Raw genomic sequence first — 123,987 nt, 5'->3', positions numbered from 1 at the left:
GTTTGTGGACTTTAGAGATTTTGCTTAACAAGTGAAAATACTTGACTTCTAGTATAATGGTTGTAAGTTCTTCTGTTTTTATATCGTTTGAATGTTGGACCTGGGGTTGTTCCCCAATTAGGCTGATTGGCCTAACCTAATTTTGGAAAAGGTATTTGAAGAATTGCTCTGAAGCCAAGTTGTTCGTTGTAAAATGTGTATTAGTGGACAGGACTGATTTTTTTTTTTTCTTTTTTTTTCCGGAGCTGGGAATCGAACCCAGGGCCTTGCGCTTCCTAGGCAAGCGCTCTACCACTGAGCCAAATCCCCAACCCCAGGACTGATTTTTAATGTACACTCTTCAATAGTTTTGTCAGTTTTTATAAATGGCTAGAATTTACATTTTATGTATATACAGGTGCAATTAATCTGCTGAGCTGCATGTCTAGTGTGCCTTAAAGATACCACTCAATGCTTTAAAGGAGTTACCCATATTACAAAGTCAATGCCTTACAACCTTGACCTTTAAAATAGTGAACATGCTTTAATATATTTAAAACAATACGTTAGGTAAATTGGGATGTGTCACAAGTTTTATAGAACATAGTTCTTGGGACCAGCAAGATGACTCAGTTATGTAAATGTGCTTTCTGCACAAGCATGACAAACCAAGTTCAGTCCTGGGCCTGGAACCCATGTACAGGTTGAGGGAGAGAACAGACTCCACGATGCCTCCTGACTTTGACATGCATGCTGTGACATGCATGCACACAAAATACCTAATCATGCAAATATGCTCTAGTAAGTAACAAGAAGATAGTTTCTAACCAATGTTGTCCATCAGGAAATCCCAGAACTCATTTTTACTTTTTGAGACAGCCTTATTTATTATTTAGCCCAGGCTGCCCTTGAAGTTGTCATAGCTGAAATGACCTTTTCCTGCCTCTGCCTCCAAGTACTGGGATTACATCCATGTGTCAGTGCTCTGTGGCTACAGTAGATGCCAGAGAACAACACTGTTGGTCTCTTGCACGTAGGCTCTCGGGGCTCATGTGAAGAGCATTCTAGCCTCAGAGCCATTTCAGGTCCTGGGAAGAAATTTAATTTTGTTAATGCATGTCTGGGTATTTTACCTGCTGCACGTACATATGTGTGTCACATACGTGCCTGGTCCCAAGGAGGCCAGAAAGAGGGTATTGGATCCCCTGAGACTGTAGTTTACAGTTGTGGGCCAAAGTGTAGATACTGGGAATCAAGCCTGGTTCTTCCAGAACAGACAGTGCCACTAACTGCTGCTTTTCAGTGCTCTTAGCTGCTTTTCTCTGTCCACCTGGCCAGCGTTTACAAACACTTGAGTGCTCTGGCTTCATGCACATCAGAAGGGGGAACATCTCATCACAATGCTTTGTTATGTACCACTCTGGTTATGGGGAACTGAACTCAGGGCCTCTGGAAGAATAGCCAGTGTTTAGAACTTCCGAATCATCTCTTTCCCACCCTGGCAAACTCTTAATACTTGCCTGTAAAGATTGTATGTTTTTTAAGGCTCCCCCAAACAGCAAAATTTAAAAAAGCAAAAGTAGAGACCAAGTAAATAACATTTTGTGAGAAAAATAAGGGCAGTAGGCATTCCCTTCAGATTCTAGTTGTAGTTTAGACCCTAGAACTTCAATTTCCAAAGTTTTTGTTTCATTATAATGTATTTACTATCTGAATTAGAATTTTGGAATTTTGGTTTTAAAAGTTGACATAGAGAATACTACTTAGTTTAAATTTTATGAGGTTGGTAAGAAGTATTTTCTATGTAAACTTACTAATGTGTTTAAAACACTGCTATAAATGAGTAGTAAGCTTTATGTGTCCTGGGAAACAGTTGATACTCTTGGAACAGATGTGGTGTTAGTAGCTCATCTTCAGTATTAAGGTTAAAAAGATTGATTCGTCTCTGTCTTGTTCATGTTTATACATTCTGCCTGTTCATGTTTACACATAACCAAATGTTTACATATGCATTTGTTGCATTTGCAAAGAACTCTGAGAAAAAAAATCATGATTTCTTCTACTCTGGGTAGCCATGGGCCTTCTTCCCAGAAAAAATAAATTAGTTTAAGTCCAGTATTTTCAGACACTACTTTTACCTAAGGACTAAACCTTGGGAAAGTAGCATAGGCTCGGATGGTGGGGTTGGAATAAAAGGCAAGGAGAAATCTGAGACTACCTACCGAAGGTGGTGGGGTGGCAGGCTTCACAGGCATCCGTACGGTTCCTATTGACTGAGTAGTTGGAGACTTGGTAAAGAGACTGGTAGTTGAGGATGTGGGAAGAGAGTAGAGGCAAGGACAGAAGAGTCTTAGGTTAGGAGCTGGTTGGTGAATTTTAATCTTGGAGAAAAAAATTAAAACACTTGAGTACTGAACAAGTAATAGAAAAATCAAAATGAAATTAAGCTACCACCCATTATATAATCTTTTAACACCTCTAAGTTTTAAAGACAATTTTGAGTTCAAAATCTCCAGAGTATGTATTTGAAAACATTTCAGGCTGGTTGTGACATGGCTTTAACTCCAGCACCCGGGAGGCCGAGGCAGGCAGAACTGAGTTCAAGGCCAGCCAGGGCTGGACAGTGAGTGAGCTCCTGTTTCAAAACAAAGTGTTCATATTTTGTGACTCTTAAGTCAAACTTGGACCTTGAGTGCACTACACCAGTACTTTGCTATTAGGCTACTACATCTTCAGCCTTTAAAAATATTAAAGCTAGGTGATCTTTCATAATTTTATTTTTGTTTTATGTATTAACTTTTATTAACAATTTGGCAGTTTTGGTTTTTTAAAAATGTCTTGGGGGAAGGAGAGATGACTTCTTGCAGAGGATCTTGGTTTGATTCCCAGCATCCACAGTAGCCCACAGCCATCTGTAATTGCAGTTTCAAGGGGTTTGCCCCCCTGTAAGGCCTCAGTGTGCTGCCACATATGGTAGACCTACACGCAAGCAAAACTGGATTACACTGGAATGTGTGGACTTGGCTTAGGGAATTTGGACCCCATGTTTTATGACCTAGTCGTAGACATGTAGCTCCAGTATCCTAGTCTCCATAGAATTTGTAGGACCAATGAGATTTTTCCCTTCATCTGACATTTGAGCACATGTTCTATGCTCGGCATTTAGAAAAAACACAATGATCATATTCTAAGCTTCTGGGTAGAGGCTAATGATAGGAATACAATTACCCTTCTGGTTTTAACCATTCTATGTGGTTTCTCTAGTTTCATGTGCTTGTTTCATTGTAACACTACAGTCCCTTTATTTAAAGTTAGCAAAAGGCTAGTTTTTGTTTCCCTCTCTCCTTGAACATGATCCTTTAAGAATTACAGCATAACCCTGCTAAGTGTCTACAGATGTGGCATCTGGAATGTCTACCCCCAAGCAGGGAGAACTTAAGTGTATCCCCGAGGCTGCTTGCTTGGCAACAGTTCGTATGGACACTTAGTAAACGTTCATGATTCACGGAAGGGACAGAGGGCCTTCCTTGTTTACACCCTGGTGTTGAACTTTGAGGGTTACTTGATAGGCCAAATTCAGGAAGAAACAATACACAAAAATTGCTTTGGGGGTTTGTTGCTGGCTAAAATCTGAATCTACTCTAGGAATCAGTGAGTCAGCCCTAAAAGGTAAACTTAGGGACTCTGAGCTACAGCATAGTCAACAAACCTAGTTTTTAATCAGCTGGTGAAGAGGAAATGGGAATCTATCTTTGAAGATACAGCAGATGCAATATAGAAAGGTCAGTAGGTGTAAATGCCACCCAAACTAAACACGTGTGTCACCTGGGCTCTGTATGGTGGTTCCTTTTCTGAAGGGTTCTAAGACATTGTGCATTTTCCAGAATGAAAGTTTAGGATGGGGAAGGTGTCTGAGACGGCAGAGGCTGAGAGGGAGGAAAGGGTTAACTGCATTGGTAGGCATGGAGGAGGCCAGTGGATAGAATGTGCTGGACACTGGTGTTGGGCTTGATCCTCTACTGGTGTTGCATCTCTTAACCTAGATGTGAAGAATTTTGCCTGCTGCCTGCAGGAAGTCTTAAGCTGACTTCAAGCTGGCCTTTTGGTTTCCTATCTACTGTGGTCATTCTTTTGTTCTTGAAGCTTTTCCCAGCAACCCTGAGAGCTATTAGCAAAGCAGTCTGCAAATTTAAATTCCTCTCCTAAATAGCTCCACAGAGTAACTCTTTTTTTTTTTTTTTTTTTTTTTTTTTAAAGTCAGCAGCAGCAGGTTGCAAACTCCTTTGTTTTTTAGCAACTCTCCTGCCTTACTCTCCTGTTGATCTACCAGCAGGCAGCTGAGAGGTTTGGCTTGTGATGTTATCATCCATGTCTTAGCCTCATGACCAGCTTTTGAAAATTACCAACACTCTACTTACAGTCATAACAGTTCACTATACCTTCTGGTTTTTGCTCTGTATTCCATTGGAAATGCTATCGAAGTCAACAGTGGCCTCTTGTCACTAAACTACAAACCACTTAAACCTTTGAGTCCTTCTGTCATGTAGGGTGTCCGGATCAGGAGGCTTTTCTCCCCATGGAAGTGACCTACTTCCAGTTAAGATGCTCTCCTGAAGTTTCCACAGCTTCCAGAACAGCACTACCAACTGATGACTACACATTCAAAACGTGAGTCTACCAGGGCAGTGGTAGCGCACACCTTTAATCCCAGCACTCAGAAGACGGGCAAGTGGATCTCTATGAGTTCGAGGCTAGCCTGGTCTACCAAGAGAGTTCAAGGATAGCCAAGACTGTCCTGGGGGCAGAAGTGGAGAACAAAACATGACATGTAGAGGAGTTTCATACTCAAATTATAATTACTATTTTTTGTTTATCATTCACCAATTGCTGGACATTTGGGTCGTTTCCATCTTTTTGTCATTGTGAGTATGGCTGCTATGTATATCTATTTATATATTTACTATATATTAAATAAACATCGTATTTTATACAAGTATTTATTTGAATTCCTGTTTCAACATCTTGGAAATACACTTAGGAGTAGAATTGCTGGTTCTGTTGTGCTCTTGGATTACCCCCACCCCCAAGACAAGGTTTCTCTGTGTAGCTCTTGCTGTCCTGGAACTCACTCTGTAGACCAGGCTGGCCTTGAATTCAGAGATCCACCTGCCTCTGCCTCCCAAGTACTGAGATTAAAGACATGAACACCCTACCCCCCACCCCCCAGCTGTGCTCTTGATTTTAAATGAAAAAACATTCCTCTGGATTCTTAGATGTACAGTGGGCAAGGCACCATCTGTGCCTACACTGTATTCTTTTGACCTGTTTCTCTTACCATGAGGAGACAGGAAGCCCTAGTCAGCAATGTGTCCTTTGGCAAGAAGTGAATGTGCTGCGCTTCACAGAGCAGAGGAGAGGTTAGAGTGGATCTGGTGTCAGTTCCCATCTGAGGCAGCACCAGGAATAGATGGTACTCTCCAGGCTTCGCTCAAAGCAAAGAGCTTTCTGTATGTCTACCTAAGCAGCTGGTTCTTGGGCTTGCTCAGCTGGACCAGGAGGTGTGATGCTCATCCTGCCTCTAGCTTTTGGCTTGCATGAAGGCAGCCAAGGACCCTTGTGGATCTCATTCATCAGTTACCTTCCTTTGGTGAGCCCGAACTTAGGCAAGGGGGCAAGGGGTTGTGAAACAAAACTTTCTCTTGAAAATAACACTGATGGTGTCACTTAAATTCAACTAAGTTACAATGATTTAAAAGTTTTTTTTCAAGACCAAGATTATATATACTCTTGGGTTAGTTGGAAAGTCTCAGGTAAAATTTGAGGTTTATAAATTCTGGGTAGAATAAATGACAGTAATGAGATTTAGATTTCCCCAGCACATTATGTATGTCCTATGGCATTTTTGTAGTGATGTAACCATAGCAGATTCAGGTTTTGTCTGAACAGTAATTTGTCTCTTTATGTTAATGGAAGTCTCTTTAGTATTTGCATGTTAATCCAATTTTTATCAAAGGGGATGAAATATCAAAATTTCCCAGCCTTGGGCTGGAGAGATGGCTCAGTGGTTAAGAGTACTGACTGCTCTTCCAGAGGTCCTGAGTTCAATTCCCAGCAACCACGTGGTGACTCACAACCATCTGTAACGGGGATCCGATGCCCTCTTCTGGTGTGTCTGAAGACAGCGACAGTGTACTCACATACATAAAATAAATAAACCTAAAAAAGAAAAAAAAAATCCCAGCCCCGTTCTAGACTTATCACCACCTTTGTGAGGATCACATCGCAGGTGGTCAGGAGGAGTCTGGACAGATCTGGCTCCTTTCACGCCCCTGGTACTCCTGCTTCCATGCCGACATCTGTAACAGGAGAAGATTACGGTATGCAAAAGGCCCTACCCACTTTTTCTTTTCTTTGTGAAACCCACAATAGTTTCCATTGCCCCTTCTAATTACACTTTCTCTATGGTTTGGGTAAGTGGACCACATCACTTGCTGCCTAAATTATTTTCCAACTACCAAATTGCTACGTCCCTGACAATTTCCATAAGTCATTGCCTCCATGTTTTTAGGCAAGCTGTCTTTTACGATAGTCTTTATGATGACTTACTACAACATCAGTCTCTCTCTCTCTCTCTCTCTGTTGTTGTTACAAGTACGCGCTGATTGGTTTTGTCGTTTTAATTCACATTGGTGTTGTGCTTCCATGTATGTCTGTATGAAGGTGTCAGAACTCCTGGAACTACAGACTGTGGTGAGCTGCCATGTGGGCACTGGGGTTTGAACCTTGGTCCTTTGGAAGAGCAGTCTCTCCCAGCCAACCAATAGCTCAGGTTCTATCCTCATGGCTCTTAACTGCTGAGCATCTCTCCAGCCTCCCCCTCTTTTTCCCCCATCTGCTTCAAAACAGCTAAAGCTAAATAAAAGTAATGAAAAATAAAATAATAAAAAACAAGAAAAGAACTAAAGCTGTTCTTCAGCATTGAAAGAGGTTATGAACAGTAAATACTAAACGTATCTACTTTTGAATTATTTTGTGAAATGGGTAGTTATAAAGTAACTTATTTTTATTGTGTCTTGTCAAAAATCAGCTCTATCTGGAGATGTGCAAATGGCCTTTGCTGTTGGTTATTACTTAGCTGATGATTCACTGCCCTGGAAAAAAATGTTTCTCTCTTCTTTGTCAAGAGCACGGGTGGCTGGTGGGTATGGGACCTGAGGGCAGGACTATTGCAGGAGGGAGGTATGTAGAAAAGAGTTTCTGAGTTAATGGTGATCTCACTCAACTCTCCGTATTTCTGAGAGGACAGGGCACATTGGGGTTTTCTTGCCAGGCTGGTGGTTTTCTCTCCCTCTAGTTTCACTGGGTTTTGTACCTTTAGCTGTGATTTATAGGCCTGGTTTTCAATTCAAGTTTTAAACATGGGATCTAGTCCCTTAACAGTCTCAATTCTCAGTGATGGGGTCCACGTACCCAAATCATTCCTAGCTAGTACCCAGGAATGTGTAAGAGGACATAGGAAGGAAGAACTGAGTGAGCCATGAGGATAGAACCTGAGCTATTGGTTGGCTGGGAGAGACCAGGCCTTTGCCCAGCAGCACTGTCGGTGTAAGCCGATGAAGAGGCAGTGGAGAGACTTTCCTAAGGAAGCTAAGGCACCGTCTATCAAGATCTTGCCAGAGCCAGTCTGCTTTCCTCATTATCTGTCATCCCATTCCCTTCTGGGTTTCTTATGGAAACCCTCCTGGGAAGGATCTTATGAACAAATTATGACTGTGGATTATAATGATGTAGACCGAATTCATAGCCCTAAATCAGGAGTAATAAAGACTTTACAGACTGTACTTTACAAGTTTAGACTATTCAGATTCCCCCCGCCCCGTGTGTGTGTGTGTGTGTGTGTGTGTGTGTGTGTGTGTGCCTCCCTCCCTCCCTTCTCTCTTCCCCTTTATCTCCCTCTCTCCTTCAACTCTCTCCCACCCTTTCTCTGTAAACCCTTTCCTCTTCCCACACCCTCCAGCGTCTAACATTATACCCAAGTTGACCCGGGAGTCATTATGAATCCCAGGCTGGGCTTCAGCTGCTGCAGTTCTCCCTAAGAACTGAAATTATGAGAATGCACCACCACTAAAACAATGCCAGTTTTCCCTTCCAGATTCTGTTCACTGAATATGCATTTTTCCTTCCTTTCAGTAGAGCTTAAGAATTAAAACACTATATTATTTTATATTTTATATAGTCCATTACATCTGACATGAGAATGACACAGATTTTGAGACGTATAAAATAACATTGCACTGCTGAGTTCCTGGGAACCAGAAATTCCGTTTTAGTGCGAAAGGTGCTAAGGGCTCGAACAGGGACTGCTGAAACCAGATCAGGCTCCATAGGCGGCTTCCATAGGTGGGTGGGAGACTTGCTGATGACACTCTGGCTGCTGAAGTAAGAGTTGTTCATATTCTAGGCAAGCATGGTGTCACAGAGTTCAAGGCCATCCTGAAATTTTAGAGGTACCTGATCAGACAAAAAAATAAAATAGTTTGATGGATAGAGGTAATGCTGTCAGAAAAGCTTGCATGTTTATTTTATTTAATACTATTTTCTCAGGCTGTCTTGGTACCTGTTTTGGCACAGGAGGCTGTCAATAAGTACTTGTTGTATAATTGAGGAACGAGTTATGCGGTGGTTTGAATGGGAATGGCCCCTAGAAACTAGTATATCTGAATTCTTTGGTTCTTTTTTTTTTTCCGGAGCTGGGGACCGAACCCAGGACCTTGTGCTTCCTAGGCAAGCGCTCTACCACTGAGCTAAATCCCCAACCCCGTATAACTAAATTCTAAGTCACCAGCAAGTGGAACTGTTTGAGAAGGATTAGAAGGATGAGGAGGTGTGGCCTTGTTGGGAAGGTGAGGCCTTATTGGAGGAAGTGTGTTACTGGGGGTGGGCTTTGAGGTTTCAAAAGCCCATTCAGGCCTATCTTTCTCTGCCTGCTGCCTTTGGATCAGAATGTAAAGCTCTCGGCTATTGTTCTCCACCATGGTGATAATGGTCTAGCTCTGAAACTGTAAGCAAGCTCCCAATTAAACACATCTTTGTAAGAGTTGCCTTGGTCATGATGTCTCTTTACAGCCTCAGAACGGTAACTAAGATGGACTGTTAATGTGTTGTCCTAACAAGGAAACATGTTGGCATCAGGTCACTAGGAGATGGGTGACACTTAATCCAAGGCAGATATTTTGTGAACATCTGTGTAAATTCAGAGGCCCAAAACTCTTGGCACCAAGGAGGCGAGGGTTTCCTTCCGTCTCGAGCTTTCTTTCTGAATGACTTTGGGTTGCTGCTGAGAGCATATGGTGCTTTGTGGAGGCAGCAGCAGTCCTGAGGGACGCTCACCAGACCGAAGGGAGCCTCAGTTCTGATTCTGAGCTAGGGAGAAAGTTGCAGCAAAGACAGAGGTAAAATGAGTTGTTTCCCTTCATCAGGAGACATCTTTTCTCTGCTTGGTAGGCTTTTCTCTGTCTGCCAGTGCGCTAACAGGAGCATGAACGTGTCTGCACCGCTCTAAAGAGAACATACGAATGCTGCCTTCTCTTAGGCAAGATGTTAGAATTGGCCCTGCAAAATTGCTACTGTTCATAGAGTGGTAGAGAGGAGGTCACGGTGATTTGCCCAATTTTGACTCTATATGTGGCAGAAAAGGGGAGAGACAGGGCCGACTTTGGGGGATTTTCAGTGAGGATTCTCCTAGGATTCCTTCTGCCATGATACATTCCTTTCAGGCACCCCACGTGACGTGACACGTGACGCATCAGTCTGCACCAGGAGCTTTCTTTTCAAGTCCCCTGCTCCTTGGAGCTGAGGACGGAACCCAGGGCCTTGCGTTTGCCTGAGTTAAATCCACACATGAGGAAAGCTCCATGCTGCTTGTGCCTTCTATCCTTTGCCACCTCCAAGTGTCAGGAGGGTGATGGTAGTCTGGCAGACACAGTTAAGTGGAGGCTACAAGTTCTCCCGTCACGTGTCTTCAAATGGAGGATTATGCAACCAGCAAATATCAATACATTCTCGATCATCCGCGGCGAAGAAGGATTAAAAATTATTTCAGTGTAGGGATGCCATGGAAGAACTTTTTTTTGGAGTCAGGATCTTATGTATTCCAGAATGCATGTTAGCGTACCTGACAATGACCTTGCACTTCTTAAAAAAAAAAAAAAAAAAAAAAATCGCAAAGGCGCAAAAAAGAGGTTGGTTTATTTTTTGTATTTGAAAAATGACTCTTCCTTTCCCCAAAGCCATAAATTGTCAATAAATAGCTCCTCTGCTAGAGGTGGAAGCCTAGGAGCCCCTCACCCACCCATGCTGGGATTTTGTTTGGCTTGATCTTGGAAAGGTCTTGCAGGCGTAGCTACGGCTGCTCGCTGCTCGTACACAGCGGCACTGTCGGGTCCAGCAACTGTTTTCACGGCAGACATCCACTAAGGCTGGCTTTAACAGTCTTTCCGCTCCTCTCTCCTATGATGATCCTTGAGCTGGGAGGAGTTGAGAGTGATATGAATGTTTTATTTAAAGATGAGCCTTCTGTAGCCTCTTATCCTCTCCATGTTGACCCTGTGTGTTTCTGTATTAATCCCCATTTTCTGCAAAAAAGAAGCTAGTGTGATGAGGGCTGAGAGTCGCATTAATCTGTGGACACAAAGATAAAAACTTAGCAGGGTTTCATTACTATGTCCATTTAACAGAATAAAATTATTAGGTTCTCTGCCAGGCCTATGGTCTAGCCAGCCACGGGTTTTTTGTTTTTTGTTTTTTTTTCTCTTTTTTTTTCCAGGTTAACAATACTAGGCATGAGTTTTGCCTTGTAGGGCAGGCCTCAAATCTAATTAGAAAGTGATTGGTGATTCCGTAAGGTAGTGCCAGTATTGTGAGCCTGTCTTGCCAGGCCAGTGGTTACTGTGGCCTGGAGTCTTCGACAACTGGGGAGCACAGCTCTTTGCCTTTCTGTCTGGGTAGCGTGCATAGAACTTTCCAGCTCTGTGAGAAATAGGGGTTCAGGATGAAGCTTTCAGTTCAGTACGAGCTTGTTTTCTCCATGCCCTGTAACCGGAATATGGGGTGTCATCAGCTATGTGGTTTTGCCATCAAGAGCACTACCCAGTAACCTGTAATTTTGGGGAGAGCCTAATGAGACCCTGATCACCGACAACTAGAAAGAAGGTAGCAAATGCCTGGCATTGAGCTTTTTATTTGATAGCCCGCAGTGTCTGGTTAAGGCATTGGCCCCTTGTTATAGGGTAACTCCACTTAAATTCCTTTTCTATATGTATTTTCTGTAGCTTCTACAGTGGTGAGTTTATATACGACTTGTTCAGAGTTTATTAGGGTTAGTTATCTCTCCCCATAATCCTCTTCTACCCTGCCTGCCTAACCCCGCCCCCACACTCCATTTAGTCTTTCTTGTGTTATTTTTAGCTTTCCCCTCTCATACCACCCACATTGTGTTCCACTCCCACTGAGATGCTGCCTCTTACTACGTTACAGACATTGATGAGTACTCCAATTCAAACACACATGTCTAATTATTCAAAGATATGAGAGAAAAATGCAAGATGTCTGTCTTTCTGGGTCTGGGTCACCTCACTCAGAATGATATTGCCAGCTCCATCCAGTCACTTGCAAGTTTAATAATTTTATTTTCTCTTAACATTGAATTCTATTGTTGTGTATAGGTACCACATTTTCATTACGCACTCATCCAGTGGTATATGTCTAGGTTGTTTCTATGTCTTAGATATTATGAATAGAACAGCAATGAACATGTGTCTTAGGGTTTTATTACTGCTGTGAAGAGACACCATGACCAAGGCAACTCTTATAAGGACAACATTTAATTGGGGCTACCTTACAGGTTCAGAGGTTCAGTCCATTATCGTCATGGTGAAAAGAATGGCAACATACAGGCAGACATGGGGCTGGAGAAGTCAAGAGTTCTACATCCTAATCTGAAGGCAGCCAGGAGAGGACTGACTCTTCCACAATGGCTGGAGCTTGAGCACGAGGAACCCTCAAAGCCGGCCCACACAGTGACACACTTCCTCCAACAAGGCCACCTACTCCAACACATGATTCTATGGAGGCCATGCCTATGCAAGCCACCACACTCCTCTTGGCTATCAACTGAACTGCATCTGGAATCAAGTAAAACACCGCTGCTGGGCACTCCCATGTGCAAGACATTTTCTTCATCGGATTATTTGAAGTAGGATGACCCAGCCTAAATGTGGATGACCCCTTCCTGTGGTAACCCATATAAAAGGACATGGAAGAGGGAAATGATGCTTTTTTTGCCTGCTTGTCATCAATCTTGCTGGCAAGCTCATCTATCCTGTTGCTGTGGTATTCCTTCACGGTTAGAACCAACTTCTTCAGAATTCCCATGCAGAAGACCAGAAGCTCTCAAGCTTACAGTGTCAGATTGACATCGTTGAGACAGCCAACCTGGACTGAACAAATACTGGATTCTTGGCCTCTCCAGTGAGAGATAACCACTGTTGGACTACCAGGATCACACACTGTAAGCCAATGTAATAAATCCCATTTGAATATGTATATTCTATCAGTTCTATTTCTTTAGAGAACCCTACTAACAGATTTATTCTGATATATCTTATATATAAATGATTTTGAGGCTATTGTGAATGGCATTTTTTTCTGTGTTTTCTTTCTTGGTATGTTTATCATTGTGTAATTTTTTTCATATTGCTTTTATTTCTACACTGGGACTTGTCTATATGAAGTTCGTGTTCGCTCTCGCTCTCGCTCTCGCTCTCACGCTCTCTCACTGTGTAGCTTTGGCTGGGCTGGGAACCACAGAGACCTGCCTCCTGACTGCTGGGTTGATAAGGGCTGACATACTTGGCTTCGTCTTAGGACTTTGTGAATTGTACCTTCTTTCGGCACAGGCACCTACGGTGTTTAAGAGAAGATTAAGTTGTAAGAGGTTGAGACCTTTTCTTTTGAGGAGTGGTGTAACAGGAATTCAACGTTCTTGCTAGCCCGAATAAAAAACGCCCAGCAAGCCGTTTACAAACCGTAAACCCAGGCTGGGGGAGGGGGTTGCAGCTATTCTAACTTATTTCCCAGCACAATGTCCCTTGTTACTTGCTGTCTCCCCTGGCCCTGCGCTCATGGTGCACGCCTTCTCATGGCGGGTTGCTCCTTTCTCCTCATCCTTCTCTCTTCTTTCCTTTGGTCCTCGCTCGATTCTCAAGCCCCACCTGTCTCTGTTCCTTTCTCTATTGACCAATCGCAGGCTCTTGCCTTTTATTGGCCAGTTAAACTGGAGAGCAAAGTTACATAGCATCACTTGGTGTATGTGAAGATCTGCTTGTTGGGGGCAACCAGATGGTGGGGTCAGTACTTAGCATTTGAATACATAGCAGCACCAGACTGACCCACTCCAGGACTGGTTTAAGGCTGAGGGTTCTATCACTAGTCTGTTGTCGTGAGTCTACTATGGACTGTGCAAACAGACATTATCCAAGTCTCGTCATTCCTCTTGCCGGTCCTCTATCTTCTGAAGCAGTTCTTCATATCTGTCTCATCTACCATGTGTAAATTCTGATTACTTGGTGATTGGGTCTAGGAGATCTTGGGAAGCTTTATGTGTCCTCAGGAGGCCCTTAGGGACAGGAAAGACATGGCCTGCCTGGGATCCTAGAGGGAGAAGCTGGGAGGTCTGGTAGTACCTCAAGGAAGGATCCTGGAGGATCTCTGAGGCCTGTGGTACAAGGTGGAGAGATGCTTACCCCCTGACTCAGAGGAGTGATATCACAGAAGAGATGGACGGCTTACAGGGTGGGAAGGAACAGAGCCTATCTGATGGAGTGGGGTAGGAGGCCTCAGAGAAGCCGAGGTATCCTATGGGGTAGGGAGGAATGGAGTTTACCCGCTACCCACCAACTCAAGGGAAAGGAGGTCTTGGGGGAGTTGGTTTGCCAGTGATTTCTTTATTCATTACTTACAAGTTTCAGTGACATCATCACAGTCAATTATAATTATAATATAATTACATATTATAAATGTATGTTATATATTTATATTACATAATTACATTATATAATTATAACCCAGTGTTTATTTTGGTGCTGTTGGTTCCATTTGTTTGGATCCTTCTAATCGATGGGTGGTGTGGTTGTAGGCTCTTTTAAACCCATCTTTGTGCTTTTATCCTTTCTCCCCCACTTTTCCTGCGTAGCAGCTCGAGTTACTTCAGATTCTTCTGATGGTCTCTCCACCCACTTCTTAGAAATGTTTCCTTCTTTAAGGAGCCGGCTCCCCTTTACCTAAGAATGGGTTATGTAGAACGAGGATCTGGATGCAAGAGTGCTTGTTGCTACTGGGGTGTTCTCTCTCTCTCTCTCTCTCTCTCTCTCTCTCTCTCTCTCTCACACACACACACACACACACACACACACACACACACACACACACACACACACACAATCTGTCGCTATTACCAGGGACCCTCCATTTCAATCTCAGCCATCACAGTTCCTTCTGTCCTTCATCTTTCCCTATTTAGACTCTTCTTTGATAGTGAGGTGCCTGACTCTTTTTTGCCTATGGTTTAGTTCATATTTTTTCAACCTTAGCATATGTTTACCAAATGCTAGCACAGGCACTCTTAGAGCCTCTGTGGCACTCCATGCAGTTACCTGCCTTTCTCTCCATGGTGGTCCAGCTGCTCTCTCTAAACTTACATTGCCTTCACCTAACTAACGCTGAAGAAAGGATTCTCCTTTTTCCTTCTCAAGGATCTCCAGAGAAAGTTCCGAGGTACGTTCTTACTTGATTAATTGGGTTTTGTGCTCAGCCCTGATTCATTCTCTGTAACTAGAGACAGAATCACCTAAATGCATAGACCCGAGGGGCCTGCTCTCCTTAGAGCCTTAGAGGTGGTGAGTGTCCCACCCAAACCACAAGCAAGAGTGTGGCTGAGAGGTGGCTCTCTGAGCAGAAAACAGGATCCTTGTGGCAGCAGGGTCGGAGGTCATTCTGTGAGGTTCAAGCCACAGCGTCCAGTGCACCACACAGGGAGTCAGGAGTGAACTCTGCTGGCTGAAGGCAGAAGGAAGGACACTGGGGAGGACCGGAGATGAGAGCCAATGTAACATTAGATGCCATAGGTTACTCGTGTCATAATTACGGCACTTAAGAAGCTGAGGCAGCTGGGTTCGGTCCCCAGCTCCGAAAAAAAGAACCAAAAAAAAAAAAAAAGAAGCTGAGGCAGGAGGAGTGCTGAGAGTTTGAGGCAAGCCTAGGAATGTGTAGGGAGTTTGTGGCCAATGTGGACTACCAAGGAAAATCTTGTCCCCAAATCAAAAGGGACAGTTCACATGAAAAATAACATTGCTCCAATCTCACCATTATTGTTACTTAATTAACAATTTTAAATTTAAAAAAATTAAAGATTTATTTTATTTTTAGCTGTATGCATCATGGTATGCATGTGGGAGCATGCGTGTGAGTGCTGGTGCCCACAGATTCAAGGAGAAGGCGTGCTGGATCCCCTTGCAGCTGGAGTTACGGGTAGTTGAGAATGGCCTGATGTATGTGCTGGGAACTGGGTCCGGGTCCTCTGCAAGACCAGTATGAGCTCATCAAGCCATATCCCCACCCCCCAGGCTTGTTGAGTTAAGAGATGAAGCTGTAGAAATCATCAGAAGCCTAAAGGTCCACATTCTTCTTCTTCTTTTTTTTTTTTTTTTTTTGGTTCTTTTTTTCGGAGCTGGGGACCGAACCCAGGGCCTTGCGCTTCCTAGGTAAGCACTCTACCACTGAGCTAAATCCCCAGCCCCGGTCCACATTCTTCTTACAACCACAATTCTCCCTAGTCACCGAGTTTCCTTCCAGCAAGACCCTGCGCCTACGATTTGGGCAGCTGTCACCTTGTGGCTAGTCCACCTAGGGTCCAGTCAGGCTCTTTTGATGTTGCCTGTAGATGCCCAGATCATTCTCCAGTACTGTCCAGCACTAACAAGTGACTGCAGCTTCAGGCTTCTCCATAGTACAAAAACTTGGAAGCCCAATTTGCTTTCAGAAGTTTTGAAAGCAAGGAGCAGCCTCCCTGTAGTTCCAGCTACTCAGGAGGCTGAGGCTGGAGGATCACCTGAATGAGTCTAGGAGACTCAGCCTTCCTAACGCTGCAACCCTTTAGTACAGTTCCTCATGGGGTGGTGACCCCAGCCATGAAATTATGTCATTGCTACTTCATGACTGAGATTTTGCTACTGTTCTGAATCTAATGTAACTATCTGGTATGCAGGATATGGGATATGTTTCAATGTATAGCTTAAGCGGACAGGGAACTTGTGATCCTCCTGCCCCTCTCTCCTCCCCTCCCCTTCTGTCCTGTCCTCTCCTCTCCTCCCCCACTCCCTCTCCCTCTCCCTTCCCCTCTTCTTCTTCCTCTCCCTCTCTTCTCCTCTCCTTTCAAACTGTAGCAAGATGGCCCAGCAGGTAGAGGAACTTACACCGATCCTGATGTCTTGAGTTAATCCTGAGGGTTAACCAGGACCCAGATGGTCTGAGGAAAACCCATTCTTCTCATTTCCGTGCAGATACTATGGTTGGCATACCTGTCCCCTCCTCAAGTAAATAAATTAAATGTAATGAGAACAGAAGATGTAGCATCTGACCGGAGGTGTAGCTTAAAGTGTGTGTTGACTGCTGAGTGCATACAAGGTTCTAGGTTTGATTCTCAGCTCCACAAACAACCTAAAAAGAAGCCCTCTTCATTCTTACTTTTACTACCTGTCTTGAGTTCTGTGAAAGTTTCAGGAACAAAACTGGGTTTCTGCTGGCCTCACGGTCTGGAGGAATAGCATTCCCTTGGCACTCGCAGTAGCCTTGCCACTGGCTGTCACTCACCTAAATAATATCTTACTTATGCAGAGGGAAGTTTCCTTAACTGCCATTGCATCTCATTGATATCACGTTCTGCTAAAGACCGCCTTTTAGCAGGACTTTTGTAATTCCCAGCTTCTTTTAAGTCAACTGTGTCTTTAAGTAGGGCTGGCCCTTTCCTCTTCTCTGTTAGAATGTCTCCATAATAGAATACAAGAGCCTTAGGCTGCTACCCAGAGGTTTAATCACAATGCAAAAACAACATCGCTAATCTGAACAATCTACAAGACTGCGGACTCAGTGAAATAACTATCAATTAACAACATAATTGTCAGTTTAAGTTGCCAACGTTAAAATAGGCAATTGTTACTCCAGTGAGGCTTTTGTGATTTTTTTTTTTTTAAACTCACTTCTTCATAGGGTGTGGGTACAGGGCAGGGGCCTGAGTTGAAACGTTTAAACTGTTGACCGAGTTAATTGCTGTTTTAATTGCTCAATCAGCCTCTTTTATTGGTCATTCGGAACTGAAAACAGTGGTTCTAGTTATAAAATCCCTCCCCGGGCGTGGCAGGTCACCCTTGTCTGGGTTTTAGAAACCATACAGCATCGTGTGCTATGGCGGGTCTGTGTTGTCTTTAACCAGGGCTGTTGTAGACAGCAGGCCATCTAGTTCTCCTATTTTGTCCGTCAGGATCGTGTCAAACACAAAAAAACAGGCTCTGTGTAACACCAGAGTCCACTTTTGTTGAAACTAAAAAAAAAAAAAAAAAAAAAATCTAACTAGTGGTCTCAGGGGCTCACGCTAGCTCGGTATAGGCACCCTTCCCTGCCAGCTGCTATAGGTGAGTGGGCAAGGAAGACTGAGGAAAGCACAGAAGATTCAGGGTTTAGTGAGGGAAGGGCAGCGTGGAAATCCTAAGTGCCAGGACCACCCTCGTGTCTGCCTATCTCTTACTTGGTTCCTTGCTTGTTGAAACTCAACTTCCGGTCCTGCAGGAGTGTGCCAGCGGTTCCTCCTACAGCTTCTTCCTGATTCTTCTCGCTTCTTCCCACTTCTAAAGCAGGAAGACACAGTACCCTTCATATTCAAAATTGAGTTCCCCGTGATGACAGAATAGCACCAGGGCCAGCAGCTTTGCCCAGCCCCGAGGGGGCACATTTCTGTTTGATGCCCGACTTTGACTTGGAACTTGGAACCAATAGCTCTCATTCTCACTGGGGGCCTGGTACTGGAATCCTGAGAAAGCAGGCCGTCATACTGGAGCCCTGGCATGGAAAGAGGGGTGTGGGTCAGTGTCAAGAGTGTGGTCTGGTTACTTTCTTGGGTCTTTAATGTCTTCCCTTTAAAATAATGAGAGTAGCCCCATCTTCAGGGACTTTCAAAGGAATGACTGAGCTGACAAAGGTCAAGCACCTAGTGCCTTGTCACCACCTGCAAATGAATTGCCACTTGATATCAATTCAGAGCTGTTACAGCTTGATTTTGAAATGTCCCTCACACATTCATTTCTCAATGCTCTTCTCCCCACTGGTGATGCTAACTGGGATGGTCTAGAACTCAGGAGGCAGGGACCCCTGGGATAACATATGAGTTATATATCCCTCTGCGTCCTGCTTTTCCTCTCAGCTCCCTGGTCTGCTTTGGTTGTGGACAGCCTTGCTGTAGGCTCCACCATGCATGCCTTCCCTGTCCTCGTGGACTAAAGCCTTCTAAAGCTGTGAGCCACACTTTTATTTATCTAAAATTCTTTGAAGATCAATACAACTTTGTTTTGCTTTGCTTTTTGGGTCTCCATGAAAGGGAATTTAAGGTTTAATTTTTTTAAAAAAATCAAATTAGTGTCAATTAGTGTCATCATTATAAAGTGTATCTTTTAAGTCAGCAGGTTATCACTAAGTACAACAACTTTACTAACCGTTAATTCCCGAATTACACTTTTCTGTGCAACTGGGTTGGTTGGTGTCAGATGATACAACAGCCAACATCCTTCACGGTTCCCCATAATCATATCAGTTGTTTTTTTTTTTTTTTAATGTGGTCACAGTCAGCATCCCAAACGCAGCCAGCACTGTCTATTATCCTAATTTAAACAATCATGTTAAACTTGGCTTAGATAGTGAGTCCACTTTTTGGGCTCGCTGAGGAGAGACTCTTCTAGTTGCCAAATGACGTGACTTCCAATCAGCCGTCTCGCACATCCCCTTCTTTCAAGGCTCCTGCGACACCAGGCTATTATGCCCCCATATCTCATTTGTGCACCTAGACATCGCATGCTTCTCCAGCTGTGCGGGTGAAGGTCTTCACCTTGTGGTTCAGTCCTTTGAAGGTTACATTTGCTGCTTGGAGGAACCGTTGACTCCGCAGACGCGGAACGTTTCATGGCACCCCTTTTCCACACCATCTGTCTGACCTGGACCCATTCCAAACACTCGGGCTCTGCCAGCAGAATGGTCTTCCTGCTACAGAAGCTTTGTAATCTGCTAATTGACAGGGTAAGGAAAATTTATATTTGGGTTACAGCTGAAAAGTTGGATGTTTCTTTGATGGGGCTTTAAATGCCGACATATGCTGCCTGGGCTTTTGATTTTAGGCATCTCTGTTTGTGCGCAGTCGCATGCCCTCCCCCTGTGCTCTCTGCCTCATTGAGAACAGGACGACATCTTAGGACAAGAACACCAATCTGACCTACCAGGGAATTAGGCTGTACTTAGTTTACTCATTAGCGATGATTTTATTATTATAATCTCTTTGTAGTAGGAGACAGATGGCAGAGGACTTTGCTTTATTGAATGAGATGCAGGATTGGGCATAGCCTGGCTCACTGAATGGCTAATATCTTCAGCACTCACTCAGGCTAATAAACATCTTTTGCCCTGAAACAGGGCCTGGGCCTATATTAGGCGCTCAACGCATGCGCAAAGTCCCCCGTCCCCCCCCCCGCCATGGGTGTCAGGCAGCTGAACCGTAGAGAAGGCAGAATCGTTACAGTCCAACTGGACAAGATGACATGTGTGGCTGTTCTCTTCATGAATGATTCTTGAAAACCTGATGTGAACAACTTCTAATACAGTGTGGTCATACGTATTGATCCAGACTCAGGTGCCTAGCGTTCTGCCCGGAAGACATGAGCATGAATGAGCCTGGTGTCCTAACGTGCCCGTGGACTCGGCCGGCTGCTCTTTCCGAGGCAGCCAGTGACCTGCACTAGAGCAATGAGGAAAGATGAGAACGAGGAGGATTTCTTCCTTACCTTTGAAAACTTCAAAGTTGTTCCCAATCTGGTTCTGATGATCCACGTCTCAGCGCAAAGCACACATAAAGGTCTGAGATCTGCTTGTTGATCGGAAATAGTTTTTAGAAAGTCAGATTTAATCCCATGAGCCAAATGATCACTACCAACAGCGATCAGGGAAAACCAAAGTCCACGGCAAACTCTAATTTGGCAAATGCATAAAAGGTTCAAAAGAGCAGAGGTCTCATTTACATTCCTCGCTCTTATATGGGATTTTCTTCTGTATTAGTAATTAAAGGGTGCAGGCTGTGGAGTGCAACTGTATCACATAATAGCCATCGGGAACACACTAACAACTTCCTTGAAGTAACGCACACTAGGGTGTTTATGGTTCGGTGTCTCATGGACTCTCTTTGATCTAAATTAGGATTCATTGGCAAGCTCACAATAGGCCCCACATGTACCCCTCTCAACCTCTTTCTTTTAATCATGGAAATTAGAGATGGAAAATATCCATTAAGTCACTTAGTCCTTTCCCCCGCCAGGGTGAAATGGTTGCCTGCGATTCGGGGGTAGTGCTCAGTCCAGCTTAAACGGGAACGTCTCCTGGGATGTGAAAGCTCTTGGTTCTATTATTTTCTTCTTTCCCTTAAAATTCAGAGAGGGGAAAATATAAAGCAGAGAAAAGCTTCCTTTCCTCCTTGTGGGTTAGAGGTAGTGAGGGTATGGAGGGTATGGGTTTGCCTGGTGAGCTTGACAATGAATCCTAACACCTGCTTTCTGGGAGCCGTTCCTCTGGTGCCTCCGTTTCTTTACTTGTCGCCTACACAGATGAAAGTGGCCCTGTCTCCCACTTGTTTTTCTCTTGATGGAATGATCTAGATTCCTGAACTTCCCTGTCAACTTGAGCTGGCAAGCACTCTAGGCTCAGAGAAGGAAGATGAGGCTTGGGCAGTGGGGAGAGGCTACTTATTTTAAGCTCCACAGTGAAGTAGTTATAAACTGCACAGCCCTGGCTGAAGCGTGAGGCCCCTGACGAAGTGTGAGCTAATGACTGGATCGCTGCCTAGCTTGTGAGTGGCCTGTTGCATATTTTTATACTCTGAACACTTGGCATCCGAAAGATATGAAACGTGTGTCATTACACAATGGACTTCTTCTCTGACTCACGTGTGGCAAATGAAGGAAGATGGTCCCCCAGCAGCTGCCTGCAGCTCCAGCTGTAGGGGTTAGCTCTGTGGGGGTGTCTTGAAACCCACTGACCGAGTCTGTGGAGGACGCTCTGCCTCCCGATTATGAGGCTGCTGGGGTGGGTGATGTTCCTCTCTGAGACTTGCATTTTGGGTTTGTTTGATAAGTTCTGATGGCCGATAAGCAGACATTGTCTAAAATCTGATCAGCAGACGTGTCAGATTCTGATCCAGGTGTGTAGAGTGTGATTCTTCCCATTACCAGGCAGACGTGTTGCCTCCAAAAGTCACCATTAGCTTCAGTAAGTATCTGATTTCCCACAAGCATTTGAAGGGCGATTCAGGATTGCAAACCCTGATGTGATTAAGGGTGGGGCTTATCTATTAACTGTAGAAAGCCACAGCATAACATTACGCATTAGAGAATTACGTCCAAACTCGTGGCTTCTATAACACACAACATCTTCCAAGGTAATTCTTATTATAAGTATCCCAAAGGTGCCGAGAGATAATGAACCTTTGAATGCATTAAAACAAAAAAAAAAAAAACACCCCCCCCGAAAGAAACACATCAGGGTTTAAGGAAATAACTTGGGCGATGAGCTTGCTGCCTACTTCCCAAGCATGAAGACCTGAATTCGACCCCCAGACCCTACGTAAACACTAGGCATGGTGGCGGTACACACTTATAATCCCAGTGCTGGGGAGGCAGAAGCAGGAGGAGTCCCAGTTTGCTGGCCAGACAGTCTAGCTGAGCTGGTTATCTCCAGGTTCAGGATAGACCCTTTATCAGAAAATAGAGTGGTAGGCTGACCGGATGTACAGCACTCACTGCCAACCTCCAGCCCATCCCTGGGACCCGTGTCGATTACTGACTCCCACAAGACCTGTAACCTCCACATACACGTGGTGGCGTGTGAACTCCCACATTCATACAACTGTACAGGTTAGTTTTTGTCAGCTTGGCTCATCTAGAGTCACCAGGGAAGTGAGAACTGCAACTGAGGAACTTCCTACCTCAGGTGGTGCGGGCAGGGCAGGCCCTGTGGTGAGTGAGCCCTTTTTTTTTTTTTTTTTTTCTTTTTTTTCCGGAGCTGGGGACCGAACCCAGGGCCTTGCGCTTTCTAGGCAAGCGCTCTACCACTGAGCTAAATCCCCAACCCCGTGAGCCCTTTTCTTGATTGCTAATTGATGTGGGAGGGCCCAGCCCAATGGCAGGTGGGCCAGGGTTGTTTTTGAAAGGCAACTGAGCAAGCCAGGAAAAGCAAGCAGCTTCCGGCTTCCGGGGCTTCCGTTCAGCCTCTGCGCTTCAGTTCCTGCTTCCGGGTTCCTGCTTGAATCCCTGCATCGGCTTCCCTTCACAACAGATTGTAAGATGAAATAAAATATCCACACTCCAACTTGTTTTTGGTCGTTGTTTTATCATAGCAACAAAGATACTAATGAAAACATCCCCCTCCAAAATGAATGCATAATTGAATAAATTTATAAATAATTTGAGGTGGTATGCAGTTGCAGAAGATAACTGACATCAATCTCCAACATCCATGTACACACACATTCAAGTAGCCCCCCTCCACATGAACACAAATGAACAGGTAACAACACACACACACACACACCTATCAAAGCCAGCTAGAATTAGAATTTATTGATACATTTCTGGTATTGGGTCCCGAACTTGGCCAAAACCTCACTAGTTAAAGCTGAGGTGGTGGAGATGACTTACTATAACGACTGCTCACGGTTTTTAGTACCTGAGTTTTCCATCTACCTGAATGGGGAGCAGTTGTGGTATGGACCGTGCCTATGGAGGAGGGGTGGGACTCTCTAAGGTTCAATCCCTTTCCCTCCCCAGTGTGAGGTCACAGGGCTGAGGGTCACATTCTAGGAGTGGCTGGAGGAGGCCTCTGTCTCAGGTAATTTCATGGAGCTTCCAGAGCAGAACCTTCCTCTTTATCTCATGTCTATACAAGAAAGCTGAGGGGACTGTAGCCCACCCAAGCATGACAGATGTGGCTTTGGCAGGCCTGGTCCTTCCCCTGTTTCCTCTGCCTTGCTAAAAACTCTTCAGGTTACGGTCCTAAAGCTAGCCACAAAGTCTGTTCCCTCCTTTGGCCACTTCCTCCCTCCTGAGACTGACTGACAAGGTCCAGCTATCAAAATACTGAAATCTAGCAACCGAAAGGCCTCTTTTGCTCATCTACTTAATAACGTGCCCAAACCAACTCATTCTAACATGGGGTTCTCCCTTTTCCCTTTACAAACTGCCACTTTCCTATGGGCCACATCTGTCTCTCCCCTATCCAGAGGCAGTCATTTGTCTTTCTCACTTCCTTCCTCTCCCTTGTTCCCTTCCCCTTCTCCCTCATCTATCTCCTGTCTTTGTCTCTGAGTCCTTGCCCTTTATCCCTCTGGGGCAAATAAATTTTTGTGATGAGACCTTGGTTTTGGGGTGCCTTGTGCTGGTTCTAACCAGTCCTTTCAAAGACAGTGTCTTGAGTCCCTTGCTCATCACTAATCTTAACTCTGACTGGGTAGATGTTTAATGTCTTGTAAAAATCTAAATGTTTCGGTTTTGCTTGATGACCAAGGTTAGCTCACATGTGTTCTTCTGAATGTGATCTTTAAGAGTTGGGCAATACGGGTGCCTGGAAGGACCCCTAAGTTCACAGAGTCTTAAATTAGTGATTGGCTAAGGTAACATGATGGCTAGAGAAAGATGGATGCTGGGCTCTGCTCCCCATCCCTGCTCACAGCAAGCGGGGACTTCATTCCGGGCTTTACTGAGACCTCAGCCGAAAGCTTATACGTGTTCATCGGATCAAATGTGAGTGTGGGGGGAACCACGAGTCAGAAGGTCCGGGCAGAGATGCGAACAGACACAGTACAGGAAGGTGACTCCCAGAGCAGTGTGTATAGTAAGAAATGGGGTGTGTGAGAAGACACAGGCATCGGTATTCAGACTTCCATTGTGATGTGTAGAGTCATTTTTTCCAGTGAGCAGCGTTAGAGCGACGTCATAATCAACACGCGGATAGCTACGTGTCTCACACTGCTGGCTACCACACTTGTAGAAGCCACAAGGTCCCAGCGCAGGACAGGCGCTCCACACCACAGAGGCCCGCAGTGTACTCCAGCTGCTCTGGCTGCTTTTCAGGTATCATACATTCCATGTGGCTCCAGTTATGTGGATCTCTGGCTCTGATCCTTCAGTTTAAGCACATCCTCAGGAAAGGCGGGTTAGCAGCTGAGCAACACTCTTGCCAAGAGGTTGCTGGTTTTCCTCCTCCCAGTAAGCCATTGTCTTCGGGCAAAGCCAACGGTGAAGCCGGTCCTACTCAGAGGGACCCTGTACTGTGTCTGTTTACACCTCTACCTGGTTTCCTGGTTTTCCGCGTTTATTTTGATGATGTAAAGATTAGCTTCAGGCAGCGATCTCAGTAGGTAAAGGTCTGAGCTGTGGTTCAGCAGTGGCCTACTTGCTGGATATTTGTAAGGCCCCCGAGTTGTATCTCTAGTGCCAAAAAGTTAGCAACAGTAACGTATACCCAAAACCCCCACAAAATTATGAGATAAACACGAGGGTATAATCTAATTCTGTCTACGTGACTATGAGAAATTACTAGGAGATACTTTGAAACAGGGTCTTGTATGTACCTTTATGGGTTAAGACTGAACCTTGGCCTCTGTGGGTTATATTTAACAAGTGATAGTTGAGGAACGCAAATACAATTAATAAATGAAACATTGTAATTCTCTAGGGGAGTGTTCTTAAAGTGGTGAAAAAATTTTTTTCTTTTAAAGTTTCGAGGCCCCTGGTAAGAATATAAAGACATAAATTTAAATTCCGAGTTTGACTTCTGGACTCCTAATAGTTAAGCGTTTTTAAAATTACATTTCAAAAATTTAGTGTGTGTATGTGTTTGTGACTGTGTGTGTGTCCATATGTCTCTTTGTATTTATGTGTCTGTGTTTTTGTGTGTATGTGCATGTATTTGTGTGTCTGACATCTTGCCAGTCCCTCTACACAGTTTTTAAACATGAAAGGGAGGGACTTAGATTTTGTGTGTATGTGAGTGTGTTTGTCTCTGTGTGAGTTTGTGTATGAGTGTGTGTGTGGGGAAGAGGGAGGGAGGGAGGGAGGGAGAGAGAGAGTGGGTTATGGGGATGGAGTATGGAGTTAGAGAATGATGTTAGGACTTAATTTTCTTCCCACCATCTGGGTCCTAAGGATGGAACTCAGGTCATCAGCCTTGGTGGCAAGTGTCCTTACCAATTGAGCTCTCTTATTAACCCCTCCAAACAGGTTTTTAAAACATGAAAGGGAGGGAGGGAAGGAGGGAGGAAAACCGATTTGAAAGACTCAACTCTCATGTTCAGAAATTATGAACTTACTGTGTTTTCAAGAAAAGGAAAACTTGTCTTATGAAAGGAAAAAGGAAATTATGGGACCAGGGCATTGGATGGGGCCATGTCCCTGGCTTTTCTCAGTGGCTGTACTGTGGGAGTTGGGGGTGACTGCTGGGGAGCCGGCCAGTGTGGGCCGCCATTACTCTAAGGGCCTTGCTGATCATTAGCATCTTTGTTTTGAGGTAAATTTACATCCACATGGCTGAGTTCTCACTGTTACACCGTAGTGAGTGACAGGTGTGACGGACTTGGCTTCAAATTCCAACCAGGGTCCCTTGTCCTTCTGCCTGGCATAGACATTGTCACCGCATCCTGTCCTTTCCCTCTGCTGTAGTTTCTCCAAATCCATGGCAAATTGTTATGTAATATTGCATAAAAATATCAGTCCATAGATGTCCTTATAACTTCTAAATTTCAGCTTTTTTTTTTTTTTCTGTTTTGGATATCGAGGTTTGTTATTTAGCTCAGGGTAGCCCTGAACTTAAGATCTTCCTGCTTCTGCCTCTCAAGTGTTAGGATCCCAGCCCTACACCACCATGATCAGTCTATTGATTTAGGCCATGCAAGTGGCAGATTTCTGATTTGCCTTTGCTGCATCCTCCTGCCATTCCTAGTTGGTCTAGTCCTCTCACCTTCTTGTGAGCATCCCCCACTTCCTCCCCCCCTCCATCTTCCCCACTTGGTGGCCTTTGTCCCAAAGCAGTGGAAACTAAGACTTTCTTGCCTGGCACTTATTTACTCCTGTTGGTTGGATTTTGGGCAAGTTTTTCCACATATGGGAAATTTGAGATGAAATCAATAATAGTTTAGGAATTTCTCCCCCTACTACTCGGTGCCACTGTACTTCCTGGGAAGGGGGGGTGCACCAGTCTCCACTCAGGGTCCATGATGGGCTCTGGTGGAGGAAAGGGGAGCTGTGTCTTCAGGGATCAGTTAGTTGGGCTTGTACCTGTGGTCTGATAGAGGCTTCTGGAACCTCATTAAGGATAGGTTAAGGAAGGTGCGTTTGAAAACATTTAAATCCTAAATCACAAAAACTTTATGCTCTGTAGGCACAGCAGGTTAAACCATGCTGCCCAGCTGTGCACTAAAATGATGGTGCTAGCTGTCTGAATGAGGAAATCTGTATGTGCTCTCCGGGCATGGCCACCGTCCGAAATTCCTTACTGTATATGTTTGGTCCCTGTTCTCTGGACTCTGTGGGAACACCTTTCTTTCCTTCACCACCCGAAGAGTGGCACCTACATTAGTCTGGATGGCAAAGTTGATGATTGACGTGTGCCACCCTGCTGTGGGTCCTCAAGCCTCTTTTAGTTCTGTCTCCTGGAGTCTATCTTCTGCACCTCTGGTATCCTTGACCTACCTGGAGGTTTTGAATCCTGAACTGGTAAGTATTTATCTGCCACACACTGGTGAGATTCTGGGGTCAGTTAACTCACCCTTAGCCTGGATCACCCACTGCAAAATAGGGTTGATGTATAAAGTTAAACAAGGAAATAACCAAGGTAAGCATGTGCAAACCTCTGTCGATGGTCAATCCTTATCATCTCCTCAGCTTTCTCTTCTCTCCCTATCCTCTCCCATACACTGCCTCTAGGGAGTTGAAATATATAATTGAAATATATTGAATTATATAACCTTTGCAAAAAGATGATACAAGATGCCATCAAAGATAATGTGGCTAGAGAGAGGTGGGGGAGGGAAAGAAGCCAGGTAACAGGAAGGAAAGACTGGAAACTCTTCCTTACCTGGGGTTACATATCAAACACACACACACACACACACACACACACACACACACACACACACACTACTTTTTTTTTTTTTTTTGAGACAGGGTTTCTCTGTGTATCTATAGCTGTCCTGGAATTCATTCTGTAGATCAGGCTGGCCTTGAACTCAGAGATCAACCTGCCTCTGCCACATGAGTGCTGGGATTGCCTGGTTAGCAAACAACATTCTGTGTGTGTGTGTGTGTGTGTGTGTGTGTGTGTGTGTGTGTGTGTGTGTGACTTATAAAGCGCTGTGAGTCTGGTGGTCCAGCGTTACTGGACTGCAAACTTTTTCCTTCAGCTCACTAGCCTTTCTCCCACTGAAAACACAGCAGCTGCCCAACCTCTGGGCTTTCTGGCTCAGAGGGCACGGCAGAGCCTGAGATTTTTCATCATACAGGAAGGACATTGCTGCTGGTGGTCCAAGGCCCACGAGCTGAGAGGCACTGCCTTAAACATTGCTACTTTCTACTCTCCCCCCAACTCCTCCACACATCTCCTCACAGCCTCGCTTGTTAGAAACTAAAAGTCTTGAATACTACTTGAGTTCACCTTAAGTTCCCTGCTGAGTCAACCCTTCTAGGGGAGGAACCTGGACACAGCCTCATCAGCTGGATGATTCTTATCCTCAGGGGCATTTGGAAAGGATCTCAGAATAATACAAGTGAAAACAGCCCCACAGCTTGCCTTAAAGTAACAAATACTTTAGTTCAGAATTGTTAATGGTTCAGCTGGTAGTTGGGGGGAGGGTGTGAACGAAGACTGAAAAGTGTTCTTTTGACTGAAAATTGTTCTTTTTTAATTACACAGGACATTCCTCTCTTTTTTCAACCCAAATTAGCCTTTAGGACATTAATGCTGGCTTCTTGCTTAGATAATGAGAAGTGAAAGTTTAAACCTCTTAGTGGGCTTTGTTTCAGGCTCTAGAATTGAACAACATGCTCATTCCATAAACTGAGTAAGATAAGCAGGGTTGAGCAAAGCAGAAATTAACAGTACAAAATGGATTGGTCATTTCCCTTTTCCCCCTTCCTTCCTTCCCCCTCTTTTCTTCCCTCTCTCTTGCTTTTCCTTAAGGCCACTTAACAGCTCAGTTATGGTTGGTTGGTCTGATAATGTGAAACCTTGGCATGAGTGACTCCATTTTGACTTTTAGTCTGGTCTATTGAACTCTAGTACACAGTGCTCAGTCTTAAACAGCGGCTCCTGAACTGATTAACAAACCAGTACTTTTGAGCTTGCTCTTTTAAAATATGTAAATGATCTCATCTAATTTCTAGCCCTATTAAATAGATTATTTGGGACCTGGAGAAGAATTTAAAATTGAAAAGCTAAATACAGACACCTCAGTATATTCCAGTTTAAAATAGTGCACGCTCTTATTGATCAATGTTCCAACTATGGGATTTATTTCTTACTCCTTTCTCCAACCAGGTTGATTTCTTCTGTAGAGGGATGGTTAGTGTCAAATCATCTGAGAGAAGGGAACTTCAGTTGAGAAAATGCTTCCATAAGATCAGGCAGTAGGCAAGCATGTTGGGCTGACCAAGACAGCTCAGTCAACCAGGTCTTGAGGGAGGGAATGAAGATTGAAAAGAGAAAGACAGTTAGACAATATTGTAACATGACTTCAGCCAGTGCTGAGGCTGAAGCAGGTTTATTTTATTTATTTTTTTCTGTCTGCTTTTTATGCCATTCTATGTACATGCGAATAAGGTCAGTTCTAGATCAAGGAACAAAAACAAGGCAATAAACACAAACAGTCAAGAAACAAGACAATAAACAAAGTCCTGTGGTATTCAGGGACTTGTCAAGATGATCAAGAACTGGGCTGGAGAGATGGCTTTGGTTAAGAGCACTGACTGCACTTCCAGAGGTCATGAGTACAATTCCCAGCAACCACATGGTGGCTCACAGCCATCTGATCTGATACCTTCTTCTGGTGTGTTTGAAGATAGCTATAGTGTACTCATACACATTAAATAAATAAATAAATAAATAAATAAATAAATAAATAAATCTATCTTTTAAGATATCAAGAACTTGAGCCTACTTCCTTGTCCTAGCCCAAAGTCAAATTCTTGCCTGAGCCTACTTCCTTGTCCTGGCCCAATGTCAAATTCTTGCCAAATTCCTAGAAGGCAGGCCCCAAAAGCTCTCTACATTGGGCATTTTCTTAATTAGTTATTGATGTGGGAGGGCTCAGCCCATTGTGGGTGGTGCCATCCCTGGGCTGGTGGTCATGGGTTCTATAAGAAAGCAAGCTGAGCAAGCCATGGAGAGCAAGTCAGTAAGAGGCAACCCTTCATGATCTCTGCATCAGCTCCTGTTTCTAGATTTCTGCCCTGTTTGAGTTCCTGTCCTGACTTTCTTTGATGATGGAGTATGATATACAAGTGAAAGCCAAACAAACCCTTTCCTCCCCTACTTGCTTTTGGTCATGGTGTTTACTCACAGCAATAGAAACCCTAACTAAGGAAATTGGGAGAGGAAATATGCATGATTTCAATTCCGAGGGTCACGTGCCAATCGTCTTGATGGCCCTGCCCATCTTGTAATTACCCTCTTTTCTTGGAACTACAAGACTTTTTCTCAGGAAGTAGCAAGTTTTATAGTAGGCTGCCAGTGGATTCACTTAGAACATGAGACAGATGCATCTGAGTCCTGTAGGAATTCGTTCTGCTGACATAGAGGGAGGACTTGTAGGTACTGGGAGATGTCTGGATTTCCCTGGGTTCAGAAAGAATATCTTACTTATAATAGAACACATTCTGCTTTTTGATGTATGATAGGGATACAATGCAGTTCTTGAATGATAGAGATACAATGTAGTTCTTGAATGATAGAGATATAATACAGTTCTTTGATGATAGAGATACAATACAGTTCTTGAATGACAGAGATACAGTGTAGTTCTTGAATGATAAAGATACAATGTAGTTCTTGGATCAAGTTTGGGGTCCTCAGCTATCTCCAGGTCCTACCCTTATTCCTATGTTCAACACAGCACAGTGTGTTAATACACCCTGGATCAGTATTGCTGTATATATTGAGCTCAGTTTTTCTGGATCCACAAGACAATTTGATATAAAAGTAACTGACAAGGTTGAGCCAAAATCTGCTAGTTTTACATTCAAGTCTGACAAAGAACTTACTTTCCCAATCACTGAGAATGTCAACCTGTATCCAGCTTAATGCTGGGTACTGTTGGACAGATAATCTCACAGGCATTTTGGAATCAAATCGCAATGTCAGGTAGTCAGTGAAAGTACTGATGTTATAACTGAGAACCAGAACATAAGGTGGCCGTGTTAGAATAGAGGCTTCGTGGATGGCAAGGGTCTTGGGGCCAGAGCTTAGGCTGAGGAAAAAAGCTCTGAGAATGGACAGAACCTGAAAAAGTCATATGTTCAGCTATGTAAGTCCCACATGCTGTAGTGCTGAGAAGTGTGTCCATTGCCATGAACTGAAGGAAATAGAAAATTCTAGTGTCTTTTTGGATGTTGTGGTCTTTTACAAGCTGGAGGAATGGACACTTGGAGAATGCAAAAGAAAAGGACACAGAATAAGTGGAACGGTCGAGTTTGATTCTGTGCTGCCATTAAGATCTTACATTTCACATTAGTTATCAAGAACAGATGTTGATGTGAATCAAATTGATTTGATATAAAAACACTATGTCTTACTTAAATGTACTGATGTCTTAAAGAGTCAAGGAAAGTGGCAATTTTATTGCCTATGGCTTTTTTTTTTGTGTGTTCCATGGGTATAGTAATCTTGCTTAAGAAATGCATAATATGAAGTCTTCTTTTCCTCTCATAAAACTTAAGCATGAAGTGTATGAAGGAAGACGACACAAGGAAGAGTTTTAAAGAAATGGTAGTAAATTCAGGTTAACTGCACAGCTGGGTACACTCATTGGCCTGACTCCAAAACATTACATAGGAAGAGATAGCAAATTCGGCCTTTGTACCTCAGAGTTCATCAGAATCCAAATCTTTTTCAATTCTTTTTATATTGGCCTTAAAATGTTACTTGACTGAAATTATCTTCCCCTCGGTATTAAAGAACATCTCACTATCTACAGATGGATTGATCAACTTGACATTCATGGTTTCTAATAGTTGATAGACACCCTCCCCCCAATTTCTAGAACGCAAGTCTTGTAGGTGATTTATAGGTAGGAATGATTTAAGGCTCAATTACCTTCCTTTTAACACCCCCTGTAGTGCCTTACTCTGAATTGTACAGCATTGCCCATCCAGCTCTCCACACTTCAAGTAATTTTCCTCCCAATTTTTATGCACTGACTTCTTCCTTGACTTTAAGATTCACCTTGGAAGAAAAATGAACATTTATTGAGGCTTCATGTATGGCGGATACTACATCAGCTTTTGACTTTATCTACGGAAAATAAGAGCTCTTTGAAGGAGGGATTATTTTAGCTCCCACCCACTATCTTCTTTTACAGTGAAAACCAAGCTGGTAAGGTAGTTACTTGACCATCAGTACATGTGATAGACATGAACCAAGCCAACTGTGGGGGGCCTCTGTGACTTCCCCATGGGTACTCCATAAGTAGACATTTGACTCTTGTCAGGCTAATTGAGTCATTGCTTAGGGAATCTTCAACAGGACCTGGGGGGGGGGGGAATGAATCTCTCCTTGGTTACATTGGAGAACAGAGACAAGCTCATGGTTTCTTTGTGGATGAAGTGAGAAATAAAAGAAAATCGTGGAGAGATGAAGAGGAAGGAGAATGGAGAAGGCAAAAGAGGCTGGGAGGAGAGAAAGAAACAGGTGGGAAGAGGTAAACACATGGTGAGAGTTTGAGTCTCTGATGTCCAGTGGTCTTATGCTCTTCCCAATGGGTTGTGAGGGGTTCTTCACTTTTATCACAAGCTAGATTTGTTTGGATTTCTGTCTTGTAATCAAGAACCCTGGTTTTCTAGAGAGTAGACAGAGCATCAAGAACACGTGCTTTCTCGGGATGCTGTACAGCACTGAGATTTGTCCTCCACTGATCCTGGTTGGTAATCCTAGTCAGTGCATGTGGGCGCTCTTGCCTTCTTCCTACATTTGAGATGACAGGGAAGAGAGCCAAGCATCTGACAGCACAGAAGGGACTTCAAGATAGTGGTTTCTCTCTTCTGTTCATCGTGTTACCTGGGTGTAGAAAACTTTAACTTGGACTTTTTATATATGACTGGAGAACAACCAAGTATAAATGCATTGATGATTTAAAGACTGAATCTAAATGAAGTATTGTAACAAAATGTGGAATTAAAATCTCTTCCTTCCTTCCTTCCTTCCTTCCTTCCTTCCTTCCTTCCTCCCTCCCTCCCTTCCTTCCCTCCTTTACACGCCTTCAATCCTTCTGGCTGGAATACAGACACACCTTTAATATACAACTTTAACTCCAAACAATGAAGTTTAATTGAAGGGCAAACAAAGTGATGAATCAGAGAAAAGAAAGATTTGAATAAATGAGTCAGTGATAGGATACAACCAGCTCTCACTAGGACAGGAAAGAGAGGCTACTTAAGAGCAGTGAGAGGAGAGAGGGGAAGTCAGTGGTGTTCGGTTCAGTTCAGAGCCGTTCAGTTCACGGGGTTCAGAGGCTGTTATTCTAGGCAGAGCAATTAAGCCAGAAGCTGGAGAAGCCAGTTTGAATCAGGCAGCTTGAAAAAGAGTTTGATCCAGGACAGCTGATTTGAGACAGTCAACCAGAAAATGCTAGAAAGTGTACATTTATTCAGCAATAAGTCTCAGAGGCTGAAATAGGCTAGGTCTAGGTTAGCACACGGAGGCTAGAAGCTGAAGCCTTCAAGGTCCAAGCTTGCAAAAGATTAGATGGTATGGATGTAGGGAGCACTTATAGTGTTAACTTTGAGTAACTTCTTGCTTGTGATTAATTATGAATGAGTCTGCCAACATCTGTATTTGTTTTTTAATTAACATTATACCCTGCCAAGTTCCTCTGCTTACACAAATGTCTTTGAGAGACTCCTAGCCTGAAGGAAATGGCCTAAGTCATTCATAGATACTGTGTACCAAAAACTCACTACATAAGCATTTGTGGTCATTGTTTATCTTCCTGGAATTGGTCATGCTTTGTGTTGCTTGCCTTTAAAAGACACTGAGAAAATATACTTGCTTGCTGGCATGGTATTCACCAGCAGTCCTCCCATATTCTGTCTCTGGCATCATCTTTCTGCCTTTCCTATGATCATCCTCATTCCCTCAGTCCTGTTTTTCCATGACTGTACCAGCTGACTCCAGGAGAGTGGAGCCCAATGTGAGGCTCATGAGGTTCTACTATGGGATATGTAATGAAGGTCTTTGGAAGTAGAGCACTTGGAAAAAGTGAGAGTGTTGACAGTAGTAAGGAGTAAAAGTCACAGGCAATACAGATAAGGGAGTTCAGAAAAAATAAAAGACACTCATACAGACAAAAAACAAGATAAAAGAAAGAAAAAGAAATAGAAAGAAAAATGGCAAATGGAAACCGTGGTGTGCCTTCTGTACCAATGCTTAAGAATATGCTTTAGTAAAGTAGGGCAACAGTGATTGGTCCCCTGCCAACCCCATTCCAGGCCCCTCTGCTCTGCGCTCACCACCACAGCACAGAGATGGAGAGCAGGAGGGTAATGGATAGAGGAACCAGCACAGAGCGGGATGCTGAGTCCCAAGCAGCCAGCAGCTGGCAGCTAGAAGCTGGAGCTTGCTCCTGCCCCTCCCTTCTTGGACTGGCATAGGTGAGTTATGATCCAATCCAGCAGGTTAAGGTTAAAGATGTTTATGAAAAATATTTGAGATTGATAAAAGCAAATGATGAAGGTTAGAGGCTATAAAAGAACTTAGATACTTCAGATAAAAGATGTTTCAAGTTAGTAAATGCAAGTTATAAATGCTGGAGGGTCTAAGAAGATGTTTTAAGGTATATAAGTATAAGTTATAGAGGTTTCCGTGCCTTTTAACCCAAACCTATAGCTTTTATTAGGTTTCAAAGGCATAAGTCTACTCCTGTTGTCTAACAGACACCTGTTAACTACATTTTTCTTTTTCTTTTTTTAAAAGACTTATCTATTTTATGTATATGAGTACACTCAAGAGTCCTAAGATTGGACCTGCCTGTCACAGACCAAATGGACTCCAAATAAGTACACCTGCCTATTTTGATACCAGCAGGTAGCTCCAAATATAAATTATATAAGCTAACATATATCATACAAATTAGAAATTACAATACATTGAAGCATATATATAATAATTACATGCATGTGTATATATAAATAATCCATGTTAAGTATACATTAAATATAAATTGTACAAGTTAAATATAAATTATATACATTGAATATGATTTATATACATTTAAACAACAAATTTACAGTAAATACAAATCATATGAATTAAATATTAATTATATGCTTTAAATGAATATTATACATTAAATTGTTGTTGTAAAAATATAAAAAATAGGGGTTGGGGATTTAGCTCAGTGGTATAGCGCTTGCCTAGTAAGCGCAAGGCCCTGGGTTCGGTCCTCAGCTCCGAAAAAAAATATATATATAAAAAATAAAATGCTGTCTTTTATTCCCCACTAGGTCTGGCACCACAGTGCCCCAAGATATCTGCTAGCTATCTTGGCAGAAACACATCCCAATTCTGTGGCGGCCAGTGTCTCTAGCCACCACACACTCTCTTACACTTAAATCGCTACAAGAAAGAACACACAACACAATTTGATCCAATTCATAAGATATAATTGCCCACGTAACATACAAATTCCTATATACATCCATCCCTCAAGAACATTTACAACAACCTGTAAAGGTACAGAATCTTAACGTCAGCTTCCACATTGTCCCGTGGCTACTCTGCAGTCTCCTCCTCTCTTCCGTTCCTGTCTCCTCCTCTTCCTTCAAACTTTTCTTCTGCCCATCCTTCCTTCTCTTTTTTTTTTTTTTTTTTTTTTCCGGGACTGGGGACCGAACTCAGGACCTTGCGCTTCCTAAGCAAGCGCTCTACCATTGAGCCAAATCCCCAACCCCCCATCCTTCCTTCTCATCCAATGACAGGCCTCATTCTATCCTGTACCGACCCTCACCTGTATTCTACAAATTAAATGGGAGAAGGTTCTGAGGAAGTCACCTGAGTCCTGAGTATGTGACTAAGCAGCCATCCTTGGGGCAATGGAATTAGCATCAAAATACAGATAACTCTAGGGCAAACCACAACATTAAATATTATTATATATGATAAAATATAAATTAAATGAGTTAAATATAAAATATAAGTTACAATCTATATAATGTAATCTATGTAAAATACATAATTTCACATATACTCAAGGACAAGAAATTATGAAATGAGCCCATGGAGCTCTAAAAGAAAAAATCAATTTAAAAAAATAAAAGAGGGAGTTGTATACTCCTTCACCACAAAATTTTAATTTTTGACCTTGGATTCCAAGGGACTCTCTGCTGCTGAGTGTCTACAGCCCCCATCAACTCAGCATACTTATGGTTAGGTGAAATGAAAGACTCCACTTATTGGTGTATGGCACGGTCCTGATCCTGTATTAATATGGGGAAGAGGGCATGTTTGTGTTTTTTCTACAGGATGCTGAAGGAGCCAGGTGACTGCCAGAGTGATGGTGAGACGTGCTGTGTGGATGCCGATTTTGGTGCCGATTCTAGAAACTTGGTAGTAATTTGACATTGGGCAAGGCCAAGGAAGTAGGTTTCAGGCAAGAATATGACTTTGGCCTAGGACAGGGAAGTAGGCTCAGATATCTTGGTCGTCCTGATAAGCCCTTAGAAACAGTGATAATGGTACTTTGTTTATTGCCTTGCTTGTTCTTTGATTATTTGTGTTTATTGTCTTGCTTGTTGCTTAAACTAGAACTGACCTATTGCTTGCATGTAATTAAGTTGGTATATAAGCAGATTGGGAAAAAATAAACCTACCTCAGCCTCAGAACTGGCTGGGGTCATGCTACAGTGTTATCTAATTGTCTTTTTAATCCCCGCTCTGCCCTGGAGAACCTGTTGACTGATGTGAGGTTTGGGTTAGACCTCTACCAGGATCACTTGAATGAGAGGGAGACAGTGATTGATGCAAAAATAGGAGTTTTATTGCTCCAGCAGGTTGGGGCCACCCTACTTCAAGAGGGTGACGACCCTGAGCAGTCTCTAATGGGATTATATACATTTGATAAGGGCAGAATTTAGGCAACGGGAACTTGGCAAGGTACTATTGGTGGAGTGAAGCGACCTTTAAACTGATTCATGGTCAGTGGACTGTTCAGGACTTTCCAAAAAGGGTTGGTTGGGGGTCACGGGTGGCTTTGTCTGACAGTTGGCTTGTAGTTTTTCCAGGAAGGGAGGGGTCTTAGTGCTCAGAGGTTTGTGGTGGAATTTTCCACTGGTCTTAGATTGACCCCAACTCTGGCTCTTTCAACTGACTGAGCTGGCTTGGTCAATGGTGATGCTGGGACAAAGAATGATGCTCACTAAGATTTTGCTTAGTGCCCTGACAATGACAACAGGGAAGCTGTATTGGGCATATGTTCCTGACCCACCTTTGCTACATCTGTCTGTATGGTCAAGGCCAGTTAGGATTCCCTTGTTCTAAGGGTAAAAAGTATTTCAAATCAGTGAATTACACTGCTATGGGTCAGGGCTTAACTATTTGTTTTACCAGAAATAGTACCAGTGCTGGATATGTTTCTCTGCACCCTAAGACTTGGAAGAAGAATATCTCTAAGACTGTAGTGCAAACATTAGGATTGGAATGCCATTATCTCAGACTGTACAGGCTGCCCTGCCTCAGGGCAGGAAACATGGAGACTGTGGAACCTGCCTTCCAAAAATTAATCAAATGAAGGAGTTGTTATAGTGACCCTTCTCTTTCCTTTAATGTGACCAGTTATCCAACTCATCCATGGACTGGTCTAAAAATCAATCCAGTATTGGACAAAAGGAAGTGACAGTGGACATTTGGAGGGCTAGTGCTGGACATTTTCAGAAACATATTTGAAAACTGGCAGCTGCCTTGTATGATGTTATGTTTGCTGTGGATAAAATGGAGTGGGTTCTGGGGTTAAGGTAACCGTGACATCCTATATTACCCTACCTAATCCTTTATTAATTGGGAATAGTACCTTGTTATTGGCTCTGATAATGAGTTCAATGTTTTTTGTTTTAATTGTCTTTTTTTAAAATTGTGTTTCTGCACTGTGTGATGTTCAACATGTAATGGTAGTACATCAACCAACTTTTATTAAGATTCCTATAAATTAATCTGAACCCTGGTATTCTGAAAAAGGCTTACAAACGTTGGGAGAATTAGATCACACTCAGGCAAGGAGCAAACACATGCCTGGGCTGATTATTGCTGGTATCATTTCTTTCATAAAACTCTTAAACCAGGGCTGCTACCTCTGCATCAGCTTTAGCACAGAGGTACAAACAGCTAGTTCTGTTAATCATCTTGTAGAAAATGTAACCAATGCCCTGAGCATACAAGAAGATGTGAATGGATAGATAGAACAAAGAATTGACACATTATATGATGTAGTGCAGATCATGGGAGATATGAGGTACAAGGAATGAAAATCAGAAGCCATTTGGCATGTTATACTCAATATGTCTGTGTTGTAGTAATTTCCAACCCCAATACAAAACCACCCCTCAATAAGCCAGTATAAAAACACACACTTGATCTAGCACTATTCCACTGCTATGAGACCCTTTGTTATTTGTAGTACAAGCAGTAGATAGCTCTGTAAAGACATTCATATGGACTATATAGGGTGAACAGATCAGTTAAGAAAGATTAATAAAAAAAGACAACTGCTGCTCTCTTTGTCCCATCTACTGCGAGAATGAAGACCATTCTCAGCAATCAGACTGTCGACATCCTAGAAAATGAAAAGGTGCACAGTCATTGTGAAGGGCCCCAGGGGAACTCTGCGGAGGGACTTCAATCACATCAGTGTAGAGCTGAATCTTCTAGGAAAGAAAAAGAAGAGGCTCCGTGTTGACAAGTGGTGGGGTAACAGAAAGGAACTGGCCACCCTCAGAACCATTTGCAGTCATGTTCAGAACATGATGAAGGGTGTGACAAGATGAGGTCTGCGTATGCTCACTTCCCTATCAATGTGGTTATTCAGGAGAATGGGTCTTTAGTTGAAATCCGAAATTTCTTGGGTGAAAAATATATCCAGAGGGTTCAGATGAGGACAGGTGTTGTTTGTTCTGTCTCTCAAGCCCAGAAGGAGGAACTAATCCTTGAAGGAAATGATATAGAACTTGTTTCAAATTCAGTGGCTCTGATTCAGCAAGCCACAACAGTTAAAAACAAGGATATCAGGAAGTTTTATGGATGGCATCTATGTTTCTGAGAAGGGAACCGTGCAGTAGCCTGATGAATGAGACCTCAGTTTTCTAGCTTCAGAAACAATATCCTGATCACAAGTACAATTTGGGCTCTATGGGAACAATAAAAGACTTATATATTGAAAAAAAAAAAGACAACTGCCTTTCTTAGAGGTTAGTTTGGTCACATAATCAAACTACAATATGAATTTTTATTTCTTCCACTGTAAAGGATGGTATGTAATAATAAGTCATGAGAATTTTGTACTCAATAAGAGTTATTGGCTTTATATAGACATTTAAGTCTCAGCCAGTCCCAGAGTTGTCTCTGTGTACAGAGACATACATATCACTGCATATATATCACCTATCTTGTTGATCTTGTTAATCTCTTCTTGTCTGTAGTCAAGGTCTTTGGGGGGGGTCTCCTCCTTCATGTCTGATTTTTATCTACTTGGAATAAACCCATAGCTCTTCTTTTTCTGTGGAAATATAGGCATAATCTCTCCACAGCATAACACATTTCCTGTTTTCCCGTCTTGTAGGTTGATGTCATTATGTAGGTGAGTGCTGGCACAAGTTATATCAAGGTCATGGTTGGACAGTAAAAGAATAAGGTGGGGACAAAGTTTTTGTAGGGAGGGAGAGAAGGAGAAGGAGAGAGAATCAAGATGGAGACCGAGAAGGATGACCCAGATTTTGGTGTTCCTGAATTGTCAAAGTAGCTGGGAGGGATTTCTGTAGGCAAACTTATTTTATCTAGGTGGGCGGTTTAAATCCTTATCAGTTGGTTATAAGTTTTTCTGTAGATGTATTGTGGATTGAGAATTTAACACATAAATCTGATTATTGGGTTACTAAGTTGTTGGGAGTGTGAGGAGAGTCCATGACAGGAAGCCGTGCTAGGCTATAGAATGCTTGGGGCTAGCATGGCATGGGGCCACCACGCTAGCACAGCCCGTGGAATACAATGTGTGTGTCAGGCATGGTAACAACCCCCAAGGGGACAATGTGCGAAAGCAGCTGACAGAAAAACAGTTCAAGAACTTGACTTTCCTGGATCCACATGGAGTGAGAACTTGTGGGAACCATTTCTGCTACTTTTTAAAATTATACTTAAACATAGTCTGATATTAGAACATCCTTTTATAGGCTGGCCTAGTTCAGCAGTTTTTTTTTTTTAATAATCTAATGTCTTTTAACAGATATAGTTTTTTGTTATTAGTGTTTTTAAAAAGTTAAGGTTAATAAAACACTATGTAATCTATCTCTGGGGTCTTTGTTGTCCCCTTTTGTCTATTAAGCATCTCTTTTAGAGTATCTTCACAATTGTTTATCCTGTAGGATTATGTGATATGTCTGTAACATGTTTTATGCTATAATTTGTAAAAAAAAAATCTGTTTTACCTTATTAGAGACATATGTCAGACTATTGTTCATTTTAATTTGCATGGGTATTTCCATAATAGCTGTGATGGTTTGAATATAGTTGGCTCAGGGAGTGGCACTATTAGGAGTTGTGACCTTGTTGGAATATGTGTAGCTTTGCTGGGAGATGTGTGTCATCATGGGCTTAAAGACCCTCATCCTAGCTGCCTAGAAGTCAGTCTTCTCTTGTTTGTCTTTGTAACAAGATATAGAACTCTCAACTCCTCCAACACCATGCTTGCCTGGACTCTGCCATGCTCCAGTCTTGATGATAATGGACTGAATTTCTGAACCTGTAAGCAGCCCCAAGTAAATGTTGTCTGATAACATCATAAGTATTGTATATAATTTAGATTTGGGAACTGATTTGTAGGAACTCTCAACCACTAGACTTATATCTTTTGACTTACATCCCACCTTTCTTGATTTATTAGCACTAGTGTAATAAATTGGAATTTTTTTTAATCATATGAGGGAGAATCCAATTAGTTCTTTTTATGAACTAAAGTCACTTGTTTTTAGGGTATTTGTTGCTGGTCTCACTCAAGAAATTACAAGGCAATTCTGCACAAGTAAAAGGTTCCATAATTTTAGCTGGACCCATTCCAGCTAATTGTCAGTCTCATTTTTTCTTTTTGTATCAATTCAGAAACCTCTTAAAAAAAGATTTATTTATTAATGTATATGAGTACACTGTAGCTGTCTTCAGACACACCAGAGGAGGGCATCAGATCCCATTACAGATGGTTGTGAGCCACCATGTGGTTGCTGGGAATTGAACTCAAAACTTTTGGAAGAGCAGCCAGTGCTCTTAACCACTGAGCTATGTCTCCAGTCCCAGAATTTTTTTCTATTTAGGTTTTTGACTTTTTACTCTGTTTATGTGTTAAAAATCTCCATTCTAAGATAAAATCCTCCCTCTGCATGAGAATTTCTGTAGGGGAATGAGTAGAAGGTAAGATGATTAAGATGGAGGCCATTTTTTGGATAAATACGATCTAGATGTGTATCTTGAAATTTCCTTTCTACCAGAGCCAACTCTCTTTTCACCTTGTATGATAATTTCCTTATGCTATTTAAATCTTTATCACCTTGTAAGGTTTGAAATAAATTGTTTAGCTCCTTAGTAGTCAAGCAAATTATAGGCCAAAGTCAGTTAACATATAATAGCGTTTGAAAATCATTAAGTGTCCTTATCTGGTTTCTTTTGATTTGTACCTTTTGTGGCCTAACCTTTTGTAGACTTATTCTATATCCCAGATAATTAATAGAATCCCCTCTTTGTAGTTTTTCAGAGGTGATCTGCAATGCCCAACAAAGGAAGGTTTTTATTTACTTCATCAAACACTCTTCCTAGAATATTTATAATCTGAGTCAGCCAATAGGATATCATCCATATAATGATAAGTAATGGATTGAGGAGATTGTTTATGAATCATCTCCAATAGCTGTTGTACAAAATATTGACACAAGGTAGGGCTATTTAACATTCCTTGTGTTAGAACTTTCTAATGATATCTTTTTATTGGACAACTTCTATTAAAGGTAGGTACTGAGAAAGCAAACCTTTCCCTATTGTGTTCATGTGAATTGTGAAAAAACAATCTCTTAGAGCAACCACTAGGATAGCCCATTCCTTAGGCAACAAGGAAGTAATGGTATTCTAGGCTGTAGAGAATCCATTGGCTGAATAATCTTATTATTTTGAGATCTGTCAACATCCTCCATTTGCCAGACTTTTTTTAAAATGACAAATACTAGAGAATTCCAAGGACTTGCGGACTCTTCTATATGCTGAGCCTCCAGCTGCTCCCGGACTAGCTGTTCTAGAACCTGTAGTTTTTCTTTTGTCATAGACCACTGATCAATCCAAATGGGTTGGTCAGTCATCCACCTTAGTGGCAAGGCTGTTGGTGTCTTGTCAACAGTGGCTCCCTGATGTAAAGCTGAGTTGTCAGCCCCTGCTGTATCTTTTTTATGGACAGTTTGGACATCTGCAACTGCCTTTGTGTCGGACCCTCCTGGGTCCCCTGCAGTGTTTGATCCCCTTGTCCGACCCTTCTGGGTCCCCTGCAGTGTTTGACCACTGTTGAGCCCTGCTGATGCAAGTAGAAGCCTTTTGTTCCTAACAAAGGAACACCCTGGCCTGGTAGTGACACACCTGGGTGTACACCTGGGCGATGGTCCATTCGTTCCTCCCTTTTGTTCTCAGTCTTTGTTCCTGGGACTTAGGCTGGTCTTCGAGGATTTCTCCCCAGTAAATTTGGGGCACATATTTGGTCTTTTGTTACTGAAGCCTTAAGCTAGGTTTTCCCACTGTGCTCCCTGTAATTTTCCACTCAGTTAACTTGGGGTATATATTCGGTGAATAAAGCTACAGAATTGGCATTCTTATTATACGAATGACCCTAGTGTGTGTTTTTTAATCCTACAGGCTTATGCTGGGTTCTCCATGCCATGTTGGTGCGGTCATTGACACTTTTGATAACGTTCCTTAACTAATTTGATTTTTTGACCAGTTTTGTGGCCAGTCTCCGAAACTAAAGGGATACTGGTTTCCACTGTTGTAGCAGATCTCCCCCATAAGTTTATGGCTATATCAGCCATAATTTTCTTTTCTTTTCTTTTTTTCCGGAGCTGAGGACGGAACCCAGGGCCTTGCGCTTGCTAGGCAAGCACTGTACCACTGAGCTAAATCCTCAATCCAGCCATAATTTTCTGATCTAATTTTAGGCCCTATACATTTAAGCCGTCTGGTGCTTTGCTTTATTTGGGATAAACTCCCAACTCCTTGAAACTGGATGTCTGTTTCTTGAAGTGGCCAACCTGCAGGCCAAGATTTTGGAGAGATAATGGTGTCATGTACTCCAGTGTTGATCAGTCTTTCAATTTCAATACTGTTTACTAGAATTCTAATCTTGAACCTTTGGTCCTCTATAGAAGTTTGCCAAAGTATTCTGTTTTGGCCCCTTTATAGGCTTTTTGAATTGTCTACAGAATTTGCCTTGACCTTTATACCTAGTCTCACAGTGTCTGTTTTCAGAGCAGTGGTGTTTAATTGTCTTGAGGAAGAGAGAACTCTTCTTGTCTGGCATTGGGGCCTGCAAGAGCACCCCCACAGGTTTTTTTGGTAAGGTGTTGCCCCATTTGTCTGTTGTTGCTTTACATTTCCTAGTCCAATATCTGTGTTTGTCACTTTTTTTTACATATTCTAGAAGGCATAGGCTCTCTCTTGGGATTAATTTGGTTTCCCCTGCAGTTTTTTTCTGAAGTGACCCTGATCACCACAATTAAGACATTTGAAATCTGGGGCTGTCTTAAGGCCTCTAATGGCAGCTTCTCCTATTAAGGTCATATCAGGTGAAGGAGGTCTAACGTCAGCTGTATGTCTAATCCATTCATCCATGGATGCTGCCCTTGCCCTCAATGGTCTGATTACTTCCTTGCATTCAGCATTCACATATTCAAAAGCTAAAGACTCCACTGGTGCTTTTCTTGTTGATGGATCTGATAGACTTCTTTCTTCAGTGGAAGTCAACCTTTGTGAAAAGTCACAGAACGTTTCCTTTGGATCTTGCATGACTTGAGAAAATGATTAAATCTTTTCCTTGTTTCTGTGACTTTGTTCCAGGCATTTAAGGCTGCAAAGATATACAATATCAAGGCTTCTTTATCATATATAGCCTGTACCTCTACCTCACTAAAACAACCATCACCAAGTAGCTAATCTTTAGAAATCTCTCTACCCCTGGTTCTATTTTGTTGTGCTATCTCCACATCTTCTCTCCACCATGAGAACTATTGTAAATGTGACTCAGCTTCTAATACTGCTTTTGCCATATCCTTCTAGTATTGGGGGATTATTCTATTTTTTTTCTTTTTTTGGGGCTGGGGATCGAACCCAGGACCTTGCGTTTCCTAGGCAAGCGCTCTACCACTGAGCCAAATCCCCAACCCCTTATTCTATTTTTAATAGCCCAAGAAGCCAGGATTTGTTTTACAAACAGCGAACGCATTTCAAAATAAGTGATGCTTTCCTTAAGTTTTCTCAGTTATAACACATCTGTGGGTTGCCATTTGAATTCCTGATAACCCTGTGGATGATCATCATCTGGAGGTCTTTGTCATATACTAACTGAAAGGAAAATTATACAGATTTAAGGTTTAAAAATATGAAGTTGAAGGAATAAGTTTCAAAATTCAGACTCAGGGCTAAACATTGTGAAAAGCAAGTCCAGGCAGCCTCGCCCTGCCACTAGGACTAACAGACCATAAAGATAAAGAAAAGGAATGCAGGAACCAGCCCGAGTTATCAGGACTGACCCAAACCATCTGGCAGAAAGGCACCTCCCCCAGCTTACTCAGAGTCACACCTTAACCAGATGTCCTTCAAACCCTGATACGTCCCTAGCTCCTAAAATCCTGTACGCTCCAGTCAATACGTGGTCTCCTTCCCTATATAAACCCCTGACTTTTGAGCTTCGGGATCAACACCTCTGTATCCTGCGCAGGATACGTGTTGACCCAGAGATCCCCGTAATAGATCTCCGTAATAAACCTCGCCTTTGCTTATTACATCCAAAATGGTCTCTCTGTGTCTGGGGTCCGCGATTTCCCGCGACTTTAGAAAGGGTCTCTCTGCGTGGGATCGTTCATTTTGGGGGCTCGTCCGGGATCTTCTCGACCACCCCAGACTCTGAAGACCCCCTTGGAGGTGAGTTGGATGTTTGTCTGAGTGTTTCTGTGTGAGCGGCGCCGCATTTGTCAGTCTGTATATCTCTGCTTTGGTTCCGCCGTGTGTGTATATATGTGTGTCTTAGTACCGGTCAGTGTTAAGAGAGTGGATGTGGAATCCCACTCAGTGTTGCCTCCTAAGAGTGGATGTGGAATCCCACTTTGTAGGAGAGGAGAGTGGATGTGGAATCCCACTCTGTGCACTTTGCGAATAGTAAGGATCCTCTGGCTGTGGAAGGGGGGACGCCCAGAGCCCGCAAGCTGCAGCCCCTGGAAGACGTTCCACGGGCGGAGAACAGCTGGGAGAGCCCGGCTGTGGGCAGTCAGGAGGACCTGACTGTGGTTTTCTGGAACAAAGGAGACTGAGTGCTCCTTTTACCTAGGCGGGAGCGGACGAAAAATCCCACTCCGTCGGAGATCGAGTTCGGCTGCCTATTTAAGTATAGGCGCGGACAAGTGTGCTTGGACTTGTTAGTGTCTGTTGTCTGTATTCTGTTTCTGTGTTTGGTGTTCTTTTTCTTTGCCATGGGGCAGACTGTGATAACCCCTTTGTCTTTGGTGGACCATCGGACAGACGTTAGGGCAAAAGGACACTCTGGAATCTTGTTGGGAGGTAGAATCAGATGGTCTGTCTCACCCCAGAAGCAGCTAAGGTTAAGCTGCAGTTTGGGCAAGGGTGCTTTGTTTTAGTCTTGCTTGTCTGGTTTGTTTTCTGTGGTATTGTCGAGTGTCTTTTTGGTTTTTGTTTCGTTTTTGAATTTGGACTGACGACTGCGTTTGAAATCTTGGATTGACGACTGTGTTTAAAATCATGAAACTGCTTTTCGTCGAAGAGTTTTACTTGGTCCCCTTAGTGCTTAGTGAGTAAGAAACTTAATTTTGTGGACCCCGCTCTAGTGGCGGTGTGTTGGTTGATAGCCAAAGTTAATTTTTAAAACATAGTGTTTTATCTGTGCTTGTGCTCGCAGCCAGCTGTGATGAGCTGGGAAAGATTTAAATTTTGCTTGGGAGCAAAGAACCTTAAAGGGACAGGCTACATTAGAAATGCTACAGGAGGAACTATCTGAAAAGGCTGAGAGTGAGGTGGGAGAGGACTCTAAGGAAAACAAGAACAAGAAAGGAATTTCTGACATTTGCTCACAGAAGGAGAGCGTTCATTAAGAGAAGTTCTTTAAGGAAGCCTGCCTTATCTGCTGGCCTTATTCCAAGGGAGGAGTCAGTCTCCAGCATTAAATTACTTTTCTCGTTGGTCATCATTAACATGGAGAGTGCCTTTGATCCTATCCCCACAGCAGCCAGTTCCTGCCCCTGTGTTCAAAATGCCCCAGGTTGGGGGACAAAAAGAGCCCCTAAAATAGTTTCAAAGAATCTACAACAAACTGCAAAGAACTTTGTTTTGTTTTGCCAGTCAAGATTTAGAATTCAGGCTTTGGCGGTGGCCAAGGTCAGGATTAATGTTTTCTTTTCCATGGGCCTTTAACCCAGTGAGACAGTTTGATAAAGGGCTGCTACTGAGGTCCTGATAGCCCAGGTGAACTGGTTACAATTCTTTTGTCAGCCACCTGGCATCTAGCACCCAGGTTCTAACCATCTCTCCATCCTTTTGTTATTAGTTGTTACTAGAAGCCTAGTGTCATTTGGAGGCTGGTTCTCTTGAGAGGCAAAGCCACGGAGCTGACACTGAAGAGATACTCCTTGAGGGAAAATCTAAGTCTAGAGAGATAGTCGATAACAGATCAGTTGCCTCTCTGCTCGCCTTTCTGTTTCCTAGACAAAGCTTGTGCTTATTTGTACAATGGCCTTTTTTGTCCAAGAAAGCCTCATGGCTTAGCTGTGTGACTAAATGCTGTTTGCCCTCTTCAGTAGAACTCTATTCTCAAGATTCTCTTGTTTTCTCACCATCCCATTTGAGATGCTTGTTAGTAACTGTTACAGGTCTTCTTTACCACTGAGGAAAGACAGAATCCTACTAGAGGCCAGAAAGAATGTTCCAGACATGGATGGAAGGCCCTCACTCCTGTTGACTTCAATACCCTTGAAGGTAGGGAGTGCTCCGGGTCTGCCCCCAGGCTCCAAGGGTGGGTCTCCTAGGGGCTGGAAAATGTCCCACCAATCTGGCTAAGACAAGGAAAAGATATGAAGAGAAAGTTACAGAAATTTGAAGGGTTAAGCTAAGTCACTGAGAGAGTTATTGTAAGTTGCAGAGAAAATAAGTTGATGTGTGGTTCAGTGTCTGTGCACAAAAGTGGACAGCACCTAATAGCTATAGAAGAAGATGCAGACAGAGAGACTGAAAAAAGAAAGAAGGTTAAAAAAAAAGCAGGAAGCTAAAAGAGACAAAAAGAAGAGGAAGCTAGAGAGCTAAAGAGAGATAAAAGACAAGAGAGGAACATATACTGGCCACAGTAGTTAGGGAGCCTAGGAAGATAGTACCTGGCAACAGAAGAGAATTCCTGGCTAAAGATCAGTGTGCCTAATGCAAAGAAAAAGGACACTGGGTCAGGGACTGCCCAAGAAAGAACAAGAGGGGCCACTGGAGAACCTCTTGGTCCTAGAGTGCTGGCTATGCACAGAGATAGAAGGGAAGCCCGCCCAGTTGTTTTGTGGATACAGGGACCCAATGCTCTGTGCTCCTATGCTCCAGTGGGCCAGTATCCAAAGACCTTGGGTACAGGGGCCTACTGGCAACAAACAATACTTATGGACTGCCTGAAGAACAGTGGACCTTGGTGTGGGCCGGGTAACCCACTAGCTCATGGTCATCCCTGACTGCCCCTATCCCTTGCTCATGAGATGCATATCTGCAGACTGTGTACGTGGGGCTTAAGACTTGTCTCAGTACACCAGTACCTGATGCTGGGAGATGTGTGGCTTAGTGCCGTTCTGCCTGGAACACACCGTTCCTGCCAGCCGGGCACTGACAATTATCACCCAATCCAGGACTTAAACTGTGATAGAGTGGCTGATGTTTTGCCTTTGAATAGAATATCCCAAAAGATGGGACCACTGGTCAGCTGCCATGGACTAGATTCTCCACTGGTTGGGGACAATCTGGTCACCTTGCTGCCCAATCCTGACCTGGAGCCACTGCAACATGAGTGTCAAGCACTGGCAGAAGCCCATGGGTGGAGGAAAGACCTCTGCGACTGGCTAATTGACCCTTGCTGAAAGCCGAGGCTACCTTGTCTACAGACAGGAACAGTTCTCTTCATGAAGGTCAGAGATAAGTGGGTGCTGCCATGGTGGACAACACAATGTCATCTGGGATGGCTGAACCTCAACCCCCCAGCACATCAGTGCCGCAGATGCCTTTGCCATCTATTGGATGCCATGGTGAAGCCAACAACTGTGAGTACTATTCATTGCTCAGGATATCAGGAGGGAAGAGATTCAGTGGCATGGGGCAATAACGAAGCAGATCAAGTGGCTGGAAAAATGGCTATGCAGGAGCCTATCCTGGTTGCAGGCCTGCAAGAGACAGCCACTGAGAACTAGGATCGGACTAAGGGATGGCCTCACTTAGAAAAGGCCCAAATTGCTTAAAAGATAAAGGACAATGGCACACTTGAGGGGAAAGCTATACTCCCCAGAGAACAAAGAAAAGACTCACTTTGCCAAATACAGAAATGGACTCATTTAGGAGATAAAAAGTTTGTCCAAGTAGTTAAGTGTATGTAATAGACTTTAAGATTTTAGCCAGAGAGGCAGTAAAAAGTATAAGGTATGTCAATAAGTGAATGCTTAGCAAGCAAACAGGGCAAAGAGACCTAGAGAGTTTAGTGAAAAGTCGAAGTGAACTTCACTGAGATAAAACCAGGAAAATATGATCACAAGTATCTCCTAGTGCTTGTAGATACTTTTTCAGGAATTGATAGAAGCTTTCCTCACCAAGCAAGAGATGGCCTCGGTAGTCATCAAGAAGATACTGGAAGAAATCTTCCCCAGGTCTGGAGTGGCCAAGGTAACCTGGTCAGACAACGGCCCTACTTTCGTTGCCAAGGTAAGCCAGGGTGTGGCCAAGTATTTAGAGGTCGATTGGAAATTACATTGTATTTACAGACCTCAAAGTTCAGGACAGGTAGAGTAAATAAATAAAACTCTAAAAGAGATCCTGACCAAATTGACCATGGAGACTGGCACAGACTGGGTGGCACTCCTTCCCTCTTGCTCTCTTCAGAGCAAGAAATACCCCTTCCAGATTCAGCCTTACCCCCTTTGAGATCTTATGTGGGGCCTCAACTCCTCTGACTGTATTAGATGATGTTACTGAACCAACATGTCATAGTAATAATGATTTGTATGCCAGGCTAAAAGACCTACAGGTGATACAGAAAGAAATCTGCTCAGAGCTGGCAGCAGCCTATGCCCTGGGGTCCCCCGAGACATCTCATCAGTTCCAGGTCAGAGACTCGGCTACATATGATGGCACCGAACCCAGATACTCGAGCCTCACTGGAAAGGACCGTACCTGGTGCTGACCACCCTGACAGCCATCAATTCTCAGCCCTTGCCAGCCGTTTACTACCTGTTGGGGCTGAGAGCTGGGACCTAGAGGGAAACTCAGATCGTCAAAAAGCTCCCTAGATTTAATTTCATGTTTGCCCTGGGTTCTACCGAGATAGGTGTGGGGATAGGCTTGATTTCTATTACAAATGATGTAACATTGCATACCTTAGTACTCCTAACACTTCTTGGGACTGTGCCTCAGGGATCACAATCTGTATAAGTTTAGAAGTTCTAAAAGCTAGTCATGACCTTGGTGTGTAGGTTTAGATAGTGTCCAGATTGGAATCCTGATGCTAAAGACTTAGTAAGAAAAAAAAAAAAGAGTTGAGAATTACTTAAGGCTATCTAGGTGCTGCAAGGGCAGCACAAGGACATATGCCCTTGCCTTGCAATGCAAGGCTTATAGAGAATTCAGAACTGCCATTGACTCAGATATAAAAAGAGTGAAAGACTTTAGCTGACCTCCAAGAATACCTAACCTCCCTCTCAGAGGTAGTCCTTCAAAATAGGAAAAGATTAGACCTGATATTCCTTAAAGAAGGAGTCTGTGTGCTACACTGAAAGAAGAATGTTTCTTCTATGCAGACCATTCAGGAGTAATTAAAGACTCCATGAATAAACTTAGAGAAATGTTAGACAAAAGACAGACAGAGAAGCGCATCAGGGATGGTTCGAGAGCTGGTTTAGTAGATCTCCTTGGATGACTACTTTGATATCTTCCCTTATGGGACCCTTCTTAGTTTTGCTTCTGCTTATGATTATAGGTCCATGTGTGTTAAAGAAACTAATTAATAGGTTTGACTCCTACAAAAAGATAGAGATGCTCAACAAGGTTGGTTTGAGTCTTGGTTCACTTGGTCTCCCTGGATGACTATCCTACTCTCTGCTATAAGGCTGGGCCATTACTAATAATTTTCTTGGTTTTGGTTTTTGGACCCTGCGTGACAAACAGGTTAATTGCTTTTGTTAAAAATCGAGTGGGTGCTGTGCGGTTGATGGTTCTGAGACAACAGTACCAGTCAGGACAACTGGTGAAACCAAATACGAGACTTGATATAAAAATTCTAAGATTAGAATTGCTTAGTAGAAGAAGAGGGGAATGAAAGGAAAATTATACAGATTTAAGGTTTAAAAATATGAAAGAATAAGTTTCAAAATTCAGACTCAGGGCTAAACATTGTGAAAAGCAAGTCCAGTCAGCCCTGCCCTGCCACTAGGACTAACAGACCATAAAGATAAAGAAAAGGAATGCAGGAATCAGCCTGAGTTATCAGGACCCCAGCTTACTCAGAGTCACACCTTAACCAGATATCCTTCAAACCCTGATACGCCCCTAGCTCCTAAAATCCTGTATGCTCCAGTCAATACGTACTCTCCTGTTGTGCTGTAATCTCACTGCCATGTTTAAATGAGCCAATCACTTATAGCCACGCCAGAAATTAGCCAATTGTGTGTAACCGTGCCAAACCCCTTAGCCTTCCCTATATAAACCCCTGACTTTTGAGCTTCGGGGTTGACACCTCTGTCTCCTGCGCAGGATACGTGTTGACCCGGAGATCCCCGTAATAGATCTCCGTAATAAACCTCGCCTTTGCTTATTACATCCAAAATGGTCTCTCTGTGTCTGGGGTCCACGATTTCCCACGACTTTAGAAAGGGTCTCTCTGCGTGGGATCTTTCACTAACCAGATAAACTAAAGTCTGTTTTCTAACAACCTTTGGTTTGGCTCTAATTTTATCTTCAATTCCTACCTGAATATTTTCCCTAATTGAGTTCCTCCCTCAAGGTCTGTGTCCATGCTTCATATCTCTCCCTTTTGTTGTTCCTACTGTTTCATAAGTTCCTGTATTCTCTGTTTAAGGTTCTGCTTCCACATTTAAACTTTTTCTTCATATTGTAATTCTGATATTCTGCTGTCTATTTTATTTTGGTTGATTAAAAGGTTCTTCTTCAAGCTTTGCTTCCAATCCTCAGTATATAATGCTAGTCCGTTCTGTGAATTATTGTATCCTTTGTTCTAGTGCCTCTCCAGCTCCTGTCTCCAGCCTTCATTTTCCTCTCTGTGTTGCTTATCTTGACCTCTAAATTCCTGTACCTTTAGTTCCAGCATTTCCTCTAACCCCTTTTCTAAGGCTCATGATTTTCATCTCGGGTCCTGTCTTTTGAGAAGACGTAGTAAACCAAGATACTTAGCATTGTACTAATGCTAACTGGCAAAGTGTCAATTTCCTTAAAGCCCATCCTTGTCAAACCATTCAAAATATCATCTCACAAACCCCAAAAGGTATTACTATGTTTCTCATCTTTAGTATCTAAACACACACACACACACACATACACACACACACACACACACACACACACACACTTATTTATTATCAATTTATAATTCTTATTACCTGATCCAGAGCTTCTTGTACCTGTGTCTTCTTCTGCTGTTTGACTTGGGACACTGTAGTTTGCTTCTGGGCCCTCCTGCCTTTGGGTTGTGGCCAGCTGATTTCAGGGAGCCTGTAGTGCTGGCAGTTGGTAGAAAAGGCCTGCCTGTCCTGTGTCCTATTTAGATGTGAGGGATATGGGAAAGTGAGCATGGAAAGGCTTGTTTGGGCAGAGGGGCCTGGATCAGCCTACTGTGCCTGCAAGAAGGCGTTGGAAAGTTAACTGCTGGTTTTTCAGCAGTGAAAGCTATTTCACAGGCAGTTGTGCCCAAGGGTCCTTCATTCTTCATTAGGCTCAGGAAACCCCCAACAGTGTTGTGGCACTGGTATTGCCTAAGTCCCAGCTTGAGGTAGGGTTCTGTCTCAGATTGCTGCAATTTGCTTGGGAGTTGGAGAGGGAGCTTCTCAGTAGCTCTCTGTAGACCCCCTAGACCCACTCAGCAGTTAAGGTACACACTGCTGCAACTTTAGAGGACAGCCCTAGCTGTTTATATTGTGTGTGTGTGTGTGTGTGTGTGTGTGTGTGTGTGTGTGTGTGCGGGGAGGGAGTGTATTTTTATCTTAGGTTAGTTGGGTTTTAAGTCCCATATTGGGTGCCAAATGTTGTAGTAATTTCCAGCTCCAATAAGTGGGTATAAAAAAAATAGACCATCTAGTTATTATATTTATAAGTTACATGTCTAGATTGGGCAGATCTAACACTATACTAACTTATTCCCCTACTATGAGACCATTTGTTATTTGTAGTTCTTCTTGGCTATGTCTTTCCCCCCCCATCTTTGCTTCCTCCTCGTCGTCTTCCATCCTCCCTCCTTCCCTTCTTCTTTTCCTCTTTTCTCAAAAACCTCTTGTTCCACATTTTCCCTTCACTGCCTAATCACAGGCTCTATCGTTTATTGACCAGTTAGAATGGGGAGAAGGTTCATATGAGATCACCTGAATACATGATCCACTGCTCATTCGGGCAACCTCTGTTGAGGAAGCAGAATTAACATCAGAATACAAACAGCATCAGGGCAACCCACATATGTTTGGACCTGTATAATTCCAAAAATGTATAATGAGAGCCAGCATAACTGGACCAGAGTAAAAAGGCACCTTCAGGGTATTTGGCATATAATATTAATATTTCTTTAGTTTTGTTAGCTCTTCATAAGGAGATTGTAAGTTTAAGAAATGCGAACTTTGTCTTTTGAAGCTGCTAGCATTGCAAATGATATTCTGAAAAAGTTATAGGCCACTCTTCCTTCATGGTCCTCATTTATATCTGTTTTATTGGGTGTACCAGGACTTGGCTTTATGATTCTTTTTATTTATTTTATTTATATGTGAATATACTATAGTTGTCTTCAGACACTTCAGAAGAGAGCATCCTATTACAGATGGTTGTGAGCTACCATGCAGTTGCTGGGAATTGAACTCAGGAACTCTGGAAGAGCAGTCAGTGCTCTTAACCACTGAGCCATTTCTCCAGCCTTTATGATAATTTTTATGGCACATCTGTTACCTTTCTTATGAGAGGAATCCTCAAGTTTTTATAGATGTCAAAGCAGAGTTACATAAATTCAGTCTCCAACATCTTCCTAGCAGAACTTGGTAATCAATGATGGGTAAGACCATATTGAAAATCTTCTCAACCTAAGACAGGCCAGAAATTATTTGCGTGCCAATGATGGGTAAGAGCTGTGTTTTCAGATAGCAACCCAAGACAGACACAACTTTCTGCTCCATAACGGGTAAAGTGCCTCTTATATATATAAAAAAAAAAAGGCATGTTGATATTCTCTTAGATGTAGATCAACCAAAGACAGGGCATGAATGTTAGGATTCATATGCCAATGACAGGTAAGGTCTATTCTTCAGTTTCTTTTTTCTTTTTTTTCCTTTTTTTTCGGAGCTGGGGACCGAACCCAGGGCCCTGTGCTTGCTAGGCAAGCGCTCTACCACTGAGCTAAATCCCCAACCCTATTCTTCAGTTTCTTTCTTTCCTTCCTTCCTTCCTTTCTTTCTTTTAAAAAAAAGATTTATTTATTTTAGTTATATAAGTACATTGTAGCTGTCTTCAGACACACCAGAAGAGGGCATCAGATCCAATTTCAGATGGTTTTGAGCTACCATATGGTTGCTGGGAATTGATCTCAGGACCTCTGGAAGAACAATTAGTGCTCTTAACCACTGAGCCATCTCTCTAGTCCCCAGGTCTATACTTCTTGAGGGGACACCTAAGAAAGGCACAAAGCTTCTATACAGCTTTGACTTGTATAGATTTAAAAAAGGGTACATGTTGGGAGCACTTTGGAGTTAACTTTGACTGACTTCTTATTTGCGATTAATTATGAATGAGTCTGCCAACATCTGTCTTTGTTTTTAATTAAGATGTGCATTATACCCTGCCAAGTTCCTTCACTTATGCATAGTTCTTGAGAGACTGTTCTAGCCTGAAGGAAATGACCTTAGTCAAACATAGATACAGTGTAGCATAAACTTGGTACAGAAGCATTTATGGTCATTGTTTATCTTCCTGGGAATTGGTCATACTTTCTGTTGCTTGCCTTTAAAAGATACTGAGAAAAGGTACTCACCAGCAGCCCTCCAATATCTTATCTTTTGCCTCTTCTTCTTCTTTTTTTTTTTTTCTTTTTTTCAGAGCTGGGGACCGAACCCAGGGTCTTGTGCTTGCTAGGCAAGCGCTCTACCACTGAGCTAAATCCCCAACCCCTCTTCTTTTTGCCTTTCCTATAATCATCTTTACTTACCCAGTCATGGTTTTCCCGTTGACTATTTCGGCTAGGTCCAGGCATAGACTAGAGATAGTTAGAAACATTGTGGGCTCAGCCCAAGCCTTGTATTTGTAAATCTTAGGGATGGCTCTCATCTCATCACTTTATCTAAGGGAATAAAAATATTTACATTTATAATTTCCCTCCCTCTCTTCCTTTCCCCATTGCCTTCCTCCTCTCTCTCTCTCTCTCCTTCCTTCCTTCCTTCTTTCAGAGTTAACAAAATGATCTTCAACAAACTATCTTAGTTAGAAGACTATGCTAAAGGCTAGATTTGATTAAGAGAGAAAACCAAGCATAAAATATTCGGGAAGGAGGAAACTACACAATTAAGATTGTGTAGAGGAAGGAGTGAAAAGCAGTTAGCATGAATTTCTGTCTGTATCTGTGATGCCTACTGTTCCCAAGGTCCTGAGGCACAGAACACACAAGGCAGGAGCTGCTCACCAGAAGCAGCTCTCAGTTTATGTAAACACCAGGGCAGCTGAGACGCTGGACTCAGCAGCTGGAAGGTAAAACTAGGTTCTCATCAAGCTTGGTCAGGGGGTGGAGAAACAGCTCAGTAGTTATGGTCTAAGTTTGATTCCTAGAACTCTTTTTTAAAAAAAGTGCTTCTTTTTTAATGAAACAAATCCGAAAGATGTACAGTCAGGCTCACGTTGTGCAGCTCACAAGCATGGAAAAAACAAACAGGACAGAGTTCCAACAGAAGAGGCTAACCCAAGACCAGGCTGGACTTGCCGCCGGGAGGGTGCCTCCTGGATGGCGCTGGGGCTGGAGCCACTGGGCTGGGCACAGGAGCAGCGGGCACCGCTTCTCTTCCGTCCGTGCCAGGTTGGCTTGGAAGTCTGTGTCCACATTTTCACGCATATCACCTTCTCCCTTGAGGTCTAAGAAATCTCCAGAGCTTGCTTCAGAAGAATGAGTTCTCTGTGTTCTAGGCCACTCCGAATCTTCCCTGCCACCACTAGACTTGGCACCTGCTGACTTGGCCCAAGATGGGGGGTTTTCTTCAGGTGTCCCAAAGATGTTAGAAGCCATCTTGTTCTTCCTCGCAGGCTGTTCTGTAGGCTCATCAAATCCTAATGAAAAATTGGGCCCACCACCTGGAGGCCGCAAAACCTGGGAGCTGCTGTTAGGGTCCACACCCTTGAAGGTGGTGGTAGTGGTCATGGCGCAAGGGGGCGAGGTAGGCTGGCCCTGAAAACGCTGAGGGGGAACTGGGACCAACCGACGAAGATGACTCTACAAGCTCAAACAGCCAGGCTCCATGTGCTTCTGCCTGATTCCTAGAACTCTTATGGCTGCTCATGACTGTTTTATAATTCCAGTTCCAGGAAATCTGATGCTGTCTTATGGCCTTCCTGGGCACTGCACACACGAGGTGCACAGACACATGCAGGAAAAAACACCCGTACACATAAAATAAAAATAAATAAATTTACAAGAAACAAAACAAAAACCCAAACAACAACAACAACAACAATCTCAAAGAAAACATCAAGCAGTCACCTCCTAGGCCTGAACCCCTCCCCTCATACCAGGCTCTCTGATAATGTGAAGATCAACACAGAGATTCCCTTCTGGCCCTGCCCCACCTTCACTCTGCAAGGGTGAATGGCAAAGCAAGAATAGCAAGCGTGACTTCCCAGTGGAACCCTTAGGCAGCTCAGACAAAGTATATCTTCTGGAAAAGGCAGTGAAACTTAGTTAGAACCCTTGCTTCTCAGTGAATCATGGTCGGAGGAGGAGACGCTCTGGTTACTTTCAGTGACAGTTGTCTCTGTCATCTGCTTTTAATTAAATTTTTTTTATTTCATCTTTGCAAAAACTCCTTTTCCTAGGCATGAGTTCAAATATAAAAATATCAGAAGGGCCAGCTTAACCCGAAGACACAGAAACCCTGGGGAATGTGGCATGGGTACGTTTTAGGTGGGGGCTTTGCTTGGGACCCGGTGTATAACACATGAGCTCATCCTTGTAACCCAGGGTGAATTTGAGATCCTAACCTCAGTGGATAGTGGCTGCGTTCTATGGGAGGGGAGAAAGAAAACACAGAAATATCAGCATTTGCTTATGGACAGCAGTAGAGAAAGTAGTGTCTCTGATGTGTCCCCAGGCAGGTCTTGGATTTTTTTGTCAGTTAATATTTGGAGAGAGCTGGCCCTTGAGCTTCCTGTAGGAAGGGCCTGGAAGCACATCCTGGAGGACTGAGGCTTAACAGCAAGTGTTTTCCAAGATGCCCACAAAGGTGTTTGAAAGAGCAGGAGAGAGCTGCTGAGATGGTTGGGGGTGGCTTGTCTTGATAGGACCAGGCATCTTGGAGGAATTTTGACCTGTTTGACTAGATATGTGTGTCCACCTCCAACCTGGGAAAGGCTTGCAGGCTGGTGCATAGGATGCTCTGATGGAAATGCCTGGTTCAGGTAGCTAAGATGCAGAAATAGATGAAGTCCCTAGTTCACTGGGAAACTCCAAAGCAAAAAGCCCCCAACCCAGTGCATTTACACGGCCATTGTCGGATCCTGTGTCCTGTTGCACATATGTGAGCAGGTTCTGCTTCACACTGTCACTTGGAAGAACATTTCTGAAGAGGTCCCTTGATCCAGCTTCCTCACAGTCTAGGTGAGCTGGCTTTTGATTACCTTGGATTTCACATGGGCTCTTTTGTGCTTCCCCTTAGGAATGACTCCCTTCCCTGCACAGCTCACTGACCAGAAGACACCAGAAGGCATTGCACGGCTTTGCCCAACTTCCTAGGGTTAAGTTTCACAGTCTCCTGTATGAGTCAGTCAACCAGGCTCATGCAGCAGTGTTGGAGGGGTGGGGGAAAAGGAGAGTTGAGCACATCCTTATATGAAGAAGAAATGTCAGGATAGGGAAGCAACAGAATGGATATCTACAAATCTGTCTCTAGGTGTCACAGGGCAGCTGTGACAGAACTCTGTCCTGAATCCATCAGGTTATTCTACACAACAGTTGCAGGTCAGAACTCCTTGTGCTGCTGTGGAAGTTGGGGAGAGTCTGCCATCTCTCATGGATAGCATACAGATATTTCTCTAACTCTGACCTTTTCTGTACAAGAAGAAGGAGAAAATAGTCTCAAAAGCAGAGGAAAATCTTCCTCAGCTATCTATATAGCTCTACAAAAATTTAAAGACTCACATTTCCAGTCAAGACTTGGGTCTCAGCAGTGCTGGGTTCAGGTTTTCCTCATATTAACCCCCAAGTTACCTCAGTATAACTAGGAACAAATAGTCAAGAACTGCACTTCAAATTGAGTGTAGTCATTAGTTATAAGAGGAGCCCAGCAAGATGGTTGCTTCCTGTAATCCCAACCTTTGGAATCTGAAAGAGAATTGTGAATTTGAGGCCAGTCTGGGCTACATAGCAAATGCTAGGACAGCTTAGGTTACACAGCTGATTTCAACAAACACAGCTAGATGGGTGGGTAGACAGACAGACGGACAGACAGACACAATGAAAATAGTTCAGAGGAAATGTGTATACCAAGGCAAATTGGCCGGCTCTTGTCCAAACATTTCCAGTGAAGTTGTTGGCAAGTGGTATCCTGGATAACTGACTCATTAGAGATAATATTTGATATTGAAGCACATTTTGCTGATGTTGATTTTGTAGCATTAAATGTCATTTGCTGGCCAACTGAACAAGCTCTGGTTTGAATGGGAGAAAAGTCAGTGAGATGAACAAAATTATTCCCACCATGAGTGTTTCCTTCAGCACAAAAGGCAGGTTTGCCGGGTTGGGGACACCATTACCACTGCAGCATGGGAAGAGGCCACATCTATTCTAGAGCAGTTCATGACCACCGAGGCAACTGCAGAACTCCAAAAGCTCTTAAGTAAAAATGAGATCACTAAAATAAAAAAATAAACAAAATGATTAAAACCCCCACAGAAATAAATGTAACTATTAAAATAACACAACCATCCCAAGAGTTCACTGACAGGTCAGAAGCTGGGAAGTGGGATGAATCAGTGGTGTGTTTGTCTGTGGAAGGGTCAGGAGTCCATGATAGCAATTCCTATGGTAATGTCTTGATGAACACGCCTGGAAGCTTGAGAAGTGAATGTACAGTGTATAGGAAGGATACTTGCCCATGTATAGGCACCCATACCTGTGTGTGCATGTGTAAGTGAGTACAAGCAATGAGGACTTGTTTTCAGGAAAAACTAAGTTAGCTGGGGTTGAGTAATATGGAGTATGGGTTGCATATTTACATAAAGTCAGACCTGGCATCCTGTGTACCAAGTCCCTCTTCCAGAGAGAGAGAGAGAGAGAGAGAGAGAGAGAGAGAGAGAGAGAGAGAGAGAGAGAGAATCTACTAAATAACTCTCAGCGAAATGAAGAACTCAGCATCCCAGACTATAGTTAGTGTCATGGTATGACTAAGCTCATATTCCCAGCTGTGTTTTACCAGGTAGAGAGACCTTTGTTGGTGTCACCACTGTGATTTCTTGTTCATCTGAGGCCCAAAGAAGCAGTGAATGAAAGTTCTGACCATTTTGTTTGAGGTTATTCTGTGAGTCATTAGGGAAATATTGTGCACGTGGGAGCCGGAGAGATGGCTCAGTGGTTGAGAGCATTGGCTGCTCTTGCAGAGGACCTGGATGATTCCCTTCCCCTACAGGACTGCTCACAACCAGCTATCACTGCAGCTATCTACTGGCCTCCTCAGGTACCAGGCGTGAGGGTGGTGCAACGTCCCTTTCTTCTCACTGACCTGGAGCATTCATGATGGGCCAAGATATACCAAGGCTGGTGCCCAGTGAGGGGATGCTCTTCTTCCTCCAGAAAATATTTTCTGGGCTCCAAATGGAAGCCCATTTGTTCCAAGATGCTTCTTGCCAATTTCTCTAAGGTACAGGAAAGTTGCCAGGCATTTGAAGAGCTGGAGGTAGAGAACACCAGCCTTGACACTGAGTGGCACAAGGCAGGAGGGACAGTGAAGTGTGGCCACTGTAGGCCATGCCCTGGAGGTCCAGGCTGCACTCAAGTCTCATAGGTACACTCATCATTAGGGGGCTTCCAGAGAGGTCAGGGCAAATCCTGATCAGATGTAATATCAATCACTCACACTTCAAAATATGTCCAGTCTGTGAGAGCAGAAGGGCTGCTGTCACTCTTAGCACACTTGTTTCACAAGTGGCCTGAAGACAGTTTCACCACGGGGCTGGGGAGAATCCATATTGGGTGGTTGTTTTAGATCCACCTCTAACCCCAGCTCTATACACTCCTTTTCACCATCTGTGAAACCATTAAATTGATTTCCTTTGAGTCAGGGTCTCTCCATGTAGCCTTGGCTATCTTGAAATTCACTATGTAGATTAGGATGGCTTTGAACTCAAAGAGCTCTACCTGTCTTTACCTCCAAGTGTTGGGATTAAAGGTGTGTGCTGTCCATTAAGTTGATATTTGGGAGTCCCAGAATGGTGGGATACATTTACTTTTTGCTTTATTCTTTCTTAAGAGGAGATAGTCTTGTAATTTTCAATAGATTTCACAAAGGTTAGCGTCTTGGTTTATTTTTATTGCTATAACAAACACTAGACCTTATGTACTTCACCAAAACAGTTTAATTTAGTTTACTGTTCTGGGAGCTGGGAAGCCTAAGAGCATGGCACCTAGCTTTTGTTTCCTACGGAATTTCTTGCTACATCATGTTGTGGCAGACATGGGAAGATAGAACAGGCATGTCAGAGAAAGCTTGATTTTGTACAAAAAAAAAAAGAAAGAAAAAAAGAAAGAAAAGCACTCCTTCCATAACATTAATCCATCACTCCACTGATATATTAATTCATGCACGAGGAGGGTACTCAACCCAATTATCTCTAACTACCATGAACATAGGCATTTGGACATTAAGTGTTAATGCATGAAATTTGAGGGACACATTCAAGCCACAGAGGTAGATGCAAGTCTGAGATTGAACCAGTGAGTTCTCGTCCTCCCACCATCCAAGCCTGGCCTTATTTGGTGATGACTGGCGCTCCTCCTGGTCGTGCTGGTAAAATTGTAGACAGGTAGACTCTGCCTGTCTGTGTCTGTAGAAGCTGAACACCAATGGGAATTCACAGAAGATCATTCTCCTCATTCCACATTGTTTAACTTTCCCTATCTCCTACGGTCTCTGAGGAAGATGCTCACCATTGTGTCAACCAACTTTCTCTTTGGCTCCATCCAGCATGCCTCAGGGTGAGTGACAGTAAAGCTAAGTAAAGCTGTGTAATCCCTGCTGGGGTCATCCCTGCTGGCTGATCATGGGGACAGCTCACCTCTCTAAGCTTCACCTTATACCTTGATAAGTGGGGTGGGATGGGGTCTACTTCATGAGATTGTGGGGAATAAGGGATTAATATGGGAAAGAGATTTAGAATTCTTCTTGATCTCTGGCCAGTCCCATAAAAGTTCTATTGTGTTTAATGGTCTCTTCCCTCATACCTCAGTTCAGTAAGAAACTATCAATGTTGCCCCCATGACCTTGCGGCGTAATTTATTTCTCTTGTCAATGTTTTATAGAAAGATTTTGACCTCTTTTCTTGGAGACCACATCCTCAAGGTCACCAGTGGGTTATATGTTGCCTGGTGAGTCTTTTCTATCTTCAAAACCAAGATACCTCAGGCCCTTCTTGGCTCTTCAAGCTATACAGAAGCTTTTCAGTGGCCCAGGGCCCTACTCTCAGGCTCTCCCCTGCTCCCCTCCCACTGGTAGCTTTACAAAGAGCTTTACAAAGCAGGCCTGTGCGGGCCCTGCTCTTGTGCTCCCTCCAGCTGCATTCATTCCCTGTCAACAGGATGGTCTCAGCCTCTTTCTCCAAGCCTGTTGCCCTGTTTCTCCTTTTTTTTCTGGAGACATTTTAGGTTCCTTTCGCACCTGGGTTTTGTTTTTTCTTTTTTGTTTCTTTGTTTTGGTGCAGATGTTTTTCTTCCTTCTAACTTGGCTTCTGTCTTGGTGAGCTGTGGAACTCAACCTGTTTATACTTGTCCTGAGCAGGTGTCCTCTGGCAGATCATTATCTGAGACTCTCTCAAGTCATTGCCAGGAAGAACATCCACCTCCTCTTGGGTTCCCTAACTGGTGCTCTCAGTTCCCGATTAACAGTGCACTTTGGTCTTCTGTTTACACCTGCCTCCCTATGAACCTTAAGTTTTCCTGGCCTCAGGACAAGGAGGGCAAAGGTCATATTCAGTGCACCCTGAAACCCTGCTCGGAAAGAAAATGGCAAGGGCCCTAAAATGAGAGGCTGACAGTTTGTTCTTTGGGTCACAGCCAGGGCCCTGATAAGGCAGGAAGTAAGGGCAGGGCCCATGGTGGACTGTGAGCTGGTCGCATAGAAAATGATTCAGTTAATAGGCTACCAAATGAATATTGTGAGTTGGAAGAGAGAGTAGATAAAGTGACCACTCTCCTGATGGTGTTCGGCCCGTGATGAGCTGAGGATGACCAATCACAATAAAGATTATGCCACGAAGTGTCCCTCCACTTCCCACTGTAAGTCTTACAAAAACCACTGAACTCAGTATCACTCTCAGGAGGTCTTTTCTACTTTACCTTTGAAAACCTATTCCTCTTGCTAACTCTGTTTCCATATTATTACTGAGTATGAGACAATGAACTGGAAAGCCACTGGCTTAAGGTGACTGTTCACCATAGCTGTACCCCAGCTCCCCAAGTTATGTTCATCAAGAGCTGAGAAGGGCTTTTAAGAAGCCAGATATAGTTACTGCGGGTTGGGGGGTGGTGTTACCTAATGTAACCATATAATCCTTTCTTTTCATAGTGCTTTGTTTACTTTTTGTCTTTTGAGAACAGGGTCTTTGCTATGTATACAGCACATACTGTTTGTGAACTTGCAGTCCTCCTGCCTCTGCCTCCCAAATGCTTGGGTTACAGGCGTGAAACTTCACATCCAGGTTTCTTTTTCCTTGCCTTTTTCATTGGATATTTATGAATTTACATTTCCACATCTAGATTTCATGCTGTGTTAATGATTCATACAGTGCTTGTTTTATTTGAGGGAGGAGGCCTTTGACACAGAGTCATCTAGGCTACGTTTAGAATCTTAAATGTCAAAGGAGGGAAAACACCTACCTGGTAAGCATTGCAAAGTTATGACTCGTATAAATGGGACAAACATGTCTCACTTAGTTTGCTAAGCATTCTCCTTTCTGAGGGTGTGTTTGGAGAGTGGCTGGCTGAGACGCGATGCAAATGGAGTTGTTTTTATGTATGTATGTGTGTATGTGTGTATATATGCATGTATGTATATGTGTGTATGTGTATGTATACATGTAGGTGTATGTATGCATGTGTATATATGATGCATGCATGCATGTATGTGCATGTATATGTATGTATATATCTATGTGTATATATGCATGTATGTATATATGTTTATGTGTATGTATATGTGTGTATGTATATATGTTTGTGTATGTATGTATGTTTATATGTATGTGTATGTATATGTGTATATGCATGCATATTATATATGTGTTATGTGTGTATATGTATGTATTTATCTGTGTGTGTGTGTGTGTGTGTGTATGTGTGCAGGTGTTCAGATAGGCCAGAAGATAATTTTAGGCATCATTCCTCAAGTACTGTTTGTATTATTATTTTTTAGGGCAGGGTCTATCACTGGCCTGGAGCTCTCTGAATTCAGGGTCCTGCACTTGCAAGGCCACCTCTTTACCAGCTGTGTCACATCCCTGGTCCAGGAGTTACATTTTAAAGATTCAAATGTGGCATTGTATTTGACATATATCCAACAGTGCCAACTTCATTCCAGGTTGTCTTTAGGGTAGAAATAATGTAATTATATTGTAATCTCAAAAATAATTGGAACAGACTTTGTGGCACAAGACCTGTAATCCTAGTACACAGGAGGCCAAAGCCAGGAGAAACAGGGCAACCCAGCACTGACCCTCAAAACAGCGAGAAGCAGCACCAAAGAACTGAGCCCCACACCCCTGATATTTCAAACTATAACAGGAATGAACGTGTGTTTAGGAGAGTGAGTCAAATGCGAAGGTAAAGGATAGGAGGACATAGTTCAACTCTGAACTCTGTGCAGCCTTCCCAGAACCAGCAGTGTGCTGGGATAGTTGGTACACGCACCAGACAAGGTCACTGACAGAGCTCAGGATTAAGCTTCGTTGGTTTGGCAAATAGCCGGGTGCTGTTGGGTAGGAATAGGGATGAGGTTTTTGTTCAGTTTTGTTTCTGTTAGGTTTCCATACCACATACATAAGGGACAGCCCCTCAAATATCCCTTAACTTTAGCTATCTTCCCTCCATGTTCCCTCCCTCGTTCCTTCTTTTCCCATCCCCTTCCCCTCCCCCCATGATCCTCCCATTCCAGTGTCATCCATCCCTAACTATTTCTCTTTTCTGGGGAGATCTGTCTCCCATCCAGTTCCTTACTCCTTACCTAACCTCTGTGGTTCTAGGCATCGTAGTTTGGTTATAACAGACTTAGCAGCTAATTATCCACATATATGCAAATGTGCGCCATATTTGTCTTTCTGCGTCTGGCTTACCTCACTTTGGATGATTTCTTTCTAGTTCCATCCATTTACCTGCAAATTTCATGATTTCATTTTGTTTTCTAACAGCTGAGTAATACTCCAGTGTATACTTACATCACATTTTCTTAATCCGTTCTTTTGTTGTAGGGACAGCTAGGCTGGTTCCCATCTCTGGTCATTATGACTGTAGAAGCAACTGAACATGGTTGAGCATGTGTCTGTGTGGTAAGATGAAGCATCCCTTGGGCATGTACCTTTGAGTGTTTGCTACGGTGAATCTTGATGTAGATCGAGTCCCATCCTCCCAAGGAACCTCCATTCTGATTCCATCGTGACTGTACCAGTTTACACCAGCAATAGAGAAGTGGTCCCCTTATGCCATGTCCTCACCAGCATGAGCTGTAGCTTGTGTTTTTGATCTTAGCCATTTTAACCGGTGCAAGAGATAGAATCTCAGAAAAATTTTGATTTGTTTTTCCCTGATGACTAAGGATATTGAATATTTCTTTATTTCTCACCCACTTGAATTCCCTCTTTTGAAACGTCTCTGTTTAGATCTGCATCACATTTTTAACTGGGTAATTTGTCTTTTTAATATCTGTTTGCGTTGCTGTTATTGTTTTTGTTTTCAACGTATTTTGGATATTAGCCCTCTATCAAATGTGTAGTTTGTAAAAATATTTTTCCATTTCGTAGGCTGCTGTTTTGCCTGAATAACAGTGTCCTTCACGATACAGAAACTCCTCAGTGTCATGAGGTTCCATTTATTAATCTTTGGTTTTAGTTCCTTTGCTAGCAATGTTTTGTTCAGAAAGTCTTGGTCCTGTGCCAGTGAGTTCTAGTTTATTCCCCACTTTATCCTCTATCAGGTTCAGAGAATCTGGTTTTATGTTGAGGTCCTTGGTCCATTTGGAGTTGAGTTTTATGTCGTGTGATAAGTATGGATCTATCTGGATTTCTCTACATGCCAGCATCCAGTTTGACAAGTACGGTTCATGAAGACGTAGTCTTTTGTCCCACTGTGTATTCTTGACTTTTTTTAAAATAAAAAATTAGGTATCCATAAGTGTGTGGACTTAGGTCTGGGTCTTCTATTCTATTCCATTGATCCACATATCTGATTTTGTGCCAATACCATACTTTTTATTACTATAACTCTGTAGCACAACTTGAAATCATGCAATTCTTTCATGATTCAGGATTGTTTTAGGTATCTTAGATTTTTTTTTTTTTTTTTTTTTTTTGGCTATCAGTTTTTCGTACGAAAACTGTCCTTTCAGGATCTGTGAGGAATTGTGTTGGAGTTTTGATGGTGATTGCATTGACTCTGTAGATTACTTTTGGTAAGATGGCCAGATTTACTATATTGATCCACTGATCCATGACTGTAGGAGATCTATCTCCAGATACCTTCGATTTCTTTCTTCAGTGACTGGAAGTTTTCATCATACAAATCTTTCACTAGCTTGGTTTGAGGCTATTGTGAAAGGCATTGTTTCCAAGGTTACTTTATCAGACTATTTGCTGTTTATGTAGAGGATGGTGTGCTGGCTAGTCAACTTGACAAAAGCTAAAGTCATCTGAGAAGAGGGAATATCAGTTAAGAAAATGCCTCCATAAGATTGGCCTGTACAAAAACCAACTGGAAGTGCATTTTCTTAATTAGTGATTGACAGGGGAGGGCCCACTGTAGGTGAGGCCACCCCTGGGATGATGGTCTTGGGTTCTATAAGAAAGTAGCCTGAATTAGTAGTTATGGGGAGCAAGTCAGAAAGTAGCGCTCCTCCATGGCTTTGTGGCTGAGCATGCCAGCAAATTTGGAGAAAGTTCCATGAGGTGCTGAAAAGAGGGTGTATTCTTCTGCGTTTGGGTGAAATGGTCTTTAAATAACTGTGAGATCCATTTGGTTTATAACTTCAGGTAACTCCAGCGTTTCTCTGTTTAGTTTTTGTCTGGAGAGCCTTTCTTTTGGTGAGGGTAGTGAGGTCTCCCACTCATCAGTGTGTGACTTAAGCTGTAGTAGTGTTTCTTTTTACAAATTTTAGTGCCCTTGTGTTTGGGATATAGGTGTTAAGAATTACAGTGTTCTCTTGGTGGATTTTTCCTTTGATGAATGTGTAGTGTCCTTCACTATATCTTCTGATCAGTTTTGGTTGATAGCCTATTTTGTCACATATTAAAATGGCTGTGCCAGCTTGCTATTCGTTCCATTTGCTTGGAAGATCTTTTTCTAACTCTTTACCCTGAGGTGATGTCTATCCTTGATGTTGAGGTGTGTTTCTTGGATGCAGCAGAATGATGGATCCTGGTTTTGTATTCATACTGTTAGTTTTTTTATTGGGGAGTTGAGAGTATTGATGTTGAGAGATATCAATGAGCAGTGTTGTTGATTCCTGTTTTGTTGTTGTTGTTGTTGGTGGTGGTGGTGGTGGTGGTGGTGGTGATAGTGTGTGTGTGTGTGTGTGTGTGTGTGTTTCTTTTTTGATTTATTGGTCTGGGATTATTTATTCTTTACATTTTCTAGGGTGTGGCTAACTTCATTTAATTGGAGTTTTCCTTTTAGCACCTTCTGTAGGACTGGATCTGTAGGGAGACATTACTTAAATTTGGTTTTATCACAGAATGTCTTATTTTCCATGTACAAAGTTTTGCTGAGTATAATAGTCTGTGGCATCTGCCCAGGCTCTTTTGGCTTTTAGAGTCTCCATTGCCTTCTTGGTTTTCAGAAGGGTATGGTACTTATGTGTTGCCTTGTAGAACATTCTTTTAGGATCCTGATAAGTGTGGTCCCTGGGGGTTCTGTGTATCTAGGTATTGGGAGCTGACAAAAATGGGGATGGTTTAGGAGGAGGGGGCTGAAGAGGAAGGAGCCGAGGGAGTCTGTAGAAGGGTAGAGAGCAGGGGGTTATACCAGGTTCTGTCTAGTTCCCTGGGAATGGGGCAGAGAGTGAGGAGAGGTCACACCAGGTTGTTTGCTACAGAGCTGGGGATGACGCTTGCCTACCTGCTTTGCTGTCAGGCAGGTTGGAGGATCTGCTGGAGATAGGGGCAGAGAGGAGGGGTAGAGATTTGGGGTAGAGAAGGGAGCAGCGAAGGCCCACAGTTAGGCTATGTGCTTCCCTGGCCAGAGCAGTCCAAAGATTCCCAGGGGACGCCTGCTGGAGTTGGGGACTGGGATAAAGTGGTAAGTGGGGGGAAGGCAGGTGGAGGGGAACTATTAGAGATGATCCATTCAAGATGGGACAGAGAGAAGTGGAGGCTGAGGAGGTAGCCTGCAACAGAACTGGGGTATTGGGCTTGGAGACCTTGGAGCAAGAGGTGGAGATCTGCAGTTACCCTACCTGCTTCTCTCTGTATTTGCTTTTTAACCAAAGCTGTTAATTGAAGCAGAAAGTCCTGTAGGAAGAGAGACTGAATCTGCTCAGAAACAGTTGTATGGCAAGGGTAATGGCACCTGTGGGCTCTTGGTTTTATTTGTGAATGTTAAATGTATTTGTGATTGGAAATGGTGTTGGGAGTACAAGCCTGCAACTTTCCCAATAATAATGTCATTGGCACATCAGGGCACACGGTGCAGGGGCAGGTTTCGAAGCTGAATATGAAGGAGAGCTCAGTGATCTACAGCGACTGGTTTGGTCTGTGAACATCTGTGATTCCTCCTGGTGGCAAGGTCACAGGTGCTGCGATACACCGTGGTTTGTTGTCTGCATTCCTGGTGGAAGGAGTTACTAAGTTTCAATTAGAGGTTAGTGAGAGTGTGGCTTTTTCTCCCTGGAGTTCAGAGTTCTGTGGGGCTGAAAGTGACACCTGTGTCAGCCAAGGCCAGGGCTTCTTAAAGTTTTCTATTTTCAGCCTTTTAGCCCTTGGGAAATTTTTGTGTGACCTTGGTATGTAAAACAGTACAAATCAAACATGAACTGATAATAAATCATGTGGAAACTTATTTTAAAGCAATTCTTTGCTATGTAGATATAATTTTACCGTTTATAAAAGATGAAAGGAAATCTGTACACTGAGGAGATGACATGCTTGCTTATTTTTTGGTGCAGAAGGAAGCTTGGCTGAATGTTACTATAGCGTGCTGAGTGCCTTCTACATTTTCACCCATTTTGACTTTATAATTGTCAATGCTAAGGAAGCCACTTCAAATAAATACAAAATGGCAAAAGTATGTTTAGACCCCTTTTAGAAACTGATGGAAATTCTGTGTTAATCTTAAGAAAAATTAATTCAAAGATTAAAAAAATATTTATTTATTTAAATTTCCAAATCTCTAGAGCCTTCGACTGGAAAGATGGCTCAGAGGTTAAGAACACTGTTATTCCAGAGGACTGGCGTTCAAGTCCCAGCACCTACCTGGCAGCTCACAACTGTCTGTAACTCCAGTCCCAGCAGGTCTGGCATCCTTACACACGCGCGCACACACACACACACACACACACACACACACACACACACACAGAGAGAGAGAGAGAGAGAGAGAGAGAGAGAGAGAGAGAGAGAGAGAACTATACCAATGCACGTAGAGCAAAGAACCTGGGCTGGAGAGATGGCTCAGCAGTTAAGAGCACTGACTGCTCTTCCAGAGGTCCTGAGTTCAATTCCCAGCAACCACATGGTGGCTCACAACCATCTCTAATGGGATCTGATGCCTTCTTCTAGTGTGTTTGAAAGACAGGGACAGTGTACTCATGTATAAAATAAATAAATCTTAACAACAGCAACAAAAACAAAGAACCCAAAACTCAAGTCAGGAACTCATTCATCTCTCTTTTTTTTTTTTTTTTTTTCCGGAGCTGGGGACCAAACCCAGGGCCTTGCGGTTGCTAGGCAAGCGCTCTACCACTGAGCTAAATCCCCAACCCTCAAGTCAGGAACTCAAATCTCAACTTTTATAATTAAACAGTCTAACACAATCCAAAACAAAGGTATGGGAAGATACCAGAGCTGAAGAACAAAGGTGGGAATGGCAAAGATCTTTGTTGTCTGTAATTGAAACACTGTGATTTTAGAAGAGCAGAAGGCTGTGTGTGTTCAGTGAAAGGAAGCTCGCAGTGCACAGTGTAGGTGCTGAGAAGTTTTGGGCAGGGTTTTGTTTTGTTTTTTATTTTTTTATTTTTTTTATTTTTTTGGTGCAGTGTGTGGAGACAGCATGTGCAGTGTGAAGTGCTCAGGTCGTGTTCAGAACCAAGGTTGCTGTGAAGATGCAGCGGGCTTAAGTGCTGACAGAAACACCCAGATCCGTTCCATGGTTGATACAGTCAATTTTTGGTTGCTACATGCTCAGGAATGTTTCACTGTTGCGGCTTCTTTCAATTTCAGTTATGTGACCCCCACGCCTCAGTCTACAAATATTTTACGAGCTTTGTTTACTACATGCCGAGTACTGTCCTGAGGATAGCATGGGATCTAGGCTGCCCCCTGTTCTCACACTTTTCTGCACTCCCCACCACACCACCACTGGATGGATGTTCTTGTGCTCCAGATTGTTGTCTACTCTGTAACTAAGTCAGCACCTGCCAAAGGCACCTTTATTGCCACCTGTCCTGCCAACCACTCACCCCTCAGCTCTCTGCCTGGGCTCTTAGAGACCAAAGGCCTGGGTCTCAGCCACATGGGGCCCTTCTTGTCTTGTGGGCTTCCTGTTCTCCTACACAGGGCTTTTGCATGTGTGCTCTCTACTCCAAATGTTTCCTGCACCCTCTTTATGCGTTAACTGTTTGAGAAAGTCTTTCTTGACCTTTCCGATCAGGGCGGGGTTCTTTACTGCTCTATACCCATCCCCCAGGTGCGTAGTTCCATTACTCTGTGTAATTCATTGGTTGACGAACATCCATCCACTCATAGCATCCATAAGAGAGGGGCCTGTGCCCTTGTCAGCACAGTACAGGCATATAGTAAGGGCTCATTAAATATTTGTAGAATGAAGAAATGAACCAAGGTCTACTTGTAACAAGCACTTTAGAAGCAGAAGCTCCACTGACGTACTAGGAATTAGGAGGAGAGGGGAAACAGTGTTAGAGGCTGTGAGGTTAGTTTTGGTTATCAATGCTACAGGACCAAGGACCCTGTAGAAAGTGGGTAGAGCATCTTCCTAGATGGATCAGAGAGGGGTTTTCTTGGGACAATGGGAATGTAGGCAGTGAAGTGAGGTCACTGAATGGGGTAGCACCGTCCAGTGGGTTGGGGGACTGAAGAGAATGATGACTGAGAAGGGACCTGAGTGCAGGTCTGCTACTGTTGCACAAACACAACTCTCCAAGCTCTTCAGCCTCTCACAAGGCTGTACAGGTGGCTCACCAGGGTCCTCCACCTCCAGCCTCCAGCTGGGCTCATACTTCTTTGCCTCCTCTTGTTTGGGGCTGCTGGCTTTTTTTTTTAACATTTATTTATTTATTTATTTATTTATTTATTTATTTATTTATTTATTTATTTATTTATTTATTATGAGTACACTGTAGCTGTCTTCAGACACACCAGAAGAGGGCCTCAGCTCTCATTATAGACGGTTGTGAGCCACCATGTGGTTCCTGGGATTTGAACTCAGGACCTCTGGAAGAGCAATCAGCGCTCTTAACCACTGAGCCATCTCTCCAGCCCTGCTGACTTTTTCCACTGAGCACTCACTCATTTTTTCTGGCTCTGCTCCAGCCTACAGAGAGTTATTGTGGGCGCTTCCTCAGCTTCTGATCATGTGTGGCAAATTGCAGCTTACTAGGGTGGATTCTGTTGGTTCTGGTCCTCTGGAGAATCCCAACTCCCATATGACAGCATGGACAGTGGTCATCTTTCCTAAAGCAATCAAGGATGCAGGAAAAACAAGTTCCCCTGAACTAATGTCTTTCAAAGAAACAGCAACATGTAACTCTATGTGTATTAACAGACCCAAGAGCATCACATGTCTAAGGTTATAAGGTTAAGTTACATTATTGCTACTCAGATATTTAAAAGTAAATGTTACCAAAAAAAGGACCAAAAAATCAAGATTCACTGGAAAGCTACTTGGAAAATAAATATATAAGCCTTTAATCATAACGCTTATGTACTTATGCCTATGTGAATGCTTATTTCTTGGAAATACATTATTTGATGTTAATTTGTAGATTCTTGTCATATTTAAAACACACCCTTTCAATGATATAGCTGGGAAGTAAAATTTTCCATGGCTTAATGGTATCAGGAAGGAATGATATTAGTCAGGCCAAATCGCGGCCATATTTCTCCTAAATAATTCTGTGATGAAGTTTGCTCAGGGTTGTAGGAGTCACCCCCACCTCTGGCAGGTGCAGTCTCCCAGAGAGGATGAAGGTTTAAGGATGGATGGTACAGGTCCAATCTCTAGCTAAGAAATGCCCAAGATTGGCTTGCATGACATCATGTCAAGATTGGCTTGTATGACATCATGTCAAGATTGGCTTGTATGACATCATGTCAAGATTGGCTTGTATGACATCAGTCAAGCACCAGTAACATCCAGGCTTGGCAGGCAAGCTGTCTCTGCCACAGCAGCATTGCTCCTCTTTTCCTCCATGAACAAATTATTATTGACACTAGACTATGCCATGAGGATCTTGGGAGGGGGGGTGCATATATAGATATTAGTGCTGGGTTGGTACAAAATAGGATGCTTTTTCACCTGATCCCTACAGGGAAAAAAAGTGAACCACTAAGCAGCCATCCTATCCTTCAAATATGAGGTAAAGCTTGGAGGAATAATTCCCCCAAAACTGTTATTCCACGATGTTCCAGGGTGGTGGCTATCTGTTCTGCGAACACCCCAGAGCTTTGTCCAGGGTTTAGACTTGTTCATCATGTTAACTGGTTGGCGTCTTTCCCCATGGGCTGAATTTTAGCCTCTTAAAGCCAAACCACATAAAACCCTCCCTTGTGTGGGTCCAGTGGATGAACCCGATGTGGAAAAGCCACTGCTGTGCCAGCTGGGGCGAAGGGCTTGGGCCGCAGCCACTAGTGACTCATCTGGTCACTTTTCCTCTCTCTCTTCTACTGGGCATGGACCCAGTAACCCAAAACAGGGCCTATGGAACTGTCACAGTCTGCTGTGTCGAAGTGAGTCAAGATCTTTGGACTAGGACCATTGAAATGATAGACTGTGGCCATCCTCCCTGGACACGTCCATGTAGTGCCTGTTCAGGGAGCAGTGCATTTACATGCTGGGCTCCTGCAGTTGTGCGTGGGAATTAGGAATGGCTCTTACGTAAGAGTTCCGCTTCCATTTAAATGACTTCCTTACACTGTGCAGATGGGCCTGTGCACTCGTCTCTAAACCGTGTGCAGTATGATTTATCATGGAACCACAGTGCACTGTTTTCAAGAACAGTCTTAGTTCTGGTCGTAAGAACACTAATGTCAGGCGAAGACCAAACCTGGAGCTGTCCATCAGGCCGTTGTACTTCCTTTTTATTCAGTAATTTCAGAGATTATCTATGAATACTGTTTCTGATTTATGTGTCATTGAGCTAAAACATAAGAGTTGGTGATACACACATACACACACACATCTATCTATCTATCTATCTATCTATCTATCTATATATATATATATATATATATATATAAATACATATATATATCCCAAATTTAAGACAAAGACTCAAAACAAAAAGCCAGAAAGGACTAGTAATAGCCTAGAAGATCTCATCACAACGAAATATTAAAGCATAGGAAAATTCTTTTTAAAATTGACATTCTCACTGGGTGTGGTGGCAACACACCTTTAATCCTAGCAGAAACGGGCAGAGCCCTGAGTTGAGACCAGCTTGGTTTACAAAGCAAATTCCAGGGCATCCAGGGCTGCACAGAGAAACTGAAACAAACAAAGCAAAGCAAAACAAAACAAAAACCAACAAAATAACCCCCCCAAACACACACACAAAGTTCTGATATGTCAAAGAAATAACTGGAGAATAAGGAAATTCTTCCTTTGTAAATACATTTCACTTGCGGTCAGTACAGATAGAGTGAGAATTTAAAAATCACTGCGACAAGGATAATATTAGTCTCTCTTCTTTTTCAGACATGGTCCCCATGTAGCCCACACTGGTCTTGAACTCCAATCCAGGTCCTTCTTCCTCTACCCCCCAGACTGCTGGGATTTCATGAGAATGCCACGACATTCAGACTTAGGCATTTTTATTTCAGTGGTGTGTAAAGTAACAGAACTTGGGATTTTAGACTGTTTTAATTTTTAGTTAGAATAAGAAGTGAAAAAATTGTTTGGGGAAGGAAGCATGTAGATTCAAGTTGCAGGCTGAGTTGAGTCTCCAAAATCTGGAATAAAGATATCTTCCTCCAACTGCACAGACGGCATCGTTTATAACATCACAGACGGCATCGTTTATATCAGGACATCTTTCCCGGGCTGCACAGGTGTCTCGTCAGTTAAGGGCTCTTGTACTTGTAGAAGACCTGGGTCTGGCTCCAGCACCCACATGTTGGGTCACAACTGTCCAAACCTTAGTTACAGGATGCATATGTTACAGAAATCTATTCGAGCAAATCATTCATACGTAAAATACAAAAATCTAAACAAAAAGATTCTCAGTTCCTTTCTGTGAGAGAAAGTATTTTCGTCTAAAAAAGTTGGCTTACCTGTGATTTGTGATACACAAGAGAGACATAGGTGGATTCTAAAGTTGGAGTAATATTATGAGGGTAATAATTCATGAGAGTGGCGTGGTTGGCAGTGATTTAGTATGTCTTGTAGGACCACCGTCACAAGCAAGCCTTAGTTCCACACCTCTGGTTTTGAAATGTGTTTCCCTTCAGTAATTATGAAACTAGAAACGACTCTTTGCCCCTGGTTCACAGTGCCTTTCACTGCTCATGATGTTGCATGAATACAACACCCTGGGGTTTGAATGAGTTGGGTGAGTGTTTTTTTTCTGGTCCGCACATCCTGAGGTGAAAAGCTCTCAGGGAGAACTTTCCCTCGGGATGGAGACCCTCTAACTCCAAAGACCAGACCGAGACACCACAGGATGCAATCAGCAAGAGGATTTGGTTTATTGTCGGGATACACAGGCACAGACACCTGCGGGCGCTTCAGTCACTCGGGGGACTGGCGCGCCCCACGGAACCAAGGATGGGCTTTTATAGGATTTTGGGGAGCAGAAGCAAGCATACAGAAGCAGATGCATGGTTACAGGGATATAATTGGTGGATTCTAATATGGCAAGGGTTTAGCCTGGGGGCAAGTTTCCTAGCTACCTTCCTGAAACATAACGGCTGACTCGGCCCCCCAAGGGTTCAGCCCGGGGGCAAGTTTCTTAGCTACCTTCTTGGAACATAACGACTGACTCGGCCCCCCACCAGGGTGTGGGACCTCTCCCGGGGCTTTTTTTCATTGTCAGGTGCTCAACCGAAGTCGTCCTGTTGCCAGGCCTTCAACCAAACACATCCTGCTTGGCAGCCGCTGTGTACTCAGTGTTCTAACCTTTCTCTGAACCAGTCATCTTAAGTACAGCCTTACAAAATGGCGTTACTGCTGCTAAGCTGGGGTCTTTCAGAGGTAGTGCGTGTCAATGGGTCTCCATTTTACAAAGCTGACTGAACATTGTGAAGGGATTTGTGGTCCCTGTAGAAAAGGTATTATAAAGCAGAGGAAGAAAAATGGAAAATACAAAAAACTTGGAAAAAAATTCCCCAAACAGCACAACGAAAAGATTTTCTGTAGCCATGGAGAGGCCTTCAGTACCCTAAATCCCTCTTGAATGGTGGTTCCCCACCTCATGAATAGCCCAGTATAGGTTCTGGATTTTTGCAGGAGCTTTGCGCCTTCCTGTACTCCAGACACTCAGCCCCCGTCTGCTGTTTTTATACACACACACACACACACACACACACACACACACACACACACACGTCTGAGGCCACATCCCAAAAGTAATGGCTGGGCGGGAGAGGCTGTGGACCACATGTTTGAGTGGACTCCATGAAATCTAAATCCCTCTCTTCTCTCCCATCACCTCATAAGGAGTTGGCTTTAGACATAGCATAGGACAATGCGACGCTTGGTTGACTTTATCTTTTCTCTTTCTTTCAATTTTGCACTTTGATCACTGTTGCTCTTCATTCAGTGTCCAGTTGAGATGCTTAGCTTATGAATTCTGAGGTTTGAGGTCCCCGAGGTTAGGCACTGGAGGATGTATGCCCCTCTGTGTTTGCTACATCTGCGAAGTTTGAGATGCTGGGTTTTCATTGTCTTCACTCTGTGCAGACATGTAGATTTATATGATTTTCTTCCTTTGGAGTAATTAGAAGTCTGCTCTTTTTGAGATGCGCTGTTGGGAACTGACTCCAGTGCCTTGTGTATAAGCATGCTGTAATGAACTATACCCCACCCCTCAGAAGTTTATTCCTAAAATTTCCAAGTAGGATTTTTCTCTTCCTACCTTTTTGCCACTGACATCCCGTCTCGCACCACTGAACTGTTTTGTGATCAGACACCAGGTTCTTTTTTGATACTAAGGCTTCAAAGGTTTGTCCATAAACCTACTGGCTTACAATGGTGGTCAGAATTTTGAACATGTTTCCTGTGTGTGCTTTGGAACGACTTGGGTTCCTTAATTTTTGGATCTGGGCTTCTAGTCTTATCTGTTGGTATTTTATCAATCTTTAGCTCCTCCTTATCTGCTTGTCATTTTCTGAGCCATCCTCAAGTTGTCTCACTTATGAGCTGCTTCAGGAAGCTGCCTGGGTGGGCTCTCTCAGGGGCTCCCTGGGATCTGCCAATGGGGGATGCTGGAAAGAGACTGGACGGCCCTAGGAGGGTCAGGGTCTGAAGTCATCCTCACTTAGCTCCTTCCAATGGCTTTTTGCCAAGGTCTGCAATCCCTGAGCCTAGGAGCCCAGAGCTGGCTTCTCTGGCACATCACTGTTCACAGCTATGTGGCCATTCTGGAGGTCACCTGTCATGGTCCCTATTTGTCCAGATCCCTTGCAAGCCCATTCCTTATTAAGTGTCTTCCTTTCCCTTTCTTTTCTTTTTCTTTTTTTTCAGAGCTGGGGACCTAACCCAGGGCCTTGCGCTTGCTAGGCAAGCGCTCTACCACTGAGCCAAATCCCCAACCCCTTGAGTGTCTTCCTAAACTCATCTGTGTGTAGACTTTGGGATGTGAGAGCCATATCTGAGCTGTGACACCTTCCCATACTGAGGGACTGTCCACTGTTCGCACGTGGGTCTCTTGTTCAAAGCATGGTCCTTGAGCTTCTCCTAAGCAGCGGGAGAGGATTGCCCTGAAATTCCCTTATCTGACTCGGATGTCTCCTCCCAGAAATACAGTTAACATCTGATCACCCAGGTTTAGCCTGCCGGAGAACAGACTCAAAGTCAAATACTATCCTGGAAGAACCGTGTCACAGGACAGTGTCTGTCGCTTTGACTGTTAATTTCCCCTTCATGTAACTTAGCATCCTTGAAGTAGAAGCTTAAGGGCTCTTTGGAAAGTTGGTTGGATGGTGTTTTGTTAAAGTGGACACAGGTGAAAGGCTAGGGCACACTCGTGAAGGAACGTTTCGCTGAGGCAGACACGGGAGAGAGGACGTTCTGCTAAAGCAAGCAATGGAGGGACACATGATGAAGGATTCTTTGTGAATGATGTGCATGTATTTGTCTGCCTTACATTATGTAGCTGAGCTGCATTTGTCAGGACTCCATAGAGAGAAATGCACCAAAAACTTGTGGTGGTGTCCTGCAGTTTCTTGTGGTTTCTGCAGACTCGGGCTGATTGGATGCACGTGCTGAGGTAAGACCTGTGCTGAGGCAGGGCACGTGGAGGACACGTGATGTTTGGAGGGTGTAAATAGGACTCCAAGGCATGATGGAGACAGAGCTTGGCTTGCTGGTACAGCTAGCTGTGCACTGCCTGTGAATCTCTCATTTTTTGCTGATCTTCCCTTCCCTGAGAGAGAAGCACAGCTGAGAACTTCTCCTGGTGTCCCTGTTGCTCCCTCCTGTTGACTTGAGGAGAAGCTGAGGTCTGGGTGTCTGCTAGGTCATGTCACTGCTGTTGCTAACTGGACTCTACCGAACTGGACTGCGGGTGTATCCACGAGGTATTTTCGAGTGGATGTTTGTGAGTGGATCGAGCTGCCACTACCTGCTAACCTGTGAACTGAACTGCTGATTTCCAGACACACAGATGGCAGTTGCTCCAAAGAAGCTTTCTAAACGGGTCCACTTCCCCCATATCCTTTCTTTTCCACTGCCTCTGGTGGGTGATAGGTTACAAGGGTGGTTAAAGTGTCTAAGAACCAGCATTAAAAATAAAGTTTGAAAAAAATTAAAGTTATACATTCTTTTAAAATTACCAGAAGCCTTCATGTGGCCTTTATACTTTTCTTGTGTTTTCCATGTGTACATATTAAAAAAAGAACACACATCTGCACACACACACATGTGAATATTTTTTAAGTTGTGAACTCCAAAGAGATTTTGTCTAGAAATATCTTCACAGATACAACCATATATGTGTGGATAGATAAGTATAGATAGCGATATCTTCAGCATTACTGTTAGAAATTAAAATTTGGAAAGATTATTTTATAATAAATGTTAGTCCATTTTATTTAGATATGTTATCTAGAAATATCCATAAACCCTTTGCCATAGCATATTAACATGTTTCAGAGTTTTATGAATGACACCAGTGTAAAGAGTAGTATTGTTTGACCATTCATGGCTTAGGTTGTTCAACCAGATCTGCATCCTCATGTCTGCCTCTGTACCTGAGGAGCTGGGATAGATTTTGGGTGAAGAATCTGGAAAAAAAAAAAATCCATCTCCACATACTCAACTGAGACAGAAGGATGATCGTGGGTATTTCTCCTGGATATTCCACTTACACTCAGCAAGTGTTTCTTTTTTTTTTTAAAGACTTATCTTGTTTTATTTACATGTGCATGTGTTTGTGTGTATCTGTGCGAGCAGACACACAGGTGTGCTGTAAACGCAAGTGTGCTAGACACACAGGTGTGCAGGTGCCTGTGGTGGGGAAGGGTTGTGCCCCCCTGTGGCTGGAGTTCAGAGACAGTGGTGAACCTCCAGGTGTGGGTGCTGGGAAAAAAAACGAGGACAGCGACAGCTCATTAGCATAGCGAATCTGGACCTGTTCCAGGGAAATCCACAGGCTGTCACACCTGCAAGGCAAGTGCTCTACTATTGAGCCACACCCCCAGGCCTATCCGGGATCTGCCCTGCCTGCACTTTGAATGGGTTCAAGGTTCACAAGAATGCATTCGCACCCTGAGGTAAATGGGAAGGGTGCAGGTCAAGGCCATAATGACAGGTTTGTGGATCTCAGGCCTTGCCTCATTGCCTCCGAAGGGCTCCCTTATGAACTCTGTGGTGTCTTTCCTGCCTTGTAGCTGAGCTGACCAGGAAGTGTGAGAGGCCTGTGTTACCTCTCTCTGTAGTAGCTTTTAGAATGAATTTGTCCTTTCTATTTCCCAAGGCGCAGCTTCCACTGATCAGTCTCTCATTGACTCCTGAGGCACATTGACTTTCGGGTAACAGTTCAAAGAAAGGGCGACAGGACCTGAGCATCCCCAGTCCTTTCCCTCGACTTCGGGGCCCTTTCTGAGCTTGCTATTGTAAGGACCCAACTACTGCCTTCGTTTTTTCCATGCTCCTCTCTAGTAAGGAAACACTAATGCCCATAACAGAGCAGGGCAAAGGGCTGGTACTGTGTAGGTGAAGGGAGCGGCCTGGTCAAAGTGCTGGCTTACTGATGGAGATATTGAAACCTCCATATCAGTTCCAGTGAAATGCTCTCCCTGCTACGGCTTGGATTAGTCACCTTCAATGTGCCATGTTTTAAAAGCCTGGCTCCCAGCCCACAATTAGGTGACAGAACCCTCAAGGGGCGGGACACAATAATGGAGGCGTGTCCTTGAAGGGGCCATTTGGACCCTGAACACCCTTCTCCTCTCTTTTATTTCCCACTCTCGGGAGGCGAGCCATTTCCTCCACCAAGTGCTCACTGCCTCGATGCCACAGACCCAGGGGCAACCAGCAGCCGTCCATCTTCATGGACTGCCAGACCGTGAGACAAAATGGAACCATCCTTTTTATGCAAGGTCTCATGCCAGGTATTTGCTCTAATGGAAAGCTGGGTGATGACGGTCTGACCCTTTAGAGTCAATCCCAGAAACACAGCACACGTGAGGTCTCGTACTCTTTAAGGATAGAGTGGATTCAACCTGACATTCAAGGATGCAGTCCAGGGATGTAAGGGCTCAGACCTCAGCCCAAAGAGTGGTCCAACAGTTTGCATCCCTCCTCCCTCTCAGAAGTACACGATGGCAGCCAAAATTTCCCCCAAACGAACAAAATCAGCGAAAAGGATGCACAAAGAACCAAACCGCAGGGCAGAGTCTCTCTGCAGCAAATGACACAAGTATCGGATGATTGGACGGACATGGAAGCCACCCACGGGGATGTCAGAGATCATCAGCAGTCTGAGAGAAACTTTAGATCAAATCACCACCAAATTATTTGGAGGGAAAATGAGCCCAAATGCCCAACCAAACATAAAAAAATATACGGATGGAAAAGAAATGGCCGAATACGCTGAGTTACGTAAGAGTTTCAGAAAGAATTCATGGGGTTTCTGGAAGCACAATTTCATCAAGAGTCGAAGGAAAATGAAAAGGAAGACAGCGGGCGTAATTGCTGTGAACAACAGCTTCCTGCTGAGAGAGAAGGGCTTTACCATCAGCTCGGTAAGAATACATCCAGCCAAATACCGAAAACATGGAAATAAACACTTCTCATAAAATCAGAACCGGAGGACAAAAGGGTGCCCAGAGCCACGCTACGCGTAGCAGAAAAGGGAGCGAGCAAAGGCCAGGTGAGGTGGTAATAGAAAAAGAGAAGCGAGAAAATTACATCTCTGTGGGCATCATTAGGGTGAAGGAAAGCAGGCAAATGGAAGGCGCTTAAAAGTAAGGGAGCAAAACATCAGAACCGCCACGGGTCAAATCTCAGAGGAGCAAATGGTGCCGCAAAGAAAATTTCTTTTTAACAAAAAAGGAATGAGGTGGAAGGGTGGGAGGAAAGATGGCAGCCAGGAGTCAGGGAAAACGGGTCATACCAGGCTGTCTTACCAATGGCTGCGTCTCCTTGGGCACCCATCCTGAGCATCTGGGTCAGGCTATTTGGTCTGTGGCACCAAAGACTTAATTCAGTGCTGATCTGTAACATTTTGACAGCATGACCCCTTTAAGCCCCTGACAAACTTATAAATCCTCTTTCCAAAAAAGTTGACACAAGCTTTGACTAGGTTGCTCTTGCTACTTCCACAGATTCATGCATATTTTGCAAGGAGATGATGGACTTTTAGGTTGGGGAATTAAAACTTAAACTTGATTTCTTAGCCCCACCCCTGCCCCCAACACAGACCTTGAAAAACCCAGCTCCAAGACGGAGGTGGTTAAGTGTCTGCATTCCTCAACTATTGGACGGAACCACGCTGCGGCCTCACAAGGTTCTGTTAGAACTGTTGGGGGCTGTGTGGAAAGGAGTCTGCTAGCCAGTCGTGGAAGGATGTGAGAAAGGAAGCCTGGTGTGTGAACGTGTTGTGCAAGCCTTTGCTTTCCCTCGGCCTTACTGTGTTTTCCAGTCATTCAGCATTTCAGAGGAACTCAACCCTCATGACTGGGCACTTTCTACTTTTATCATCTCGTGTTCTTGGCCTTGTCTTGTCTTCCCATCTTTTTCAGTGGAGTGATGGAGAGATTGGGATTCGAGGTTCGATGAGGATGAGTTTAGAAAGAGCGTTCTGTGTACCTTAGCTGGGATAGAGAAAAACAAGAACCATGAGCCGTAGCCTCTGCTCGAGGAATGTGTGGCAAGTCTGGGAAGAGAAGGCACAAAGGCACCAAACGTGACACCATACAGGGGTGGGTTACAAGAGAGAGGAATATGGTGTCTCACATGACGTTAGAGAGCATGCCCTACCATCAGGGCAGCCCCATTGGCCATTGAAGCTTGAGGTTTACAGATAAACGAGAAGCTCTTAGAATGTGTAATGGGAAAGATGTGTCTCCGTGCTGGGGCAGGGCCAGGCCAGGAAGGATATGGAGGGGAGGTATGGCTTTCTTGAGCTGGGCCCTTTGTCAGGCTGGGTGACAGGTGTTGCTAATTGCTGAGTCCTCAAGCTGGCTCAGGAGAGGATACCGTTAATAACATTCATCGTGGGCTTCCTCTCTTCCTTTCTAGGATCCCATGAGGTAGAAGGTGCTGCCTGGAATTCCTAACACAAGTTAACATCAGCATAAAATAGAGGTGTCTTTATACGGTAGACAAACATCTACCAATGGCCCGGGATGCTGAGTCAGAGGCTGGTGGATGTCTTGAGAGTTCAAGACCAGCCTGGGCTGCTACAGAGTAAAACCCTGCCACAGCCACAGCCACAGCCACAGCCACAGCCACAGCCACAGCCACAGCCACAGCCACAGACAGACAGACACAGACAGACACACACACACACACACACGCACGCATGCACGCACACACACACACACACATACACACTTGGAGCAACCCATTTACTCACTCAGTATTTATTGAACACCTACTATGTGCCAACCACTGTGCTGCATTGTAGTCCTGGTGCCATGGACGCTGTGTCTGAGAGACTCCATACAGAGAGGGTGGGTGGCAGCACACTAGTAGGGAGATCAGAAGTGCGTTATCCATTTGACCTGCTCTCTTGTTCCTGGAAGTTGACTGCTGGGCACTACATGAAGCAACCGGGAGTAGATCCTCTGATTCTAGAAAAGGATTAATGTGCTTGGGGGAGCACTGAGACCTACTCACTGTGTGTCGTTCCAGCATTCGGCTCTAGCTTAACGAAGCTGGTGGGATGGCAGGGATACGCCAGAAATCCTGAAGGTTGGGAGAGGTGCGTTACAGCCACTGGTGGTTTTCACCATGAATAAAAATAGCGATCGGAACTAGTGGAGCTTTTGAAAAAAAATGCTCCAAAACTAGGCTGCACAAACAGAGATAAATAAAATACACAGTAAAGATACAAAATAATAAAATACTATAATTTGGCCTCCCAGCATGAAGAAGAAGGCTGAGACTAGAAGAATGGATTAGAATTCATGAGCCATTTGTTCAGCTTTGAATTGATGGAGCCCTGGCTGGCTGCAGAGGCCAGAGCAAACACTGGCTGAGGCCCTGCAGAATGGACCTGCTCTCTTATTCTCCCTCTGACAAGTAGTGTTTTTGTTTTTTTTCAGGTAGCAGCTTTGAGACTGGCAGTGTGCAGTCTTAAGTACTGCAGGAGACCCAGGACACGGGCTCGGAGCTGAGGTGGCTCGCAGGCCTCCACTTAGCATTCCTTTCTCTCGTGTTGCCCTGAACCTTCCGGGCCCTCCAGGCTTTGGTCCCAGGTCTTCCTGGGTTCTGTAGAAGTAAGCCAGTGTGTTTCCCCAGGCCACCCGCTCTCCACCTTACCTCTGCATGCTCACCATTCTCCTACCCACTTCTCTCCCTGTATGTCCATACTGCCTCCATTCTTGTCTCTCCTCATCCTCCCCCCATCCTGAATTTCTGTTGACTTTCTTTCTTCTAGAAGGGGAAAGTGAATGTGAATTGATGTATAGGGTCTTACTGCTGTGAAGAGACACCATGACCAAGGAAACTCTTATAAGGACAACATTTAATTGGGGCTGGCTTTTAGGTTCAGAGGTTCAGTCCATTATCATCAAGGTGGAAACAGAGCATCATCCAGGCAGGCATGGTGCAGGAGGGGCTGAGAGTTCTACATCTTCATCTGAAGGCTGCTAGCAGAATACTGGCTTCCAGGCAGCTCGAATGAGGGTCTTAAAGCCCACATCCAGTGACGCAGCTACTCCAACAAGGCCATACCTACTCTAACAGGGCCACACCTTCTAATAGTGACACTCCCTGGGCCAAGCATATACAAACCATCACATTCTACTCCCTGGCTCCCATAAACTTGTTCAAGCATATGATTCTATGGGGGCCACACATAGAAAAATGCAAAAAAATTGCAAAGTACATTTAGTCCCACTTCTTTTTTTTTTTTTTTTTTTTTTTTTGGTTCTTTTTTTTCGGAGCTGGGGACCGAACCCAGGGCCTTGTGCTTCCTAGGCAAGCGCTCTACCACTGAGCTAAATCCCCAACCCCTAGTCCCACTTCTAAAGCCCCCATAATCTATAGCAGTCTCAACAATGTTAACAGTCCAAACTTCAAAGTCTCTTCTGGGATTCATCCAATCACTTAACTGCAATCCCCAAATCAAGACTGGAAACCAGCTGGGCAAACTCTGAACTCTGCATCTCCATGGCTGATGGCAAAGCAGTTTTCACATCTCCAAGTCCTTTTTCATCTTTGTTGACTGCAACAAACTTTTTCCTCTTGGGCTGATTCCACTCCCTGTTAGCAGCTTTCCTCAGCCCACAGCTCTGGCATCTTGGGGTCTCCAAGGCAACTTTGATGTTACAGTTTCTTGTTACAATGTCTAGGATCCACCCATGATCTTCTAGGCTCCTCCAAAGGGCTGTCGTCACTTCTCCAGCTCTGCCTTCTGTAGCACTCTAAGCTCAGGTTGATCCACTCCACTGCTGCTGCTGTTCTTGGTGGTATCCCACGGTAGTGGCATCTCCGAAACACTGGGATCTTCCACTACAGCTAGGCTTCACCAATAGCCTCTCATAGGCTCTCTTCATGGTGCCAATCCTCAACTCCTTTGCATGATCCCATCAGTTCTGGGCTGTCAACTGCACCTGGGGCTGTACCTTCACCAATGGCTTTCCATGACCTCTCACAGTGCCAAGTGTCAACTTCTCTTCATGACCGCTTCATGCCTTCAAAACGATGACACATTACCAAGTCCAGCTGCCACACGAGGTACAACCTTGACTATCTCTGGAACACAGCTTCTTGGTGTTCTCAGAAAACACTTTCCAGAAGATTTCACCTCAGTGATGCTGGGCTCCTCTTAATCACCACTAATTCCTTAGCTCCGGATAACCAGCATCAGTTGTCCCAGTCATCCCTTCTATTCTGGACTCTAAAGCCAGAGCCACATGGCTAAAGTTACTGAATTCTGCAGCTTGCTGGGGCTGGAACATGGCCCCCTCTTTCTATTACATTATCACCGGCTTTCTGTTTTCCAGCTTGACTGTCCTGGAACTTGCGCTGTACAAACCATCACACAAGTCCACGCTGGAAATCTCGAAACGCCAGCTCTGAGAAAGTCTCTGGCATCTCACAGCTGTTCTATGAGGTGAAATCTTTTGCCGGAAAAAGAAATCGATAAGGTCTCATGTGTGGGAGAATAGGAGGCGCAGGCAGGGCTATCAAAGTCTGGACTTTGCATTTTATGTTAGATTCCCTTCGATTACCATGGAGTTCAGCTTGTTTTCAGCTTAGCTTAAGAACTTACGTTATTACTTAGAAAATAATACACCATTCTTTTCAGGAAGGAGTGGTCATGGAACTTTGTTCATCTCCGGGAGAAAACGCAGTCAACCCTCCAGAATTAGACATGTAAAATTTTTATATTAATTTGTTCATTTGAACTGCAGTTTTAATGTGGAAACTGTTGGGAAAATACATGTCATTAAGGGAATTTTCTGGGCTAACACAGAGCCTTTTCTTCAACACAGGGGTTACTACGGGCAATGCTTTGTGCTTCAGGCCAAGCAAATATTCGATATTTGTTGGGCTTGCTTTGCCTGGCTGTCCTGTGCATGCGTCTTGATGTTTGAACACTAGGTTTTCTTTTCCTTTTCTTCCTTTCCTTCCCCTCACCCCTTCCTTCTGTTTTCAAAGGCAGGGTTTCTCTGTGTAGCCCTAGCTGTCCTGGAACTCACCATGTAGATCAGGCTGGCCTTGAACTCAAGCAATCTGCCTGCCTCTGCTTCTCGGGTGCTGGAGTTAAAAGTCTGTGCCACCACTGACTGGAAGAACACTAAGTTCCCCGGATCAATCTTTGCTTTGCTTCTAAAATAAACCATATAAAACTATCACCTAAATCTACACTTGTGCTTCTGTCAATATTTGGTAAAGGGCCTGTGAGATGGCCCAGCAGGTAAAAATGTTGCTGCAAAAGCCTGGCAAACTGACAGTGAAGTTGACCCCTGGGGCCATGTTAAGGTAGATGTTGCTCTCTGACCTCTATAACCTTCCCCACATCTCACACTACACCAACAAAGAATAAAGCACAAAAATGTTTTGATTCACAAGTTGGTCCAAAGTAAGTCTTTATTAACAAAGAAATTAGTGATTTCTTTTATGTTTCCATCCCACCTCAGACTTTTTACGAATGTGAAACTATTTAAAGTCACTGGCAAGTCAGTTTCAAATGGCTGGTGTTGGTTAAATAAAATGTGCACTTCAGAAAGCACATGTTTTGTATTTCATCTAATTTAGCTCATTTCTCTATCTGCATTTCGGAAGTTGGAGTATGTTCATTCCCGGAAGAATGGCATCCCAATCAGTAGCAGACTGTGCGTAGCACAGTGGTCCCACAGGATTACAGTGATCTGAAAAATACTATTGCTTGGTGACACGGTGTCTGTCATGAGATCATAGCGAAGCAGGGCCCTTGTGTTTGTGTGACACTGTTGTCAGCAAACCTCCTAGAGTGCCAGTCGAGGGGGTTCGGAAGACATTGATCCTGTGCAGTCCACGGTCTTTGGTAATAACTGACAGCAGCACATGGGTTGCGGGATCACCACACTGTATTTTTATTTTTATCGAAAGTGTTTGTCAAGTTATAAAACAACATTCTGAGGTAAAAACCTGTGCTTGGCTGGCTGGGCCACTCAGCGGGAGAAAGTTTCCCAGCATGCACAAGGCTCCAGGTTTGATCCCCAACACTACAAAACCCACAACCACCCTCTCCCCCAAAACAACCGAAATCAGCAATGACAACAAAAATCCCATGTGGGCCTTACTGGGCAGAAGACTCGGAGCTTTCTGTTATAAAGTCTCAAGAGTAAGTCATCTCCTCCTGTGCTTGATCTGACATTGTTCACGCCGACCCCTGGGGCACTTCTTTTTCCTCTGCTCTCGATATGTAATGGGATTTATGAATTCATTTTCTACGATTCCATACTTGTGCAGAATGTACTATGCTTGTAATCACCCTGTCACCCTCTTATTTCACTTCCCTCCTGCCCATCCCCCTCTTTCCAACCAGTCTCCTCACTCTTTTCTGGGGGATTACAGGTCTGGTGTCAGTGGTCACAGGTGCTGTGTGTCCTTGTTTGCAGGGGCTGAGTCATTTCCAACAGACAGACAGCCTTTTATAGCACTCCCCCATGCGTCTACTCTCTTCCATGGGTGACATACACATCCCTCAGGGTTGAGCATGTAATAGTTGCTTGCTCTCAGAACACTGACCAACTATAAGCTACTGCTTTAGCTGACATCTATTGGCCTAAGAGGTTTCTCCGACCAAGCCCAAGCCCTGGACTAGTCTATGACAAACATTTAGATGGGAGTTTGGTTATATATCAATTTAGCAAGTATCAGTAGTAGATGTCTTATAGAGGCTCTGCACTCTTCATAGGCTTTTAGTCAGGTTCATGGTACTGGGCATGTACTTCTTTCCACAGAGTATTCCTCCATCCAATCAGAAAGCCGTTGGTCTCTCTCAGAAGAGTCAGGCCATCATTGCACCAGTGGGCCCACCTTGCCTGGAAAATTGGACTCTAGCAGCTAAGATCTATAGGTGGGTACATTTACTAGTGGCCTTTCTCCTCCAGCAGTCTGTATAGCATCTTCTGGCACCATTAAAGCTAGCCACCATGGAGGAAGATTACAGCTCATTCCAGCTTGATTTCTTTTTGTGTAGTGTCTTTAATAATTGGGTTTTGGGCTGGAGAGATGTCTCAGTGGTTAAGAGGACTGACTGCTCTTCCAGAGGTCCTGAGTTCAAATCCCAGCACCCACATGGTGGATAACAACCATCTGTAGTGTGATCCAATGCCCTCTTATGGTGTGTCTGAAGACAGCTACAGTGTACTTATAATCAATCAATCAATCAATTAATCAATCTTTAAACAAAAAACAATTGGGCTTTACCATCTAGTTCTGGTGAGCAACCAAGATCTGTAACAATAGCCTATATTCTTTACAAAACTTCTGGGAGTCCTCTCTTCAACAACTCATAAGGAGGCAGGCATCCCATACAAGGTACTAGAGTTTTGGATTAAAAAAACTGGGCAGGGATGGCACATGCCTTCAGTCCCAACAGAGGCAGTCAGATCTGTGAGTTTGAGGCCAGCCTGGTTTACAGAATGAGTTCCAGAACAGCCAAGACAACATAGAGAAACCCAGTCTCAAAAAACCAAAACCAAAGCAACCAAAACATAAAAAACAAAGTATGACACCTGGGAACGTTAACCAGCCATGCACAGTCCAAGATCCTTTTGATGTTTTAGTTGTGTATCTTTTTAGTTATCTTAAAAAGCAGTAGGTTTCCACATGAGTTTCACAAACCTCTCTAACACTGGTGTACCCCAGCCACACATACACATATACTTCTCACAGCCTAAGTGTATGGTAGGCTAGTATCTAGGCTAACATAAGCTGCTACAATGTTTGCACAGCCATGAAACTGCCTAATGTACCCCTTTGATTGAGTATAATTGCCATTCTTTGCACAACACTATTTTTGACCCACCCCCTCAGCATAAAGCAAAAACATTTTAATGAGTTTACAGACTTTTCTGATGTACCTTTTCCCTTTTGTCTGGAATCTTCCTGGCCTGGTCGAAGTAGTCTTCTAACGATTGGTACTGCAGCTCAGCTATACATGATGATCAACTTTAGCAAAAGGTGAGTTTGTCTTATAGCTCCACACTGACAAGACTGTCAAAGTCCTCATCCTGCTGCTAAGTGTACCAGGGAGACCTCTGGCTATCATCACAGAGGTCTTGAACTGGTTTCCCTTTATCCCCCAAGGACTGACACTCTCTCTCTCTCTCTCTCTCTCTCTCTCTCTTTCTCTCTCCCTCCCTCCCTCCCTCCTTTTCTCTCTCTCCCATGCCCTTCTTTGAGCTAACAGTTTCCCCGTTATGTCCATGAAGATTAACAGATGAGCCTGAACAAACTTGGGCATTGAGTCTGCCTGCTGAGGGGACCAAGGGTGTGGACTGCTCAAGTTCCTGCTCACTGATGTGATGGCATTTGGAGTGAGTTCTAGGTGTTGAAGGGAGGGAGGGTGGATCGAATCATCGACTAGAGTTCCATTCCCCATGTACTCTTGCCTTGCGTGGTAAGCTCTACCAGGCTCAACCTTTCCTCTTAATGGCCTCCAGTTGTACCATCTTTGTCTCAAAGTAGTCCAGAAGTTCTCGGCTTTTCTTTTTGTCTCCCTCAGAGGAAACAGAGAAAGAGGAAGGCGGCTCTTCAGAGGCCTTCATGGACTGGAGGATGATTAGAAGACTACTGGTTGAGGCCTTCACATGGCCAGTAGTACCTTTGTGTGGTCAGCCTGGGGGTGTTCTTTAGGCCGAACATCTGGACACACCCAGTCCTTGTGGAGTTTCCCAGAGAGTCAGAGTACATAGGCCTCCCTCTGACTCCTCCTTAGTGGGCCTCGGACAAGCTCCCACTGATTTCTTTCTTGTCTTACACACTAGGGGGTTTGGCCCACTGTCTCTCTAAAGACGGGTTTGGTTCTGGGATGGTATTCAAAGTAGGCCACATTTCTTCACAGTGGCTCTGCTTTCTTGCTTTGATTAAAGAAAGAGCAAAATGTTCTCCATTTTATAAGGCTTTGTGGTGTTAACCTTTCCAGGGCCACAGTACAAGTAGCAAATATGAAAAAGGACATCAAAACCAGCCCTTTAGCCAGACATGGTGGGGCACACCTGTGAACCAGGAGAAGGACTTTGAGTTCAAGGCCACCCAGGGCTGTATAATAAAGCTATGTCTCAAAAAGTCAAAAATAACAACAAAAAGAAATAGCAGTTAATACTGTCCTGAATTTTACCCCAACTTGCAAGTAAATATAGGCTTCTCTTAACCCCTCTTTCTCTAAACCAGAACTTCTCAGCCTTCCCAACACTGAGTCCCTTTAACACAGCTCATGGCATTGTGGTGATTGCCAAGTATAAAGTAAAACTCGTTTTGACACTGTTATGAATCTGAATGTAAATGTATGATATGCAGGATATCTGATATGTGACCCTCGCAGGGGTCACGGCCCATAGGTTGAGAATCATTGCTTTAAACCCTTCTTCTAGGTGGCATGTTGGCTGTTCCAGTAGCGTTTGCTCTTTGCAGGCCTTTCTGGATTGGGAACTTCTGGAGAGTAGAGACAACAAACAAAACAAAAGGGTGATTTCACCCATCCTGCTCCTTCCCAGACACAGTAGACATAGCGGGCAGCATACGTGTGTGGTCTTCCTCACTCTAAGGAATTCTCCATCAGACATCAGGATATCCTCTAATGTAATTCAGGCCAGACACTATCTGTCTGGAGGAGAAACTGTCCAATCCCACTAGGCAAGGCCTCGGTACTTAAAACTGCCTCCCTTTCAAATGCCAGTCAAGTAATGAATTATGAGCTGGACTGACCTGCAATAAATCAGATTTCTAAGACCTGTTTGTAGGGTTCAATTGACTTGGCAGAGCGGTGTCCTGGTTAGGTTTCTACTGTTGTGATAAAACACCATTACCAAAAAGTAACTTGGGGAAGAAAGGGTTTATTTCATCTTAATGGTGTACTATGTAAGTTTATTATTTGTTTGTTTGTTTGTTTTTTTATTTATTGTATGTGTATACACTGTCTGTCTCTTCAGACACACCAGAAGAGGGCATCAGATCCCACTACAGATGGTTGTGAGTCACCACGTGGTTTCTGGGAATTGAGCTCAGCACCTTTGGAAGAGCAGTCAGTGTTCTTAATCCCTGAGCCATTTCTCCATACCCTATGGTGTACTGTGGAAAGATGTCAAGGAAGGAAATCAGGGCAGGAACCTGGAGGCAGGAACTGAAGCAGAGACCACAGAGGAGTAGTGCTTACTGGCTTGCCCCCATAGCTTGCTCAGCTTGCTTTTTATACAAGCCAGGGTCACCTTTATAGGGATGGCTCTGCCCGCAGTGGGCTGGGCCTTCCCACAGTAATTACTAATTAAGAAAATGCCATGTAGACTTGCCTACAGGCAATTTAATGCAGGCATTTTCTCAGTTGAGAATCTTCTTCCCAGATTGTGTCAAGCTGATGAAACCAACCATCCATCCATCCATCCATCCATCCATCCATCCAACCAACCAACCAACCAACCAACCAACTAACCAACCAACTAACCAACCAACCAACCAACTAACCAACCAATCTATCTTCCTGGAGAAACTGTGATGGTTTGAATTATGCTTGACCCAGGTAGTGGCACTATTAGGGGGTGTGGCCTTGTTGGAGGAAGTGTGTCACCGTGTGGGTAGGCAATGAGACCCTCCTCCCAGCCATGTGGGAACCTAGTATTCTCTTAGTGGCCTTCAGATGAAGATGTAGAACTCTCAGCTCCTCCTGCACCATGCCTGCCTGGATGCTGCCATGCTCTTGCCTTGATAATGGACTGAACCTCTGAACCTGTAAGCCAGCCCCAATTAAATATTGTCCTTATAAGAGTTGTCTTGGTCATGGTGTCTGTTCACAGCAGTAAAACCCTAAGTAAGACACTGTCCAATCCCACAAAACAAGGTCCCGAATCCAACTAGGACATGTAGCTTGTAGAACTCACTTTAGTTAACCAGCAAGGAATTTTGTATCAGGGATTATAGTATATTTTCATAGTCCCAGCCCTCAGAAGACAGAGACAGAGAGATTACTGCAAGTTTGAGGCCAGCTAGGGCTACATGGTGTAACCCTCTTTCAAAACATAAAAATAAGAAACAAAACTTAGCTGGTCATGGCTGCAGATGCTTTTAATCTTAGTATTCGGCAGGTGGAGGCAGGTGGATCTCTATGAGTTTGAGTCTGCATAGTGAGTTTCAGGACAGTATAATAAAGAGACCCTTGTCTCAAAACACAAAAGAAACCAACCAGCCACTACCAATGAAAAGCTACTATAGCAACAACAACAACAACAAAAATGGTCTTGGATACTTAATTCCGGGCTAGTTCGTGCCTGTTTCAATTTTAAGTGAATAAGTTGTGCTTCCCACCTACTGGCTCACACAGGGTTTCAACCCACAAAGGGCAGAACAGCCATATAAGCAGGGTGTGACCTGTTACTTGGCCTGTGTCTCAGTTCCACCACAGGAGAGTGACATTTACTCAGCTCCACCCCCACCCTGCTGAGGCAGCAGTACTCCACACTGCTGACAGGAAGAGCAGGTACAGTATTAAAGCAGGGCCTGGCTTGTGGAAAGTTCTTGGTTAAGGTGAGCTGTGCTTACCCACAGGACTGTAAAACTGAGGCCAAGAAAAGTCAGTTTCCTTACCCAGGGCCAACCCACTGCAAAGCAGAGCTGAGTTGCAAAGCCAAGCCAAAGTGGCTAAGGGCAGTGCCAGATGCTGGCCCACTCCATCATCGCCATGGGCCATGCTGCAGTCACGGGGTCACTGACAGCCTGACGGCCCTTGGGCAGTTCTTGCCTTTCACGTGTTCTTGGCTTTGGAGAGAGGCTGGTGCCCAGCCGCTCACCCTAGCTAACCAGTGCCCATGAACCATCAGGTCCTTGATCAGTTTTGTTTCCTTTGTTCTCAGTGATCCATCACCCAGGCACAGGTCTTGCCCTGGGGGGGGGGGGGTGAGCTCACCAATAAAACCGGCAAAGCTTGCTACTCGAAGAACAATAAACGCCATGTCTGCAGAGGGAAAAGGTGGGACCTCTACAGGTATGGGCAAAGGTACGGGAATAAAGAAAGTCATTTGGGCTTGCTTCCAAAACAACCCAAACACACAGGCATTAACTTATTTTTAGACTTTGAATTGTTCGAGAGCAACACTCCATTTTGCACAGTGTCTATTGTTCAGGTTTAACTGATGTTCATAAGAAAATATTTTTGAAATACCACAAGAAAGTCTGGGTTGGGGGGCAAGAACAGTGAGGGAGGAATAGTGCAGAGGGAGCCTTTCTTTTTGAAGCCAGTGGGGAGATGAAGCTCTTGGAAAGGAGCCGGGGCTGTCATATTTCTGGCCCATTGTAAAGCCTAAGGCAGTTTGGCTAAACATCAAAATGTGGGGGCGTTTCTTTGAATTAAGTTTTATTGCACAGAAAACATATAGGAGGCATTCTATTATGAATTTTGAAAGTGTTATCTCCTTTTTTCTTTTCTTTTTAAAAAGTGTGTGCGTGTGCGTGCGTGTGTGTGCGTGCGTGTGCGTGTGTGCGTGTGCGTGCGTGTGCGTGCGTGTGCGTGCGTGTGCGTGTGCGTGTGCGTGTGTGTGCGTGTGCGTGTGCGTGTGCGTGTGTGGCACGTGTCAGAGGATAACTTTGTTGGAATCATTCTCTCCTTCCACTTTTATGTGGGTTCCAGGCATCACACTCACGTTGTGGCACGCACACTGAGTACTTCCACTCACAGGAAACCACCTAGATGGCCCTTATCTCTTCCTTTTGACTCAAGAGTTCTAGCAGGAGCAGCGTCTTGGATGCAGACAGCTTGGTATAGGCAGAGAACATCTCTGAGCCGTGTAGGGATTTTAACAAACTGGGAGCAGGGGCCAGGGGAAATACTCCCTATATACGGCAGTAGACTTCATAGTACCTTGATTCAGAGCACCTAGTCAAAAGCCAGTACTGGGCATGACCTGTAGTTCTCTCTGGATGCTTCCCACTGCGAGAGATTTTCAGAGTGGAAACCAGACCATTGTTTTAGTCATGGCTTTAGAGAAATACTTTTGATAAGATAACAGCTTCCTTCCTTCCTTCCTTCCTTCCTTCCTTCCTTCCTTCCTTCCTTCCTTCCTTCCTTCCCTTACATTTGATACAGGGTCTCATGCGGCTAAGCTAGCCTCTAACTAGCAATCTTCCTGCTTCAGCCTCCTGAGAGTGAGTGCTACCATGCCTGTCTACTTCAATGTTTTGTTTTAGCTTTATTTATGTGTATTGTTTATTTATGTGTATGAATGGATGTTTATATATATATGTATATATGTATACATATATATATATATATATGTAATACACACACACACACACACACGTATGCCCGTCTGGTGCCTGAGGAGGTTACAGGAACTGGAGTTCCACATGGTTTCGAGCCACCATGTGGGTGCTGGGAATTGAACCCCAGTCCTGTGCAGAGCAGCGAGTGTTCTTAACCCCTACAGTCGTCTCTCCCACGTCAGCTTTCTAAATGTGATGCCATTACTACAGTGAGCAAAAGGGGACAATTGGAGTTTATTCCTTAAAAAACAACACCACCACCAACAAAAAACCAACCTTTCAAGTGTATCTAATCATAGTTGCAAGCAGAAATCAGGGCAAGACCTTTCAAAAAGCTAACGCAGTGTTATTTCCACTCGTGACACTTCTTTTGCTAATTCATTCTCAGCCTTTGGTTTGATACAGGAATGTAACATGTCCACAGAGACGGGATAGTCAAACGGACCCCCGTGGACTCATCACCGCCTTCAGTAGCTGTAAACTCTTGGTCATCTTTTCTGTTCTTTTTTTTTTCTCATGCCGGTGCCCTCCACATTACTGTGAAGAAGATTCCAGTCATTGTACATTTTTACCCATTAAGTATTTCAATATGCATCCCTAAGAGATAAGAATCCTTCCTCTAACATTTTATTAGGGGAAATTGGAAGCCTGCAGCCAAGTTGGAAGCCGTGCACGCAGTTGGTTGTACTGCTTTGTTGTGCAGACGCCCATCTGTTCATCCATCCATCAGCCCTCCTGGTTTGAAAAATGCATTTCAGAGTAAGTTGCAGACATCTTGCAGACTCCCCTTTAAGCACTCCAACATGCATATTATAAGCTAGAGTTTAATATCTGTTTATGACTTTCTTCCCACTGAATACAACATTTACCTCACCCAGACGCACATCTGAAGTACACATTGGCTGCTTTTTGACAGATGTAACCCACACCCCTATTGAGGCAGAATTTTACCATCAGTCCAGAAAGTTCCTTTTTGCCTCTTCCTACTCAATTCCCACCAACACTCATAAGCCAGCCTTGTTTTCTGCGTATGGATGTACAGAAGTGCTTTGGAGTCGTCGTCTTGTCTGTTGGCACAGCAGGCACACGCCCCATCACCACGGTGCCACACTCACTCTGCCCCTACACTGCTCTTTGATTTGCCCTCCCCTCTCTACCTTGTTTCAGGCTTCTACAGCATTTCCAAGGTTTAATACGGGACTTGGTATTTCTAGCCCCATTTCTTCCCCCAGAGCAGGCTTTTGTAGTCCCTTGAGCATGGCTCAAGATTATCTTGGTCACCACTGGCCTGGCCTTTCCAGGAAAGGTCCTTTGTGGGTATAGGCAGCGGTGACTCTGTTCTGCGATTACTTATTCCATGCTTGGCCAATGTGACAGGGTTTGGGGTAGATACCCAAGGGGCCCCACCCTTTTAGAGGTAAAGGGGAGCCCTCTTTATGGGGGGAGTGACTATGTGAGGGGGACCAGGAGAGGGGGCAGTGTTTGGAATGTAAATAAATAAACAAACAAACTAAACAACCAAACTGAAAACTTTCCATAAATAACAATAAAATAAGCATGTAGTCTTAAAATGCTAGCATAGCTATGTGTGAATCACATCAAAGAGGAGTAAAAAGATATTTGTACCTTCTTTTCCCTCAAACTATCCAATTATTTGGTAATACAGATGTCAGAGAATCCCTGTCCTCTGAAACTCCAGTGGCACTGGGTTGACTGGCTTGCCCCACTCTTCCCCTGACCCTGTCTCTGGGCTTCTGGATAATGGTTTCTCTCCTTGTTATCTCTGGCCCACTGAGTTGTTTGTGTGGGGGTCACCTCCTTCCTAGATCCATGTCTCTTTTCAAGCTCCCTTTCCTCCCAAAGTGCTTCTTCTCTCTAGATTTTGCTGAAACCCACGCTCAAAAGAATTTTAGAGTAGACAACAGATGTTTCTAAAGGTTTAGGAATTTGCAGGTTTGCATCAAAGGCATGTAAAAGGTATTTTAAATGTTTAATTTCAGAAATTCCTATATTTAAAGAACCTTGTTTTTCAAATCAGTTTTGTTTTTGCTTTTTTGTCTTCCTTTATTAGAAGGTTTCCTTACTCTGGCATGGCCAGATTAAAGGTAAGTCTAACCTTAGGCAAGATGGGTTTAAGGTGGCCTTCCTACCTGAAAAGTCCATTTAACTAAGTATTCCTCACAGGTTAGCCCAATATTGGGTTTTTAGTTAATTCCAGATGTAGTCAAGTTGACAAGGAAGAATAGCCATCACAAGACCACCCCTTGCCAAGTTGACACATAATCCTATCTCCATATCACACTTAATTTTCAAAGGAAAACATGAACCAGGTTATAATCACGCCTAATTTGACATAGCTATCCCATGTACAACTGCAGGTGCACTATATAGTTCAGAATAGGTGTCAATATCCTTTGGGCGATATTCTTTTAGTATCTTAAAACTTCATATGATAACCACTGATATTTTCTCAACCATCTTATTTTTACGGTAATGTTACTGTGAAGAGATACCATGACCAATGCAACTTGCAAAAGAAAGCATTAAATTGCTTACAGTTTTAGGGGATTGGTCCATAATCATCACGGTAGGAAGAAGACAGGCATGGCACTGGGGAAGTAGCTGAAAGCTTTCCATCTTGATTTATATGCAGCAGACAGAGTGACCAAGAGAAAGATAGAGACAGAGAGACAGAGGAAGACAGAAAGAAACAGAGAGACAGACAGAGCCTGGGCCTGGTAAGGCCTTTCGGAACCTCGAAGCCCACCCCCAGCAACACACCTCTTCCAACAAGGCCACACGTCCTACTCCTTCCCAAAACCGTTCCACTTCCTGGTGACTGAGCATTCAAATATATGAGCCTATGGGTCTTTTCTCTTTTAAACCATCACGGTAAATGTGGAAACCTTTTGTACAGTAAGTGTATAAAAACAACCTAAATATACATCAATGGCTAAATGTATAAAGAAATACACATATGAATGCACATAGATGTACACAAATATTATTCACTTATAGAAAAAGAACTGTTGCTGGGTGTGGTGGCTTATGTCTGTAATCCTACAACATGAGACTATCTACAACAACAACAACAACAACAACAACAACAACAACAACACCCTCAAATCCCCAACACACACACACACACACACACACACACACACACACACACACATCTTAAAATATCCCAAGTATATGGTAGATACTTAATAATTACTTGCCAAACCTGAATTATTGTTTTTGTTTAATAGGCTGATAAATGTATTATTTTTTGTTTAATATGCTCACAAGTATCTATTGACTTATAAATCTAGCCATGGGATGTCTGGTTCCAATTTAGTTGACATTTTCATTTTCTGCACGGTGACAGTGAGTCTAAACTGTGGGGGAGAGCCGTGCCAGGACAACCATGTGAAATATTTCTTCTGCTGTTTGACAGCATATTGGCTCAAAGGAATGGTGTCCCCAAACCTGTAACCAAAGGAGGTGTGCAGGCTAGATTTACATTGGCTTGACACAAACTATAGTTATCTGAAAGGAGGGACCTTCAACTGAGAAAATGCTTCTGAAGGTCAAGCTGTGGCCCAGCCTTGTAGAGCAGTTTCTTCATTAGTGACTGATGGGGGAGGGCCCAGCCCATTGTAGGTGGTGCCACCTCTGGGTTTGTAGTCCGGGGCTCTACAAGAAAGCAGGCCAAGCAAGCCATTGGGAGCAAGTCGTTAGGCAGCACCTCTCCCTCCCCCCACCGCCATGGCCTCTGTCTCATCTCCTCCCTCCAGGTTCCTGTGCTGTTTGAGTTCCTGTTCCAGTTTCCTTCAGTGATGGACTACGGTGTGGAAGTGTGAGCCCAGAAAACCCTTTCCTCCCCAATTTGTTTTTTGGTCACAATGTTTCTAGAAACATCCAAGAGACTTGGATGGACTTTTGCCTCAAAGTAGGGTTTGAACCTCACACTCCAGTCCCCTAGCAATCCTGGAAATGTAAGCATTAGCTTTGCTCCACCTTAGGCCTTTAAATCCCATGTACAAAGGTGGAGTTACCAGGGCGTTGTTGAATCCAACAGGGGAGAAGTGCTTCTTCCTGATCCAAAGAAGCAGTTTACCTTTGGCCCTGGGTGGAGACATGGCATTCTGACCTACTCCAAACATCACAGCATTACATACTAGTGTCTCTCTTCCCTTGAGAATTAATCCAGCTGAGCCTGTCAATCACAGGTGTGGGGACAAGCCCTACCCCCTTTCCTCCAGTAAGGCCAATTCTCCTGAAGACAGGCTAAGGAGAGGGGAGGAGTAATTATCCTCTAATGAGATGATGAGTTTACTCTTACCCCCAAATCCACGCAATTGCTGGCAGATCTTCCATAATGTAACACCGCAGAGCTGGTCTGCTCTTCTCAGTCAGTAACACATAACTTTTTCTTCTCTTATCTCTGACCAAAGTCTGGGTAGGCCTTCCCTGATACTCGAAAATTCCCCAGTCATATTCCCACCCAGCTGCTGTTTGTCTGTCATGTGGCTGCTTCGCTGATCTCCGATCTCCGTTGCCCCCTGTCCCTTCCAGCTCCACGTCTTCCTCTCTCCAGCTTCCTGCCCCGACTCCTGGCAGCTTCTGTGCCCTGTTGTTTTGCAAACTCTAACAAAGTTGTTCTTGCGCTTTCTGCTGAATCCATTTCTAAATCCTTTTATTAACGAGCCTAAGACCTGGGAGAAACACAAAGATTAGCAGAGCCCGGATGACTCTGCTTTGAGGAAATGCCGTTTGGTGACTGCCCCACATAAGTTTCTAGTTCCCGTCACATGAAATCTGATTCTCCCGAGTTTTGACGTCCTTCCAAAACACCAAACGTCTCCAAACCTCAGTAAGTACATTATTACCAGACCACATTTCTCCATGTGAATTCGCCAACTGTATGAGAATCTGAGACCAAATTTTGACCAGTAGAGTAAGCCCAGAACCCTCATGTTGGGAGTAACCCTCTGAGGGACTCCCCGCTGGTGTGCTTGCTTCCCAGAACTTGTTAGGGCTTTGAAAACTTCTGCAGAATTAAATAAAACTTTCTTGCCCAAGACACCGGATTCTGGGGTCCTTTTTGGGATCCCAGCCTCACTTCTAACAGGACCCCAGAGAGGGCCTGCAGGATGAGAATTGTGATCAACAAAGAGGAGCTGTGGGATCTGCTGTGAGGGAAAAGATAGAGACAGAAGCCCTCTGTCACACACGGAGGCGTCTATGTAGCTCTAGACAAGAAGTGGCTCTACACACGGGTCTAGGACAAGGGCCATTTCTAATCAGAGAAGGTGGCATTTCTATACAGTACATAGCCTGGAGTCACTGTTGGGATGGTATCACTGGAAGCTGCCCATTCTGCTAACATTCTGAAGATTTCATCAACAGATTTCTATGCTTCCCCTTTATGGTGTCATCGAAACCAAATGACACTCCTTTTCTCTAAAAGTTAGTTTCACTGCACGGATGTAAACATTTCCAAACAAAATGTGTAAACAAAAAAGTATAATTGCTATTCTCAACACAACTGGAGCAAGTTAGCGAGCAGCAGGAGATAGCTTTGCTATTCTGGTAAGTTCCATGCGAAAGTTATGGTGAGGACAGCAACGACCTGCTTTGTTTAATGTATTTTTAACTACGGCATTTGGAATGCTTGCTAATTGTTTTCTTCTGCATATAACTTTATTAACCATCTTGCTTCTTTTTTTTCCTTTTGCATTTGTTTTCTGACACAGGGTCTATCCCTGGTTGTCCAGGAACTCACAGGAATCTTATGATTTCTGTCTCTCAAGTGCTGGGCCTAAAGGTGTGAGCTACCATACTGGCCATCATTACCTTACTTTTTAATGCCTATTACCATAATTATGAATTGAGAGAGTGTCTGTAACTTTGAATATTTTAAATTCAAAGATGCTAAAGTTCAGAGAGGTTAAAAATTCTATCCACAAAGGCATATAATCAGTGATAGAAGAAGACATTGACCCACTCACAGTGTAAAACACATGATAACTATGGAAGCTGGCATCAGCCATCTTTCTCTGTGTCGCAGATTAGGCCTTTGACGAAGTATTGAAATTTGTTTATCAGTTATAGAGATCAAAAATCAAGATCCCCTAATTGGTATGCTGTAGCCTCCTTGTTGATATTCCTCCTGTTCATACCTGGTGGGGAGTGATTTCCTGAACCATGTTTAAGTTTAGCTCGCAGAACAGGGCACAGGAAAGCATGTGGAGGCTCCATAGCAGCATAAAGAGGCTGACCCAGCCGCTAGGATTCTGCCTTCAGCAGGCTACTCTGTGAAGACTGGTCAGGCTGGGGCAGTAAGGCAGGAGGTAGGGGTGACTGGATGGCAGGAGAACTTGGTGGAGAGATGGAAAGGGGAGAGGACAGTAGCTCTCCCCACCCCCACCCCCCACAGTGCTGTAGAAGGCAGCAGACCTCTCTGTGAACCCTATAACCAGTCCAGGGAAGCAGCAGGGAGGGTGGATTCCCACACCTTTTTGCTTCTTGACTCTCTGTCCCTGAGTCTAAGAATGTGAGGAGGTGCACTGAGGAGGACCCATGTGCGGACTGCTGCAGCTTGGACATAGAGTTGGAGTTCGTCTGTGTCGGAACACGACTGGTATGTTGACACTGAGTACCTGTCATATGAGCTCACTCAGAGGTAATCGGGTTCAGATAAGATGAGGGTGAGTGCTAAACTCTTCTCACTGCTCTTTAATTTAATTATCATTGACTGATGTCAAACTCACAGGAAAGGCCCGCCAAGGGAACTCTATTTCCTTTTGGTCAGAAAATGAAATTTATGGCCTAGGAGAGACCTAACATTTCAGTTAGGCTAAAGAATGGCCCTTCAGGTAGTCAGATCTGCTTAAGCCGGTTTCAGAGATAGGAGAAATAATTATCCCTTTAATGAGAAAGATGCTCTTCTTTCCCACCGTTTGTATAATAAACCAGCCTGCCTCCATCATGGGCTTAAAAGCCATCATACAGTAAAGACAGCCTAGGCTCTGTCCCACTGATGATTAAACCTCTGTTCTCAGGAATTGGGCTAAGCCCCATCTGTAACCGTAATTACAAATGGTTTTGTACTGCCTGTACCAGGAGAGGCAACTATGTCTTTGTTTCAAAAAAATTACTATAACCATCATAAGAATGTTACAATCCTTCCTTTGTTTTAAAAGGTTTTTACAACTACTTAATTACAACTCCCTTGTTACAACCTTGCAACCATGTTTCAGAAGGTCTTTAGGACTCTCTTGCTATGCTTATGGTCTGCTCCTGTAACCCTGCCTATTTTGCCTGCCAAATCCCCCATTCAGAAGTCCCCTATCCCTGAGCTATAAAAACCTTGTCTTCCTCACATCCAGTGCTGATCTCTTTAATCCCAATTTTAGGGAGAGACAGCTCCTGTACATGAATAAAAAAAACTTACTCTAATTAATTGCTAGCTTCAATTAAATTGGCCATGATGATTTGGGTTGGGGGTCTTTCTTCTCACATCTTTGGGGGTGACGCCTGTCTCTCTAGAGCAGTCACTTAGGGAACTTTAACAGGGGCTTCATATGTCTGCCCACTTCTTCTCCCCCACCCCCCAGGGCTTCACATTTATTTCAACAATTCAGCAAACATTTGCACACATATGTACATGTACATACATTTCACATATACATATGCAGAGATTAAGACACAAAGAAAACACAGTAAAACACTAAAATTGGGAATCTAGTCGAAGAGTGTGGAAAAGGTCATTGTACCACCAGGCTACTTTTCGGTAGCTTTGGGATTTTCAACACAAGGACACAGATTTCAATAGTCACATGAAGCCAACTCACACTCTTTACAAGTAGAAATACTGGCAATGAAGTGTTAATTCAGGAGTATGGAATTCTGGGAAGGATAAGTTTATGAGGGGAACTGCACAGGTGCACACGTCTCCACTCAAGTATGAATGTTGGATTTTCCTTTCTAGATATTAGTTGTATAGTCTACGTATTTTTCTGAATATATATTTCCAAACTAGGAAAACGTAAAAGAAAAAAAATGGAATGAGGTGCATAATTCTCTTAAACTTTTTATTGATTCTTTGTGAATTTTACATCATGTACCCCAATCCCATTCATCTCCCCCAGAATAAAAATAAAACAGCAACAAAAAAAAAATCTTGTTGTGGAAGCTATGGTGTGTCACACAGTGTACCCTTTTGTCCATGCATCCTTACTTGCAAATGTTCATTGCAATGAGTCACCATTGGTCTGGTTTGAGGCCTCTGGTTTCTGCTACTCTATCAATACTGGCTCTTCATGGAGACTCTTCTCAGGTATCCTGTTGTTGCCCTGTGTCATGAGATCCTGTAGCATTTATCTACCAGCTCTTTCACACACTCCAAGAGATCACAGATGGGGTAGATGTTGAGGTGGGCCAACTCAAAGCCCAAAGGCCTGCGAGGTAACTGAGTTGGTCAGCCCAGCAGCTTTCTGTGCCCACAGCATCATGGTGAGCTCTCCAGCAGCACCCTGGCTAGCTCACCCAGTGCTGCAGCTGGCAGGGGGCATGGCCAGCTCTCACACTGCCAGGGCAGTGAGGAGAGAGGGAGCATCTCTTCCTCACCCATGCCACATCTTGGCTGATGAGAAGGCCATAGCTCTCCCATGCTCATACCCTTTCGCTAGCTCACCTGCAACCCCACCACAACAGTCAGCTCTACTGTGCTGCCCGGGTGAGGGGCAGGGATAGCTCTCCTGCCTACCTCAGGCAGCAAGGTCTACCTACTGTTTTAATTACTCAGAAAAGTATGTTTCCCTTTCTTCTTCTTTGTTCTAAGCATGGTTTCCTAATACTTTATCTGAACTCTTTCTCTCAGTTCTCTTTCTTCTAATCAGTTGGCTGCCCTCTATAGTAGCTTAACTCAAATGGGGCTGGCCCTTTCTCTTTCTCTTCTCTCTTTTCTAGACAGCACCTGACATACAGCTGCCGTGAGATTTTTCTTTTAAACTCTCTTAAAAATGTCCTTGAGCAAACTTTCTTTTGACAAGGAAAAGAAAGCTTGGCTGGCCTAGAACTTATTACATAGACCAGGCTGGCCTCAAACTCAGAAAAATGTCTCCTCTGCCTCTGCCTCTGGAGTGCTCAATTTTCCTGGAAATGCTGACCTTTAGTTAAAAAAAAGGGAAGTATAGACATAGACAAGTAGGCATGATGTGACCTTGGAGATGGTCACCTATAAACCAAGGAGAAAGGTCTGAAGTAAATCTTTCCCTTGCAGCTCTCAGAAGGAGCCTAAACACAGATAAACTGATTTTGGACTTTGACCCTCCATAACTGTGAGACTGTCTCTGGGTTTAAGCCACCCAATCTTGCTACAATGGTCCTACTACACTCACTAGTAGGCTGGAGAGTTTGTGATTTGTTCATGGAGGAACAGTTCTTGTTTTTGACAGGATGATAAACATTTGAGTTCCTTCCACTTGATTTCTCTCTGTCTCGGTGGCAAATTCCCAGTAGGAATTTTGTGGTTGGAGCCACACCTAACTTCTAATCCTTATCATCTGCAGAAGGAAACAAGTAACATGCCCACAGAATGGGAATAACAGTGCTCACCCCACTGGGCGAGCTTACAGGACTTTATGCTTGTAACAATGAATGTTAAGCTGCCTTCCTACCAGAGTTATTCAATGAAAAGTCAATTCGTATGACACATGACTTGATCCACCTCTCCTCAAAATAATGCTAGCCTTAGCAAGAGGAGCCTTGACACAAGGGCAGCCAATTCCTAGATATGGCCTGTGTAAATTGGTGTAGGGAGAAGGTGGGGACCAACTCAATTTGGACCAAAGAACACCCCAAATAAGCTGCCTGTGGGATTTCCCCCGAAGAACCATGAGATACAATCAGGGTCCAGAGGAAAGTCAGGGCTGAAGTTCTAGGTTGAAGCAACCAGGAAGATTTTAGTCCTGCTCAATGAACAGAGCTTTAGCTGGAGGAAAACTGGGAATGGAGCTGAAGCAGGACACTGGCCCCATCCAAGTCCCAGAGTGAAGTCTCCCTCTTTCCTAAGGTACCACACAGGGCCCTTTCTTCATTTAACTGAGGATTTTAGCAGAAGCAAAGGAAGCTCTGCATTAAAGCAAGAGGTCAGTTATGTTAGCTATGTTTTCCCAGGTTGTTCTGTGAGTCTGCGCCTCATGGTGGGACTGGAACCAAGGATATAGAGGGGAAGGAAGGCAGCCAAGAGCAGGGACAGACTGAGGATGGGCACTCTTGGTGGCTCCTCCTTCTGTCTTCGAGACTTCCTGCTTTTTCCACATTTTCTCTTCCATCTGTCCCTTCTTACTCCTGCCTTCTCTTGCTGAGTTGAATGCTGCTGGCTATATGTCCACACAGACGCTGTAGACAGGATGCTGGGAAAGAGAGACATGATCTATGGGGCTTACAGTCTCATTCAAAGATTGGAAATGAATCAACAAAACTGCACAGTGCATGCTGTAAAGAAACAGAATATGGTCATGTAATGGACTGCACTGGCCATGATGGGATGGCCATGCCTGGCGGATGATCCATAGTCTTCCCAGGCCAGTCAAGCAGCCAAGGGCCTGCCTGAGAAGTGAGGGGAAATGGGCCAGAATGATAGGGGCCTAGCTTGCTGAAGCACAAATCATTCGGTAGGTAGAGTAATTGTGTAAGGAAGTCGTTGATAAAACATGAACAAAGAGGTGGTGATAGAATTCTTCTCTGAAGACTAAAAATAAATAGTACAGAACCTCACTCTCTTGACCCTGGTTCTACCTGAAGGCAGGCCCAGGGGTGGCATTCCTGGTGGCCTGTCTGTCCATGAATCCTGTGTGAACATAGAGTACTTAAAGGAGGCTCAGGATGTTCATGTGGTGGTAGATTTTGTCTTTTCTGTTTGTCATAAGTTTCCCAAAGAAACCATTTCCCCCTATTTTCAAAGGGTGCACTGAACATTAAAATCTTGTCAGTGAGAACTTGACATAGTCACAAGAGACACAGAGTTGTCTTCATCTTTAGGGAATATCAAGTCAGGGCTGTTGGGGATGTAGCTTGTCTGAAGAAGGGCTCACACAGTTTGCTCGAGGAGACATTCATGGTGGGATAGCTTTTGCTCTTTTCAAAATGTTTGGCTGTTCCCTCCCTTCCTTCCTTCCTTCCTTCCTTCCTTCCTTTCCTTCCTCTTTCCCTCTTTCCTTTTCCTGCTCCTCTTCCTCCTCCTCCTCTTCCTCATCTTCCTCCTCTTCCTTCTCCTTTTCCTCCTCCTCCTTTTTCTTCCTCTCCCTCTTTTCTTTTTCATATATGGCTTTCTGTAAATATTTCAAGATGGTTATTTACTATGATGAGGAGAATATGGTCCTAGCTGATGTCTAGATTTTATTTCAAGCAACTGGTTTTCATTATAGTTGGGATTTTCCTGATGCTGACTTTAAGAATTAAAGAACATTTTTGTTTTTAGTATACCAAAGATTTCCTGTTTCTGTTGAACAGAATAGAGGAGATCCTCCGGAGTGAGGACTCATTTGATGATTGGTGAAGGGTTTGAAGGAATCCCTCAGCTCTGGGGATACCTTTTCCTAATCTCCAACTGGTAAGGCTCAATTTCATGTCCAGATGATATTTCTTTTTCTGTTAGTGTTTCACTGGGGGCAGGGTGGAATTCTTTTTTACTCTTTATCTAGTTGATTTGAAGTTCACTCCATGAAGAAAGGGAAATTACTAGCTAGAGGCTTTGTGGGGAGTGGTTACAATGCTAGAAGTTACGTGAGGAAAAAGAACTCCATCTTCAGGAAACTCCATCACTTCTCTGGTGGAGGAACAATTAGGGAACAATATGAGGCCATCCATAATCCAGGGCCGACTAAGTAGGGGGCAGGGGGGACAATGAGTACCACGTGGATTCAGAGAAGAAGGCAGAGGACCGTGATACAGCTCAGCATTTTGGACAACAATCAGCTCCCAGGGAGCCGCGTCTGCCTTCCCCTTGAGAGTCAGTCAGTCCACTATGTGAATCTACCATTAGTGAATCAGATCAGAGCATTTTATGCTTGGTGGCATATTAGTGGCATAGAGCCGGGTAAATAGGATGTGGAAACAAGTCACCTACTACAAGTCTCTCTGGCGTCTAAGTGAGAAAGCAGCAAGATAGCTCTGCAAGACAGGCACAGCTTCAGTCTCCCTGACAACAGTTTCTGCTGAGCGGAAAACCATTAAGAGGTGGATCTCTGCAGCGATAGCCTACAGTTTCCAAGGGATAAATCTTGTCTGCAACAGAGGTTGGCAGCTAAATTTCTGTTCCCCTGGCTTCCCTCTTTATTCTGCGCACAGAGCAGCTCAAAGGCCAGCTGATGTGATGGGAAATATTTCTCATGGGCTGTGAGGCAGTGGATGGAAATCTCTCCTGATTTACAGAGACATGACCTCCCTACTGTGAAGGGTTGAAAGCAGTCAGACTGTGGGTGTGGGTAGTCCCCAGCTGTTCGATGCCTACAGCTTTCGAAAGATTCTGACATACCCGAAGTTTTGACGTGCCTACGTCCTAAAAGAGATAGTCCTCCTGGAGGAGAATACAGACCATGTTCTCTGACAGATGTGGTGAGGATGGAAGGCTGTGAGAGAGTCAAAGAAGCCTGAGCAATCAGGACTATGTCTAAGTGTAGGATGATGTCATTATACAGGTAAAGGCAGGTACAAGATAGAACGAGGCCTGTCATTGGATGAGAAGGAAGGATGGGCGGGAGGAAAGTTTTAGAGAGGGGAGAAGACTGGAACAAGAGAAGGAGAAGCAACCGAGAGGACATGGAGGCAGATGTTAGGATTCCTCTCTGCACATTTACAGGTTGTTATGAATATTCTTAAGGGATGGATGTGTACAGGGCTTTGCATGTCTAGATGAGCAAATTATATATTATCAATTGGATCAGAGGTTACTGTGTTGTGTGTTGTTTCATGTGGTAATTCAAGGTAATTCAAAAGTTCAAGAGAGTATGTAGTGGCTAGACATGCTAGCCTGCCACGGAATTGGGATGTGTATGTCTGGCATGGTGGCAACCTGCCTTGGGAACTAGATGGGTAGAGAGATTGTTGCCAGGCTCGGAGAGTAGCCATCAACAGTGTGATATGGGATGGAGCAAAGTTAGTGAGAGGCTTTGCTGACTGAGATGAAGATTTCTACCAGACATCTTGGGGCACTATGGTGCCGGATCTAGTGCGGAATAAAAGACAGCCTTTTTTATAATTTTATAGCAATGTCAAAGTTCTAATCAAAGAGTGTAAATTAATTAAGACCTGGTTCATTGTCTGCCAGCAGGATGGAAACTGGCCTCAGTTGCTTGTTCCAGACACAGACTATGGAGAACACATACCATTCATGGCTTATGAGGTCATCCTGGCTTCTTTTTCTGTTGTTGTGATAAAATACCTTGACAAAAATGACTTAAGGGAGGAGGGTATATTTTAGTTCACAGCTCCAGGGCATGGTCTGCTATGTCAGCAAGTCAAGGTTAGGAACTTGAAGCAGCTGGCTACCTCGCATCCATAATCAGGAAGTCGAGGGATTGGAACACCTCTGTTCAGCCAGCTTTTCCCTATCTGAGCTCAAGCTCAGAGAATGGCATGGTCCACTTTTAGTGTCAGTCTTTCTATCTCAGTTAACCTAATCCTTTGAAGGCATGAATAACCCCTCACAGAGAAGCCTCCTCAGACTGACAGTTAACACTAATCATCATAATAGCCACGGCCTCAGATGTATACTTTGTCTGGCTTTGGTTTTGTTCTTTTCCTTACTATGTATGAAGATATGTATTTAGCGTGCATGGGTTATAACTGTGACCAGATTATAGCTACTTCATTCCAACCTCTGGTGCAGAACCCAAGGTTCCATGCACGCTAAATACCCTCAACGGCCTACATCCCTATGCTATGACTAGAGTTTAGTGTTCACTTAAAAAGCTAAGTTCTTTGTGTGAGAAGTGGCTTTCCACTTCAGTGAGTAAACACATGAATAATAAAATAATGTGTATTCTATTATTCATAAAAATATTTTTAAACATCAGGGTATGGATTAAGTCACTAAGTTGAATTAGGCTGTGGAGGAGCAGCTCACATTCAAGATTCCCTCAGTCCCAAAGATTTCAGAAATCTAAATGAAAACTACTATTTGGCAGTTGAAACAATAATGATGATGATGGCTCATATTTCCTGAGCCTTAGTCCTACGCAGACTCAGTGTAACAATTTACATGCTATGTTACTTCACCTTAACCTGCATAACTCTCATATTCCTTTGTCTTACTTTTCTATTGCTGAGACAAAACACCAGGACCAAAGCAACCTTTATAAAAGGATCCCTTGCAGTTCCAGAGGGTTAGTGTAGAAGTAACATTTATTTCCTCAGATGAAATTGTTGCCTTGGAAGACTTAACTGCCTCTGTCTGCTAACCTAGGCCTAGTCCTGGAAGCTTCCATCCTCCCTCCCTGTACAATCGAATCTAGACCTAGAATGGTTTCAGCCTCTGAGACTTGCTACTGAATACGCCCATTCCTGCTTTCCTAGTTCTTTCTGAGCTGTGACTGGCAAGTCAGCTGAGCCCTTCTGGCTCAAACGCCTCTCCAAACTGACTGATTCCATCTGGCTTTTCTCTACCGGCCTCTCCTGAACTGCTCTGCTTGGCCTCAGACCGACTCTAGCAATCTGTTCTAATCTTCTGGTTCCTTCTCATTCTCCGGCTCATTTCTCTGCAACCTATCTCTATAACTATCCAGGTAAATGCACTGCTCTCTTAAGTGGCCTCCCTTTCCTCTCTTTGTGAGAGTTCGGCATATCCTACTCTGTCAAATCTTTCGCTGATTTGTCTGCCACTCAATTAGACATCACTTTCAGACATGGGTACTTCCTTCTACAAACTAACTTAGCCTTCATTGTTTGGCATTAAAGGGGTGTACCAAGGGTGTGTTTTTATTCCAGCCAGAGGGATTAAAGGTGTGTGCTAAGGCTAAGCCACACCACAACAAGAAACAGCTTTTTTTTTTTTTCAGTAAATAACACAATCTTGGGGTTCACAATGTGATCAAATATCTTGCAACAGGTTAAAGTCCATGATGATGGAGTAAAGACGTGGGAGCAAGTTCATGACTTGATCCACAAGTAAGGGGCAGGGAGGGAACTCTGGGAATGCTGTGTTTTGAAACCTTGAAGTCTGTCCCCAGTAACACAACTCCTCAATCTGGACTAAACTTCCTAATCCTTCCCAAATAGGCCCACCAATGCAGACTAAGTATTTAAATGTATGAACCTATAGAGGTAAATCTCATTCAAACTACCATAGCCTTGTTTGGCAGAGTAGGAGCAAGACAGGAAAGATGCACACAAACCTTGCCTGAGTTACAAGACCAGAGAGTAGCAGAGCTGAGCCCACCTTCCTGCAAGTGAGTGCCAAATCCATGTCCTTAACTGTTGAGCTATTACACACAGCCCGATTTTGTTGTTCAGGTTTTGCTACACACTAGAGAAAACCATTGTAAGCTTGGATGTGGTTCAAAGCCATTCAAGCTTTACCATTTTCTTCAAGGCAGAACCTGTTTGCCTTGGAGTCAAAGAAGGCTTGGTCTGGGTTCTTTAAGATTAAGTGGCTTTCAGCCGGTTCAGGTCATTGTCTCTTAAATTCTAAGTCCTTGTCACAGTGACAGGAGTTAGAACAAGGAAACTCAGAAAGAGAGAGAGAGACAGAGACAGAGAGAGACAGAGAGACAGGCAGAGAGACAGATAGAGAGACAGATAGAGAGACAGAGAGAGAGATTTAATTGCCCCTAAGAAGTTGTTCAATTCTAAGTGTGGGCGGGATAACTACTTTTAATGACTCATTCATTCAGCCCAGTGAAGTCACTTTTGACCTTGTTTACAGTCTAAGAAGGTCATTCATAGGTCAGCCAATCAGGGCCTGCCACATCCTCAGACCACGAGGCTGTGCTGGTAAAAGTCAGACTTACCCGGTTATTATTTGGCCTGCTAAATTTGCATTGGGCCTTCCCACATTTGCCCACAGCACCTCTTGTTTCCTGTAAGCATAGGCAACTTGGTGTGTTTTTCCTCCTTGCTAAGCAAAAGCCGTTAAGTATGGATTTTTCTTCAGTGAATGCACCAAAGAAACTTCCCTTAAGGTTTCGAGTGAAGCCAGTGGAAGTATTATCCAATCTATCATACTTCTGGAAAGGGCTCCACTGATTTTTATTACACACACAGCCTGAATTCCTTTAAGCATGCTTTTATTCCGGCCACTGGATTGGATTTGTTTAGTGTTTGATTTTCATGGTCTTTAAAGCACTTGCAGGGTAGCAAAGGGAAGGTGTGTGAAACGTGAGGGAAGGATCAGTCTCCACACTGCTGGCATCTAACTGTACCCAGGATTAAGATTACCTGGCTGGGTTAAGTAGAGTCTTGCTTGTAACCACTGAAGTAAAAAAGAGTGAGAAAGGAAACGGAACCTCTCTTTAAAAACAAAGTAGCTATCTATCTCTCCTCCCTTGAAGGCTGCCCCACCCCCACATCTCTTTCTGGTTTCCTGACCTCTGTGGGTATTCCAAAAGAAATGTATATATCTGAGGATTCAAAGCTAACAAATGAAAGAAAACATGGGTCGTTTGTCAGGGATACTTAACTCGGAATGATATCTTCAGCTGTACCCTTTACCTGCGAGCTTCCTAATTTCATCTTTTTTAACTGCTGAATACTATTCCACTGTGTAAATAGCCACATTTTTCGTTCATCAACACTGTAAGAGGCAGAGGTGATGGATGAATAGAGGGAAGCAGTGTGGGCAGCTGCACTTATGACAGCGATCGTGACACAATGTTGTTCCTGTTGTGTCTGGAAGACGGTTTTCTTGGAGCCATCCTTCCCCTCTGGCTCTTAGATCCTTTCTGCCTCCTTTTCCTCATAGAGTTCTAAGCATCATGGACAAGCATGCACAGACAAGTAATCGCCTCGACAATCCCCAGATGACCATATGCGATGTGAGTCCTGCTTGTCCCCATAATGCCGTGAAACTGATGAGTTACTGAGCGAAGCACTCAGGGAGACTGGTCATTTCAGTTAATTAGCTGCTCATTTTAAAGTCAGGTCTTTGCGAAGTTGTGTACAATTGGGTTTTGATCAGATTCGAGGCTCCCCCGACTCCTCTCAAATCATCTTTACCCTGCCAACTTTGTGTTCTTTTCTCTCACATTCTCCCAGTCCAATTTTTCTGGCCTTATGTTCCTGGACATGTGGCCCTCCCCTGCAGCATGGCTGACACACCGTAAGCACCGTATGTTTCTTTTAACTTACTGCTGTATTCTTCCAAATCTTTTTAAATTTATTTTCTCATACAATGTATTTTGATCATGTTTTCCTCTTTTCTAGTTCTCCTAGATCCCTCCTACCTCCTTACCCCTTACCCACCCACTGAACTTCATGTTATCTCTCTCTCCCTCCCCCTCTCAAAACAAACAAAACAAAACAAAAACAGAAAGTCAAAACAAGCAAAAAAAACCAAAATCCCAAAACCCCAAAAACCAAAACCAACCCCCACCCCAAACCCTATAGAATAAAAACTGTCAAATCCAAACAAAATGTCTGCAACAAAGTAAAACAAAAATGGAGGGAGGGTTTTTTTTTCTTGTTTTATTTTGTTTTGCTTGCTTGCTTCTTTGGTTTAGGCAGAATCTCTTTACATAGCCCTGGGTGTCCTGAAACTCACTGTATACACCAGGCTGGCCTTGAACTCACAGAGATCTGCTTGGCTCTGCTTCCCAAATGCTAGGGTCAAAGGCTTGCACAGCTATGCCCTGCTTATCACCACTTTGATTTTCCTCCTGTGGAATCAGATGCCGGGCCTGGACTCTAGGTACTCACGTTTATACTCCTTCACTCCGTATTGGTTCCAATTCTGATATTTTTCATGGGATAAAACTGAATCCAATCTATTTACTTGGGCACTGAAACGCAAAGCCCTGTAGAGGATTAAAAATGGCTTCAAATATTTTGATATTCTTTCCACTGAGACACTGCCTCTTTGCCCCTGCTCTTGAATATAGGGTGATTTGGGAAATGCCTTGATCAATAGACTAAATGTTGCTGTGCTGACTTAGGGTCCTCAAACAACTAATGCCTTCTACTCCTTTCTCACAAGGCACTGAGTGGGAGGTCTGGGATGCCGTATGGGAAGGTCAACTCTGATGATCACCACGCTGGAGTGAGGCTATGGGCAGCCACCGTGTACCACAGCCCCAGAAGAACACAGCCATTCCCTAAAGAGACTGGACTCATGAAAAAAGCCATCTAGAATGCTCTGGAAGCACCCCTCCCCCCAAAGCCAAGTACCATCACTATATGGACAGAAGATTCATTCTGCCAAGCTCAACTCCAATTTTTAACTCAAAACTTACGAGGTGTACTGGTGACTGCCTTCAGTGCCTAAGCCTCCAGGGAAGAGCTGTAGTTTTGTTAGGGTCTGAACTCTCACTCTGCTCTGAGACATTGAAGCGGCAAGTGAGCCCATGCGGATGAAGAGTTTGTTAGTGCTGGGCTGCACACGCAATAAACACGAAGCAAGTCCAACTGTTATTCACAGCCTATATCAATCCCTCGATTCCACTCCCCGCATCACCGCATGAATCAATCAACAGGGATATATATGGCGGATACTGTTAAGCAGTGGTCCCTTCAATATCAAACACTGTCTCCTGCAAGTTTGGAAACTTTGTTTCTTGAGTTGGTGTCCGTGAGTACAGATGAAAGACATGGTTTAGCTTCCATGTAGCTGGGTGGAGTCACACAGCTAAGTTACATGCTCACACAGCTTAAATAGAAGCCACGGAGTACCTTCTAGGTACTTCTTCTGTTCATAGTACCTGGAGCATAAATATGCTGACTAGGGCCCAAATCCTCCATCTTATCCTGTATTAATGAGGTCTCTGTTCTTAGGTTGGGATGCATCAAGAGAGAAGAACGGCAGACCCTGGGCACTGCCTTCACAGTCCTGGATTCTGTTTTCTGGGTGTTTTCATATGAGCGAAAGAATGTTGAGGACTCGAGGTTGTCTTGGTTAGTTTGGTCTTGGTCAAACATAGTATTAGTTAACTTTCCATTCCTCCAGTGTGTGCATTGGTACCGATGATAAGGCAGACAAAACATAGTCCTTCCTGTTCCCTTCAGCTCTTAGTCCTGAGGAAGATTGGGTGAAAAGAATAACGAAGGGATATGGGCAAAATGTTTCGTATGCCGAGTAAAGTTTGCCCTTGGGTTATTCAAATGCCGATTTCTCTGTCCTCTTGTCTTGTTTCAGACAAGCCACAGTATTGTAATGTTTTTACCAAGAACCTCCTGTCTCAAGTATGTGTAAATAGTTCTTACCATTTATTCTCTGCCTTGCCAATGCTGATCACTCAATGGCTGGACAGAATAGCGAGTAGGTTGGGGTGTCCACTAGCGAGAGGAAGGAGAGAGGGAGAGGGGGATGAGATGGGAGGATGGAGAAATTAGAGCCATGAAAGAAGGGTCTGAAGAGCCAGGTCAATAATAATGGGGCTGGGAGGTAGCCAGATTAGCATAGAAGTTTCAGATACAAAATTTAACTGCTCAGCTATTGAGGTACAGTTTTAAATAAATCTTGGATTCTCTGTGAAGTTATTGGGGATTAGCATGAGGTAAATAAATACAGCCTATCCACTTGATTAATTCACGGTTTATAGTTTATATTAAGAGTAATTCCTTTACAAAGGGATACTGACAAGATGGGACAAATGTCCACCTCACATCTCACTATTCAGGGACCCTTCCTCATCATCTCACCTTGCCTTCACGGTGGTCCTGTGAAATAATGGCGGTCAGTATTGCTTAACACCGTCTTAGAAAAGGAGGGAGTGGTTCAGAAAGTCTAGGACATTTGGTTAGGGTTAGCATGGTGAAAGGGAAGCCCCAAATCTATGGCATTCTTCTCTAGTCTTGGCCATTCACCATTTCTGCCACTTCATACTGCAATAAGGAGGGCGCCGTGGACGTGAACTAATGAGATGACTTCCTCTGGGCTTTGGTGGATTAGTAGCTATTGAAAGACATAGAATGGGAAAGAGGGAAGGAATTCCAGGAGGTGGGAACATGAGCAGAAGTGACCCAGGACAGCCTGAGTTATACAGGGAGGCTCTGTCTTGAAACACGCCCCGCCCTGACCCGGAAAAATTTCTTTACTTCAAAAAAAAAAAAAAAAAAAATAACAAAACCCAAAACCAAAACATGTGTGGGTGTTTTTTTGTCTGCCTGTATGTCTGCTCAGTGTCCTTAGAGGCCAGGGGGCATCACTGGATCCCCTGGGATTAGAATTACAGACAGTTCTAAACTAGCAGGGATTAACTGCTGTTAACCGCTGAGCAGTCTCTCCGGCTCAGGGCCTGAGATTCTTGCACACCTTTCATGTATGGAGCCGCACTACCCAGAGCTTACCTTCAGCTCTCTGCTGGAGTGTTTGCACCACGCTGCTGATACAGTAATGAGAGGACAGGAGGATGATGTGGCATTTGGTGACCAGGCCTGAATCTAGGATCTTCCACTACCGCCCCTTTTCCAGTGAGCACTCATCCTGGCTCCAAGCCAACCATGTGCGAGAAAAACTTGAAATTCAAAGCATCTAGCCACTCGCGGCTTCATGGTGGTGAGCCTTTCAGAAAATGAGACGTCTCACAGCACTGTAACAGCTCTTTCATGCCCCATGGCCAAATCCCAACCACTTTCCAGGCGTAACTTCTTGACGCTTTCTTGCATTCCTCCTCCGTACTCTCTTCTTGTAGCAAGTTGCCGAAAGCTGTCTTTATTCCAACATGCCCCTATGCTATTTGAACCTCTCTAACCTGCTTCATACATCTCTTAGATCTACAGAGCTTGGCACAGCCATGCATGTACAGCATACAAGAATGGAATATGTGATTAATATATCGGCGACATGGTCATAAGCTAAAGTCACCCGAGTAAGGAGCCAACTGAAGAGGAGTCCTGATTGCCTTCATGTGGGAAGACCGCCTCCCGGTGGGCGGTGCCTTCTGTGGGCTTGCTGGAAGGAGGGCGGTCTGCTTTGCCCACGTGGCTTGCTTCCTGCATCAGAGTAGGTTCAGCCTGTTGTTGCTGCTGTGATTCTTTGGCTGACGTTAGAACTAGTGTTGCCAGGCTTTAATCTTGGACGTAAAGACCTGCAGCTCTCTAAGAACCTCACAGGTTCTCGGTGCCAGGTCGGGACGACTGAGGCACCTAGCCGTGAGGACTGAGCCTCTCAGATCTGAGACAACTATTGTTACTACTTTAACGTAAGCTAATTTAATAAATTATATTATTATGTTTATTTATATAATTAAATTTTATAAATTATATATGTAATTCATAGAAAATTATAAGCAAGGGGTTGGGGATTTAGCTCAGCGGTAGAGCGCTTGCCTAGCAAGCGCAAGGCCCTGGGTTCGGTCCCCAGCTCCGAAAAAAAAAAAAAAAGAAAAAGAAAATTATAAGCAAAACATATAAAAGTATACATAAATATAACTAATATAATATATTATGTATAAACAATTATATCCATATATTTATTATATAATATTATAATATAAACATACAATATATAATATTTACATATTCAAACATATAATATTTACATATTTAAATATATAATATAAACATATTATATAATATGCAATGTTATATATAATGTATTATATATAAATATATACATAATATATAACATATATAATACATGTAAATATATAAATGTGTATGAATAATATATAACCCAAACCATATATAAATATAATATATAATGTTATATATTATATAACATATAAATAAGTTTATAATTATATAAAAATATATAAAGATGGCTTAGCAGGTACTAAGTCAATCAGGTGCCTACAGTCAAGGTTGATGCTCTGAGAGCTATGTCCAGGGCCCATGTGGTGGAAAGAGAGAACCAACTCTCACACATTGTCTCCTGTTCTACTCAAACATATTATGGCACATAACATGACACATGAACACATAAATAAATAGACAGATAACTGTAATTAATTATTTTGAGACAAGGTCTCACTATGTAGCCCTGGCTGGCTGGCTATCTATCTATCTATCTATCTATCTATCTATCTATCTATCTATCCACCTATCCATCTCAGGAGAGCCCTGACTGATACAATTGAGATAAAAAGAGAAACAACAACAAAAAAAAAACATGCCTAAAACAAACGGAATGTTTTCCTCAAACGTGTTTGTCTCTTATCACCTTTCTCAGTTTGCATAATAATTATATGATGTTGAATCAAGCAAGAAAATGGAAAACGCAGCTACACAAGGTGAGAGACACTTGTCAGCTCCATGTTTATCTAGCCAACACTGAGGGCAGAGTTGGTAAGACAAAGACAGTCAGGGTCACTGGAGGTGACGTCCTCTCAGCCTTTAGGAGTGTGGCTTCCGGAGTCTGAGGAAGGCCTGCAGTGCTTACAGAGAAACCCTTGGGCACGGCAGCTTTGGGGTTCTTCCACCAAGGTGAGCTCTTTAAGTGGGAATGGGGCAGAGCTGGAGGGAAACCTGCACTTTTCCTAGATTGACGTGTCTAGCTCATGAATGCTCATGGTGGGAAAATCCACTGTTGTTCTAGTCTCAAGAAAACCAAATTCCAGTGAACTCAGGGTTTTCCTGTATCGATGTGAAAGAAAAATTCTCCGGTGATGGCTCATGTACAGGGTTCAGTGCCAAGAGAAAGAGAGAAACAAAAACCAGGCAAATAACAAGAAGTGTCAGATCAATCCGGCTCTGATTTTATCCTCCCAAAAGAATTCTCTGCCAATAATTGATTTATAAATAGTTCTCTTCACAGGAACCCATACTGTGCTCAGTGTGTTTATCCTCTGTGCGGAGACTCAGTTAATATGTGGCATCTGAAGGCTTTTGCACATTACACACTCTTGTTCTTAGCAAGCGGACAGGCCGGGTGTACACCTCTTCTCCTTTTCTTTGCGGGTTTAAATGAAATCATTGGCCCCCGCTTACTTCTCTCAATTTTATTTTCCCATTAGGAAAGAAGACGGCTCGGATGAATGTGCGGGAGGAAATGCACCAGGAAATCCCAAGCAGGGCGCAATCAGTCACCATTAATGCTCGGAAGGATGAAAGCTACTTGAAGAAATACAGCCACTTATGGACGGACGGTAAAATTGAATTCATGAAGCAGTGCCTTCTCCATGGGCGATTTCTCGGAGCTGAAGCCCCAGAATTGCACGCTGGCTGTGAGTGTCAGGCTTCCCCTCCACAGTTAGCACACTTTAAAGAACAGGTATTGGATTTTACCTGAATCTGGCACCATTGTTTTCAACTAGACAGACAGATGTTAAACTATAAAATATTTTGAGATACAAAGCTCTTGCATTAGGAGATATTTCCCCCCTCTTCTAGAGTCATTGTCTATGAAATATCATGTGAATGAATTGACTACTTTAAAAATGGGAAGACATTTAGTAGATAACTTCTAGTTGGCCTTTTTAAAAAACAAAGAAGGGCTGGAGAGATGGCTCAGTGGTTAAGAGCACTGATTGCCCTTCCAGAGGTCTTGAGTTCAAATCCCAGCAACCACATGGTGGCTCACAACCATCTGTTATGAGAGCTTATGCCCTCTTCTGGTGTGTCTGAAAACAGCTACAGTGTACTTATATATAATAAATAAATCTTAAAAAAAAACAAAGAAAAATGTAATAAAAGTGGAGTTTGATATTTAAGGAACATTTGCTTAAATTAACCAGGTAGCCTATAGGTAGAGTAATTTGAATCTGATGAAGGAGGGTTGGGATAACACAAATTGTTTGATGAGAGCATCCTCCTAGAATTCTAGTGTAACTCAAATAATAAGTATTCTAACGCATTTCTTGTGTGCTTATTTTTAGCCTCATATTCTGTAAGCTAACAGGGAGTTGCTTTCATGCATGTGGAATGCAATTCTCTCCCTGTACAAACGTGACACGATGCTCGCCCCTCTGCTTTGATTGCATTTGCGCGTTCATTAATGTATCGAAATGTGTAGCATCCCCCAAGTTTTTACAGGCTTGTTCCTAATTAGCGGTTGGCATGTTCTCACATCCCATATCAGGACAGCCAGCCAGGGCTAGTTAGTTACACAGAAAAAGTTACACAGAGGAAGGGAAGAGGGATTTCTGCTTACTTGGTTCCGAGGGGGGCGGGGTCTGTTCAGTTTCAAGTGGGCTGAATGGAGAGCCCGGACGCTGTAGGCAGGAGCCCTCTGCGTCTGCTGCTTGAGCTACTGAACTAAAATGTCCAAAGAGATTTATGCAGGCATCAGTCATATTCCTTCAGAAAGAGGTTTCTTCTACAAGAAACAATAGACATCTCTCTTCGTAACTGGTCCCCAAACTATAAAGCAAAGAGACTCTTGGGCACTTAAACGTGGTCTGGATATTTCCAGTGTACTTTTAAGGTCTGTCAGTGATGTTGTGGTAGAAAGGTCTACAATAAGGAAACGGCTTCTTATTTTTCTTAGTCCCTGTCATCTGATATGAGTGAATTAATCAGAGGGTATTTCCTCAAAGGGCTTAAGTCTAATAATTATGCAGTCTGTCTTTGCAGCCAATCAGGATATGCTTACAAGGCTTAAAAAAAAATCAGAAGTTAGAAATAAGTGCACAGGGCTAGTAGTCAGTAAAAGAGAGAAAACTTGTCAAGTTAAACAAAATGTTTGAAATCCTATTTTTGTTTTTATGGATTAACGAGTGGAAAGAATCACTTTGCATTTGCTTTGTGTATCTTCATTCCCTGTCTGATAGGGTTTATATGTATATCCAACGAGATAAGCTCATGGACCTTAAAAACTTTTCATTTAAAACCTTTTTTTGAGTTAGGTTCTTATTATGTGTTCAGGTCTTGGAACTCATAACCTTCTTGACTCAGCCTTCTAAGTGCCGAAATTAGAGATGTGTGCCACCAGTCCCAGATAAAACGTCGTTCAAAAAATTTTAAGCGGGTTGGAGAGATGGTGGTTAAGAGCACTCACTGCTCTTCCAGAGGTCCTGAGTTCAATTCCCAGCAACCACATGGTGGCTCACAACCATCCCTAATGGATTCTGATGCCCTCTTCTGGTGTGTCTGAAGACAGCGACAGTGTACTCACATATATAAAATAAAAATAAATCTTTAAAATAAAAAATGTAAATGCAATTAAATGAAAATGATTTGGTTGGCATTCCTTTCTGATAATAGTTGCATCCCCATCCCAACTATTATTATTAATTATTATTATTATTACTGTTATTGTAGTAGTTTCAATTTTCATGTGTATGGGTGTTTTTTTCTGCATGTATGTTTGTGTACCATGTGCATGTAGTGCTCAGGAGGCCAGAAGAAGATGTCAGATCCCCTGGGACTGGAGTTACAGATAGTTGTGAGCAGCCTTGTGGGTTCTGGGAAATGAACCCAGGTCTTCTAGAAGAGCAGTCAGTGCTCTTTAACTCTGAGCCACCTCCCTTCCCTTCTAAATGCATAACTTTCTTTTGGAAGTGATCAGTAGGTGATACATTTAAAGATCTCTCAACTCTCATGCATGCAGATGAGTAGTTCCCAGGGCTGCTGTGCTTGAGGAAGTCTCACCTGGTAGGGACCTGGGCCTGTTCAAGAGCCGCTGCAGGGAAGTATTACAGATAGGATATGATTGAGCCCAGATTTTTGAACAGTAAACACATTTGAGTCCCAACTGGAATAGGTGAGATTTGCTGTCTGAAGCGGGGTTTCTTTGGAGAAGAACTGCTGTGGGAGGAGCAGTGGGTACTACTCATGACAGGTCAATGGTAAACACACTGACCTGCCACATGGCCTCAACTCCGCCCCAGAAAGCTTCACTGTGTGTGTGTGTCCCACACAGATCATGTTTAACTCCACTAAGTAGACGCTGTGGGTGTCCAGGATTCTAAACGCTCTGCTTGACTATGTCATGGTTTATCTGTGTGGTGGGTTCCTTTCTGCAATCACATCCCAACGAAGAATCTTTCCTTATGTTCAAGATCAATTAGAATGCAGAATCTAAGAGCACAGTTTAAAAATTCGCATCTGAGCTGTGGCATAGAGCATTTGGACTCCGGAGGGAAAGCAAAGATCTACTTTAGAAGAAAATGTGAATAATAACAGGAAAAATAAACTGAGCTTTTACCATCAATTTTTATATTCAAGAATCAAGTTCCTTGGACCTTCGAGATGGCTCATGAGATGAAGGGGAGCTACATGTATGCTGTGGCATGTGTCATGTACATACAAGTATGCTCGATAAATAAATGTGACAAAGATTTTTTTTTAAATAAAATACAGGGTACATTCAGAAAAAGTTCCTAAATAATCCATGAGCTTCCAGCATTCTCTGTCTACCACCAACTCTCCCCGCTGCCCCATCCTCGGTCATTCTCTGAGTAAATATTTAATTGAATATCATGTATGGGGACAGTTGTTGACAACAAATAAAATGGGGAAATAAGGCAGGAGTTTGAGGGGCCAATGATGTGAGCTGAATGTCTTATGTGTCCTCTACAGGACTCCATGGGGATCTCAGGGTTCCCCTACATTCCCAAACATATGTAGACAATGTTACCCCAGAAGACGTGGGTTATTAAACAAAAAGCCATAGAAAGGTTGAGGCAACATGGTGCCGATGTAGATTTCTAAAACAAGAGAGCTAAGATCACAGCTACTGGATATTTGGGGAACCACGAGTTAGCCATAAATATGACTATGATGTAATTTGTTATAGAATCATCTCTGATAAAATGCTGCTTTTGCATGATTCTGCATACATATATCCTTGCGTCAACCTTTTATCTGGAGTGAATAAAGTATTTCCATCTGCGTGTACTCCCCATTCCTTATGTAAATCCCTGGACCATCACAACCCTCCTTCTTTGGCTTCAGAGCTGGGATCTGACACAATGCCCTCCTCCCCAGCCTCTATCCCTCACACTCTCCTGCCCCATATTTCACAGATGCGCGGTTGATACAGTTGTCCAATTTAGGGCTGAACATTCAGTAGTCATCAATCCTCAGTACTTAACCAGTCAAGAGTTTCTGCATTAACTGTTGCCCACTGCAGACGGGAGCATCTCTGTTCAGGGCTAAGAACGACACTAATCTAAGGGTATAAACCTGACTATCTAGGAGGCAGTCTGACAGCTGTGCACTTAGTAAGATACCAGTATCATGCACCCCATGAGGACTCGTGTGCTTTTGCTCAGGTTTACCACAGGAGGCACGAATTCCTTCCTATGACACGTAAAGTAGTTCGTCACTCCAGTAAGGGTTGTACAGTAATCACACCATGGGCGCATCCCGCCTGGAAGGTTAGTTATAGATCTCAGGGTTTGATGACAGCTAATACCGTTGGTGGCTTTTGTCCTCTAGTGCCTTCATAGCCTGTTATAGCACTATGAAAGCTAGCCAGCAGGGAGCAAGTCTTCAGGTTAGTTTCAGCTTGGTTTCTTTTTGTCCTGTAACCTAAGTATATTGCACCTTCTGCCATAAGGCCTTACCATAAAACTCTTAGCATCCGAGTGGGAAAACAAGACCAATAGTCAGTAGTCTGTGTTGTTCTGAGGACTCTTGGGCCACCCTGACTGGGATGGTTTACATATCCTCAGCCAAGGAAGTGGCACTATTAGAAGGTGTGGCCTTGTTGGAGGAAGTGTGTCACTGTGGAGGTGGGCTTGGAGACCCTTCTCCTAGCTGCCTGAGGATGCCCAGTCTGTTCCTGGCTTTCTTCAGATGAAAATGTAGAACTCTCAGCTCCTCCTGTACCATGCCTACCTGGATGCTGCCGTGCTCCCACTTTGAGGATAATGGACTGAGTCTCTGAACCTGTAAGCCAGCCCCAATTACATGTTGTTGTTTATAAGACTTGCCTTGGTTATGGTGTCTGTTCACAGCAGTAAAACCCCAACTAAGACACTGACTTATACTCGGGTATCAAATGTCTCGCACTGAGATTTTTTTGTTAATAACCCATGTCTTCTTCGAGAACATTGTGTACCCATGTGGGATACCCCTGTTCAAATTCCTTTTAGAAATAATTACAGTTTTCAATTAGCTTTAAAAGTAGTGAGTTCCTGTATATGTTTCTCACATGGCTTTAGTTTGGCTAACTCACTCTCAGCCCATCTTCCCCTCTGTCCTCTCAGTCCCATTTCTGCTACTCAACCTCTAGTCCCCAGTGTCCCCTGCCCCCTGCCCCCTTTCATATCATGTGTACTGACTGCTTGTTTCCTGATGGGCCTAATGGTGCACATCTATAATGCCGGCATTCAGAAGACTGAGGCAGGAGGATGCCTTGAGTATCATGCTAGCCAGAATTAGAGTGAGACTTTGCTTAAAACCAGACAAATACACAAATTAAAAGGCATTGCTGTGCTGTTTTATAACTGCACAGGTGGGCTGTTAGAGCGGTTTTGGGTTTAATCATAGCTCTTGGTTGACCATAATAGTTAGCAGTGGAATGAAAGCTTCTTGACTTTGCCCTGAGCTAACCCACCAGTGTGCAATCTTAGGTGTTTAGTTTCTTCAGAAGACAAACAAGCCAGGGTAGAGACCAGGTTGGCCTCTGGGCATCCCAAACTTGCTTGCCATGGGTACTCACCTGAAGCTTTCATTTAATCACTTGAGGATCTGGTTCAAAGGCAGCTTCTGGCTTAGTAGGTGTGCAGTGGGGATGGATTAGTACTGGTCCTTGCTTGTTCAAGGGCCATAACTTTCTATTCCCTTCTAAGATTCTACATTAAAAAATGAACAATTGGGCTGGAGAGATGGCTCAGAGGTTAAGAGCACTGTCTGCTCTTCCAGAGGTCCTGAGTTCAATTCCCAGCAACCACATGGTGGCTCACAACCATCTATAATCAGGTCTGGTGCCCTCTTCTGGCCTGCAGGTGCATACATGCAGGCAGAAAGCTGTATGATGTATACATAATAAATAAATGTTTAAAAAAAATGAACAATTTATACTGGACACAGTGACTCACGCCTGTAATCCCAGCACATGTGACACTGACATACAGGATCACCAGGGGTTTGGGGCTAGCCTGGGCCACATATCTAGTACCAGGCCAGCTAGAGATACATAGCAAGACATTGTCTCAAACAATAACAACAGACAAACTAATGAGACAGGCTTCACATTGGCAGTTCAGGAGACTAGGCCTAAATCTGTTCTAAGAACTGAGCAATTCCAGGCAAGCTCAGGCTTCAGAAGCTGCCCTACCACCTGGCCTGAGACAAGGACAATGGGTCAGCAGCAGTTTCCAGACTTCCTCGGCAACAGTTTCCAGACCTCCCCAGCAATGGTTCTGGAATGTCCCTAGAGATAAAGCCAACAATAGAGGTCACCTACCTCTCTCTGGAATTCCCATAATGTGCTTTAAATTGAGCCTGTAAGCTCATGTTGGGGTCTCCATCTTGGAATGGGAGACCCCAGCATGCTGGACTTCTGCAGAATAAAACACTCTTTGCTTTTACATACTGAGTCTGAGGTATCATTCTTTAGAGAATCATGGAACTTTACAAAGCAAAGCAAAGCAACAACAAAACCCTCCTGCTCAATCCAGCAGGCTCCGAGAGAGTGAGATGGAATTCTTTTCAATGGCGATCACAGCAGAGGGGCCGTGAGGGTGCTTGGGAGATGGGGGTCCAGGCCCAGGGAGATGGGAGTGAGTGAGCCATGCTTGTCAAAAGGAAAGGCTCTCAATCTGAGTTGGGTTGGAGGTGGGGCTTGGGGTGAGATAGGGGTTGGAGTGAGGCGAGAGAAGAATCCAAGAGAATTTGCAAAGAGAATGGGATCTAATTCCCTATTGTGTTTAGTCCCTAATTGGGACTCAGCAGAACAACACGGGCCCCATATCTCTTCAATACTTTTCACAGGGAGCCACTGTAAAACTTCAGCATCTCTGAATTTAATCCATTACAGGCTCCTATACTTAATGAAATTATAACAATCCAACAAATGACATAATTGCCATAAATACTGCTTTAATATAATTATGTGTAGCTCACTGGAACATGCTATTGCATTCCACAATATAATTATGACATGTGCTGTTATCAAATCCCTTATCGAAGGCATGCAACGAATGCAGTTAACATGTTAATCAGGTGTTAGGGTTTCCACCTGACAATGTCCCAATTTAACAAAATGATAGGATCGTAAACATATTTTTCAGGGGGCTAGGTGTGAGGGATTGGGACGAGAGTAGAAGAGACCACAGTCAGTATTATCGGAAGTGAGACCTCTGGATGACTCTCTGTGAATCCCTGAGGGTAGTTAAGATGCAGTTACCTTCCCATATATGCTGGTTTTCTATCGCCTTTTGGATGGTTTCATTAGGATAAACCCCCTAAACCTAGGTGGGCACTTTGTTTTTTTAGGCCTATAGTTATACAAGGTAAGAGCATTTCAAGAGAGCTATTTCAAAGGAAACCTGTTTTCTTGGGCTTGTCTG

General features: G+C 43.7%; 2 protein-coding genes, 2 long non-coding RNA genes and 2 pseudogenes across 13 annotated transcripts in view; 3 read left to right on the top strand and 3 right to left on the bottom strand.

The window, feature by feature from the left end:
* Nucleotides 1-22,948: 22,948 nt before the first annotated feature.
* LOC108350397 (uncharacterized) lies at nucleotides 22,949-98,511 on the top strand. 6 transcript variants are annotated; one of them, XR_005502229.2, is made up of 5 exons: nucleotides 22,949-24,464; nucleotides 86,935-87,050; nucleotides 88,103-88,159; nucleotides 88,411-88,515; nucleotides 89,572-89,929. It is a non-coding gene; the product is annotated as an uncharacterized LOC108350397 (long non-coding RNA). The 6 variants fall into 6 exon arrangements; XR_005502227.2 differs by having other exon boundaries at nucleotides 22,950-24,464; nucleotides 88,704-89,929; XR_005502226.2 differs by lacking the exon at nucleotides 89,572-89,929 and adding an exon at nucleotides 90,538-98,511 and having other exon boundaries at nucleotides 22,951-24,464; nucleotides 88,389-88,515.
* On the top strand, nucleotides 25,492-59,104 carry LOC134486108 (large ribosomal subunit protein uL6-like; annotated as a pseudogene).
* Nucleotides 55,461-63,699, bottom strand: LOC134486109 (jupiter microtubule associated homolog 1-like; annotated as a pseudogene).
* LOC103691818 (uncharacterized) lies at nucleotides 96,681-111,005 on the bottom strand. Its single transcript, XR_591543.4, has 2 exons — nucleotides 97,773-111,005; nucleotides 96,681-97,123 (listed from the first exon to the last, which is right to left on the bottom strand). It is a non-coding gene; the product is annotated as an uncharacterized LOC103691818 (long non-coding RNA).
* A 2,815-nt stretch (nucleotides 111,006-113,820) lies between these two features.
* LOC102555817 (dynein heavy chain 17, axonemal-like) lies at nucleotides 113,821-118,698 on the top strand. 5 transcript variants are annotated; one of them, XM_008761958.4, is made up of 3 exons: nucleotides 113,821-114,058; nucleotides 116,542-116,751; nucleotides 118,391-118,698. In XM_008761958.4, exons 1-3 carry the CDS (start codon nucleotides 113,998-114,000, stop codon nucleotides 118,426-118,428), a joined length of 309 nt encoding a protein of 102 aa, XP_008760180.1. In that variant the 5' UTR covers nucleotides 113,821-113,997; the 3' UTR covers nucleotides 118,429-118,698. The 5 variants fall into 5 exon arrangements, 4 of the variants coding, with proteins under 4 accessions (XP_008760180.1, XP_006234425.1, XP_063140952.1 ...); XM_006234363.5 differs by having other exon boundaries at nucleotides 113,822-114,058; nucleotides 116,542-116,798; XM_063284882.1 differs by having other exon boundaries at nucleotides 113,824-114,143.
* Nucleotides 118,699-123,497: 4,799 nt separating this feature from the next.
* LOC120101567 (NADH dehydrogenase [ubiquinone] 1 alpha subcomplex subunit 7-like) overlaps nucleotides 123,498-123,987 on the bottom strand; it is a 3,764-nt gene continuing 3,274 nt past the window's right edge. Inside the window, exon 1 of the mRNA XM_063284881.1 lies at nucleotides 123,498-123,987. This exon is cut by the window's right edge and continues 3,274 nt beyond it. The gene's annotated coding sequence lies outside the window, so the exon portion shown is untranslated.

Source organism: Rattus norvegicus, chromosome 3 (assembly GCF_036323735.1).
Source record: "Rattus norvegicus strain BN/NHsdMcwi chromosome 3, GRCr8, whole genome shotgun sequence".
NCBI lineage: Eukaryota > Metazoa > Chordata > Mammalia > Rodentia > Muridae > Rattus > Rattus norvegicus.
The sequence above is the reverse complement of the archived record's forward strand: the minus strand, read 5'-3'. Positions and strand labels throughout refer to the sequence as shown.

Excerpts from the sequence above, each read along its gene's own strand:
- LOC102555817 (XM_006234363.5), top strand. The coding sequence starts at position 113,998 with ATGATGTGGCATTTGGTGACCAGGCCTGAATCTAGGATCTTCCACTAC. Across the intron at positions 114,059-116,541 it reads CCACTACCGCCCCTTTTCCA|GAAAGAAGACGGCTCGGATG; the intron begins GTGAGCACTCAT and ends TTTTCCCATTAG. Across the intron at positions 116,799-118,390 it reads TAGCACACTTTAAAGAACAG|GTCTTGGAACTCATAACCTT; the intron begins GTATTGGATTTT and ends TTATGTGTTCAG.